A 128,888-nucleotide genomic window follows, 5' to 3' on the forward strand; every position below is an offset into this window, starting at 1 on the left:
TGCGCAGAAACCTCACACGGTTTCAACTGAAAGTACTAAAGATTCGGGGCGAATGACCAGAAGAAGGGAAACAAACAGGATGGGGGGTGATGGTGCCTCATGTTTGGCTTGCGCTTAGACTGAAAAACTAAAAATGTGCATTGTGTTTTAACCCATGGGGGCGCAGCGGGTTGGACCGGGTCCTGCTCTCCAGTGGGTCTGGGGTTCGAGTCCCGCTTGGGTTGCCTTGTGATGGACTGGCGTCCCGTCCTGGGGTGTGTCCCCTCCCCCTCCAGCCTTACTCCCTGTGTTACCGGGTAGGCTCCGGTTCCCCGTGACCCCGTATGGGACAAGCGGTTCTGAAAATGTGTGTGTGTGTGTGTGTGTGTGTGTGTGTGTGTGTGTGTGTGTGTGTGTGTGTGTGTGTGTGTGTGTGTGTGTTAACCCAGAAAGCAGACGGCATCCCGCAATGATGCACCGAGGTGTTGGATGTGTCATACAGTCTAAGAGTGCACTTAACAGGCGCAGTAGCACACCCATTACACACTTAGGGCATTGGAAGGGTGCAGGATGTGGCAGTACCCACGGCAACACTGCTACCATCATTCAGATGCTTTACTTTCCACCCAGTGCTTCATTTCACATTGCTCATCGTGAGCGCCTGCATCCTTTAGTGGGGGGGGGAAAAAAAAGGATTGCTTTGGCAGGTTGCAAAATTTAAAATGCCCACATGTTCAGGAACCGATGCGAAAAGGCGAATTTTACGGAAAATGCAATATAATTCCTGTATTAGCTCCACGGAGCGTGAAATAACAGCCATAAACATTCAACGAGATGGGGGGTTGAACCTGAGCACATGAGCATTTATCGACAAATTAACAATAATAGAGCAGGGACATCTCAGCCAGTGACATAAATACGTAAGAACCTTGTTAATTGGCACCAGTGGGACAGAGGGATTGTTGCCCATAATGGAAACCCTTATTAATGCCAGAAATATGACCGAGGCAATAAAAATAGTGCGTGTGGGTGCGCGTATAAAGAAAATCTCTTTCACCAGGAGTCGCCTGGGGGTAGTGCTATGAAAGGGGCACGTTAACACGATTAAAAGTATCGCATTCTTCGAATGCCGCTGCTTTTGCATCAAGAAGCCAGCTGTTCCCTTCTGGTCGGACAGCTGCCCGAGCTGGTGTTAAATGATGATGCCCGCTGCATTTATCTCCATCGTTGTCATTGATGGACGGTAACGCCATGTTCCAGCATGAATCATTTCGTTCAATGTGCGGATCGATGGATGGAGTCTACCACTTTCTGGCCCCAATATGAACCTAGCGTCAACAGGAACGGGGAGTTCTAATGAAACTAGCACTTTGGGAAGGCAAGCCTCTCCCTACCTTCTGCATGTTCTGGAGATCTAAGGTACAGAATTCTTGGCTATTAGATTTGGAGAGGTGTCTCATGGTCTGCTTCACTGACAGAAGCTCTACAAGCCTTTGCATGTGCCATTTAGTGAGTGGAGGCGTAGCTGGAGGGTCAATGGTGGTGGATGGTAGTGTCTACAGGCTTACGGACTGCAACCATTGCAGTGACCATGAAGGAGACCATGGGCGTCCAGACAGAGTAGTTCCAAAGCTGCTGTGTGTGTGTAGGGGGGGGGGAGTTGCCCCAAAGCCTTTGTAATTGTTTATTCAGCATATCATTTGCTGATTTAATCCCACCTAAAATCATAATTCATATCTGCAACTGCCGGTTCTTCGTGCCCCCCTTCTCTACGTAGTACAGTATTTAATTTCAGTGATTTTCACAACGCAAAGACACAAATACAGATTTTAAGCTACTAAATCATCACGTTAGTCCAGATGATTGCACATTTCTCCAGTAGCAAGAGAGCGTACAAGGAGCAAGAGAGACCACCGTTCTTAAAAAGTTCAGCAGGGGAATTTCAATGCGTGCGGTCATTTCCGACACCAGGGCAGTCTTTAAAAGAGGTTATAAGGACTCCTCGGCAAATAAACAATATGAGTTCTAAATAAAACATATTGTATCAGGTTGACCGACATGGGAAAGTGGATACTGCACACGATGCTGCGAAACATCAACTGGAATAGAACATGTCACTAGCGCAATAGGGAACTCCTCACTGCGTGCCTGCATGAGGAGATGGACTTGAAAGTCGGCCAAGGAACATCCCGATGTTCAGAAAGTGGAGATTTTTGTAGTACGGCCTGACTCGGGAAGACCACCCACTTTGACAAACAAAATCCACATGTGCTACACAATCCCTGTCCTCTAATTGAAATGGGGATCAACAATATGACCCGAGAGCGGAGCTGCACATTAATAATGCCTGTAGGATTCTTTCCACAGGGAACACACTTGTGTATTTGAGCTCGAACCCCGGCAGCATTCCCCGCATCGCGTAAAAATCCCTAGAGCGAGGTCAGAAACATGGGCAATATTTCATTGTGGATGTACAGGGCACTGTTTACAGAACGCTGCCTTCGGCAGCTACATAAGCTTATTAGCAACAGCGGAAAGGTCTAAGTGCTGGTTTCACTTCCTTTTGTTTCAAGATTTCGGATTTGTCCGTTTCAGAAATCTGGTCTTGTACCTATTGAACATCTGGATGGGTTTTCTTTTTGCTGTGGGACCTAAAAAAGAAAGATACACCTTTCCAGAATTTTGATCATTTCTGTTTTGTGTGGTGAATGGTTTCCTACAGCTGATACTAAAACCACTGGCTCCGTTGATGAAGATGAATTAAAAAGGCATCTTAAAATAAAACAGAAAATGAAAAGTAATTTTGAAACCTATACTTGCCGAAGACAACGCTATCTATATTGCTCAAGAATAAACAAGTGCATGACATGCAGCTATTTATCTGGAGTTCATTTTATATTAATGTACTATTTTATACTGTTTATTTTTGTTCACGTTTATCAAGGATACAAATCATTTGGAGGCCACAGTTTATTGCAAGTATTTGTTGGCTGCATCATCCTTCCATGTTGAAATGACTTGACTGGGTGACAAAGAGGCTGCTAGCTAAGGAGATGATGGAATTGGGTGGGATGAGGGTGTAGCCACACCCTCTGAAACACTGAATACACAACCAAAAGACTGAGGTGAGCTGATGTTCCTGTTTCAACGGCTTCTTGCGCAGAGCGGTCGTGACCAAAAGACAGGAAAACAGGCCGATACCACGTCCACATATAACGCAAAGAGGAAGGACATCGTTTCCACTGAATCAAACACAAAACTACAGCTCTTACCAAGGACAAATTGCACCGTGACACAAGTCTATATCAGAAACATCAGAATGGGGAAGCACATCGTAATGTGAGGACCTGCAGTGTCTCACTGTGTTACTATGGTGTTACCGGTGAGAAACCCCATTTCCTGGCTCCTTGGTGGGCTGAGTGCTGTCGCACATGGTCACGCAACGAGGGTCTCCTGCTTTTCCAGTATCGGACACAGGAAGTAAAGAAGGGAGCATCTGCTGGATGTCATCAAGCTAGGTCCCATAAAGTTCAGATTTCCTCCTCCTTGCATCCCTAGAGCACAGCCCTGCCATGGACAAACCCTGCAGCTGAAGGTCCTTTCTAGATGAGATGACAGAATCACAGCAGATGACTCCCATGCTGGTCTGGGGTCCTAAACATCACTGGGAGAGGATCTGCTTTATGACTCTGATGGACACAGAGGATGAAAGCGGCAGTGAAAACCGCACTCCTGAAGGCTTTCGTAAGATCCCCATCAACAACTGCTTGTTGAGCTGAGGAGGATTTGGATTGGGAGCACAGGCAGAAAAGACGGGCTAAAACATTCCAAGAAATTAAAAGTAACAAGCGTGTCACATACAGAGTTTATGTACACATATAAACAATTTATAATGATATTCATACAAAAGCTAATCTTTGGACTGAGAACTGTAATAGGGGAGAAATTATGAAATATAAAAGGTATGAGCCATAGATTTCTGGGAATGCCGCACACGCACGCGCACTCACACACACACACACACACACACACACACACACACACACACACACACACACACACACAAAATACAAAAGGCAAATTTTAAAATTGTACACAAATTACAGTGCCTATAGCTGTCAGTTTGCATTGGGCTGTGTCCTGGACCTGTTGTGTGTCTCCGAAACATAAGAGACAGAGGACAGAAGTAACTTCGATATCTTAATTATCTAAACAGAGCAATTTTCATCACAAATGGAAAAGGAAAAGGAAAAAAAAAAAAAACAACACTGATGGAGCTTCCCTCCATGCAGAGCACACCAACAGAGAACTTAAGTTTGGCAACTGAGGTCCCCACAAAAATAAATAAGATTAACAGATTCCAAAAAAAAAAAAAAAAGTACAATTTTCTACAGAAAAGTCTTACACGTGTAAGAATATATTTACCCCACCTGCCAGAGGACATAGTGATTCCTTCTCAATGCAACAAGGCCGCTACTGCTGCTGAAGCTGCTCGGCTCTCCGGCACAAGCTAAGACACAGGACACACTCGCAGCACGACTTGAAAATTACACATCTATCAATGTATAATCCAATTGAGCAGTTTAATATTTTGTACCAAGAATACAATCTAAATCATTTTTAATGCATTGATGTCTACTGCTATCTGTTGATATGCACTTCCAGCAACACACACTGAGAGGGAAACTACCAAGGCACCCCAGAGAGTACCAAATGTAAGTGTCCAGGTGGGGTCTCACGAAGAAGGCATCCTCCCAATTTCTCTCACAGCCAAGAAGAAAAGAGAGCTTCTCTTATTGAGGAAGGTTAAACCCGCGTGTGCTTCGCTGTCCCGCAGACACTGGTCCATGTCAATGACAAGCGCTCTGTTTGATCCATCCCCGTCATCCCAGGGGCTCTCCCTTCAGGCCAACAGTATGATAAGGCAACGTTAAACATGCATTCATGACAAACGACAAACATCCCACCGACGGGGGGAAAGAAAAAAAAAATGTGTATGCACATTCAGAAAGAGCGAGGTCTTAATTTCCTCACTCCTTGTTCAGTTTTTTTTTTTTTTTTTTTTTTTTCTTAATAATTTTCAAGGCTTTCCAGGTGAAATCTGGGTTGACCGGAATCATCTCCAGCAATCTGCAGCATGTTCCCCCCCCCGCTCTCTTTCACCCACCGTATTTTGGCTGACACCTGCTCTCAGGTGAGCCGGGAACTCAACTCGAGGAAAACGTTGCTGACAGAGCAGAATTCTTGATACATGTTAAGTCATGAAAGTCACTGCATAACTTCAAGTAAATTATTACTATTATTATTATCATCCTCATCATCATCATCAGTGATGTTGCTGTTTTTGTTTTCTTTTATGCGGGTCAGGCGTTGTTCATCGCGGCAGCCAGCTGCTCGGAGTTCAAGGTGTCCCGGAGGTCTCCAGGTAGCTCTGCAGCTTGCGCACGGTGGTACGGTCCAAGGAGCAGAGGTCAAAGTCAAAAGTTGTGTTCGTAATGTGAAAATGTCCAGTTTCCTCGATGAGGTTGACAATCTGCAAACAAGGAGAATGAATCCATGGCAAATGAAACATTTCTGTTGCACACTATGACGATCCAGTATGGTACAAGCTTGGCCTTCCCTGCCTGCTGTGGGCTGTTGAGCCCTCTAAACGTACACTCGTCCTACCTAAACTGCAAAATCCACGTTTTCTACACAAGGGTTACGACACAAGACATGTTGTAGCACCTACGCTGTCTTCTCGCACTTAACACCGATTCCAGTGGAAGCAAAAACCAAAACGGTTCTATTGTCCAGGTTTATACATGAGCAAAGCCTACGAAATGGGTCTCTGTTATAATTTATGGTGTGTTCATGTGCTCCTTGGAAACGCCTCCATCCTACATGTAGCCTGGGAAATGCATTTTGGGTGCTATTGAAATTGGATTAAAATAATCAAATGGTCCTCCAATGGAAGTCTTTTGTTTATGCAGGAGATAAAATATGGCATCAGAAGTGAGCCAAAAGTATTTGTATTCATGCACTGAAATTTGAAACGGTATTTGTATCTGGGAATCGTCCATTTTTCCAGATTATTGTGATGCTGCAATTTTTATTCAAAATGAAAAGTCTGGAAGCGCTAGATTAATTTATGTGAAATGGAACAATTTATTACAAAGAGAACTGGTAAAAATTGGCTCTGTTTATTTGGACAATTCTCAGAATTTCTCCCATCTCATAATGCACCTTGATGCCGCAATTCTCAAAGGGTACTGATAAGTACATTCTAAATAAATCACAGATAGGAGTTTTTAAAAAAACTAATCACAATGTGCCAGAGGAATAGATTATTGTGTTGGGATATGTAACGAACGTAATACAACTTGCAAAGAAAAACTACACAAAGTCTGCGCAATGGATTTAGAGCCATCTCAGACGCACTGTTGTTTTCTCGCGATGGCAGCGCAGCTACGTGGGGTGTGTTCTGGGTTCGACAAGGGCCCCGGTTCTGGTTCCTGTTCCCCAGCAGCCAGTTTCACGCTGCAAACCTCACGGTAAATGTGGAAGACATTTCTCCTCGGCCCGTCTCCGAGCCAGAAAGCCCAGGAAGACCCCCCCCCAGACGCGTTACGATATCGCAGATTGAACTCAGATGGCTGCACAAGCGAGGGTGACATTCAGGGCAAATGAAACCATATTTAGAGTGCAGATGACCACATTTGACAGGACGTGTGACACACAAAGAGTGTGTTTAAAGTCTTTAATCCTGAATGGGACAGAAAATAAATACCACCCGGTGTTCATCTTATGTTTTGTACTCAACAATTACTTGTGGCAAAAAGTCGACACAAAAGGCCTCCCCACGACATACGCTAATTTTCCAAACTGTGGGCTCTGGAAGATCGAGAGGCCCAGAGTTAATCATTCCCATGTCTTAGAGCTCAGGATTTATGTGGTTCTTCAGTCAAAACGGGAAGGATTTGCTTTCCAGCGTGTCATACGCTTGTGTCTGCGCAGTGCGCTTATACATAGATAGACAGATGGACGGACAGACAGAAGAACGCTTCATTGGCCTATAAGGTTTTCAGTTGGACACGGTGTAACTTAACTGGAAACGGCATTTAGTTTAGTGCGAATTTCTCCAAAATTATCATGTACCATGTTAAACGTTACTATCATTTTCCGTACGGTCCATCGTAACACGACCAGGCTCTCGGCGTTCGTATTTACACTGCGGTGCCCTGTCAGATGGAAAACACAACGGCGTTTAACACTCTTGGTCCCTCTCATGTACCACAGAAATTATTTTTTACTCTGTGCTGGAGGTAAGTTAAGCAAAAGTGAAGTTAAACAACGACATAAGTGCCAAGTTAAGTCGTTTATACCATTCCTTAATATACAGTTATTCTCTTAAGATGTTCCACATATTTTTACTTAGTCTATATGTTTCTTTGGTTTTTTTCCCCCTCATCTTAGTGCCAGTTCTGTGAATAGCACTAAATGAAGCTGGCTCTCATATTCCTTTGTATATTCTTGTTTATTGTGTATTTTGTGTAAAACACAGCAATTGCTGTTATTTGTCGAACACTAAATAATACATTTCTGCACAGGCGCACTGTATATATTCTATTAGGCACAGCGTTAAAACAATGTATTGTTGCCACAGACATTATAGGAGCGATAAAATTACTTAGAAAAATGCTATCGTGCATATCTGACTACTCTTTGTAGATTCTGCATGACAAAATGCTTTAAATTCAGCCTGCATGCAGGTGCAAGAAGCTGGATGTCTCCTTATCTTTCTGCCCCCTACGGCGAAATGTTTCCCCTCGTTCTCGTTAGTGACACCCGTGTCGTCACAGCCGTTTGCCGGGTCTATGGGAATGCCTGTTTGACAGCGCTCACCTGCTGCAGAATGTGTCTCTCTCTCAGTGCCATGAGTCGTCTGTGCAGCTCCACCAGCTCGTCCAGGTAAGCCTGGCGGCACACAGTTAGCCAATCAGAGGGCTCTGCCGAGTCACGTGACGTTTCAGGACCCTCCCCCCATTCCCCTTCACACAGGTATTTCAAATGAATCTGTGCAGACAGTTGAATAAACTCAACAACAGTTGAACATGCCATTTCATCTGACTAATATTATATTTAATTGAGAGCAGCTCATAGTGCACTGCCTATGATGCCTTTGGACCAAAAAGGTCACAGGTTCGAATCCTACCTCTTCAGCACCCTTGAGCAGGGTACTTACCTTAAATTGCTCCAGTACAAGTTACCTAGCTGTACAAAATGGTAAAAAAATTGTAGGTAGTTTAACATTGTAAGTTGCTTTGGAGAAAAGCATCAGTTAAATTAATGAATGTAAACTGGATATATTTTGTTTATCCAATGGGAGTTCTCCATGTCTATGGAAACAAAATAAGGGGGGGAAAAAAAAATGGGTCAGATTTATTCTTCACATTCATGTTAAAACGCAAACTTACCTTGTCACAATCTATATTTTTCAGATTTTTCTCTGGCTTTGCGTGCTTTATTGGACTTTTAACTTCGAGTATCTGTAAAAAACAGAATAATGAGCCAGACATGTTTATTCAACAGCTCCTGTTAAGAAAGGAAATGCAAGAAAAGACAGGGAAAAGGGGTTTGGTGTAAACCTACCGATAGACAGTGCTTAATTGCTTGTAATAGATAGAACTACTCAGATTTATAAGACAATGTGAAAAATAAAAACTGGGGGGAAAACGTCCTGCTCTCCAGTGGGTCTGGGGTTCGAGTCCCGCTTGGAGTGGCCTGCGATGGACTGGCGTCCCGTCCTGGGTGTGTCCCCTCCCCCTCCGGCCTTACGCCCTGTGTTGCCGGGTTAGGCTCCGGTTCCCCGCGACCCCGAATGGGACAAGCGGTTCAGACAATGTGTGCGGATAACGGCCCAAACAAACTCTTGTGCTTTCCTTCTTCCAGGATGTTAGCTGCTGTCTGCTGACAGCTCCCATTAGTAGTACAACGCACACACACACACGCATACACACACGCACACACAAACGCAGTACCTGGTTGGCGCTCGTCTTTAACAGCGGCGGCGGCTCATTCCGCGGAAGAGGCGAGGAGGCGGAACTGTTCTCGCTCTCACTGCCGTCACTCAAACTCACCCTGCGGGCACAGAGCGCACCCGACCAATCAGATGCTGGGGCTGAACAGAGCCACGCCCTCTAGGAGTCGCACGGACCAACCAGAAGCAAAGTGCAAAGGCACAGAAATTCCAAAATTCTTTACGCCCGACTGCGTTACAGTATTAACGCTGTCGGGCAGGAGGAGAAACGTTCAGTGTGGAAAGCAGCTGACATGCCTTTAAATGGCTGCAGACCTACTGGTAAATTTGACAATAAGGTGCGAGGCATAACATGGAAATAGGAAATTCTGAGCTACAACATGGAAAAATTCATTCAATATTGACATGATAGTGCATATTGTGATACAAATGGATGGTGGGGTGTAAAATACAATAAGTTATAATTTCAGGCAGTCCCCGAATTACGAACGAGTTCCGTGTCCTCGGTCCGTCTTTGAGTCGGATTTTGACATTAGTCAGTTGGTATGCTGGGTATCTAATGTCAGTTTGTCAAATGTTTGCCTTAGCATATCGTATATCGTGTACCTTTCTATGCATAAATTAAAGAAACACTTCCAGATACACTGAAACATCTTTAATATAACAATACAGTAATAATAATAATACACTGTAATGATGTAATAATAAGAAATTTAAGTATAGTATTTATAATAGAGAGACATAGAAAGAGATGATAATAAATGTTACTACTCTTATGATGAACAGAGGACACAGAGGAGGATGGACCCAAGTGCAGGACGTTTATTCAGAATCAAAGGACTAGACGTGTTCTCGTGGTGGTCGGGGACGGGCGAACGGTCGTTCGGTTGATCGGCGAACTGAACAGAGACGAGGATCCAAAATCGTGGTAAAGGGACAAGGCGGGCGGTCAAACGAGATGTGGAACGGGATTAGGGAACAACGAGGGACGCGACTTGGAAGTGCAAAGCGAGGTAGGTTTGAGAACGCAGGGAGGAGTGAAATTCCGCAAAAGGGAAGAGATTGAGAAGTGTCTTTTATGAGAGAGAGAGCAAAGCATTAGAAAAAAGAAAAAAAAAAAAGAAACTTTGTTTACTTTTCCAAGTTTCACCTTTCGCTTTATTATTGACTCTTTAGTTTCAGTCGTGATCGTTTCCTTTTTCTTGGGCGCATCACCATCACCTGAATCACATGTATGCTTTGGTGCCATGGTTAGGAGGGTAAAAACAAAAAAAAATTAAAGCCAAAATACAGTAACACACGAGACGCTATTAACAGGAAAAGAAGGAAGTCTTTGTCGTACCTCCGGCTCACGCGCCCCGCCCATAAACCGACGCACCGTTGTAGATGCACAATGTTTCGATGCGTGTTGCAAAATAGCGCCGGTTTGTTATTACGAACCATTGCATGTGCGGTAACTCAAGTTTTTAATAGAACAGGCTAAATTATGAAGTTTTCATTTGATTCTTACTTAAGGGTGCCAAAAAAAGATTTACTTCCGGTCAGTAAGTGTGTGGTTCGCAACTACGGGTTGTACGTAAGTCGGACGTTTGTAACCCGGGGACTGAGCTTTAGCTGCCTTTGTCCAAGGTGGTGATCAATGTTGCAGTGATTTTCCCATTTATACAGCAGGACAATTTTACCATGTCAATTCAGGGCAACTACTTTGATCAAGGGTACTACAGCTGGAATGGGAATTTCAATCAACATCCTTTGATTGAAAAGGGACGGCCCTAAATTCTACTGTACCTGCTCGGCAGCATCAAAAGCAAAGAAGAATAAACGCTGCGGATTCCATTAATGACCCGCCATTAAGATGTATTTTATCCGATCTCACAAAATTGTTCTGCTAGCAAACGCGGTGCAGACATATTCATTTATTTAGTCTAAATACAGTATATCCTCTGCTTTAAGCAGAATCTTGGAGTTTGAAAGGTAGCGTTTAAAGGAGCCTCCCACAGCGCCGGCAGGAACCGTGCGTGACGAACACGTAGCCTCACACCCGGGGCCCACCTGCGGCTGCGGTGCGTTGTGTGCGTTTGCAGCGGTCGCTCCAGGTCCGAGTCCACATCGTTGGCCTCTTCCTCCTCGGACTCCTCGTTGTCTTCTGAATGCAGGTCCTGCATTATGGACTGCAGGGGGGCCAGCACTGTCCACGGACGAAATTAACGAATTAGCGACGGGAAAAACCATTAAAACATTAAATACCTCACTACAGATACTGGTTCCTTTGTTACGAATGGAGCGCCCTGATGTGCTGCTACAAAACAATGCCTGCTGTGCTGGTGTCACCCATGAGCGCAGCGCCTCTCGGAAACACCACAGCGGACAGAAACGGCTCATTGTCCATGCGGCCCGGTGCAACTGAAGATGCCGTAGGTGTCCACAGGAACCAAAACGGTGCCGTGCTGTAGACTTCATGAGATTAACGCATGTCAGGGTGACGAAGAGTTTTATCAAGCTGCACTCAGGGGGCTGATGTAGAAATTAAGGCCAAAACATCCAGCAACTGATTTTATGATGCTCTGAATAATGAGTGCTTACATCATGAGAACTTCCTGGCCTACAATGTAGAGATTTAATTAAATCGATTCATCTATAAAAATTATAGAAACGGTCGCCAAGTTATGATGGTCCGACTTCCGATTTTTCGACTTTATGACGGTGCGATAGCGATACGCATCCAGTAGAAACCATACTTCGAATTTAGAATTTGGATTTTTTTTCCCCCGGGCAAGCAATCTGTGGTACGATAGTCTCTCGTGATGGTGGGAAGCTGGGCAGCAGCAGCGATCCGCATCTCCCGGTCTGCCACGGGGTCGCTAGTGTATACAACCGATACTTTACAGCGTTCTGTGTTGCCAGCGTTTTTTGGATACCCCCCCGTATCTGCGTTGTGTTTTGTGCATCCATCATGTCTACGAAACGCCCATCTGTGTCTCTTGCTACTGGCGAGAGGAGGAAGGCAGTTACTCTTGAGAAGAAACTCAAAGATAATTGTGCAGCATGAAGACGGCAAGCCCGTAATGGCCATCGCACGTGAACTTGGACTTTCGCAATCAATGACCTCGACCATCTTAAAGGATAAGAAGCAATAATGTTCCATAGGCGTATTAAAAGCATTCTCGACTTGATATTTTCGACTCACGATGGGTTTTTTGGAACGTAACCCCGTTGTCTCTATATATTATTTCTGATTACTAATATACGCAATACTTTTATTTTTACATGCTTTATTCTGAATAACACAAACATCCACTAAACTGTCCCCCAACCCCACATCAGGTCATGCAGCCATGGCAGTGGAATTTTTTTTTAGGTGGGAATTACCTTGGTGAGCGTTACCTTGGCGGTTGTGGGCAGGAGGGAAACTGGTACTGGAGCTGGAACTGGAGCTGGCGGGGCTGGGCTGCTCCGACTGAGGGGGCATGAAGGGAAAGAGAAATAACAATGGTTTACGTGCGTCCAAGCAGAGACACTTGAACTAACAGACGTGTTAGTAAGCTTTTTATACATTTTATAAAATATTTGAACAAAACAATACACGCAGAGTGTCTTGCGGAGCATAAATGACAGTTTCTCACAACACTGCATTGAATAATCATAATAAAAGATTGATAAAAATGAGAAAAAAAAATATTTTCTGTGTTGTATACAATTTCAGTCACGTTTTCATTTTGCCCAGTGTCCTACCACTAGACAGACTGATCTTAATGAGAGCGAGGAGGCTGCTGCAAATAACAGAGCAATTCCTTCCAATTCTATACTTCCAAAAAAAATATTTCACTGTTCTTATTGAGAGTTGTATGCTTGAAAATCGTGCCACTAAACTGTAGACCTCGTTTGAAACATACTTCAGGGTTGGCTGAGGGACAATAGGGTACTGGGGGCTAACACCTGGTTAGCATGTTTATACAGCAGGCATCACCTGCAAGCATCAGGCTCCACCCACCTGACTGAGCTCTGGAACATTCTGCGAGCTGACCGGGGGACGACGCAGAGCGGCCCTTCCTGGGAAATGGGGCGGTGGGAGAGCTTGGTCGGGGTGATCCAGCAGCCCAACGGGGCACTTAAATCACCCACACGAGAGCGAGCGGCAAACAATGATCGTGCGCCATTTAGCGGAGCGTCCCCTAGGAAGGCTCTAAACCTCCCTGGACCATAAACCGTGGTCGTTCTCTGCAGCCCCTCCGCCACGCAGACCCCTTTGATGGTCTCACTAGCGGCCCCTTGCCCATAAATCAGGGCCCCGCTCCCCCCTAATGGAAGCTGATTTACGAGAACCTCCTGCTCCGGGGACCGGCATTTGCGCCATGCCATCCTCGCCCCTCCAAGCCCCCGTGGCTGGAGCAGGACCAGCACACCTGGAAGCGTAAGTCCCAGTTTGGCAAAACCCCATGCCAGGAATCAAAGTGTTCGGGGTACGAATGCCCCGGGAATCTGGACGTGTTGAGAGAAGGTCAGCTACAGCTCTGCAAGAGCCCAGCAAGGTGGGTCGGCAGTCTGATTAGCACTCTTTAACAGAGACTCATGGGCTGCTGTCAAATATACACCTCTCTGTCATCACGTGAAACAAATTAGAGCAAGTGGGGTGCAGCTTCCCCAGTCTAACTGATTTTTTCAAAGCAAATGTCATCATCTGATTCCAATTAATACACTGCAATTAAAACAATGTTTAGCCTTCAATTTGAGAACCACTACTTCACAAATCTCAGTGTAATTTGTACTACGAAATAAGATCATTCCTGTTGCAGCACCCTTGATTCAAGGTATTTAACCTTGCACTGTTTATACTATACAGCTTGTATTTCTTTTGACATTCACATTTGCACACACTCATTACCTGAGTCTTTTCTCCAAAGTGACAGTGTTAAACCATAGGAACCTACAATGATTCACCACAAATATTTACAGGGAATACACCATATTTTTGCTGTATCAGTTCAGGGTAAGCATCTTGATAAAGGCTACTACAGCAGGAGCGGAGATCTGAACCCGGGTCTTTCGGGTCCGAAGGCAGCGGCTCCAGCAGTATAAATGGGTAAATCTGTGTAAATCGCTTAGTGAACAAACCTAACGCCATTACGCCACCTTAGACAAACACTTGAATACAATTTAAATGGTAATTTTATACATTTCACACATTTCACTACATGTAAAAACTGCGTCCACACACCACAGCAGAAAGGTCGCAACATGCAAAACTCATGAGCTGCACACGCCCTCGTGCTCTGAAGCGGCCGTGCGCGCGTGCAAACGGGCGCGTTGGCGTAGCTGCGTGCCTGCGGGTTGCAGCCCCGGGATAAAAGGAGAGAATTCGGACACTTTTACAGGCCTGGCTCCCACGGCCCACGGTATTTACAGCCCTTCTACACCCCTCCTCTTCTCGCTATTCAGCCGAGACACAATCGTCCTCCTCTGCCTGAGACGGCAATAATGTGAGAAAAATACGGGAACGGCGTAAAACGTCCCAGATGCCGACCGCTCGGGACGCGGATCAATACCGCAAGCTCCAGTCATCGCCGGGGTTCAAGTAGGTGAGGAGGTGGCTGGAGCCCGTGCGTATGGAGATTTACGAAAGGCCTGTAGGACCGCACGTGCGGTCTCCCTTCTGCAGCTCTGATGCGCCCGAGGTCCGAGGGACGGAAGGCAAGATGCAACACGTGCTGGAAACCGAGCCATGTTAGCGCAAGCGTCCATCCGCGAGGCCACATTAAATCAAGATTATCTAGCTTTTATGATGCCCAAGGGCTCTCAACCTGGACTCCATGGAGCCCTCGACAGTCCGTGGCTGGGCTTCAGGAGGTCCGTGAAGCGCGAGCGCGTTCGGACACTTAAAGGGGTCCGTGGCCGAGAAAAGGTTAAGAACCTCCGTATCCCATCTCCTGAAGAAGGAAGTACTTCACAGAGCTGAGCGCAAACAAGTTCATTTCCCTCCAATTTACAGAAAGCCGTTAATCTTTAAAGGCACCTACAGTAACAGTAATGAAACCTTTTAACCTTTTCTCTAAGATGGTAATTCTCATAATCGCATTCATCAAATGACCATAAGCGCACAGAGGCTTTTAACTAAGTCAGCCAAACAAATTATTAATTACTTAATAGACCCTGCTAATGCTGTTAAAAAGTTAAGCATGTGGGGGGGGGAAGGGAAATTTTACATTTCGGGCAAAATAGCCTTGAGGTAGAAAGGGCCTGAAAAGACACCTGTTTTATATAAAGGCAGAAATACAGGCCTTTTGGGAAAGCAGCTTTGCTGCTGAGTGCATGTGTTTTGTGTTTAATGGGAAAATTGCAGCATCCCAGGTTAAGTGGTAAAGTTGCAACCCAAGGGGCTTCAAAGGCACCTAAATGTTGAGTCATGGAGCCAAAATCTGCACTTAAACTGTTATCTAGACGGATTAATTGCGCTTTAAACATTTTGTGCTATAAAAACAACGGTCGGTGTGACGGGCTTGCAAAACTATTCATGCGACACTTGTGAAACGATGTCACTTTCCCAAGTGAAGCAAGAGAAGAGATTTACCTGTGCAGGTAACGCCATCAATGGGTTTTATCAAAGCTGTACTACAGCAAGTGGGAGATACAAGCCAACAACCCACTGCAGTATATACCAAATGGGTCAAATTTCAGATTCAATCCCTTCAGCACATTTCTTTTTTGCATCTCCTGTAACCGAACACCAGCTCCAAAGTTCCCCCTTCCACTTTTGCTGCACTTTTTACAACAATGTTTGAAGTCCCAAGTAAAACTGTAAATGGGCCCTTCATTCTAGAAGAATCTCCAACGAGCCACCATTACGCTAATCCCCCTTGGAGGGGGCCCAAAAGCAGACTTGAAGAATCGCACTGAAGCTAATCTGAATTAATTTTTCTCTTTCCCCACAGTGGAGCCCTCTGAGAACGCCGGCGTCTCAACAACAACCTTCTCACGATGCCATTTGGCTCAACTTCACAAAGGAAAACTCGACGAAATGCGCTACCGGAGAGATTTATAACAGGATACGCCAAAGCAAAAGGTTTTCTTAGCTGATAAAGTGGGTGGGTGGCGGAGAAAAATATACAAATGCAGAAATCAGCCCAGAGAACTTACTACAAGTTTGCGAAAAAAGTGATGAAGCCAAGCTGTTTAAGGGCAACAAAAGGGGAATGGGAACGCACGTCTAAGAGGAAGCACTGGGGGTCTCCTCTCACCGACAGTCACGAACAGCTGCACCGCCCCCTGTCCACGCAGAGACCCCCAGGGACAGTTGTGTACAACCGGCGCAAAACATCAAGGCACGGTAGTCGGCCCGGGGCGTTCTCGCTCCTGGGAAGCGCCAGGAGCAGAAGCGGAGGGCCGTGGGCCATCGCAGTTGGTGACACAGCTTTTAGACTGTGGTGTCGGAGGGAACCTGGAATAACGTCCCCCTCCCCCGCTTCTCTACGGTTCTACGATCGATGTGTGTGTGCGCGTGTGTGTGTGGGGCATCAGTGCTGTACTAGTGCAGGAACAGCAGGTCTTAAAAAGTTAAATATGACGCCATGCCAAGATCACTGGCCAGGGCCAGAACCCAGGTCTGCAGGAAGGCGTGCTCCATGTGGACTGGGCTGTACCCGTCACCGCTTGCCTGAGTGATGGTGGCGCGCTGGGGCTATAAAATGGTACATTACTTCAAGGCTAATGAAAAAGCCACGTTGTGCGAAATGGATGCGGCTGGCTGGGGGGGGGAAGAGACTGATGGGACAGACGAGCGATGACTCGACCTGCTTGTTCAGCAATGGGGGGGTGGAGGAACACCAGTAAGCACCCAAGCAAAGAGCAGTACACTAGCTGTGCCAGACTGTTGGATCAGTACAACGGAGAGACGGAGGCAGACCACCTGCATTGGTAGAACACAAGCTCTGTGAGATGAGGGCCCAGTGCTCTTGCCAGTTAGAGTTCCAATTAAATACATGAGCTATGGCAGGAGGCATGGCGGATGAGCAGGTAGCGCCGGTGCCTCACAGCTTTTGGGCTCTAGGGTTGGATGTGGATTTGAATCTGGCACAATCTTTGGAGTTTGCATGTTCTCCTTTTTTTCTTCTTCTTGTACATTTCTTCCACGAACTCTGGTTTCCTCCTATAGTCCAAATATGTGTTTCAGGTGAATGGGTGACTCTGAATTTACCTTTGTGTATGGGTGTGTGTGTTTCAGTGAATGAGTGTATGATGGTCCTGCAATGGATTGGTATCCTGTCCAAGCTGCACCCTGCCTCAGGCCCTATACTTTCAGGACAGGCTCTCAACCACCATGACCCTACATTCGACAAGCAATTATTGATAATGAATGAACGAATTCAAGGATATAAGCCATTATTATTATGAGAGCAGGGAGTAGCTGATAGCGTAGCGGTTAGAGCGGCTGCCTTCGGATCCAAAGGTTATAGGTTCAAATCCCACCTCTGGCTCAAGTATCCTTGATAAACATACTTACTCTAAATTGCTCCCATATAATTACCCTTACTCAGCTGTATAAATAGTTGTAGGTAACTTTAACTTAATGTTGTAAATTGCATTAGAGAAGAGCATCAGCTAAATAAATATAAATGATCCCTTGCCTGAAGGCTACCACTTGACACCCTGTCCAAGATTCCTTAACTTACAACGCCTGATATTTTTGTGCTAATTAGCTCTGCAAACCTCCAGAGAAGAAAGCAGCTGTGCTTGCTCAGGTCTAAAATCATGGAAGAGTGTCTACGTAAAACCCTTCTGCTGGTTCATGATGGGGGGGGGGGGGGGGGGGGGGGGGGGGGGGAATTCTACAACTTCCCCAAATAAAATGCTATGATAAGATACAGGCAACACTGAAAGGCATTTTTAAATCCCATTCTTACAGGAGTCACTACACTGAGACCGACACAATGGCTACCAATGAGCTTGAAGGTACCCAAGGGGGTACGATGGGAGACAGGGACTCCAGCTCAAAATGAACATGAAAGCTGACATGAAGCTCAGAGGTGGATAAGTCAAAGTCCAGCAGCAGGAGAAGCACAATCAGAACTGGCAGATGCTGCTGGTTTCTTTAAACCCCTCAGCAGCTCTTGAGTTGAGGAGCCTTGTGTCCACAATGTTCTCAAATGTTATGATGCGTTTTATGTGCCCAAGCACCTCGGTAACTCGGTATAGACCTCCAGATCTTTTGCACAGAGCTGTAGGGCACTGGAATCAGAAGCCATATGCAAAGCTTCAACATTTTGACCTCAACCCCAAGAATCCCAGGCTCCTTTGGGAGCCACCTTTCCATTCCTCGGCCTGGGAGATGCGCTTGACCTCCCACCGGGCGACTGGTCTCAAGGTCAGCAGGGTTTTCACAGCACAATTGTGGTCTCCCCACGGCCCATTTGAGAGAAACCAAACATCACCGTTTCCCTGGACTCGTCAGGGGTACAACACTCTGAAGGCAAGGGGTGCTACAGGGGAGGGGTGTCCCGGCGTAAGCATGTTCGAAGCCCGAAGTGCAGGAGACTTCATGCTCCATCAACACGTCACACGACGAGGAGCTAAGTTCTCGCATGAGTCTGCTGGTCACACACTGGGGGGGACTGAAGACGGAGAAGAGAAATTCTCTTTCCGAGGTGCGGCAACAGTTCCGCAATCACCCTGGAAGCCAAAGTAAATATGCTTTAATGCAAAGCACTGAGATCAGACACCTGTTACCTTTTATTAACTTTTTCAATCCATCTTCCAACTCTATTAAAACTACAAGTGGAACTAAAGTATTTTGTATGAGTAATTAAAACAGCATGCAGGGTTTAAGAGGCAGAAGTTTCATAAAGAGTTCAAGCACCAACTCGCAACATTTACGAATCGGACCCAATTTCAAAGCAAAATCTACAACATTATGGGAACTTTTTAGTAAATACAATAGAAAAATAACGGTCAAGTACAATAACGGTGGGGAAAACAGGATGCGCGACAAACCCACGTCGCACTGCATCAGCTTCTCTGTGCTTCCATGGACAGCAGGAATCGCAGAGGTGTATTATTGCCGTTACGAAACGAGCACAGAAAACCCCGAGTCGCCTCCTGCCATTTAAGCCAAAGGCAGACAGACAAGAGCTGCAACACCTCAACAGCCACAATTTCCAGCATTTAAAACACACAGCTGGGCTATTGCCTTGCAGAGGAGCACACAGTCGTGTAAATCAAACCCAAGGCCATTTCAAAGGTGGCACATCTGCCAGGATCATTACTGCTGAGGGCAAAATAAACAGACTCCAGAACTTCACTGAGACTACTGAATGTGTGGGGCAAGTCAAAAGTTTGAGTACACCCGGAGGAAGTGGACAAAACAGAGAAAGCAAAGCGACACAAAAGTGAACTACATCTATGCAAATTGGTGCAAAAGAGCTGGAACGACATGTTCATTTTCTCCTCAGATTTGTTCACCATATACCAGATATGAACAAAAAGCAGTTTCCACCAAGTGGACTCACATTTTACACTAGTACTTTGCTTAATTTTTGTAAGACACTGTAATATGCAAATTAAATAAGTGAACTGTACAGGCAGGGCATAAAGCACCCAAAGGAATCGCATGCCACTAGACCCTGGCATTCTGGGAAGGGACTGAATACCTCGGGGCTGAGCTGCCCACAGAGGCCTGGATTCCAGCTACTTCATGCAGGAGACAGAGTCCTCACCATTCCAGTGGGCTCCCATCCAGGAGGAGGCGTTGGCTCTATGCCGGAGGGAGAGGTCACCCACCGGCCACAGCAGGCAAACCTTCATGGCAGCTTTGAGAAGCAGGACGTGTGGGATTTGCAAAGCCAGATAAAATACCCATGTTTCCATTTCCCAGTGGCACCTAGGAATGAACCTCTGGGCAACTTAAGTAACCACTGTGTCCATATGCAACTTCATTGGCTCACCCAGGGGAGATCAGGACACCCATGCCCAGCATTCCTCCTCCGCCCACCCTCACCACCCAGATTCTGAAGGACAGGAGAGGGTAACTAACATGCTCTGCATGTGTGGGCTGCAGTTTAACAGCTTGCTTCCGTCATCAGATGGCTGTCCGGCTGGCCATTAGGATGGGGTGTCCGGGGGGAGGGCGGTTTGGAGCCCAGAAAAACGGCCTTACAAAGGACAGCTTTTAGCAAGCAGTAGGGGGAGGGGGACTGGCAGCCGCCGGTTATCATTTGGTTTCATGAGTGATTTTTTTTTTTGGAGTTTAAGAGGCAAAAAAAACATTAAAAAAATCTGTAAAATTTATGCCTTTTCCAAAAAAAAAAAAAAAAAAAAAAAAAAAATCCCTCAGGAGGTTGCAACCTGCCATCAGCCACCCAAAGAAGCACAATGTTGGGGTTGATGTTCATGCACAGAAGCAACATTAACATCCCGTATTTCTGTCCAGGAAAAGAGGGAGTGAATAAAGCCTAGAGAAGTAATGGAGATTGCGTTGCTAGGGGGGGAATTAAAGTGACAGATGAAGGCATTTAGTCATAAATGCTCAAGTGTTTCCCTCTTTTTTTTTTTATAGAAGTAAGATTAAAGGGAAATCCTCCGCTATTCAGGCCGTCGTTCCCCTCATTCTACTCCATAAAACCATAAATCTGCCCGCCTGCTTTCCTACCAATAAAAGCTACCACTCCCCTTTTTGTGAGGTGTCTCCCGCCAGTACGTGAGGACCTGGCAACCCAATGAAAGGACTGCCAATTCTTCTGGCCTGGGGTGGGTGGGTGTATGGGGGGTGCTCAGCACACTCCTGCACTTTCATGCCCTGTAATTCGGGCTCCTACATAATGTTTCCTTTTCCCCAAAGCTTGGAGGAGCAGCAGCAAAGTTCTCAAAGGGGCTGCAGGCCACAGAGCTTTTTGATATGTATACTGAAAAAAGACCTGGCAATAACTTTGCCTTTGCGTGTAATGGAGAAGGCACTGGGCTAGTGAGCCAACATGTCACTACTCCGAGTTTCACTGTTACACTCATAATACAGCTGAGGACACAGTTGGACTAGTTTAATCTGAAAGACTCCTACTGGGTGTGTTCCAGGACATTTTACACATCTTTTGGGAGGAACCTATCACTGCAATGAAACTGCAATGGAAATTGCTTTACAAAATGAAGCCTGTTATTTCACACCAGCTGTGAGCAGCATTTAATGATGCTTAAAAGCATCTGAAGAGATGTATTCAAGCATCCATAATTTCTGCGTTTCGCTCTTCGAAACAAATCACAGCGATCAATTAGCTCGACAACTTTAAATCATAAGCTTGCATAACCAGAAACCGTGTCACGCAAGCTAACATTTACAACCCGTGTCGCCACCTTTTGAACATTGGTCCTATTAAAGTAACTCCTTTAAAGTATAGGTTTTATTTCGAGACAGCAACTTATTGGAGAATTCAAAGGGAGAACCATGCAGGGCGATCTGTGAATTGCACCAATAAAAAGAGGAGGCAATTCACTAATATCCCCACCGACCTGCGTTCGCTGCCCTTTTTGCTTGTCCAGCCTCTGCGGAATATTGACCCACATTCATAGGCTCAAAAGTTTTCACATTCAAAGCCCCCGTGACGAGCAAAGCGGTCAGCTAAATAAAAAGGTGATTCTATATTGCATTGATCGCATCATTCCACAGCGCTTTTGACAAAAGTCTGCTTACTGCAAGACACCCACTAGGTTTAATAGCCCTTCGCTCAGCCCAGGCCTCAATTACAGGAACCCTTTCAGAGCAGGCCTGACCCACGCTTGAGGTTTATAACCTTTGCATGCAGTAGGGGAACAGGCTATTAAAACAACAAAGAAAGGAACAAAAAGCAGCAGCATCGAAACGTTTTAGCTTCCTATCTGGTATGTTCAACGTGACAGTGCCTTGGGAGGCAAATATCTATGACCCTCTACCTACAAGCTGCTCAAAAAGTGATGTGGAATTCCATGAACAACAACAACAGGCAAAAAATGTTCTGTGCTGAGAGGATCATGGATACTAACAGCCCATGTTACTTTTGTTTGAACACAGACACAATCCATCATTTACCATAAACACCAAACATTTTGAAAGGGTTTCCCCATACAGTCTAAATATGCTTCATATTTATTTCTTAATTTTTTTAAAAAATAAATATCAACGTATATGCTTGTTAAATTAAAATGGACCGAGAACAGGTCCATGGCACATGAACGCCATGGAGCGGAGCTTTGCTCACACGCTACAATCAGTGCTTTAGCAGTCCTGCAAGTGCTGGTTTATTGTCACTCCATTAAATTGTGTTAATTTGACAGAATTAAACTAACGTACATAAAAGCGCTGCTGACGGACTTAACAATGGTGAAGCCAAGAGTCATTACACAAAAATGCACAGGAGGTACAGGGGAAAAACACCGCCTGTGCTGCTCTAGGTGGAGACGGTATCTGACAATGTCAGTGGAACTGGATTCAGGTGTCAAAAGGGTATGAGCAGCAGGAAGTGACACCATAAAAGATGTTTCACTTGTTCCAGTTTGGAAAAAGCATAAGAAAAGAACTATGGTTATATGTAAACAAACCAAGCTGCATAACTTGTGTTCCTATTTCATGAGACAGAACCAAGCCAAGAGTGGTCTATTCAAAGCCTCATTGATGACAGAGTGTACTGGATTTCATCTTCCCTCTGCTATTAATTGAAGAAACATGAATACTCATAAGCTGAAAACTGTCAAAACACATCACCAGCGATGGGTGTACACCTTGGCGAGTACAAAGTGTGAGTGCTGAAACAGTTCCTACAACCAGACAACTTGCGGGTCACACAGAGATATGAAGAACTGAGGGGTCCAAGGAACAGCACCCTTGGCTAGACAACAGCAGTTCCATGCCATGCGCAACATGATTCCATCAGAAGAGAGACAAAACATGTGTCATCTTTAATTTTCCTCTCAGGCATGGCATGCAAATAATTTAGATCCATTGACAACATCTAAGAATAACCACTGTCTAATAAAGGACTTCTGGGCAGGAAACCCAGCATTCGCTGGGGCTGGAGGAATTGCCCACCCATGGATCATACTCAGTCCAGCTGAGGAAGAATAAACCCACCCATTTAAGAAAGCAGCCCTCACCTCTGATTTGTTGGACCCATCCTCCATGTCAGAGTCATTGGGGTCCACCAGGTCATGGAAGGGTGGCAGCGTGGAAGGCTTCCTCCGCTCCAGGGACTCACTGTCTACTTTGAGCTTAGCTGGACGGACCTGGGACTTATCCTTGGGTTGCTGTTTCTTCTCTAACTGATGATGGTGGTGCTGGAGTGGAGAGGAACTTGAAGGAGGCTTTACAGATACCTCAGAGAAGCCCTTCTTCCTCTTTTTGGTCACATGATCCTCAGAATCAGCAGCAGACAACCTTTTTCCTGGGGCTTTAGCGCCATGCTGCAAGCCCCCGTGCAGGGGGTTTGCGTCTGACTTGTGGTCCTTGGATATGGTCTTGGGCTCCTTGAAGGCCATTTTGGGAATGGGTTGATCTTCCCTAATTGGCTGGTTCTCTTTGGGTTTCCTGGATGATTCTTTGGAAAGTCTACTGGGTTCCCTGGCAGAGTCTTTAAAGGCACTTTTATGCTCTTTTGAGTCTTTTGAAGATTTGTCTTTGTGCTCTTTAGAGGGCTTGTGGACCTTGGAGCTGCTTGAGCTGTTAGCTGCGGTGGTAGTGAGAGTACTGCTGCTTCTGGACCCATCCTGAGGGTAAACGGAACACACTGCTAACAAAGGTTGGCTTTACACACATTTTTGTATCAAGCAAAACTACTGGTAGACTTTCATGGAAATCATACATTCCAGGGCACAATGTAATACTGAATGAGGTACTAAGCCAGTGTCAAAAAGCCTTTTTCCTAAATTGCATATTAAAATAAGAAAGGATATTATTGGTAGCAGCAGAAACATACTGTATTTTTTCTATATCAAGACAGACTGAGGATTAATATGCAACAGAAAGGATTGAAGATCACACACACACACACACACACACACACACACACACACACATTTTCAGAACCGCTTGTCCCTTACGGGGTCACGGGGAACCGGAGCCTACCCGGCAACACAGGGCGTAAGGCCGGAGAGGGAAGGGGACACACCCAGGACGGGACGCCAGTCCGCCGCAAGGCACCCCAAGCGGGACTTGAACCCCAGACCCACCGGAGAGCAGGACTGCAGTCCAACCCACTGCGCCACCGCACCCCCTCGGATTGAAGATCACGGGGGGAAAAAAAAAAAAAAAAAAAAATTCACCCCATCTTAGTAGGTGGACACAATCAGACCCTTTGATACTTCACACACACACATTGACTGAAACCGCTTTGTCCCGAATGAGGTTGCAATGAACCAGAGCCTAACCCAGCAACACAGGACACACCCAGGATGGGACGCCAGTCCAGTGGCAAGGCACCCCAAGCGGGACTCGAACCCCAGACCCGCCAGAGAGCAGGCACAGGCCAAGCCCGCTGCGCCACCGCACCCCCCATTGACTCTTCACACGCAGCTGCAATTAAATAGATAGAAAAATGGACATGATGATCGATAGAAAAATGGACATGATGATCAACAATATAGCTTTCCTTTGAGGGGGCATTATGCAGAACACCCAGATGAAATGATGGAGATAATTCCATAGGATTATATCATATATCGGCATGGTGGCTCAGCGAGTAGCACTGCTCTCTTACAGTGCCCAAGAGGACATGGGTTTGATCCCATGTCCATAGCTAAACGAGTGAGATGGGTTGTTTCTATCCACTTCTCAAAGACCTTTAATACCAGACAAGCTGTGAGGAATGTGAGATTAAAAATTGAAGTACATAAAAGAAGTCTTGTTTGGATGAGATATGAGCAACGTCTACATTGGGGTGACCAGCTGGAAGATTCCCAAGTCATTCTTTGACAGCAGATGGTTTAGCAGTAATGATCTCACCGGTTTGGTATTTTTATTTACAGGTGGAAGGTATAATCAGGGAAGGTCTGGTAAATTCTGCTTCATCACAGCTCTCGTTTCATTTTCCACTGGAGCTGAGCACTTGATCCTTCGTGATGGACCAGGAAGTTTTAACCCTCTTCCATCAGCAAGCCATTCATGCCTAGGCCACATCAGCTTGGCTTTGTCAACGTTTCATCAATGAAGCAGGGCCATTAAGCAGTCTAGACACCGGCGAGTTACGATCTGCTTAAACCACCACTAAAACTTTTATTTTTTTTTCTTCTGTTCTTGACCCCAGGACCTCTGGACATTAAAGCCCTTTTGGCCTCCCAGACAAAACAGCTGCACCTCTGAGCCCCACACGACTCTCAGGGCAAAGCTCAAAAGGCTGTCTGTCTCAATGCCACTTTTATTGTTCTGTCATAACGTTTAGCTCTGGCCAATGCATCAAGATGCCTACAGACTATTTATGGCCTAAAGGCATGGACCTAGCAGGTATACCACACACATGCTCAGAGAGACATGTAGAGACAAGACATGGAGATAAACACATACATCCCTGAACAGGCCAGCACTGGATGACCCAGCCCCCAAAGAAACACGCAGTCCCACTGTATGCGTTCAGGATTGGTGCGCAAGGGTTTCTACCTTTGATAAAGCTCCTTGGTGCTGCTCACAACTCAGTAAATAACACGTTCTTCCATGTCTGTTCCCATAAACCTAGCTTTGCAGGTCCCACACAATATACAGGCCTACCAATGTAGAGGTCAGAGGGAGCAGCAGATTTTGGGTCTGCTTCAGGTATTTGAACCTGTTAACCAATCTTTGCAATTCATTTACATTTATTCATTTAGCTTTTCTCCAAAACAACTTACAGCATCAAGGTTACAACTATTACACTTACAAAATTACAATTATTTACCCATTTATACAGCTGGGTAATTTTTTCTACTGGAGCAATTTAGGCTAAGTACCTTGCTCAAGGGTACTACAGTAGGAGGTGGGGATAGAACCTGCGACCTTTGGATCCAAAAGCAGCAACACCAACCATTACGCAGCCCCCCCCCCCCCCAGACTCCATTAAATTCATGTCATCACATCGAAGCATAAATCGGAGGAAGGACTCAGCTCAGACTTTTCCAACCAAGACAGACACAGACACACACACACACGTACACCTTTTACCACTCAGACCGTTCCTAACAATTCCTGTGGGTGGCAAGCAACATTACAACGAACCAGAACCCCCTGAATAAACACAGACCAATTTGTTACCCCAATCAGTCAAAGCAAAACCTCAGCCCACTGGAAAATGGCCCATGGGATACTAATGAGAGAGAAAGAGCAAAAGAGAAAAGACAAACAATGTGGCAGTTACTTTTTTAACAATTTTTAAAGATAATGGGGACTTGTGCTCGGAGAGCGGCCCTGTGTGCCTGACCTCTGGCGGATCGGTAATTCATCATCATCCCCAGGTGTTCGGACTGGAAACCACTTCCACGTGCAGCGAGGTGCTAGAAAACTCACTCCAGCGTGGGTTGCTTTACAGCCCATTCTGATACAGTGCAAGGTAAATGATGCCACAAACAGGTAAATTATGCCAAAAAGAGCAAAAGCAGTAAGCCACAAAATGCATCAGTGACAAGTTAAGGTGCTGCTTTAGGCCCTTTTGCTAGTAATAATAATAATAATAATAATAATAATTTGTATTTAGGTGACACCATTGTCCAATACACAGCAGATACATTGCTCTGTTGTGTGGATGGGTGTAAGACACACTACTCCACTCACATACGCACACACAAAGAACAGTTCACCACCAGTTCACCTGATATAGGTCTTTGAACTGTGGGAAGAAACCAGAGCACCTGGAGGAAACTCATGTGAACAGGGGAAGAACAAGTAAACTGCATACAATCTGAGTCAGATTTAAACCCATGTCTAAACCCACAGCCCAGGAACCCTGAGGCACTAGTGCTACCTACTGCTCCATCACATTATGACAAATTTACATTAAAAAAAATTAAGAATTAATGTCTGTGGTTTGTGGTGTGGAAGTTCCCACCTTGTGCTGGTTCTGCCAAAGAATCAACTATTTCCCATGGACAGTTAAATATGGCAGGTTGACTGAAGACCAAGAAAACAGAGGGATTCTAAGTGTTTCAATTAAGTTTTGGCTTTACTTGTTTTTTTTCGCTATTTTATATGTTGTTTAAAAGCATGCTTACTGAGTTTCAGTGCCCCCCCCTCCCTTTTTTTTTTTTAAAACATGTATTCATTCAGCTGGCACCCTTCTCCAGGGTGACTTAAAGTGTTAGGGTCATATGTTAACAACACTATTGGTTGGGTAAATGCTGCTGTTTGCGGTCTCGCTTTCCAACCCTTGCGGCCACATCAGTACGACTACACACCACACAGGAGATGTAAAAAATGTTATGGTATTACACATAACCCGACATCTCTGCCGTATAGAACTCCTTTATGTGTTCAAATGTTACTGTCATTGTCATGACCTTTGACCCCTTGTCAATTTCGATGCAATTTACCTAAGCTTATGTTTAAATCCTTAAAGAACAGGAGCTAAAACATCTTCGTGCTTGTCAGTTGTGGGTGGGGATGCAAGGATTACATTGGAAAATCTGAAGCAATCGGCCTGCAAGCCAAGGTTCGCCAACTGACCTTTGACCCATGTGACCCGTGAGAAGACTTGCTCTTCTTGGCGTCTGAGAAGGTAAGCGTCAGGGAGCTGCTGGGGAGGGACGGTAGTTTGAGGTGCTGCCCGAAGAGCGATGTTGAGCCCTCCTGCATGACCATCACCTGGGAGGGGACAGAACCAAGATCAGCAAACTGGCCTCTGAAGGTGGTGGGAGCAAAATGGGGTGTGGAGGAGAGCCGCAGTGTAAGCGGAACTCAACATTAGCCTTAATCTCCTCATTTGACCACTTCAGATACCAGCTCTTACAACATGTCCTTTGGATTAGTTATCATTAATAAGTTTGAGAATCTTTCACTCAATTCAGAAAATTTCAGAGACATAACTTTACTCTGAGGCTCAAATACTCAAATACTTAAATGCATTCCTCAGTTGCCTCAACTTGAATTCACAAAGATATCAATGTGAGGAATTGCTGTGGCACAAGTGACAATGGGTAAATAATTGAACAGTTCCCTTTCCCTACCTAAGCAATTTAAAGAGCACTAAATGTAGCAAATGAAAGGCTTACTTGTTGTACGGGTGCATGCTGAAACAGCGAAAAGCGAGTGTTACGAGGCATTAGGAATCAATCCAACCGTAAGTCTACTCCTGATTTTTCGTGGCCAAAAGGAGCAGAAATCTTCTGTTTTTACAACAGCAGTGAAGCAGAACTAATGGAGAAATTGGACGAGCTTCTAACGCTAGGATGGCCAGCGACAGAGTCAAAAACTAGAGTGACAGCCATGTTGTTTCCAGAATCTTCCATTACAGTGGTAGAACAAGGGATAACAGAATTCTGGATGTATAGTGGGATCAGGGGCTGTTAAAAGGGCTTTTGCTGATAGTCATATGTTTGAAATATTCGAATCGTCTTCCTTTTAATACGGAGAAGCTGAAAGAAAGAGGTACGCCGTGAGACGCCCCCCATGGAGACCACCATGGCCCCCACCATGGCCCCAGCAAACGGCCTCCGCAAAGGTGACTCAGCAGCCCAACTTCCCCCGTAAGTGTTCACAGAAAGTCCCAAAGAAACCCTGCCTCTGCACTACCTCTTAAACCTGGAGTTCTGCTTCTCATTTTATTAACAAAATGACAGCAGTCCTTTACAAAAAAAAAAAAAAAAGAACACACAAACAGGAGAGCTCATTTCTTACTTTAGAGTCGTCTGTACTTCTTTTATGAGGATCCCTTTGCTGTCAGGGACACAAGAAGACACAGTTAGGATAAGAACACACCTGCCTGCCTGCCTTTCTTTTTTGATATTTGTGGGATTATCCCTCGACTAACGAAAAAACTGCTTTCCGGTGAAACAAAGAGTTGCATTTTTAGTTTTTTTTTTTTTTTTTTTTAAAAACACATTAAATCTTAAAAAGGGGATTTTATTCTGATATGTCCCCTCAAGTAATCGGAAAATAAGCGTGTAGAGAACACGCGTATGCACACAGATAGAAGGCAAAACCCGAAATAACGGACCGGAAAAGGAGATGATCGGAGTAATGCTGTACCCGAAACTTCTTCTAGACCTTAAGTAGCCAGTATGATTACATTTGTAGCAAAATTCTGCATCTTAATTGCGTTTGGCTAATTTCTGGGCATCGAGAGCTGAGCCATTGCATCTTTGCTCAAATTGGCTCATTAAAGCTATTAGTTTTTGCCAGGCCTCTGGGTCAGGTAGTGCACCGATGCGAAGAATGTAAATAAAAACCACTTTGCTCCCGTTAATAAAAAAGCTAGCATTACCTCGCCTGGCCTCTGCCCAAGGACTGCTGCGGTACAAACGGCCAGTACCGGGCTGGTCACCCCCGCTGTGCAAAATTCCTCGTCGTCTTCACTGAGAAGAGCTGTAATTGCATTAAGGCCTCTGGCTGGTGTTGTGAACTCAGCAAGCTCTCCTGAGCCGCTTCAGAGGGGCATGCTGGGTGACCCGAGGAAGCGGTTTATGAAGGCAGGCCCATTTCGTCCCGTGTCCTTCCTCCGGAGAGCTCCGGATGCCACTCCACGTCACCCCTTTCCCAGGCCCTCCCCATGCACCCTTTTCTCAACCCCACCATCCTCCTTCGCTTCCTTCCTTCCTTCTTGTTCAGTCCTGGACAACATTAATCTGAGCACACATGACTCACCTTCCAAATTTCTATTACTCACCTGATGCTCTGCTGACTTAGTGTTAAGCTGCTTACTATGGTCTTCCTATTTATACAGCTCAGTAATTTCTACTCTGTCATTTCAGGGTGAGTACCTTCAGCAAGGGTACTACAGCATCTGAGTCCTTTGCGTGCAAGGCGGCAGCTTTAACCGCTACCCTATCTGCTGCCCCGCATTCAACTTTCAATAGAGCTGTTGCGAGCATGGGTTTAAACATAAAGGCTGTGGGTTTAAGACCCAGTCCTACTGCTGTTGTTGTCAGCTAAGCAATGAAAAAAAGAAACAAGAGCCACTGATTTATCCAGCATTGATGGTCCCTTGGCCCAGAAAAGGAACCCCACCCCCAACCTCCCCATCTCCTGGTGAAATGCAGGCTACCCGCCTCCCCCCCCCACAATCCACCCGAACCCGTCCTGGTCTCACGCACCCCTCCAGCCCTCAGCAGCTTGCGGCGGAACTCCTCTGTGGGGTTGTTGAAGGTGAGTTTCTCGCAGCGCAGGTGGTTCACAGGTGGGTGGCCCTCTAAATGCAGGAACAGGTCGTAGTCAAAGCGCACTTTCTTGGGTTCTTCCTGCAAAGGGTTCACAAACGCACACAAAATATTTCTACTAACATGTTTACACATTGTGCCACAATGTGCCACAATTCCACCATCAACCTGTACTTACACCATCATTAGTTATTTCAATAACGATTTTAATCATGAAAACAAGGCACAAACGACCCAGAGGCTCTGAAAGACTCTCTCTCAAGCACACAAAGGCAGAAGTGCACCCACATTATCGCTCCTTTTCCTGGATGCCTATTAGTTCAAACAACACGTGCCACAATTGTTGCACATAATTTTATACTTTATTCTGAGAAATTGCAGTCTATTATGTAATACATTTCTTGCTTCCTTGACAAGAAGAACAAACAGGTGGAGAAAACTCACACAAGTACCTTGTTTTTGAAGTAAACTTCAATGGGCAAGATGAAGCCAGCGTAACCGGACTCCTCAACCTTGTAGGGCGGGTCCTTGCACACTGGAGCACATGGAAAAGGGGGACACGGGGACGAGCAGAACATAGGACTGAGTTCAGCACGTACAGAGGGTGTGTCAACACTTGTCTTTGCTTCAGCTGGAAAACGTAGGAGTACAACCACGTCCTTGTTGGTAAAATGTGTCAGAGGACCATACTCATCTTCACAATCTACTAGATGACAATACTTTGGCGAAATATTTCTGAAAACTTACACACGACTGAAACTTAATATATGTGGGAAAATAATGGACTAAGAATGAGTCCTTTATGAACAGAGCGGCCCTCTGTAGACTGAGTTGGCACCTCTACACCAGCCTTGGTGGGAAAACCAAAAGGGTAAAGATCATTAATAATTTATCTGATGCTTTTCTCCAAGGTGACTCATAATGCGACGTTTGTAGATTAAGCTACTTAACTGATTTACTCATGCAGCAGGACAATTTTTACCGTATCAACTCAGGGTGAGTACCTTGATCATGCTGCAGCAGGAGGTGTGATTCGAACCTGGATCCTTTTAGTGTAAGGCGATGAGCTGAACCACAACACTACTCACTGAGTTCATCGCTGTGATTTACCAACATCTGCACCAAAACAGGTAAGAGACATCCTGGCAAACGTGCACTGGTACAGAAACCATATCGACCCCCTGGGTACACTTATATGACAGCCAGCATTTAGCGTAAAACTGTGTGCGGCATGGTCGTAAAACAAGAACAGCTCATTAGTGTGCAGCAATGTGGCCACTGGGATACCATTGTGATTCCTTAAAAAGCAAATTTTTGCATCTTAAAAAATATATATATATATATCTTTGTTTGGGGCTTTATTTTCTAATTCTATTTCCATCTATTCCAATCATCAATAGCCACATGTCCAATGCAGCGCCACAGTGGTCAGGAGTCGATTCTGCAAGCACAGGGTGTGAAGCTTTTTTCCCCCCTCTTTTTAAATTTCAGCTGCCATGAAGATTCAGAGAAGTTAAGGCACCCTTTGAAGATGGAGCCCTTTAAGTATTGGGGGTTTTTGAAGGCAACCTCTTATTCCATAGGGACCCTGGAAACTCTCTGCACTTATGACGCATTGCGGGCAGTCTCCATAAGGTGCCACATGTCAGGTGATCGAAGCTCTCTGCTGGTTTCTAAGCAGCAGCTCTCGCAGCGTTTTAACCTTTTTGGGACAAAACAGCCCCCCAGCTGTCCCAGAGATGCTTCGGTGAACACAGCCCTTATTCTCTGGATTGGTCCCACAAGACACCCCCTCCTCCAGACCTCCAGCATAAGGACCTGGTATGATCCTGGTGTCTAAATTTAACATGCTTGTTTACCAAAGCTTTGGTGCCTAAAGGGAAATCAAAGAGGACCGTAGAGAGAGAGAGAGAGAAGAAGAGAGAGAGAGAGAGAGAGAAAGAAGAGAGAGAGAGCGCTATCTGACTGCTTAATTCATCTCCCTCCCACCAATTTTAGGTTTTAATTGGGACAAACGCATACATACATCACTGTTGAGGAATAAATGCTCTACCAAGAGAACGGATGTCCCCGAAATCAAAGACAGCGCACATCTGCTAGAGAAAGCGGTGGAGCAAAAAAAAAGACAGCGCTACTCTGATGAGGACCTGAGGAGCGCTCAGGAAAGGGGGCCGCCGGGGTCCTGTACCTAGGGGGTCTGACAGCTCAAAAGCCTTTTCGACAAAAAAAAAAAAAAAAAAAAAGAAAAAAAAAGTGCTCTTAAAAGAGCGCCTGTCCCACGTGTGGCGTCTCCAGATATAAAAGTCTCCAAATATTTGGTCTGCCGAAGACGTTTACAGAGCGCACTTTACAAGTGTCGGGACCAGAGGGAAAGGCGATCGCTGCCGCCGTTCTGCCGTTGGAACAAGGAGCAACACTTAGCAGAACATGTCCAGAGGCCGGAGAAAACCGGGGTCAAGGCCTCAAAGCTTCTCAGCCCGACGGGCCTCTCGGATTGCGCCGGCGCCTGGTTCCGCCCACGAAGCTACACGTGATTGACAGCAGAGCTGGCAGGGCTGGGGCAGGCCTCGCTCCTGTGGCAAGGGTGTCTCAAGCGGATAATGCTGTATAAATATTGTGGGTCGTGATTAACTGCATGACTGGGTCAGGCTCAATTACATGCAAGAAAAAGGGCCCATTCAGAGCGGAGTATTCACAAAGAATAGAGAACGGTCTGCGACGAGCTTGGGAAAGGAGCTGGGTAGGAGGGGTCTGAAGACAGACAGACCCCAAATGTCACTTTCTTTCAGGTCTGAAGACCTTTATGCCCAACTGTGGACCAATGGGCACCTGTAATTCCACATTTAATCCTTACCATCACTCAGATTTGCACTGCAGCTACAAGACTCAGCAAGTCAAACGTTCAAAACTTTAAAAACACAATGAAAGCAACGACTGCACCCAGGGAGTACGTTCACCTGCTTGAAGTCTTACTCCCTATACCAATCCACTTAAGTATACTGCATGTATAACAATCAAGAGGTTTGCAGTAGAAGAGATCTTCAAGAAAATTTTCAACAAACAAAGCATCAATTCAGAACATTTACACCAAAAAAAGAGAAAAAGCCAGATCTATGTGATATGGCTTCGTCGTGACAATAAACAGCTTGTGGCAGGATGACTAACACCATTGGAACAGATTTCATCATCTGGGCTGTGGCACCCTCAATAACGTTGAAAAGGTCACCGCTGAGGCTAACAGCAGATCAGTCAGCCTGGACACACACAAGGGGCACAGACCTGTGAGAGGAGGATGGCCAGCGATTACAACAAACTAGGACCGAGAACAAAACAGGTCTTTTACTGAGAACGCTCTGTCTGGAACGAGCTGAAGTACCAACCAGAGAACAATGCCCATCACACAGGGTTTGCCCTTTCAGGGAGACCGGCCTGTAATGACCTACAGAGAGACTACTCCAATGTTCAGCAAGCCAGGGAGGGGTTACGCAAACACCGCACTTATGTTCAGCTGAAACCCGGAACCCGCCAATAACTTACTTTGCCATGTAGCAAAAATTGACACAGTTTAAGATGCTTTCTCAAACAACCGCGACCCTTGTTGGAGCGAGGGCCATCAATATAGCCGGCCTGCCGAGCGTCGCCACAACCAAAGTCTGTTTCACTTCCTCTTAGTTCCTACATAATTAACAGTCATTTGCAATGTCCTCAGCATTGCAGTTTGCTGCAAGATGGCATTAAAACACAGACGGTCTTTGCTGTGCCCTGGGAAAACTTAATATTCTTGTATATACTCATCCTTCACCAACTCTTTTAAAATTGGCCCATAAGAGCAGCGGACTAAGAATATCCAGCTGCGTGGTGGAGGGAACAAACAAATAAATCAGACTATTGTTTCAACGAGGTGGCTCCCAATTTCTCAATGTCAGTACTGTCACCTGGTTAGCCCCTTGGCCCCAAGCCAAATTGATGGCACTGCTGTGATGTCACATTCTCTGCTGAGGGAATGACTCATGGTTTTATTGTTGATTCTATTCCTATGTCTACAGGATTACAAAGATAATCTCAGTAACAGGGGCAGGAGGAAGACTCAATACAGCCAATGAACGTGCTCATTTCCCAGGGGAGATGACAGCTTCCAAGAACCGAAATGAACATTTATGACAACGCATTTCCGACCACTAGCTATAGACAGATGGATAGATAGATAGATAGATACATGAAATGTGTATTGATCGCAAGCAGAACTGCACATGGCTACAGCAGCACACAAACAATAGTGACAGAAGACGAAAGCAGCACTGACAGTTATGCTACAATTTTAAGGTTTAAATGTCATACCCAATTTTTTTTTTTTTTTGAACTGAACTTCAAAAGCACAGCCTCTTCTAAATTGTAAAACTCTCATCACATTTATTTAGTGGGATTTGAATAACAAAAATCTGTATTTTCAATTAAATTTAGCAGAAAATCGACAGGGCAGCCATCCTTCCAAGATACAAATAATCAAGTTTTAAAGGAAGGTTAAACAAATGTTCTGAAAGATAGGTTTGTTTTCAGCAGGCTCACAATGGGACAAAAGGATTTTGCTGTCCTGCTGACGCCTGATTCTGGATCCTCATGGTAACGGGCTTGTTTGGCACTTGTTACCGCGTGCTGGCTTGGTGCTCATTAGGAAGGGTAGGGGCTTGAGAGACACAGACCCACGCACACTTCCCCACAGACGCTGAGCCGACAGACCCTCTCTGGGCTTTTCACCACTGAGCTACGCTGTCGAGGGTTCAAGGAAGGATGTTTCAGCTGAAGATCCTTCCACACGTCACATGTTCATTGCAGTCCTTGATGTGGCAGGAGATTTGTCAGCAAGTCCCCCACGGCTGATTTAAGTACTCTAATTTTTTGAGACACTCTTTTCCACTACATCTTAAAACATGATTTTACACAGATGTAGTATAACACCACTTTCATAAGAGATCTCCTGCAGAAACATCTGCCCAAAATCCAGAATTTCAAAGCTGAAACCCTTAGGAGTCTTCCCTTCTATCCCCGTGTGTTTGTAGCCATCACAACTCCAACAGTTGCCTGTAGACCACCTACCCAAAGCAAATCCACCAATTCCAGTTTTCCACATTGCATTTTTTTTCCAGATCTAAAATAAGGGCAGTAACAACAACATCCATCTTTGACAGCTAGATGTTGGGAGTCACCGGTATGGTACCAAGGGGTATCTGATGTTAAGTATGAGCCTGAACACACCAGTGAGAAGTTCACTTGAGTGGATGCATAGAGCACTCAAACACAGCATATGGAAGCAAAAATTTCTCAGCAGCCAAGTGTTTCTAGACACAAAGAAACCATGGACTATCTACGAGCCAATGGGAATTCAAATACAAGCTACGATGTCTCTAACAAGAGGAACTTAGGATGAGGTTGCCCCAAATAGTCCTGAAGCACCAGGCTTGCATACTGATACCATAAAATGGGCTACTGTGCAAGCCCTCTGATGATGTAGTTGCATACTGGTGAAGCCGTGATCTGATGTAGTTGCATACTGATGAAGCCATGTCCTGAACCAAGAAGTTGGAGGTGTCCTCAAACAGACTAGTTAATTTTTTAAAAAAAAAAAAAAAAAAAAAAAAAAAAAAAAATCAAAGCACACCGGCCAACGTAGAACAAGAAACAATTTGAAATTAAACGAAATTACTGGGCCAGTAATTGGTCCCAGACACAGACTTGTTAGCAAGAGCGGTCATCCGCCATGTCCCTCCTGCGGGTGACCTCCAGTCGACACTGACCACCACAGTAGATGGCCTATGACTAATTATGAAGTGGGGACGGGTTCTCCTAAAATAACACATAATCAACTTCTTCAGTCTTTTTCAATGGAGGCCTTAATGAGGCAGTCAGCAAGTCAACTTCCAGGGCTACTTCAGGGCTCATGTAACTAGTCCACTGCCATCATTTACACAACATGTGCACAACACGCAGTCCACAAAAGTTCATGGCGACCCAAACAGAGGCCGTACAACAGCTTTGGATCACAGCCATACCACCACTGGGCCGCTGAAACACCTGCACACCAGTCTGTGGGATCATCAAAGTGACCTGCAAGCACATGCATAGGGTGGGGGTGGTGACAGCAGCCTGTAGTCATAGCGACCAGGCAGTGTCTTTCCAGCGTTCCACTGGACCAGCAAATGACCAGCACGGGCAAAGGACATTCATCCACCCATCTTGTCATACATGGTTTTGAACTAAATTAATTGAAATGGTTTTTAACCTACAAGCAGTGCCTCTCATCAACCTCTAAAATTCACATTATAAATCACATCCACACCTGAACAGACTTTAAGACTCCAATGCGAGCATCCAGGTAAAAACAGAATACAGGGAGGACATTAAATTGGCACCATGCTATATATCCTAAAGTAATGTATTTACTGAAATGTCCCTAATTACAGCTATTAGTTACACTGCTATTTCCACCTCTGTGCTCATGTTACTTAAATATGCTCTTAAACATCCCAAAATAAATGTACTATTTGTATAGTATTTATTTAAAGAATATTTTCAAACTTTGTCACTTCATGTCTACTCTGTTACTTGAATGTTATGTATGTTTCATATGTCTGAAAGAAAATCCTTGTATGTCTAAATGCACTTGGCCAGTGAAGTATTGTCTTACTTGAATATGAATAAAAAAGGGTGTAGGCCTTCCACTCTTTGGCTCTTCAACACCATTTAATGGGAACTAGATATGAAAGCTCAGCTCAACTCAACAACAAAACTGCAACAGCCGCAACTGCTTACAAAAACTCATCAGGGTCGTGTTACACACGGCTTGTTGTGTGAAGGAGTGGCGTTTTCCCTCAATATGGCACCTCCAGCTAGAGCCTGCAGCCACATGGCTGTTCTAAAGATCTACACCTCAAGCAAATAAACACAAACACAAATAAATGGAGAAAAACACAGAAGGACTGGGAAGGTCTGAGCGATCCTTCACGGACCAGGGTATGAGTTCTAAGAGCCGGGAAACGGGAGGGTGTACGCAAGATCACTACATAGCACACACCTTACCATATGGGCAGGCTGTCTTTAGTTGCAAGGGTGTGAAGACACACTCAATCAACAGGAAGCACCAACAAATTGGTGGTCTTAAGTAGCATCCAACAGCAGTGGGAGAGTGGGAAGGAGAGAGAGGCATGAGAAAAGAGGCACTCCAGATACCTCCTCCTCCTATGCCCACTAAAGTCGCCAAAAGAGGCCTTGCTTCTTCACAAACCCATCTGATTATAGACTCCCAGTGGCTGACCTCCAGTGGTGGATTCTGTGCCTTGAGAGCTTCAGAGCCTAACAGTAGTAGCATGGGTCACAGCAGGAGTCTGGCTTTAGGTTTTGTAAAGTCCATAATGTAAGGGTGAAATATGGACACTTTCATTGTTCTTTCATATTTCTAAGGCGCCCAGTTGCCTGCCATTACAGACATTTGAGGACTTGAGCTCTCCACGTGCAGCCATTTCACTGGTCCAACTTACTGTCGCTATTGACAATTTGCATGGTATGGATCCAGAAAAGCTCATGAACCCATGTGGAGAATGGCCCAAAACACATTGTGGTCAAACACAAGAGACCCAGTATGTGGTGGAAGTGTAATTACATTTATTTATTTAGATGATGCCTTTCTTCAAAGTGACTTTCATTGTTAAGTTACTATGATTTAGCCATTTATACAGTAGTGTAATTTTTACAGCATTAATTCAGGGTAAAAACCTTCAGCAGGGAAGCATTCAAACTAAGGGCCTTTGAGTGGCAGCAGCTGTAACCACTACGCTACCTGCTACCGCCATAATATTTTTTTTTTTTCTACAATCTCCCACTTGTCAGGTTTTTTTTTTTGGATTTCACTGTGGTTCATTTTTGAAAACCTGGAATGATTTCGCAATGAAAGCCTCATTTCACGTTCCAGAAACAGCAAAAAAAAAAGAAAAAAAAGACAAGAAACCAACCATTTTTTGTTAACCTGTTTGGACTTGGTTTCACAGGATGACTAACAACCCATGGCCTTCTGAGCTCACAGGAAGGTGTGGTGTATCATCAAAAAGTGTTGCAAACTAATCAGAAATACTCATTCTTCATCTACCAACACTGCCACTATTAATTTGGCATTTTTGCATGTAGATGGAATGAGTCAACTGCAAGCCCAGCTGAGTATCAGGAAAAGCTTAAAGAGAAGCAAAGAGGCAACGCTCTCTTGACTAAATCACAATCACTGCTGGATTTCATCATCATCATCATCATCATCATCATCACCACCACCACCACCACCACCACCCAACTCTTAACTATCCTAAAGTGTTTGCTGGAACCAAGAGAGGCTGTTTCACTGAATGTGCAGTTGTCAACAGGAAAAGCAGCGACTTAGACCAACTCCGTTAAATTTTAACAATCACAGCTGAACTCTTAAAACTGAAAAGTGAGTGAACAGCAGAGAACAATGATCCATCTATCTGAGCTGTAACCTGAACTGGTACTGTACACCACTCCACGTGCTCCCCAGAACAACAGCTGGAAAAACAAAGTTAAAATCAGCTGCTACTTGGACCACAAAATCTTTATGATCAGGAGACAATAGATTTAAAAGTCCCTACATTTTGAAAACTGATCTTCGCTTGTTGAAAAGACCCTCAGGAATAAAGATAAAGATTACAACCTCTCCCATGGCTATGGTATAAGACTGCTGATAGTTATTGATTTAGTAACACAATACACAACGGGGCACAGTGAAACAACACACACTCACATGCACAGTCCACACGCAGCTGATGGATGTAACATCCTGTGAAAAGGAATTTCACCATTATACACGAACTGCACTGTGCCCCAGCACACGAACACAGTGCATCGAACCTCAGCGTCCCCACAGCCAGGTTACCAGACCCTGGGCACATGATGCAGCCTGGGCTCCACTCAAAAAAATTTTTGCATTTTGTAAGCAGAGGAAAAAAAAATAACACAAATCGGTGTGTACATATCACGGGACAAATACAAAGCCAATTTATATTTGATCCAAATGCTGGAGGTGCGAAACCGTGGAAGTGGCCTTGGACGATGGTGCACAGGCGGTCCGAGTTCCGTTCCTAAGTCTATCTTTAAGTTGGATCTGTACGCAAGTCGGAACAGTTACAGTGCGTGTCTAACGTGAGTAAAATGTTTGTCTTTGTATATAGTATATCGTATACCTTTCTATGCATAAAAACAAACGAACACTTCCGGATACACTAAAACATCTTTAATATAACAATACAGTAATAATAATAATACAGTGTAATGATAATACATGTTGCTAGGTAGAATTGGAAGAAACTAACGTTCGCTTTTCCAATGTTCGTTGGCGTTTCCCCTTTTTCTTATTGCTTCATTATTTCCACTTTAGTTTCAGTCATGATCGTTTTCCTTTTCTTTGATGCATCACCATTACTTGCATCACATATATGCTTTGGTGCCATGGTTAGGAGGGTAAAAACTAAAAAATTACACCCAAATACACTAACACACAAGAGACACTTAACAGCAACGTGGTCCGTGTCATTCTGAGCGGGCAGGAGACCGAGGTGCATGAGTGCATGCGCGCGTGTATCCAATCGTGGGATCTCTATTGTCGGTACGGAAGGGAGCGGGCGAGATTCATGGTCGGGGACAGGTGTGGGTCGGTCGATGTTCGAACGTAGGCCTTGGGGAGAATCCGACGTCATAGTCAAGGACGTCAGGAGCGGGAACGAGGGATTGAGGAGAACGAGGGACTAGGAAGGACAGGTAGGTTGCTGCGGGTTCACTTGAGTTCTGGAGATTCCGCAACCAGGGTGTGCAGGTGCGGCTTCTTTATGCCCCGCTGCTCTGATTTCGGGCAGGTGCGGACGTTTGGGGCGAGGTTGTGGGCGTGGCAGTCCGACCGAAAAGAAGGAAGTCTTTGTCCTACCTCGGGCTCACGCGCTCCGCCCACGAGCCGACGAACCGCTGTAGACGTGCAATGTTTTGATGCGCGTCGCAAAGTAGCGTCAGTTTGTTATCACGAATCATTGTATGCAACTTGAATTTTTTTATATAGCAGGCTTTACGGGGGGTGGTTCGTAACTACGGGTTGTACGTAAATAAGATGTTTGTAACCCGGAGACTGCGTGTACACGGCACAAAAGAAACACTACCACCTCCCAAATCTTACACGTGCTGGAAATGGGGGAAAAATACATTTATCAAACAAATGCAAGATAAAATGTTAGGTTTATAATGTAATTACCCACAGAGTATGTACATGTGATTACAGCACAATTATACAGTATGCACTGAAATTTTTTTAGAACTGCAATTTTTACTGTACAAATTTAGGGCGAGTACCTTTATCAATGGTACTAAAGCAGAAGGTGGGATGGAAACCTGAGCCCTCTGACTGTAAGGCGACGGCCCTAACTACGACAACACCTGCTGGCCCGAATCATTGCGGCATGCCCCGGCTCCCTCCTGAAGAAAAGCAGTACAACAGGTAAAACGCACTGCAACTCACAGGGGAGATTACGCAGTCAATTAGCATGTTATGTGCCGTTGCCCCATCTTCTCTGCACTATTGTGATCTCGCTGCAGGTGAGACCGACAGCCACAGCTTGCATTTTTCACCGTTTCTTCTCTTTCAGCATCTAAAAAAAAACATGGTTATGCGAACAGGGCCGCATTCTCCCGAAACGCATTATGATTTTTCAGTTATTGCATGCCTACCCCTTTGTCAAGCATGGAATCCAACTTGCATTTATTTCACTGGGGGGGGGGGGGGTACATTTCTGTGGGTACTGTACACAATAGGTTTTCTTCTGGGCGCTCGAGAAAAAATGAACAATGAACGCAGGAGCAGAGCAGCAGTCAAAGTCGGCTGCAGTAACGTTGAGACAGTCTGAAGGTGCTCTTGACAAAGGGTTCACCATTACCTTGACTGCAGCCCAACAATGAAAGGAGAAAACACAAAGAAAAAAAGGGAGAATAGAAACCAGCTACACCGAGACACCCTGGCATTCAAAGCCCGTGATTAAACCAAGGGAATGGATCTGCTACTGTTCGCAACGGGCGAGTGCCTTTTTAGAGAGCAGCACACAACCTAAAAGAGCAGCCATAAAATTTTGGGCATTGTTGATGAGTAAGCAAACACGTTCAGCAGGAGGCCTCACGCAGAAAAACGGCTGAAAATGACAGTATTGTGCAGGACCATCGCATCCGTCAGCGAAGAAATACTGCATTCTTTCTGGTAAAATCGATGACTGTAGATTGTCCGCAGCGTGTGACAATGAGTGTACTGTATGTATTAAACTGTTGTACTGTGTGGATTAGTACATAATTATAAAGTGCTAAGGGGACACAGTGGCATAGCAGGTTAATCCAGTGCTTCACAGCTCCCGAGCTTCTCGGTGGGCATGGGGTTTGAGTGCAGCATGGGTGTGTGTGTGTGCATGTGTGTGTGCGTGTGTGCGTTTACGCGTTTCTCCCGTATGTTCGCACCCCCCAGACACACATAGAAGAAGGCATTGACAAACCACACCTAATCGTCCCCTGTCTCGGAAAGCACGCGAGTGGTCGCTATGTAGGTGAAGTAGAGTTAAAATTTATCAGCATTTCTCCACTGCTGTCTGGAAAGTACTGGTGTTGAAAACCAGTCCAAGTAAAGAGTCCAAAGACACCCTCTACCAAAGCACATTTCACATAATTAACGATTTTTTTCAAGTCATTATGCAGACATCTAACGACGAAATCGGTCCAAACATCCCTTTGTTTTGTTTCATGTGGCAATTCTTGCTTTTTCAGCATTTTATGCCGAGTCACAACCTTGGTGGCATCTCATAACCGGCATCCTCAGCACATGGCCAGGCAGCCAGCGCGCGGATGCTCAAGCAATGGGGGTAACCAGAACCGCAGCATTTCAGACCCTGCTTCTGATTTGCGGTCCCCCGCTAACGGGAGCGCTCCTCGCTAATTAACCATTCGGCAGCGGACGCCCCCCTGCCTGGCCGCGACTGCAAGATGTTGTTTGCTAGGATCGCAGCACCCACATCCCCTAATTGGCACCATACACGGGCGATAAGTCGCGCAGTGACATTCCAGTGTGGCCCTCATTAAAAAAACATTAATGAGCGCTACTGCAGCCAGTTCCACTTCCTGACCGGGTGATTTCATTTCCTGCGCGGCGTCGTTTTTCAGCTTGCTCAGGAAGCGCTTGGCCTTGTAAAAGTGCCAGTCTTGGATCAGGACTCAGAATTCACCTTGTGCAGGAAGCTGTTGTGTTTATCCCACCCTGAGATCTCAGGTCCTTTGTGATTTGTTCATGTATCTGACACCTTTCGCCAAAATGATCACAACATCAAGTTTGTACACTAGGCTGCTTACACTGATTTATCCACTTATTCAGGAGGTCATTTTTACTGTATCAATAACGACCCTGATTAATGGTCCTACAAGGGGGGTCTTGAACCTAGGGCCTTTGACTGCATATGATGACAGTTCCAGCCACTACCTGCCACCTCCTTGTATGTAATGAGTGCCATTATCAGGACAGGTGCCACACTGATGAAGCCTTGAAGAATTCTGAACAGATGAACTGAAGGTCAATTCCTTGTACGAACAGCATAGCTGCACCGGAACCAAAGTGGACCAGAATTCCTTGCGGTCCATTTAGAGATGACAGCAGGAGGAAGAGCTCCCTCCCTCAACAGCATGCACTTGCTGGGAGCTGGGGCCCACAAAGCCGGAAGCTGCACATGTGCACTTCTCAAGAAGATGTGCGAGATGAATGGGAAAAGGACTTTTGGTTAACATACCCAACGACTAGCGTCACTTGATAAGTCCAGCGCGCTCCTTGGAATCTCAACAGGTTTACTAATATCTCAAACCGTAAAGGCCCAGATTGAAGACCCAAGAACCCATCTTCAAGGTGTAGAAGATCTGTAATGTGACCCATCAGCAGGAGTTTTACTTCACGCCCCCTTCTACCTCCCTGAATATTTAGTTTTTTAAATGTAGGACAAAATGATTACATTTGAATATAGCAATTTATGTTAATATACCAAATTATAACAGATGTACCGGAATTTGACAGCTAAAATTCTCCATCGAGCCTTGGAAAATATCCAACAAAAGCTTACAGCTAATTATTATGCACTGAAGAGCGATGGTGGAATTGACACCTTTCAGAGCCATCATATTTGAGAAAAAAAAAGAAGGAAAGAAAAAACGTTACACAATAAATTCAGGACTTTAAGAAAAACATTAACTCTTCACAACAAATTCTGTTTCTGTTCATATTCAACCACCCTGCACTGCCCATTTGCTCTCAGTCAGTGGGGCACCAGATCATTCCCACACCAATCAAAGAATAGAAAATCATAAAAGCAAAACTATTAAACAGGTGCCTTTAAACTTGTGGTGCTTTAATTTTAAAATGACTTTAAAGGCAACTCAGGAATCTTCAAGATATGTTAAAATAGTTAATAAAAATTGAAAAAAATTTTTCAACAGAATTCACACAGTACAGAAGTACATTAAATTATTTACAATTTAAAGAAAATATGCACAACACTGGGCACCAACCACATCAACTTTAATACTACATTTATATACACACACATAATAATACCTCAAAACCTCCCTTGTCCAGCACCCCTATGATTGTTACCAATTTAAAAGGTGACAATAGTTGCAGGGGTCCCAATCAAGGAAACTCCCTGGAAGCGCAGCAAATTGAATAATTCATTCAAAGGCGTTGAGTGCAATTGTTATTTTCTTATTACAGATGTGGGGGGGGGGGCTGAATATTGGTGGATAAGGACACCCAGCTGTATTGCTGAACCCAAGAATGATCCAAGAACCTACATTATACATAGGCATTCCGGCACCGCCACAACACCAGCCACATGAAGAAGGAAAGAAAGCACAAAACGAGTGGCAGATGATGCTGCGTCTCCGACCTCTGGGTCAGCCACCGAGGAAAGACGACACCCGTCAGGAGAGCAGAGGCGTCCCCCACAGCGGAAACACGTGTGAAGAGCAAGGTGCTATAATTAGGCCTCTGCTGGGGTGACAGTCTTCCTAGCGATGCTGTCATTGTCCCCGTCATGGGTACTGCGCAAAACCCGAAGGGCAACGCACGCAGGCAAAACTGTCCAAAGCCTATCATACAGTATCATCATACTGAAAATCTCACTGGTCAATAGTGGTGTATTAATATTCAGTGTAAAATGGAACAGCAGGTAGAACAGTAGTCACTGTTGCCACCTTACACTCAACGGAACCAGGCTCAAAACCCAGCCCCGCTATCAGGGTACTAACCCTAATTGATACAATAAAAATTACTGTGCACTGTACACAAGTAAAGCACTGCAAGTCATTTGGGAGAAATGTGTCAGTTAAATAATAAGAAACAACTACAGGCAATTTCAATCACTCTGAATACAGGCTTCTGGGCCAATAACCGCACAAAACCATATTTATAAAGCTGTGGATCTGGACCCCAAACCCGAACAATATTTTCCAAACATTAAAACGGAGGGGAAAAAAAAAAAGTGGAAACGGTCACAGAGTTACACTCATTTAAAGTGGCAGGACAATGCCCTGACTAATCTTATGTCACTCAAAAGTACAGAGCCAAGAAAGACCGTAGTAAGACAGTGCATGAAAGGGGGGGGAAATAAAGGGGGGGGGGGGGGGGAACACGAAGGAAACTTTTGGCTGGAGGTTTCCGACGGTTTAGCAGCAGCCTACGTCGTGACAGCGGCGCTGAGCTACGGGTGTGTGGGATCCGAGACCATTTTAAATTCGGTTCCTGGCAAAGACACGGCGACCGGCCTCTTGCGGCCTGCCAAGCTGTCACTGCCTGCAGGGGCCTCGCCAGAGAGCGGGGATGATGTGCCGATCAGGTTTCACGATGCTTCCTCGACGTGCCCCGTGCAAACCCTCGCGCGGGAATTCACACAGACCGTTAGCGCGTTAGCACAAGCCGAAGTCCAGAGTTCGATTACGCAACCGGGAAAGAAAAGGTCCTTACAGTAGATGCAGAGAATAGCGAGGTGGTCAAGACGCTCGGCCCTTAGCTACACGCAGGATTAAGCCCCGGCAGCATTCACGCGGTTACAGTCCTGTGAACGGTTCATTCGATATTGAATAATATGAAATCATACTCGTACAGCACGGGGAGCGTGAACGGCACAGCGGTGCGCCGATCACGTCCGACACCCTAGATGTGCAAAGCAGACCCATCGTCCCTGAGATTCACTGACCTACTACTCTGTCCACAAGCGCCGAACAAAAATCATCGTTAACTTTGCAGAACTAAGCCACGTGCGTTGTGGAACATTTAAATTTACGTTACTTCATGTTGCTGATGCTTTTTTCAAAGCGAATTACAGTGCTTAAGCCACGTATAATGATCTAACCATTTATAGGGAAATTTTTACCACAGCAATTCCAGGTAAGTATCTCAATTAAGGGTACTACAGCAGGGGGTGAGACTCATACCCGGGTCTTTTGAATGCAAGGAGACAACTCTAACCATGATGCCACCTGCTGCGCCTATTTAATGACTGCACACGCAACAAAAAATGTTCACCTCCCTCCAGCAGTAAACCAATTCAACTGGACTTTTACAATATAAAGTGGACCACCATGTCTATAAAGTGCTGTGAAAAATCCTGCATGAAACAAAACATGGTAGACAAAGATTACTTACTGTTATACCTTGGATGCTATCCTGCTAGTATTAGCGCACATTTTGTACCGAGTCGCTAGGGTGCGGCATCTTGAGGGGCCACCTGAAGTAGTGTACGGTGCTCCAGACGTTCCCAAGACGCAAGGACTTTTTTCCTTATTTTAGGAGCACCAACTCCCACCCAAAAGGTCTCCAGACGTCTGCTGTATAAAATTCCAAACAACAAATCATTTATTCTCTTTCCGTCACGTATTTAAAAAGAAAGAAAAAGATGCTAGCTGGATTAATATAAAGACAGGAAAAAAAAAAAAAAAACAGATCCTTGGTAGGGGAGGCACAGACAGTATACTGTATTATGGGCCTGACAAAGACATTCACATCATAACGACAGAAAGGTGCTAAATTATACTGTATTTATATTGGATTCTCAAGGGCGTGCATTGTTGTTCAAGTCATTACAGCATCTTTCTTCTCCTGCCTTTTCAAATTCTGTTAACAATTACAAACCTTCTCAAGATCAGTCGTACCCGAAACTGATTTAACTCGAGAACGTTCATAATTGTTAGCAGAGCTTCGTAGGCAGAGGAAGAACGATGGCGTTACGAACCAAACAACACATGGCGCCTTTTTGCCTCTTGCGATATCAAGTTCCCCATTCAGAGATGACTGGATTTACATAAAGTGCTTCTTCGGGTTAGTAAAAGTACAAGTTGACCAAGGTTCTGCTCACCTGAGACAAAGACATTTATATTTATTTATCTGACTCCTTTCTCAAAACTGGCTAACGACTTGTACGCTAAGCCATTTACAGTGATTTACCCATTAATACAGCAGGACATTTTTTTTAATGTTTCTAAGGGTAAGTGTCTTCATCAAGGATACTACAGCAGAAGGGGGATTCGAACCTGGGTCTTTCAAGGTGGAAGCTCTAACCACTACGCCATCTGTGGTCACCATAACCGTCGCTGTCTGAAAAGAAATATCGCATGACCAAGAGCAGCTCTTACAAACTGAATACAGGTGAGGAATACACCAGTATTTAGCAGATCACCAGACCCCAAGTTCTTGTTCCTTCACCTTTGAAGAAGTTGGGGGAGATGAGCAGAAACCAAATAAAATAAAACAACGTGGTTGAGTCTCACTTCAGGGCTCCGACACTTACTGCTGCTGTTAACCTCACGAGTAAAATCACAAACCCTTCAGCCCTCACTAAAAGTGTCCTACCCCTGTTTTCAGACATGCGTTTAATGGTGGAAAAGCAGCAAAGTGTAGGGTGGTGGGGGGTAGGAGGGGGATAGCACACAGCCCTTATAAAGCATGCTTCACTAAACTGCTTCCTCCACCCTTTCTTTCGCTGACACAACTCGAAGAATGAGAGTTTACGGCCCAGTTCCTGTGCTCGAGCCCCCCCCAACCCCTCCCCAACCCCTCCCCACCCCGCCCCGCTCTGCTCCTTTGAGGACCACAGCGGTGGCGGGCGGCGGGCTCCCGGCCCACGTGGGCTTCTGTTCCTCGCCGATACCGCCGGGCACGGTTTCTGGTGAACTGTAAAACAATCACGGGAAAGTTGTGATGTGCGGGGGGGTGCACGGGGGCAATGTTGATACCATCATTCACAGGAAACAGCAGGATGATGAACCCTCCCCACTGGGGAACCAATTTGTGACAGCACCCCCCTTAGGAAATGTTACTGGGGACACTGGACCAGCCCTGACCGCTGCTTCTCCGTCTCACATGGATGAGGACCTGGTCCCTACAAGCCCTTTGTTTAACCTCGATCCAACCCAGGACTAGACTGACTCACTCGAATCATGACAACATGGACACGGAGAGCTTTGGGAGACTTGGAAAACGATAAGGATCTGCTCTAAATGGCGATTCTTCAACGTGACAGTTTGACACAAGAACCACTGAGATACCAGGTTTGATACAGCAGTGCGCGTTCCTCTCTACGTGACCAAAAAGCAGCAGGGCCGCGCACCTTCCGACAGCTGCGGGATGGTGCTCGAGACACGCAGGCTCAGTTGGGTAGCGTTGGTGTCTCACAGCTCCTGGGCTGTGGTTTGGAACCTGGGGTTTAACCCCCACTCAATTTGTGTCATTTGTATGTTCTGACCGTGTTTGTGGGTTTCCTCTCATGTTCCAAAGACGCGTGACGGAAAAACCACTTCCGTAACCCCCTTGTACCATGAAAACTACGCGTGTGGATTTTGTGAGCCGAATTTTACTCCGCGGTACTAACCCTCACCAGCATTCCGCATCGAAACTCTTCTCGTGACGGTACCGTTATGGCAAAAAATATGTTGTTTAGAAGGAACATCAAGGGTTCAGGGTAGGAGGGGGGAGGAAGAGTCAACATAGTTATCTAAGCAAAGATGGTTTCTTCACATTTCACAGGCAATTTAATGCCTTTACTATGCAATAAACTCTGTGCTGGGTTAACAAGCAAACACCGCAGAATTCATGGTTGACTGGATCCTCAGCCACAAATACATCTTATAATGGCACTATGAAGCAGGTAGGCCGCACCCATCGCCAAGGCGCCAAAGCGGACAACGTCCAGCCGAGCTCTCCGGATCGTTCTGCCCAGATCCGGTCTTTCGCGCTGGCCGGGACCAGGGTACCCGCTTCTCCCTCAAGCCGCGTTCCCCATTTAAGGTAAAAACCAAGTGGTCGGCATTAGAGAAAATCACTACAGGCTGCGAAAGCGATACAGAGAAGGGCCGTCTCGAGCAAAACCGCGTGGCTCTCCGTTCGCGGTGTCATCCCCCAGCCCCCCCCCCATTTCACAGCGCGGCTCCGCAGCACCGCGGCGGGGGTAATTACGACGTCTCGTAACGCGGTACGGCAGAGCGATCCCCGTTCGATCGCGTACGGTCAGCGAAAACCTACAGGAATTCCGAGCTCCGAGAAGAAGGCGAAGCAACGGACGCCAACTTCTGAGAGAGACTACACCCCCCCCTTAGGACTGTTCATACAAAGAGAGTTTACTCCAGTGACACCACTGATCTGGTATGTGAGCAGAAACCGCACAAGGTTGATCGGGGGGGAGAGAGGGAACGAGAGAGAGACAAGAGAGACAGAAAGAAAGTCAAAGGATTAATTTCGCTCCAACTCCGACAGCCCAAAGGCTAACATACTGACCCGATGATTTCGCCGCCGCTCGGGGAGAGATGGCTGACAGGACACGGGGAGAACAGGGAGCACGCCAAACACGCTTCACTGAGCCTTTCGGCAGCACCGCTGGGAGAAAATGCAGCGAGGAGATGAGCAACACTTTAGAACGTGATGGCTAACGTCCACACTCCTCCGCGGCCCACTTTCTCGTAACCGGTTAAGCGCCATCATGAAACGCACGTTAAGAGAAATTATACTTCAGTCAGTCAGACCTCTTTCTTATGATCTTTATTATTTTTTTAAAAAAAAAAAAAAAAAAAAAAAAAAAAAAACACGACAGCAGGTCTGAATCCCACCTCCTGCTGTCCCTTCGTTAAGGTACTTATCCTGAACCGATACGGTAAAAATTAACCAGCTGTATAAATTTACATTTACATTTATTCACTTAGCAGATGCTTTTCCCCAAAGCAACTTACACTGGATACTATGTAGTGTTATCAGCCCACACACCTTATTCACCAAGGTGACTTACACCGATAGATAAATGAGTATGCTCTGGTGGAAAGCATCAGCTAAATAAAGAAAAGGAAAAGCAAAACTATTTTTTTTAAAAAAAAAAAAAAAAAACTATGCTGACAGAGTGAACAAAATTGTGAGATCTCTGCATAGCCTATTGGTAAAATTGAACCATTACAATAAGCCGTCTCCACGGAAACACCCGGCAGATCAACTCCGATGGCTCCAGTGACGTTAACAGCGACGCAGGGGTGCATGGCGCAAATGGTTTGAAACGGTCAGGAAATGTCATGCATTTAATACCTGGAAAAAAGAAAGAATGACCTCTGGTTGTCAAGGTGACCTGGACCGTTGACCGTCCCAGTAACGGCGCAATTCAGCGGCGAACACGCAAACGACGACCATCCCCGTTTTACGTTAATTTGTTCATCATCTGGGAGAAACCCCATTTCCAGTCCCCATTAGACAATATTCTCTACCCTCCCTGGAAAACATTAATAATTCAATTACAGCAGAAGACAACGTTTTCACCGGGCAACGCGCTGACCCTCGGAGCGACGGCCGAAGCAACGGGGGGCGAAGAGCAGTTTGCGCGCGACTCGGCCCCGGTTCCCCCACGGCGTATCCTAGCGAAGCCCGCAACGCAAAGTAATTGCGGGAATTAAAGCAAAGGAGAGAGCGGCAGCAGGGAGCCAAAACCACGCGGCAAGACGCCAGAGGATGTCCGATGGAGAACATTACGGTAATGAGCTCATGCCCTCCGCGGCTGGACACCGAGACAGACACAATGGCAAACAGGCGAGAGGCATCGAAACAAACAGCCAGGCAGGCACCAAGCATAATTGGGAAGAGCGCTCCTTTCATCCTGTCCCAAAAAATAAATAAATAAATAAAAAAATAAAGATGTTAAAATTTTAAAAACATGCAATCGGCATTTGCATCCCCCCCCCCCCTTCATGTTTCATAATCCTTCTGAATAGTACATTTTGGCGAAGACCTACGATTTCCGTTTTGGAATAATAAGTGTGGAAAAGCGAACGCGTCGTCCACAAACGGCCATTTGCCAGTCAGTAGATTGGGAAAAATAATAAGATGATGCCACCCAGCACAAGGCAGCCTTTCAAACGGTGCGGACAGGCCAGGTACGGACGGAAAAAGTGACATTAACGCCCTTGTTCCAGTCCATTTATTCCAAAACGGTTTGCCCTTCTCCCTCAAGTCCAGGAACTAAAGATCAGGTTTCCACGGATACACAGCATGGAGGCTAATCGCAGCTTTCTGCCGGACATCCATTCGGTCCCTCGCTCCGCAAAAAAAAAAAAAAATTTAAAAAAATCGCGCACCGCCACAGCGATGAGCCGCAGGGCAGAAAGACCGACTCCACGGCGGCGAAAGGCCGCCGCTACTCGCTTCTGAGCATTAAAATACATAAAGTGTCTTTGTTATTCATAGGAAGGGCTGCTCTGCACTGTTTACATTTTACACTGGACGGGGGGGGGGCGGGGGTGCTTGTGTTTTCTAAGGTAAGTTAAAGCAGTCCTTTCATGTCGGGAGAGGGCACCGGTTTAATCCGAAGCAGCTGGGAAATTAAGGATACTAAAGAGCGCGGACGCCCCAGCAAGGTACGGGAAGTGACCTAATGCAGGGGCACGGGCTCCCGGCGGGCGGAGGGGAAGGGCAGGCCGCCGGGCCGTTCCGCGAGATGTGCCGCCGGTATTAAAATGTCAAACACATGCAAGTCGGGGCCCGGCGCGTCCCCGTTCCCTTGGCCTCTCCGGGCAAAGAGCCCCACCGTTGATCAAAGCAAGGAAGCCACCCCCCCCCCCATCAAGACATAAAACAACAAGCTTGATTGTTTACCTTAAAACAGCACCATAAATTATATAGGACGGGGGGCCGTCGGCGAAGGTTCGGGCTTCCGCAAACACGGAGCGGCCTGCAGCGCCGAACGCGAGGGGTCCGCGGCCATCCCGCGCACGCCGACACTTTCCAGACCAGCCCCGTGCCAATCAAAATGTCACACGCATTTTCATAATTTCACGACTCCGCGCATCTTTAGGAGCCGGGGACCCCGCCCCGCGGCCGATTCCGCGGTCCGCGAGCCCCGCGGTCCAGGGGGAGGCACCGAGATCTCGCCGCGAAGGAGGAAACATCGTCCGCTCGCAGATCCAACACCTGCAAGCAGCTCCTCGTCGAAACGGAGAGGACGGGAAGCTCAGCGCGACATTACCCTCGAAGCCTTTCTACATTCGCTCGCTTACGTGCGGTTTTTCTCCAAAGAATTACATTCCAAGATGTGTGCGGAAAGCGCGGCCCGTAAGGGGCGCACACATCTGAAGGGGTTTCAGCACACTTTGGAAGATTTATTGACGGTTAAGTGTCCTCCCGAAGGTCTGGGGCCGTTTTCTTAGCGCCCCGCGCACATTCGTCACGGCCGCCGAGAGGAACCTACGGACACTCATTTAGTATTCTTCTTGTCAACAAAAGCCTTTAAAACATGTTTCAAGCGGTCTCCAAATTAGGAATTGGGCTTGATTTATGGGCCGTTTTATTACTCTGGGAAAATAAATATTCAGGAGATTTTCACCAAACTGTCACGGGCCCTCAGCCGTTTTCACGGACACGTCTCCCTTAAATCCACCGCGGGCTTTGAACCCCCTCGGTTCCTTCGCTATAAATCAGAGGCTGCGACGACCGTGCGCGCCGAGCAAACTGACCGCATCGGTCCGGCCGAGCGGTCAGGTGTCCGCAATCCATTTACCATGGGCCGCGCCGTTTAGAAATTGGACCAGGCGGACGCTTTTCAAGCGAAACCCCGGAGAGGTTCGAAAAAGACAACGCGAAACGGCGAGAAACGTGAAAACCGCCAGTTCGTCCTCCGTTTCTTCACCTGAACCTCAGCTTTCTGTTCAGGGGAGGCTTCTTCATTATTTCCCTTGCTGTCAGACACCATCATTTCAATGTGCCAAAAGGAGCATCAAACGACCCACGGATCCGTTCGTCAGTCAATAAATCAAAACCGTTGCACTGAGACACACCTTTGGCAAAATTACCAAAAATTAAGCCTTAAGTACACTTCATTAAAAACAGCTGTTGACAGTTTCACTAACATACACACACAGTTCAAAGTTAATACATTTGAATGCAAGATATGCTGGAATAACTTTAAATTTTAGCCCCGCAAATGCATAGAAGAGTCATTATTTTTAATAAACTGCCGGGCCTAGTAAAGGGGGTGCGGTGGCGCAGTGGGTTGGACCACAGTCCTACTGTCCGGTGGGTCTGGGGTTCGAGTCCTGCTTGGGGTGCCTTGCGACGGACTGGCGTCCCGTCCTGGGTGTGTCCCCTCCCCCTCCGGCCTTACGCCCTGTGCTGCCGGGTAGGCTCCGGTTCCCCGTGACCCTGTATGGGACAAGCGGTTCTGAAAATGTGTGTGTGTGTGTGTGCCGGGCCTAGTGACGGTTGCTAGGCAATAAGTGGTCAGTCGCCACGTCCCTCATAATTCTGCAAATGTCCCAAAATTTCACTGGCAGTTCACAGGGGGCAGTTCTAAGCACCGGTCACTTTTCATTGACAGAACAAATACAATTCAAACGGAATATACCACAACGTAATTATTGTTTTCTTATATGTGATCGATTTTAAATTTTCCCAGCACATTATTTTACTAAACCGGCTCTGCTGTCCTTGGGACAAAGTGAGTCTTGAAAATGCAATAAGAACATTATGATATAAGGACACATAAATTCGGAACATGTATTAGACAGATACTGAGATAAAACCAAAATATAAAATTTGCTAGAGTTGATTGTTCCCACCGATTGGGGATAATCCCAACAACCCAACCCAACCCCAAAACACACACACACACACACACACACACACACACACTCTGCAGTGTTATGTCTCACAGATCGAGCGCAACGGCAGTCTCTTGCGTTGCAATGAGGTGGAACAGAAAACATAACCAGGCCTTGGCACCATCTCAGCGTGCGCCTGTCCCTACAAGTGCGACGGAAACCATCGATCTGTCTGACCTCCCGCGCACAAAGCGCTAACGTTTTTAGACCCGCAGCTCAGTTTATGTTAACGTTTACTCATTTAGTTGACGCTTTTCTCCAAAATGACTTACAATGTTGAAGTACTTTGAATTATTTACCCATCTATACAGCTGAGTAATTTTACGGCAAGTACTTTGCTCAACGGTACTACAGCCAGAGGTGGGGATCGAACCCGCAACCTTGGGATCCAAAGGCGGAACCTCTAACCACTACGCTACCAGCTGTCCCTGCCCGTCCCTCTTTAAGACCCAACTAAAATGATGCTGGTTTTGCCAGCGATCACTAACTCCCAGCTCAGCCTCCACTTGACAGCGATCCACAGAGCAGAGCAACACATGCGCGGTACTGCATCTTAACTTCTAGGAAACTCTACAAAATATAAATATTGCAAATCATTTTCAAAAAACGCTAGCAATTGGACCGGAAAGTTTTACCAGATCACGCTGACCTATACTTACAGATCATTTTACAAACTTATTTCATGCATAGAAGTTAGTGGTAGCTTTAAATTATTAACTTAGCTTTTATAAATTAGAAATTGATTAAAAAAAAAATATTCAATACAGCATTTAGCTGACTATGCCCAACATAACAATGTGGCAGGTATGAACAGGTCAGAAAAGCCTCGGCACATGCAGTACAAAACAGTAATACAAGTGGATTTTGAATTTTGGGGATAGAATTGAGGAGTTGCGTTTCCCACACAAAAGGAATCGCTAACGTCTCTGTCCAGAGACTCAAAACTCGCAAGGAGTGTGAGAAACACACCATTTATGACACACACAAGATCAGCAGCAGACATGTGTATTGCATGTACAGTAAAAATGAACTCTAGCAATTAAGTTATGTCAACTACATTAAAGGGTTTACATTTACATTCATTTATTTAGCAGATGCTTTTCTCCCAAGCGACTTCCAATGGATACTATGTAGCGTTATCAGCCCACACACCTTATTCACCAAGGTGACTTACACTGCTAGATACACTACTTACAATAGGTCACTCATCCATACATCAGTGGAACACACTCTCTCTGTCACTCACACACTATGGGGTTTATGAATGATCAAAAAACTGAAATACATTTATTTGTATTTTATACTAAATTAAGGGGTTTAAACCACACCTACCACTGTGCCGTAGCTTTGGATGGGAGTTGTTTTCTACAGGATCCCCTGATAACAGGACCTTTATTGATCTGTAGTGAGCTGTACTGTGTTTATTTTAACAATGTACCCAAGATCATCATTATCGTCAAAAACTCATGAGAATGAATGCAGTGTTTCAGTAAAATTCAGAATAAATAACATTTTCCATCCACATTTCTGGTTTTACTTTGAAAAGGTCGGAGTGACCTACGGGCATGACCACACCGCCGTGTCAATAACTGTAGCGCCCTCCTGCAATTGCAGTGTGACAAGGTCTCTCTGGGGCACTGGAGTTGGCATCGCTCCCAGTGCACGCACGCACGCACACACACAAGAAAGACTGGAAGAAACTGACCCACTCCCTACAAAAAAAAAAAAAAAAAGAGAGAAAAAGCAAACGTGGTTTTATATGACCATGTCCAGCACTCACAGCTGACTGGGAATGTAGCAGGTCTCTGGGCTCATGGTAACAGTGTTACGAACAACATGATGCCACACCTAGCAACACACCAGTGGATATGGGATTTGCATCTCCCAGGCTGCGAGACGTGCTATTGTGCATGGCATGGGCATGGTCCTCAGGGAGTCTGGCACACATAATACCAATCAGAAGAACCCAACGAGAGCTCCAGCATGGGGTGCAAGAAGGGACGCCAACAAGAGACCCCATAAGGAGAATACAATCTGAGACCCCAAAAAAGGGACACGACGAGGGACCCCAACAGGAACCCATCGGAAGAGCTGAACATGTGACCCCAACACAAGACCAATCAGGAGAACCTAACATGAGGCCCCCCAACAGGAGACCAGAGGAGGAGACCAAATGTGAGACCATGAATCTCTAACCCTAACCCCAACAAAAACATCCAACAGTGGCAAAGGCTCTGGTGCCAAGGAGCTTCTGGTATGGCACAGAAGCTGTGAGACAGGAGCTTCCTGGAGAATGGACACAGTCCAACTCTAACACATTCTGTTTTCCTTCTCTTGTCTAACATGACAAATTCTGGGGCTCACAGTGCCATCATATACACCAACCAAAACATTGCTGCTACGATGCAGCTGGGAAAAGCTCAACATGCACAAATGACCAAGATGTTTTTAGAGAAGATACTGTGTCTCAAAGCACAGTAACAACATTACACATTTTCATTATTTAAAAAGGCATTAAAATATGTTTAAATGTCTTTAATGTAGACCAAACTTACTTTAAGCCCATTATCTAAAGAAAGCTCAAACAATGACACCTTCAGGGACAGAGCACCAGCTGCTTACACACATCCATCCACAGGACCGAACATCTTCTGCAGATGTTCTCCAAAACCTAGGTCAAACCAGAACTTCAATCACAGCTTGACGAGGTGATCGCCAGACCAACAGCGGATCCACCAAACACCACCAGCCCTTCGTGGTTTAATACGTTTACGGAGCCACACGTAACGCAAGTTGAGAAAAGACCATCCTGGGGGTTTCCAGGAGCAGCCATCAGTGGAAATGTCCAGCCTGAAGCCTCACCTCTTTTTGGTCTGGGGAAGCTTTCATGCAGATGGAACACCACCTTCTCCACAAAGTGCTGGATGTTGCTGTGCTCCGGTCCTCTGACGAACACCATCCAGTCATGCGTGAAGCCCTCCACGGTGGGCTTCCGGCGGACCTGGGCTCGGTGCCCCAGCTCCAGCTTCACCTGGACGGCACCCTGCGAGGGCCAAAGCACAATGCACAGTGGGTGTGAAATAAACACACACACACACACACACACACAGGGCAGTGTGCGGAATACCAAAGGAGTTATTAATATGAAAAGCAGCCAGTCAGAGCTGGATTTGTCCCTGTATTAAAAGAAATCAGTGGAGGGGCAAACCGCGCGACATCGTGGTTATGGTTATTACAATAATAATATTATACGATAATAATTATATTAATAATTAATAGTTGTCATTTTTAGCACTGTTGCTGTTATCACTGTTATGATTACTGCTACCATTACTATTTTTGTTCTTACTGCTACCATCAGCACTCTTATTATTATTGTATCCACTGCAAAGCGCTACATTGTCCACTGAATTAGGAAATTAAACATCTGGTCTGGATACTGTAAAGAAATTGTAACCAAAGTGCGACCGCATCTGCGGTTCTCTTTTCTTCCTACTACTCTACATCCTCATCATCATATATTATATATATACTATAGTGTTGGTTTTGTCCTCCCCCCCTCAGTCAGAGAAAGCGTCGGGGCCGCTGTTAGCGACCGGGACGCGCAGGACGCCGCAGTCCCTGCTCTCCGTCTCCGCGCGTCTCCGCGCGTCTCCATGCGTTTTCACGCGTTTTCACGCGTTTGAGCGCCGCTCCCGCGGACGAGCCCCCGCTCCGCTGCGCTCGGCTCCGCTGCGGCCACCGCGCTCCCCGTGGTGGATGGATCGTGGCTGGATGTCCTGGAGGAGAGAGAGACCCCCCGGCCCGGGGGGCAGCACAGCACTCACCGAGGTGGCCATTCCTGGGGCCGCGCCTCGCTGCTCCTTCACGCGGACGTGCACAGGGACGAGCGCACGGGGCAGCGCTGCTCGTTCATGGCGGACACGGACACGGACATGGTCTCTTTAATCCAACTCGCAGCTCCCCGACTTTTCAAAAGGCTCGAGGAGGCGCGGCAGCGCGCATGCGCGCCGCTCAGCTCTCGGTGCGCTCACGGGGGAGAGTGCCGCGGACGCGCCGAGCGGGGGCGAGCCCGTGATGTCACGCAGCATCTTTCGCGGCCGGCACACCTAGGAGACCCGAAGGTGGCGGTAAAAAGGCACCCCGCGTTGCGCGCAGTTTTAATGCCCCCCGTCGTGCAAAAGCGGAGCGTGGAGTCACCCGCGCGGCACGCGACCCGAGCCGTTCCAGAAATGAACAGCGCTTGTTGTGTTCATTTATACCAACTCAACTGTCTGAAGTTTTTCTACGAGTTGGAAGAAAAGAAAGGCCCGGCGGAGTGTCGCCTGACCAGCAGAACCTTTACAGAACCTTTACAGAACCTCTCTCCTCCTCCTGATCTGGCTCCTATGGTACGATTAGTGTAACAGTGTTTTCAAACATAATAGTCTTTCTGCTGCCATACCTTAGAAAAAGCAAAGGGGAAAATACTTGAAAACCGTACGTCCTTGATTTTTAAAGAATTTTAAATAATTAGCCCAAACTAAACAGTCAAAAGAACTTACTTCATCATGTTACATCATGTCACGTGTTCTTACTACTCATCAACTATTTAAAATCTCTCTTTTCTCTCTCTCTCTCTCATACACATACTCTGGACACTCTACAAGATCACAATATTTTATTTTTCATATTCCTTCGTTTGCCTAATTCCTCAGTCTATAGACATTATTACAGGTGAAACTCTAGTGAGGCTACACTTTCCAGTGTGAACCAATGTCCCGGGTTCAAGTCCACCTCTTGCTGTAGTACCAGCCTGAATTGAGGCAGTAAAATACCGTATGAATAAATCACTGTAAAGTTATCTAATATCTTAAACTGCCCTGGAAAGAGGTGTCAAATAGCTAAAGGTTAATAGTAGTAATAATAATAATAATACTAATAATAATACTTTAAGGATAGTAGGAGATCCATGGTATGTGGAGGCAGACCATGCTGAGTCTTTGTTGTTCTCTGTGGCCAGCTAGAAGTGAGGCTTGGCACCACAGGAACAACAGTTTGCATAGTGGATCTTTAGTCGGGAGAGGGAGGTTCCAGGTTAAAATGCCTAAGGGGACCTTTTCTGTTGTTGGATGAAATGTGCAGATGTGTACATAGACTAAAACTAACTGTCTCCAAATGTTTTGCAAGCAAATAAAATATTAAAATACATTATGTTATTCATTAATTTCACCGGTGCTTTCCTCCAAGGACACTTCCAATGTGTGCATATTACTCAGAGATTTACCCGTTTATAATAATGTAATATATACCATAGATATTCAGGGAAGTACCTGGCTTGATCAGTGGTATTACAGCAGGAATAAGGATTCAAATTCTGTTCTTAAAATTCCCGAATACCCTTCAATAAAATCTCTTAATTTAAATCGTACACATTTAAATTTATACCGGTGTCTGAATGTTGATCATACCATGTGGTTTCACATGATAGAAAACGCGAATCTCTACTTGCGCTCCGCTCGGTTTGATCCTCCGGCTTTCCGTCCGTCCACGTGTTTCCACACTGTCCGCTTCCGTGTGTCGGGCGCGCCGCATCGCCTCCCTGTCGCTGTAAGTACCGTACTGCGTGCTTGTCTCTTATTAACCGGAGTTTTGAAACTTTTATAACAGTATATCAACCTGCACGTCCCCTTCACGCCACTGACCCGCACATTTTAATGAGTGTGTGTCCGTTTGACTGTGAGGAAGATGCACCGTCATAGTTCATGGTGATCATCATGATGATGATGATGATGATGACAGATCATCATCAGGCTGTGTTTGTTGCCCTCACCACTCTCGTCTGCTGTTCACATGATGATCTTGTAGGACATGGTACGACTGCAGTGCCATTCGATCTGCAGGTGCGGCAGACTCAGGTTCACCTGCTGCTGCTCTGGAAACCTGGTTGTTTTGTTCGAGTCCCAAACTCCTGCTGTAGAACTTTGATGAAGGTACCCTGGCCTGTACTGTACTGATACAGTAAGAATATCCCCTTTGCTTAGTTAGTACGTGTCACTTTGACTAAAAAGGAAAAAATGTCATCTTGTTTAAAAACATTTGTCAACCCTGTTACACAAGCAGTAAGTATGCTGTAAATAGGGCCACCATGCATGCATGGCATGTACCAGTTGTGGATCTAGAACAGAACCCAAGTCTCGCTCCTTCAAGGAGTCCTTCCTCTGCCGTAGTACCCTTGATGATGACAACACTGTACTCAGTACTGTACAGGTCACTTTGAATGAATGTATTAGTAAATTAGTCGAAATTAATAATAATAATAATAATAATAATAATAATAATTAGTAGCAGACACAGTTGGCCTTTGAAGGTCCTAAAGTACTTATAAGATGATGGTGCATTTTAGTTGACTATGTAGCTGTATTTCCCGACGCAGGTAAGGGACGTGCGCTGTGTCTGATAGCAGAATGGTTTCTCTGCTGGGATGTTGAAGCTGTCCCTTGTAATGAGCTGTGAAACTCAAACCACAGAGTCTGCTGTTTTTTTTTTTTTTTTAAAAAAGTGCTGCCGATCGCTGGAACAATGCCGTTTTGTCCGCACGCTGAAAGCGACGCAGTCCCGGGTACATTGTCTGCGGGACGCCATGCTCACCCCGGAAGGCCCTGGAACACTACTCTGTACCTGTGATGCTGACCGTGGCACCTTTGAGTCTGGAACACAAACCAGTGTAGTGGAAACCACAGCCTCCCATCGTGTTTAAACCGTTTTATTCGTTCTATTCTCAGTCAGTGAAAGAAGTGCAAAGTTTTCTCAAAAGGTTGTTTCGGATGGTCGTATGGTTACATACGTGGCCTATTCAAAGTCGTTCTGTACGACCCGTGGTATTTCTTTAACTCTTTGACTTTCTCTCTGTAATCACATTTTCAACATGTTTTTCCCCATCAGACATGTATCCAAAAAACACATTCGATCGTGACCCGTCTCCTCAACACCTAAACTCTTCGAACTCTTGTTAATTTTCAGTCCTGTCATTCGCTTTGAAATGTTCACTTCCATCAACATCATGAATCGGGTCTTTCAATTTTCTTTCCACCTTCACGCTTCCAGAAAATTCAAAATATCGTTGCCAGAAATGCTGAGTGAATGGAAGTGACGCTGAGCATGTCGTCAGATCGATCTACCTCCGTGTTCACTCTATACAGGTTAATCTCTATTAGTGTGGTGGCTTCTTACCCGGTTGAGTGGGATGCGAGTTGCCCTGATGCCGTGCTGCTGCAGAGTCCGTCTGTGTGTCGGGTTGGAGTAATGACACGTGTGAGCCTGGGAGTGCTGTGGACTGGAGGTGGCCTGTGTGCGCCTGCCTGTTATCACTTCTGTGTGTGTGTGTGTGTGTGTGTGTGTGTGTGTGTGTGTGTGTGTGTGTGGGCAGGCTGCAGTGGGTGTGCTTTGTCTATCACATTCCCCGCTCAGAGTGACCCAGCACATATTAATCTGCCCTGGCGGTCAGCCCAACGTGACCCAGCAGCAGCTGCGGTGCCTGGGCCCTTGTATCGACAGCCCTAGAGGCAGAACATGAGACGCCAAAAGTCGGAATTCAGGCCCCTGGTTGACTCTGCACATGCAGGTGACTCATGCATAATAGATTTAATTTGTGCACTGTTACCTGCTTACGTCGCTGGATGATAAAAAGTCTCCTTTCAGCCCCAGAGAGGCATTTTCTACAGCAGGTAACTAGATGGGTAACATCTGGCTCCTCCCGCACCCTCCATTTGCCATTTAATTTGATCTGTCTTTTTAATTTGCCATGTTTCAATGACAACAGTACAATTTTTTTTTTTTATTTTTTTAAAGCACATCTACCTTAATATCCTTGTGAAGGACTTAAGTCGTCAGATATCGCTGGTTGAATGAAAATGTCACTTTAATTTGTTTTCCAGCAGATGAAAATGTGGTAAATTTGCATTTACAGTAGCTGCAAGTGTTGTTTTGTTATTTCCTAAATGGTTCTTCTTTTGGAAAACGTGGGTTTCATAATAACGTCGCTTTATGTTTGCGTTGCGCTCGTTGAGTGTGAAGTGGAACCCGGCCTCCTGATAACGGGCGAGTGACAGCGCCTGGTCGCCATGGTGAACAAATGACAGCTCAGATCCCGTCCTGAGGGCGTGCCCAGGGTGTGTGTGTCTCGGCGATAAGGAGCAAAAAGCCTGTTGGGTGTGTGTGGGGGCTGTATCTGTATTTACTGCTATTGGTGGCGCCTGACAGGTCCTTAAACGTGAGTAGGCGGGTATTTCTTCGCATGACAACAATGGGACCACCTCCTCATCCCTTTTGCTGCGCTTCGTTTTGACACATTGCGCTCCTTGCGTCTTCTGGTCTCTGCACACGTGTTCGCTCAGCTCAGGCCTCTGTCAACATTCGATTTTACCTCTTTCTCAGCTTTGAAAGTTATAGAATCATGGCAACATTATTATTATTATTATTCATTCATTTATCTGAGACATTTCTCCAAGGTCACTTAAAATATATACTAAGCGACTTACAGTGTTTTACTCATTTTATTTTAGTACCGTGAATTTTACTGTATCATTTCTGGGCAAGTGCCTTGATCAAGGGTATTTCAGCAGAAGCAGTGATTCAAGCACAGTTTCTTTGACCACAAAGCGATGGTTATAACCACTACGCCACCTGCTGATGGTAAAGGGCTGTGATGGTGGAGTTATGATGAGGTATAGTATGGTAAGTATGGTCAGGTACGGCAGGAGCGTGGGCTCCTCACCCCAGATACAAACACTCATTTCCTTGCCGCAATCCCTCCTGTAGGACTGAGCTTCTACTCAATGTTGTGCTTCCTCTCAGATTTCTGTTTATGGTTTATTTCCATCCCTGGAGCATAGCCTGCTGAGACTCTTCTCATAACAGCAGTGCAATAAATATAAACTGATTCTGTTCTCACAATATCTCAGCGAAAGACTAGAGTAAATTTTATACCAGCTAAAAATAAACATGGATTAGATGTGATTTTGATTTTATATTCGTATCTATATATAGTGTATATATAAAAAAGTAGGTAGCATGTAAACATTTCTTCTTAATTTATCACCTTTATCCAAGGCAACTTACAATGTTAAACAAATTTACAATGATTTACCCATTTATACAGTGAGGCAATTTTTACTGTATCAGTTCAGGGCCAATACCTTGCTCAGGTATCATGCTACCTTCTACTCCTATTTTTATACTTTTATAGGTATTTGTATATCAAACAGTCAGAGGCATGAGTTAAGCAGCCCCTTTTTGTGCCCTGTAGGTATGCATATTAGTCGTGGCCAACAGCACCGGGTCTAACTAGTCCTTTTGTAGAAGAGGTAGGCTCCTTGTTTAAATGAAGTCGCGTTGATATGCAGGAACAGTAGCCTGTAGGATGTGCAGTAACTCAAAGACATAGTGTAACATATTGAATGATGACTAGAAGATAACATCCAAGGCAGAAGGTAGCATAGTGGTGAGAGCTACCGCACTGCTGTACAGCCTGGGTTTGAATCCACCTCCTGCTGTACTACCTTTGATCAAGGCACTTGCCCTGAGCTGATACGGTAAAAATTACACAGCCCTATGAATAATAGTAAATGGCTTAACACTGGAAATCCCTTTGAAGAAAAGCATCCGTTTAATGAATAATTACCTGAATAAATTCAAAGCATGCATTTGCATTTATTCGTTTAGCTGACACTTTTCTCCAAAGTGACTTACAATGTTAAGCTACTTTACAATTATTAACCCATTTATACATCTGGGTAATTTTACTGAAGCAATTTAGAGTAAATCCCTTATTCAAGGTTACTACAGCTAGAGGTAAGATTTGAACCTGTGACCTTTGGGTTCAAAGGTGACAGCTGTAACCACTACGCTACCAGCTGTTCCGTATCTATGAATAATGTGTGTTTGTTGTGTTCTGTGGCGTGTTGTTTTTCTGAACATTACGAATCTGCTGGGGTTCATTAAGGTGCCCGACTGAATTGTGGACAAGAGAATAGCCTTGGTAACAGCAGAGCTCTCCAGGGGTCTAAGGGGGCATGATGATTAACTGCAGGTACACTCATCACCAAGCAGATGATTGCAGTTACTGTAAAGGGGTGTGGGCAGGTAGACAGTCCCAGTAGAGAAATGCTCCCAGTAGCTTGTCTTCATGAGCCTCCCTCTTGGAAATTGGTGGAGATACAGTCTCGTTACCCATGCTCACCTCCCCGCTTCCTCCTCCTCACCTGCAGCTCAGCTCCCACCTACAATGACCCCCAGAGATGTCTGACACCTGGAAGAGAAGGTTTGAGTTCCCCAGTCCCCTTGTTCAGGCTCAGGTAAGAGAGCAACACACACACACACGCACGCACACACAAATAGAAACAAGAGGAACTCGTGGTGCTTTCTATGTCTGCAGGCAGTGAAGAGCCTGGTTACAGCCGTGCTGAGGGAAAAGGGCCAGAATGAGGTTCTGCAGCTCTCCACTCAGGTGAGTCACATCTCATGTTCAGCTTTCTGCCACACATCAGAATGGAGCTTTTATCATGCTCCTAGCAGAGATGAGTTCAGGTTGTAGCCCCATGAGGTGATGCACCCAAGTGGAACATGAATACCCCTCCTTGTTCATCTCACAATCTGGCCAGTATGCTCGATAGGGGGATGTAATACGTCTGAAATCAAAAACTCGTTACAGCATATAGCCAAAAAAACAAACAGAAGATAGAACTTGTTGACCTTGTTGAAGTGTAGATATGAGTTATTTGTTTCATACACAACATAGTACAGCTTTACAGAGGATAATCCTGTGACAGTTTCTGTATTTTTTATAATAAACTATTTTGTTTAGTGTCTTTAAAAGCATCTTTTCAAAAGCCCTATGGTAAGAAGAAGACATATAGGAAACAACAATAGTCACTGTAAATTACAGCTAAAACAAAATTAAAAAAAGGCAACTTGAGTGCAGGAGAACGTAAGTGATGTGTAATAGACCTGGGTCAGATGAAGGAAGACTGCAAAGTGGGGAACAGACCGATAGAAGATCAGTGAGGTACACAGGTGCACAAGGATTTTGAAGGAAACACAGAGTCTTACAGGAAGCATTGCAGCGATTCCCTCACAGCTGTCATGTGGTCTCTAGCACAGGACTTGGTCAGGATCCCAGCTGTATTCTCTTTACTCTGTTTCTGAACCGGTCAGCAGCGGGCATAATGTTGCCTTCGGTGAAGGAGCGAGGTGAATGCGGTAACTGGGCTGCCGCGTATCTGAACCCATGGCTTTGGAGAGCAGCCTGTAGGGTGTCCCTGTGGAGCTGGTGGCACTTCTGCCCTCGCTGTCTCCCAGGGGCCACTTAGTGTTTCGACCACATGCTCCTCCCCTGGGACTAATTGTATACTTTGACCCTACCTCTCCCTGCAGAGCCCCACCCTGGAGGTGCTCTGGGAGCAGTGTGGAGGCGAAGAGGCGGGGGTGCGCTCGGCCTGCTGTGATGCGTTGGTGCTACTGGTGGAGCAGGGCCACGCAGACCTGCAACAGGTGCTCAACGGCATGCTCAACCTTGTACCCTCAGCCAGGTAGGTTACTGATAGCTAGTTAGAAAAGAAGCTAAAACATTTCTGCAGGTTGTGATGACTTCATCAGGACTGAGCCCACAACCTCCTGGACAGTAGTGTGTGTACAGATTGTGGTGGACTGAGCTGGCAGTGCCGTTCAGTGGCAGTGGAGCTTCTGGTTTTGGATGCTGAACAGAAGACATGGCTCTAACTACTACACCACTTGCTGCCCCAGTCCTGTGCTCACAATCTTATGTGGACTGTTGTGGTTTATTTAAGAGTCTCACTAGTGTCAGTGTTGTCTGTGCCATTATGGTGTAAATGTATTTTATGTTTGAGGCGTTCGGTTGTTCGCCATTTAGGTTGCAAACGTTTCATCCCCAGTCGAGGTGACATCATCAGTGCGCAAGTTGTGTGATTTGTGTTGGGTTTCATGGTGGCCCAACCGGCAACCGACCAATCAGAAATCCTAAGAACCTTTCATGCTCAAGGTCACATGAAACCAACCAATCACGTCCAAGCTTCAGGCGATCCCACCCATCAAACTACCTATAAAGGAGGAAGCATCCAACACAAATCACACAACTTGCGCACTGATGATGTCACCTCGACTGGGGATGAAACGTTTGCAACCTAAACGCCAAGCTTGGCGAACAACCGAACACCTCAACCATCAACCCGAGCTACAAAGACCACCAATATTCTCTATGATCTTCATGTATTTTATGTATTCATGGAGATAGCTTACTGTACCATAGGAACCACCAGTTGGTGTGGCTGTGTTAGGGACTCTGCTTGCGTGAACACCAGGAGGTCCACAGGGGGGAGGTTTTCCTGGGGACGGTGTTGAAGTTGGACTTTCGTCACTGGGCTTCCATAGGCCCCATCCTTCAGGGACGAACGTGTAGTTTCTGTGGTGCTATCCCGCCAGCTGCGCTCTCTTTCTCTCGGCGAGTGTTTAGCCATCCTTTTTCTGCAATCCGCACATATTTGATGCAATGGAATTCATTATTTATTATTATTTATGTGGTTTGTAATAATTAATGAAGTGTATCCGTGCACAAAACGGCCTCCCAAGGCAGGGGAAGTCAGAACATGAAAGCCAGAAAGGCATTTTCCAAACTATCTCATGGAGGTTTGCTCCCCGGCTCCACCCCCCACCCCCAACTCCCATGCCGGGATACGTTCCATGGTTAAATATAATGGTAAGGCGCAGAGGAGGGGTAGGAAGGCGAAGCAGGGTGCGGGATTTGGAGCGTGCTGGCTCCCCTGCCGCGCAGATGAAAGTGCCGGAGATTAAAGGGAGCCGGGCCCACACCGACACACATAATTGATTTATAACGTGCGAGCGGCACTCGTCGCTGTGCCTCGTCGGGGGACGGCGGCGTCGGCCCTCAGATCCTGCCCGATCCGTTTCTCCTCGCTCTCCCACCCCATCCTCACACACCCACTTACTGGGGAGATAAGTCTTTACCCCCACCCCAACTGTCTTCCCTTCATCAGAGATGGATTCGCCCCCCCCCCCCCCCCCCCCACTTTATTTTATTGGCCCTGAAACTTCTTTTTGCTCTCAATTTTGTTATTTGTCTGGCTGTGGCTGTTGCTAAGGCTGCTCTTCGTGCTGCTGTTGCCATTGTCCAATTGGTGTTTAAGTTTTTTAAAGGTAGAAAAGTTGTCTCTCTTTCTGTTTTCCAGTGGACTGCGTTACTCTTTTATTATTATTATTATTATTATTATTCATCTGCATTTTTTCTAAAGACTTTTACACTGTCATATTTGTATCCTCATCTACTTGACTACTGATTTTCCCTTTTATACAGTATCCATAATTTCTATCATATCAATTTAGGGTAAGTACTTGATCAAGGGTACCACAGAAGAAGGTGGGATTTGAACCCATATCCTTCAGATTGCAAGACAACAACTCTAAATCACTATGCCACCTCGCTGTCTCCATGCTAAAAGGAGGCCCTACACTACCAGCAAGGAGAGTAGGTGGCATAGTGGTTAGTAGTTCCTCATGTAATCTTACAGCTACTGATTGGAATCCCCACTCCTTCTATGGCACTCTTCATCAAAAAACTGACCCTGAATTGATATCATAAAAATTACCCAGCTGGATAAATGGCTAAATCACTGTAAATTTCATTAACTAACATTGCATAGAAAGATGTTAAACTAAACCTTGGACAAATTCATTAAATACTATTCTTTAGAATCCATCTAATACTCAGAAGGCCACTCAGGAACATAGAAAAAATTTTTGGGAAATTGTCACTGTTTCTACCATCAGGATAAAATGTTAACGAAAATATTGTACGTAAATGTTTGTGTACCTTTTAAAATAAAAAAATGTAGGAAGGTGATCAGGAATTGTCTATTCTGAGTTTTGTGCACCTACTCGTCCGATCAACATCGGTGCATAAACTAGACGGAAACAAACTAAGTTTACTTAAGAATCACACAATTCTTAAGAGTGAAATGGGTAGAGAAAGAGAGCAACTATGTCCTGCTTTCTCCTAACGTAATGCACAAATTGTATTTTCTCTGAGATGTACGTCTCTGCGGAGAAAAGTGTCTGCTAAACGAATAAATGTAAAAATTGGGCATTTGGGCTGCGTTAACTGTTACGTTGGTGACGTATGTGATGAATATTACCTGATGCACTCATCCTCTGCAGTATCTTGTTGGTTTTTCGTTCATATGACAGGTGTAAAGGTGCGTCTGTGTACTCGGGGAGGCTGGTAGAGGGTGTGCGGTGGTCGCCGTCTGCTGCTGGGCTGCCGACTCCATCCATGTCCTCTCTGTCCACACAGGAGCGTCCAGGGTCTCCTCAAGGTGCTGGGCAAACTCATGCGAATGCAGGCAGAGCGGCAGCGGAAACGGGACGGAGGCCTCTTCACCTGTCCGTACTCCATCAGGTGGGTCTGAGGTTCCCTCTCGCTCAGAGCCGGTGCTGGAACGCTAATGCTAACTCCCGCAGCCTGCGCTAATGGCGAAACGGAGCATTTTCTATGGAAAATGTGACTGGTTTTCGTTAAATTAACACTCACTTTCTTCTTAAATGCGAGCATTCCAATGTTAAAGCTAATTCGCAGAGCCTGTCATTGACTAATGCTAACTTACAGAGAACGTGTTAGCGCTAGTGCTAGCTCGCAGTGTCCGTCCTAATGGTACCTCACGGAGTCTGTCCTAACCCAAACCCTAACTCGCGGAGCATTATGCTAATACTAGCAGAGTGTTTGCTGACGAAAGAGAGAATGTAACTGACTTTTGTTAAATGTGCTGTCAGTTCAGCCCAGTGCTAATGCTGACTCACAGAACCTCTCCTAATGCTAATACTAGTTCACAAAGCGTCTAGTAATGCTAGTGCTAACCTTTGGCAGCAAAAGCTGTTCTTCCTTAAACTTGCACCGTACATACTGCACTTTATAAGTATAATAGGATCTCACACTTAATAATAGATCTTTACGTTGGTTTTTTTTTTTTTGGTAGAATTGAATGCCGGAGTGAAAATGTGCTGCATTTCGTGCATTTCCGTGTCTCGACTTGTCTGACTGGTTGCCATGTTATCTAGAATATACTCATCACACCACCGATGCGAGTGAAGAATGAGTGAGAACTTTAATAATCCTGAAGGAAACTGCGAGGCTGCAATAGCACACACACAGACACACAATAGTATTCTAGGAGAAATGAACAGGCTACATGGTGAAATAGTGGCAGGCTGCAGTCACACTAGGTTGGTTTGGTTTAAACGAACGAAGGTACTAAGCAGGAAGAATGGGACACATTTTGGTGGAAGTAAATCAAAATATCTTGTTCTGTGTCACATTACTTGGTCTTCACATTGTGTCCAAATGAAACAGTGAGGGTGTTATAATGTCCATTATGTACAGCAGTGTGGCAACGCACTCGCAGACACCTAATAGAGTTTTCATTGATCGCCGAGGTCAAAGGTCACTCTAATTGGAGCACGGCTTCAGACCTCCCCTTCAGATTGGCTGTTCGTGCTCCCATGGGGGCCATCTTCTTAACGGTAATGAAAGTCACGTCGGGCTGATTTCTGAGTGTCAGTTACCGGTGATGGGTGAGAAAGACCGCCGTTTGTTGTTTAATTTCATAACACAAAGTTGAGAGATGACTCCGTAAGGGGACAGGTCCCCCTCCCCCCACCGGGTGCAGGGGTGGGATTGAGGTCATGTCTTTGTCGCAGCCTGTCAGGGAATTTAGGGGTGGAGAATGGCTGAGGAAGGGCAACTGCCTCACCAGCATGGTTTCCATCGGGGTCTGGGGCTAAATGACATCAGAGGCATTTTTCCTCCAGAGGTAAAAAGGTTAAATGAAGGGTAAGCACCCCCTACCTCCTATCCATTTCTTTTGGAGGATGGTGACCACTGTGGTCGGATGGTCAAGAGTGGAGGGCTTTTCTGTCGCTGTCTTTTAAGACACAGACATTACTATTATTATTTAGCTGAAGCCCGTGTCCAGTGTGCCTTTCAGGGTTAGGTTTATACATGGCTTTCATTGATTGTGCCTTAGTGGGGACTTTAGAGGGACTTTAGATTTACAAACAAATCGAGTTACGAATGGACTTCCAATTCAAAGTGTGTTCATGCGTTTCGGAGCCAGTGTACATTTGTTGCAGTTTGGCTTTTAGTGGTTAGAAGGGTGGCGGGTGAGGAAGTGTTGGCTTGTTAAAAGTGTCTGTGTAAGCGTGGGGTAGTTATTCCGCACCCCGGAGTGGAGCAAACACAACAGCTGCTTTGTGAAACACAAAGCTCTTCTTATTGATGCTCGCTAATCGTGTCAGACCCTTTGGTGACACTTATTTATTGCAGATGTTGGGTTGCTGGCGTGTACGTCTGAGGCTCATTTCAAACATGTATGTCAAAATCGAGACTCTCAGAACCCTCCTTCCTCCCCCGGGACGCTCCCAGCTTTGCTTCCTGAACTTGCCGTTGAACTTTGAGGAGTTGAACTGAAGAGTGAGGTTAACCTGTCAGGCGCCTGCCTGGTTTTGTTTTATTTTCAGAGAATATGGTGCAGGGGCTATGGAGGGGCTCTGATGGATGGGGGATGTGTTAAGGCAAAGGTCCCCACTCTTTGTGGGGAAACTCGGGGTACGAGATGGTCAGCGAGATTGGGTTTGGGGTAGGAGGAGCTCTTCTTCTGTGACTGACAGGGTGTAGATCTGCTTGGCCGTTGTGTGCTTCTTGTCTCGTTTTATCTCAGATTTATTTCAGTCAGTAGCATTAAAATTCTGCTTTTTGATTTATGTGAAAATATTGAATCCTTTCGCTATCAGGGTGGAACTGGTCTATCTGAGCTGCTTTTTTTGTGTCCAAAGTATGATAATCCTGCATTCGTTTTTGTCAGAACTGTGATTCAGGAAGAAAAAGCTCTGTGGCGTTTTTAAAATGCATTTAAACTTTTGCTGCTTTTGGACTGTTGTGACCTTCACGTAAGTTAACTTGGCTCATAAAACCGTATACGCTTTACAAGTGGGTGAAGCTCAGCACTCTGAATGCTCACAACCTGTCTTTGGTGATGTTGGTGTAGAGCTTTCAGGGGCATACCCTGCACTTGAAGAGCAAGAGCATGACCGGCGAACCCTTCCAAGGCTCATACACCGACCTGACACACACCAAGTCACTCATACTCACTCGCTCTCTCTCACTACCTTGGATGCAGTCATCACTTGTGTGAATCTGCATTCAGCCCTTGGCTTTTTTTCACCTGGATTTACTTTCCAATTCGGTAGTGCACGATTAAACATAGTACTTGAATGAAGGAACGAATGCGTGAATGAATGAAGGAGAAGTATTACTCTTGTTTAATCTGTGGAGTGCAGGTACTGTTGCTTTGACAGTGAGTGTCAGTCGAGCAATTGGATGTCTGACCTCTGTGTGACTGTCTGTTGTGCATGCGCTGGGTCTGCGGTCACAGTGTGAACTCTGCTCTTCAGGAACCCACCACACCCGTACATCACGGTCCTGGAGAACCGTCCGGACTGCTGGCCCACCCTCCTGCAGGAGATTGATGACTTCATCCAGCAGGCTGCCAGCAGGTGGGTTCTCTCTATGTGTTTCCGATCGGCCCAAAGGACTACAAGCGGTGTAGTGGTTAGAGGCATTGCTTTGCCATCAAAATGCCTGGGTTTGAATCCTGCCACTTGCTGTACCCTCTGTCAAGGTACTACATTTACTGGCAGAAAGTTATATGTGTTATGTGTACTAATGTTCACATTGACTTCAGAAGCAGCCCCTCTTTTTTCACCATGCTAACACAACTTGAATTCTTTCGTAAGTTGTATGATGTGAGAAATTTAGCATATGCTGTGGTAAAATAGGGAAATGGTTAAAGTTATTAAAGTAGGTTCCAGAGGATAGGTTTTAATAAAAAGTGAAGCAGCTTAATGCAGTGTATGACAGGGTGAGAGGGGGGGGGTGAAGACTGATGTCCCTGTCTGATCCTGCAGTGACAAATCAGACCATATCACCTTGCTCATCCCATTCCTGCGCTACCTGTACTGCGAGCCACTGCATCTTCCAGAACACTCAGCATTGAGGCAAAATCTGCTGAGAGTGCTCCTGCCTCCCACTGGGCCAGGGAGTGATAGTACTAGAAGAAACCCCTGGCCCCCCGCCATGACCTGCTGCCTCATGCGCTGCCTGTTGGAGCTGGTTCCCCACATGCATGTGGACAGTGTCACAGCACTGGTGGAATTTGGTCAGTTTGTGGATGCTCTCCTCCCTGCCTTGCTTTCCTCCGATGGCCACTGGGAGCCTGAGTGTGCCCAGCTGGTCCTGCAGCTTCTGTGCGCTTGTCACCTGGGCCTAGGGCTCACTGGGGAGTGTGGCCCTCTTCTCCGCCTCATCCAGAAGCTGCTCCCTGCCTGTTCTCAGGTGAGTTGCTTGGGGTGTGGGTCAGTCCCAGGGTTTGGACCTTCCTATCACGAGGCCTCCTGTGACCCCTGTGATGTTATAGTAATGAAAGTTTCTGTGCTGACTTTTTTCTTCATTATCTTTTTAAAGACGAATATTTAGACGAGTTAATTGGGGTAAAGTAATTAATATGCGCTGTTTGGACCAATGTTGGATTCCCCCTTCCTGCTGTAGTACCTTTGATCAAGGTACGTACACTGAATTGAAACAGTAAAAATTACCTTGCAAAAATGGGTACATCAATGTAAGTTACTTGTGTCTAAACCTTAGTATAAGTCACTATAGAGAAAAAAGTCATACAAATAAGATGATCTAGAGTAGAGTTTACTTTAAAAAAAATATATATTCTGTTTGTGTGTGTGTATACATAGTTTTTCAGTTGGGAATTTTTTGCTCCTTTCCTCCGTGGCCAGTAGGTGTACTTATAGCTTTATAGAAACATTGATAATATATTAGGCTAGTTATGTAGTTTCTTTGTCTCCTTGTATGATATATTTGTGTCTTTGCCTTATGCCTGTGTTCAAGTGCTCTGTGTCACTGTGAGAACAACGCTCAAAAAAATTGAATTTTGTGTGTGTGTGTGTGTGTGTGTGTGTGTGTGTGTGTGTGTGTGTGTGTGTGTGTGTATATTTGGAATGTGAATAGGAATTCTCTATATTCAGATAAAGTTTTATGCAGCTACTAGTGTGATGTCCATTGGTTCATATGGTGGAAAGTAACTAACTGTACTTTAGAATCATGCATCTGCATCGAAGTCTCTCTTTCTGTTGATGTAATAAACACATTGTATTTTCTATGAGATGTACATCGCTTTGGAGAAAGTGTCTGCTAAACGAATAAATGTAAATGTAATGCAAATCTGGAACCATCTAATTATATCCAAGATATACTAGCATATTCAGATTATTTTGTGGTTCCTTTGTTGTCTTACTTCTCTACATTTCCTTTTTGTTTGGTTGTTAAAAGTAGCCTCCAGCTTCAAGGTCTCCTCATTGTGTTGAACCCCATCACCTCCTGGAGCTGTGTGGCTCAATGTTAAAAATTCCTCTTTGAGACACACCCCATTGCAGCCATTACTTTATGTTTACACGTTAACATCTTCTCTGTCCTCGGCCCCTTCTTGCTGCAGGGGTTTCCAATAGAGCAGATGATTGTGGGAATTGCACTGCTACTGATGAAGGCCCCGCCATCGCAGCAGGCAGCTATCCTCACCCTAGGTATGGCCCGGTTGCCCGACCGCCTCGGCCTTCGTGTCAGCAGTGAACTCATTGTCATTTTGAATTCTCACAGCAGTAATTTCACAGGTTTTGATTGGCCTGAAAGTGCTGTTTTACTCTTCCTCTCACTGAAACGCAGCTTCAAAGGTGCTCTCCCTGGAAGGGGAAGCAGAGACGTGCCCCCAGGTGGCCCCTGTCCTGGTTCTGCCCCTCCTACAGATCCTGTCCTGCACAGTGCTGATGGAGGCTCTCATGGACCCCAGCATCCGGGCCCAAAACCAGCAGCTGGCCCACTCTCTCCTGGAGGCTGTTCAGCGGAGGCCCCGTGACACTCCAGAGGTATGGAGGCATCGGTGTAGTAAGATAAGGGTCTTTTTTGGGCTTGCTTACACTTGTGTTTTCTTCTGTATGCTCATTCCAGGTGAGTGATTCCCAATGCTGTGGTCACAGCCCAAGTTAGGTTTTGGGGTGGGTATTCCTGAGGGATGGAGGGACAGTTTTACAAGTAGTTTTAAATAGTAATTTAAATAGAATAGCTGTGGAAAATACAGTATCCATATACACTTAATATAGTATTGTTCAAGGCCATTTACGTCCAACAGTCGTGGGTCAAGCAAATTTTAGGCAGCTTAGATGAGCTCACCCACAAAGTAAGGTCGTCCTGTGTTAGCCTCAGACAAAACATTTGACTGTGTAATAGTGTCATTTTCATGTTTTGTTCAAAAATCGTGTTTCTGTTTAGTTTTTTTTTGTGAAATACTCTTTGAAAATCATCATGCTCTGCTAATTCAGTAAAAGTATACGAATAAACACAAAGTGTCAAAATGATTGGTCATTAAAAGGTTAAAATCAGGGTTGCCACTGAAAAATGACTCCAATAAGCCACTTACGTCTGAATAATATGTGAAAATGACAGTGGTTTTTTTGTCATCTTGTCATTAGTTCCTCAACCGACCAAGCCCTGTGATTTCCGGTGTTGTGCTCTGCTCCCTTCCCAGGATTCTGTGCGCCTTACTCTTCCACTCAGTTCCTGGTACTGTGAGGTACTGGTGGCCACCCTTGTTCTGCGGTGCCTGAGCCGTGACCCAGCGGCGGCCCGTGATTGGCTCCACGCTGCCTGCTCCGTCCTCCCCCTGAACCAGCGTGTACCTGACCACTTTGTGCTCCTTCTGGCCTACCTGGTGATCGTCAGCCACGGGGACGACTGCAGACTTGCCCTAGACACCACTGCCCTCGTGGCCCAGGCTGACCCTTCCCAGGTGGGGCATGATGGAAAATGTCAGATCTTACAGTGTGGCAAAAGAGGAAGTACACACGCGACCCAACTGTTACTAATAACTAATTGTCCACAGCCGGGTTGTGGTGGTCCGGGGCCTATTCCAGAAGAATAGGGTGTGGGGCGGGGTTCACCCTGTATGGGTTAATAGTGCATCACAGGGCAGTCACACATACTCATTCACTCTATGCATTAAAGGCAATTTAGAGTCACCAATTCATCCAAAATGTGTGTCTTTGAACTGTGGGAGGAAACCAGAGCACCTGGAGGAAACCCACAGGAACACGAGGAGAACATACAAACTCCACACGGACTGAGTTGGATATGAATCTATGTCTAAGCCTGCAGTGTATGAGCTGTGAGACACCAGTGCTGTGTGCTCTGCTGCCATGCTGACTGAAATACCCCCACGGGTTCTTAAATTCAACCACTCCATGCCAGTGAGGAGCATCCTAGGAATATTCTGTGTATCACAAGTAGCAAGAGCACATTTTTCCCAGCTAAGGATGTTTTCATCTCCTGGATCTAAGGCCTTTTTAAAGTGATAGATGTTTCCCAGAAGCAAATGCAAAAAGCTGGATGGAGGACTGGGTTTTATTAAGTTCTTGCCAGTAAAAATGACTAGATGAAACTCATTGAATTTCACTGTGTGTGATTGCAGAGTTTGTGCTGCTTAGTATGCATCTTGCTGTGCTGCCATTTTATGAGACTGCATGTTTCATCTGGTGGCTGTAGTTATGCCCTGATCTCCCGTGACCTCCATCTCGGTGAGTGCGGAGCAGGCAGATTGGCCCCCTGGACCCTCGGCGCATTGCACTGCAAACAATTTGCATGTGATGTCGGGAGAATGAACTGCAGCATGAAAAGTGCATTGCTGTGTAGCCAGCAGAGCCAGGAGCTTGGGGTTCAGAGGCCACACGTCCCTGGAGTGGTATGTGTGACGTAGGAGCTCCCATTCTGTCCTCTACCACCCTGCTGCTCTCCTGGTTGTTGCTTTTTGTGGAAGAGAGAAGGAAAAAGGCATCGATGTTGAGTACACTGCCCTTCACCCACCCACCCTCCTTACCCTCCCCCTGACAGGCCGCCATGCAGATGTTGGAGTTGCTAGGCAACAGGCAAGGTGCGACGGAACGGCAGCGATAAGCGCTTTATGCAAATTAGGCGCTGTCGCCGTGGAGTGCCGTCCCCTGAATTCTTCCACTCCATGATGAATTATTTTGCACGGTTTCTCCAGTCTAAAAGAAATGAAGTGAATAATGTACCTTGTGGGCCAGACCCACAGCTGGGAAGACAACTGGATGCCTCTCCGTGTTTAATGGTCCCTCGCTGTTCTGTAAAAAAGTGGTCTGGATGGCAGGACAGCAGCTCGGAAGTCCAGTCACTGGTTCGGTTTGATTCGACCTTACGATTTATGAATCCTCCCACTGAGAGAAGAGAGCTGCTCTATCATTTCTGTCTTGGAGAAAGGAACTGGTTTTGAAAACCAGAATCTGTCCCTGCTAGAAGCTGTTCGGATACTCTGGCTTCTCAACTTACAAACACAGCTAGTTCCGGAGCCCGGAGGTCTGTTCGTAACTCATATTGTTGATATTGTTGGGCGGCACGGTGGAACAGCGAGTAGCGCTACTGTCTCACCGCCTGGGTGGTGCGAGAGGGCATGGATTCGATCTCCACTCAGTCTGTGTGGAGTTTGCACGTTCTCCCCGTGTCTCTGTATGCGTTTCTTCCGGGTGCTCTGGTTTCCTTCCACAGTCCAAAGACATGCTGTTCAGGTTCCCTCACAGTGTGTGAGTGACACAGAGAGTGTGTGTGTTTCACTGATGTATGGATCAGAGACCCCTTGTAAGTAGTGTATCTAGCAGTGTAAGTCACCTTGGTGAATAAGGTGTGTGGGCTGATGGCACTATACAGAGTTCATTGAAGTCGCTCTGGAGAAAAGTGTCTGCTAAATAAATAAATGTAAATGATAACTCTAAAGTCAGGTACCATTAAAACATAGTAAAGTCTAGTAAAGCGGTAAAAGGTTAATAATACAGACATACCTTGATTTATTCACCTGTTTGGTTGTACTGTAAAGTGTAATAAGTAAAAAATATTCTGTTTTTTTTTTTTTTTTTTTTTTTTTTTTTATTATTTTTGTGTTTTATGCTTTGAGTTACATTAAAATTAAACTAATGTCAAACAAAGGAAAATAAAAACTCTTGTTCAATGCCAAACGCTTACTGATTCATGAAGTAAATGTGCAGCATTCCTCAGTCAGTGGTTACTAGAGCTGATGAACACCAGGCATGAACTGTAAGCATTGTGGAAGGGAGCTGAATTAAGGCGGTCTCAGACTTCTGTTTAGGTGCTCCTTACTGCTGTTTCTTGGCTTGCAAGGTTTACTCTACAGTAGAGAGAATTTTTGAAAATTAGTAAGTGAAGGAAATTCTTAAAAGAACAATTTTGAAAAACCGGGAAATGTTTGTGTCTTCAAAAATTCATAGCCTGCATGTTTGTAACATGAGAAGTCACTGTCCTTAATGAAAGTGGTACATGTGGGAAGCTCATAAAGCAAACGAAGACTGAGGAATGGGATCAGGAATATGTTTACCCCACGGTCCACTTTGCTTCACTTTTTCTGCTCTGTGCCAGACTGATCTGTAATTGGCAGCCTCTGTTCCCACCCACAAGGGGTCGACACCCCCTGTATCGGTCATGGAAGGGAAGGGTTAATTCTCTCAGTCCTGGTTCAGAGGTTAAGTCAGCATGCGTCTGTTTCGGCGACAGGGTTAAGATGTTTTGGGCGAGCAGAACGGTTAGCACCACAGTAGAATCGGGGTGGGGGAGCCTCGGAGGGGCTGTGAACCAGACAGCGTGAGTTTCCCACCGGACGCTGTCCTGTGACGTGCCGGAGTACCACTACTGCCAAAGCAGGGATCTCGCGGGGTCTCTGTGGAGATTCAGGCATGGTACTACCATGGGGTGTAACGATGGGTATTACCGCCATTAGCCTCCTACAACAGTCAAGACTTCTGTGTTCTGATTAAAGAATAAAAATAAATAATGATTGGATGACTGGACACAGACATGTACTTACTGGTGATTCAGCCACACAATTACAGTGTAGTTAAAGCTTTTGTATCATCTGAATTAATAACTTCTTAATTATTTATTAATTTGTTATTGTTAATCTTTATCTCATTCAAATCACACAACTCGTTAAAATTATTCAAGTTAGGTTGCCATAGTAATAAAAGATTATTTGCCTCTGAAGGAAAACCAAAGTATAAATAACGTATAGCTTGGTGCCAATAAATGTTGCCGTTATTATTTATTCACTGAGTAAATCAGTTTCTCCAAAGAGCCTTACTGCATTAGGTTTGTACAATAATTTATAGTGAGTTACCTATTTATAATTCTTACTTTATCAATACTAAATACCTTGATCAAGCAGGGTCCAATCAATAGACCCTCTAATCATTACGCCATCTGCTGGATGGAGCGATCTCTCTGTTCATTTGTGAACTGCAATGAGGACAGATGGCTGCAAGGGACACAATAGATGCCCGCGTCTCGAAAAGGAGCCATGAGGCATAGCTTTCGCTGGGGGTGCTTTGAGGAGCCCCAGGCGGAGACCAGAGCACCCCCCTGCAGTCTGGCAACAGCTTCAAAGGAGGAGGGCGCCGGCCGCGAGCCGAAACACAGAGCACAACCTGGCACTTGTAGTGGCCCCATCGCTGCGGGAGAGCACTGTGGTACTGGAATTCGCCCGCACTCTTTCGCTGACTGGCGCTCTCTCACTCTCTCTCTCACACACACACACTGACCCTTCCTCTTTCTCTGACAGGTCCCCAGCCTCCTTCCTGTGCTTATGCAGAGGCTGAGTAAGCAGTGTGATCCAGCCCTGTCCCACGCTGTGCTCTACACCCTGCCCAAGCTGAGCACACACAAGGTGCGCTTCTTCCGCCCCTTATAGCCAAAAGCCTGTTTCCTCCGCTCTTCAACCACTATTACAGTTTAATTGGTGTGATTTTGTGAACTGAGCTCCGCTGATCGCTGCCTGCTGGGGCAGTTCTGTGTTCCCCAGGTGCTGCAAACCCTCCAGATGCTCGGCAGCTCCCCCAAGCTTCAGGCGGTGGCCCTGCGCCTCATGAGTGCTTTGTGGCAAAGGCAGGTGGGTGGGTCGGTCGGTCCGTCTGTCTCCGCCTCACTCTGTTACTCTGTGTTCAGGAGCTGATGGTGCCGCTCTGCCCCCCCCCAGGACCGTGTTTACCCTGAGTTGCAGAAGCTCATGGCCCAGCTGGAGAAGACGTCCACTGTGGTCCTGGGGAAAGATGACCAGTGGGAGCACATCCTGGCCCGGGCCGCCTGCATCCGAGATGTGTGCAGGGAGAGGTCGGCTAGTGGGCGAGGCTTCACAGGGGTCACTTTGTTAGAAGTGTATTTGCGTATTGTGGAGAAATGGAACTCTCTCGACCTGTGACTATTTTGTCTCGATCGAGCAACATTTTGACAGTTGTAACTAAGCAACGAGTTACGACACAATCAGATTCAGGCCAGCAGCAAATGCTGATGGTTATGTTTAAAGAAGCTACAGAAATATGGCTTAGGTTGCTATTTTTACTGTCTGGGTATCCATTCTTTATGTTACTTCTGTGGAAATCTCCAAAAGAGTCCCTGTGAATGCACTGCTCTTCCACTGCCTTTGCTTCATTAACACACACTCAGGTCCAGCATAAAATGAACGGAAACCCTCGGCACACACATACCAGTGTGAGAGCACCTAAGATCCACAAATGTCAGTCCTTCCAGTTACCCTGCTGCAGAAATGGGTAAACAAGTGTGAGCAGCTCAGTGCAGCATGCATTGTAGACTGGCTGCTATCGTAACACACAGACTCCATTATATCGCCTCTGCAGTATTCAGAGTTTTATAACATCTGTGTAGTAATACTGTAGTTCATAATGTATGTACTGATGCTGTTTGTAAAGGAAGGACTGAGATTGAGGTTTTAGCAAGCCTTGGTCTCGAGACCTCTTCTACACCCACATACCCTTGTCCCACCCACAGGCCCTACCAGCACGGGGGGGACATGCTGGCGGAGATCACGGATACCCTGGCGCAGTGTACGGCGGCCGACCAGGCCACACCAGCTGCTCTGGCCCTGCATGGCCTGCGGGAGTTGTGTCAAGCCGAGGTGCGTGATGCACTTTGCAGAGCTCTCAAACTGGCTGTTGGTGCATTGCTTACATTTATGATCTTCTGACTTGGTCTTCCTGCTGCCAGGTGGTGGACATCTGCTCCACGTGGGCGGCGCTGGGGCCCCGGCTCAGCTGCGACTCCAGGCCCCTGGTGGCTAAGGCCCTGGCGGAGCTGCTGGCCTTGGTGCCCAAACTGTCCGTGAAGACAGAAGAATATGAGGTACCACTTCTACAGAATGAGTGTACATTTGTATTTACTCATTTAACAGTTGCTTTTCTCCAAAGAGCTGAAATGAAATGGTAAGTCGCTTAAATTGAAATTGTCCAGCCAAGTCAAAAGTCTGGCAAACGTCACAGCGAATAGGTACCCAAGATCGAAATGCTGTAGACTTCAGGTCCAGGGAGGACCTCTGATGTTCAACCTTTTAGAACGAGACCTGAAATGTAATTGTGTCACACTGTCCTTTGTATGCAAATTGACAGCCATAGTAAATAGTCATTGTTATTGATAGGAAATCAAGTTAAATGATCAAAAATTATTAAGTACCCCCGCAGGTTTGAGACCCACCTCCTACATTAGTGCCCTTAGTGAAGTTACCTACTCCTTTGTTTCCTTCCACAGAAATTCAAAAATCAAGTGGTGACCATCCTATGGGGTCTTGCTGTCAGCAAGGTCAGTTTTTGAACACCATGGATCATCATTCCACAAAGCTAAACATAGCATGTTAGTTTTTTAGGTCTTTTTTGCTCTTTTACTGTGGTTTTACTCGGGGGGCTGATGGGGACAGTGTGATAATGGCCAGTGAAAACCACCTGTTCGTTTCTTTGCACCACTGAAGCTGGGCACTGGGGCGAGCCCCTCATTTCCACCACAAAGCACACAATGTCCTGCTCTCCACCAATAGGTACCAGGCAGACTTGAGAAAGGGGGTATTTACCTCTGGCGGTAACTAAGAAAGGCCCCCCTGGGGTGCCAAGGGCTGAAAAGGTTCATCTGAGGATGCGGGGCCCCGGCTGGCGGGGGTGTGCTGCTGTGTTGCAGGAGCCGAAGGTGGCGTGTGCTGGCTACAGGGCCCTGAGCGAGTTCCCCGAGGCTGTGCACTCTGTCCTGCACCTCCCCGAGCCGGTGAGAGTCCGTTTCCGTGGTTGAAGCGCCGCCGGGTGATGCAACCCTTTTTGAGCTGTAATCACAGTACAAGTCTGTTATCCTGGTGTTCGTAGGGTTACTTTTTATTTCTGTTCACCAAGGGACCTTTATAGACCCTTGTTTATAGTCCAAAGGGGACGTCACACACACGCTGTTTGGCGCTAGTGTTTTCTTGGGCTTCATAAACCCAGCTACTGGGATTCTCCATGCCCATCCAGTTTGTGCAAACACGCCCGAGAATGGGTTTGGGCAGCGGATCCCCATTGCCAGCCTGGTCCTCTGGTCATGATTTTCTTCTCTTCCAATCTTCATGTCCCACATTTCTTACTCTGTTTTACCGACAAGACCCAACCTGCTTAGTGCAGATGTCTGATAATGACCAACTGTCATTATCATAACTATTTATGTGTAGCTGAATTTATAATTCAAGGCCTGTTCTCTGATAGGCTAGGCCACCGCCAAAGCTTCCTGATGATGATGAAGAAGAGATGGAGGAGGAGGAAGAAGATTTGTCTGTGCCAGGCTCCTCCTACATCAAGCTTCTGCTCCTCACACCTGCTGCAGTTTTACCAGGTTTGCTTCGGAAATGGTTTCCTGTCTTTCCCATGTCCATCAGTGGCATCGCAGCCTCCCACACGTCACTTCTTGTTCTGTGTTTGTGACTTTTCACCTCGAGACTGCTGGGAAAGTCTTAATGAGCTTGGGGGATGATGGAAGGCAAAGTGGTTAAATGAAGAGACCAGCAACTGGAGTCGTGGTTAAGTAATCAGACTTAAAGTACCAGTCAAACGTTTGCGTAAACTCACTTAACACCAGACTTGTCTATGCCAAAAAACACAGAAACTGGACTTCTGAGCAACTGAAGTGAGTTTTTATGGAAACAGGAGGAGTTTACGACTGCCACCTTTGGTTGCAAAGGACCCAGGTTCAAATCCCACCTCCTTCTGTAGGCCAATGTACTGACCTTGAATTGGTAAAATAAGTTACCCAGCACGGGTGAGATACAGAGAGAGGTGTTAAGATGGGATGTTAATTTGCTAATTCTTGAGAAACATTGGCTGCTGTGGTGCTCTTCCGGTGCTGCCACCTTCCCGAGAAGGGTCCTTGTGTCTGAGTGGAGTGAACATGTGGTATTGGGGTCTTCAAGGGTGTGAACATCATCACAACTCTTTTTTTTTTTTTTTGGCTGTTCATGGACATCCCCATAGGTTTGTACCTGTAAGAATGTCATGGACGTCCATGAGCTCAGGTAGATCTCATACAGCCAGGGTGTCCTGTCCCTTGTGGGACAAGAACCATGCTGTTTGTGTTGGGATCCGGAATGGGGGTTGGGTGGAGGTGGGGGGGGGGGTTGTCTCACGACCCGGTCAGTCCTGCCAGCGCGGTAATTACCCCCAACAATGGACTCGCTCATCCCTGTCCGGCAGCGTCTGTCTCACAGCCCCTCACCCCCGCGGGCCCCCACTCCTGATCAGAGGTCATCGTCTGGGAGGGAGGTTAACTTTGAACTTGCTTGGCCCGGGGCTTCTCTGTTGCTGCAGGCCGATGGCTCACGGCAGGGCTTCCGCTCCTCAGGCCTCGAGTGCAAGGGCAGCCTTTGAACATCTGAGTCTGAGCTGTAATTTTTGTTTTTTGTATTTAATTTTCTGCGCAAACCTTGTTTGCGCCATTAATTTTTGCTTACATCACTACACTGGCTCCTCAACTTGAAAAATGAGACTGCAACTCTAACTTATTTTGTTTGTGAGTCCAGAGTCACTTTTGTCATTAAATCAATCACCAAAAGAAAGTAATACAGTCCTACCTTGATTTGTTTACTAGACTCTGTGAAAACTTAGGATTCAGCTGTAATAAATTTTATAGAGCTCTAAAGCTTTTCAACAAATATTTTCAATAATTAAGAGCTGCACTGAAATGATCTGTTGACCAATTATTCCCAAATTTGAATCAATTAACAATTAGAAAATGTTGTCCCAATAAACTTATATTTAATGCTGATTGTTTATTGATTCATTCCATAAACGTGTGATGTTTCTTATCTTGTTATTGATCGCTGGCACTCAGGAACACAAGACATGAGCTGTGAACACTGTGGAAGTGAGTTGAATTAAGGCGGTCCCAAACTCTTGTTTTGTTTGGATACTCTTTACTGCCATCTGTTGACGTGGCTGGTGAACACCAGTTATGTTCACACCTTTACAGGTAGAAATTTTAGAAGATGGATATGAAGGGAGTGCAGTTAAAAATAAACCAGGAAGTGTTCACATCTTGGGAATAACTCGACCATTCCTGATACAAGGTGCCAGTGTATTTGAAAGTTCAGTTTGGGCTTTGCGTAAAGTCTAGACCTGTGGCCAGATTAACAGCTATAAGATGAGTGTATGTTGTGTCTGGTTCTCTGGCCTTTGGCCTAGTTAGGGTTAGGAACTGACCTTTAACTCTTCCTCTGCTGACCTCCTGCCCCTGTGTCTCCCTCCCACCCCACGCAGCTCTGGAGGACTTCCTGACCTCCTTGGTGAGACAAGAGATGACACAGATGCCCCGTGGTGTGTATCACACAGCCCTGAGGGGGAGTGGTCTGCGCTCTGACCATGGTAAAACTGTGTCTGGCATCCCGGGCTTTATGCTGAAGACCTACGAGAAGAACAAGCAGCCCGGTCTCAAAGCTGGCCTTGCTGGTAAGGATACATAGTTCACCTGCACTTGCCCAGTGCTGCCCCTGCGGGGTGCTTTTTTTTGTCCCGTACGGCACATTCTTGCCTGACAGGTTCCTTCACACATACACAACCTGAAATGACCCCCAAGGAATGGGACCAGCACACCAACACACTCTGTAGTTAGTGGCTGTTCAAGATCACTCTTTTTACACTGCTAATAAGCACTAGGGCAGCCTCACAGTCCCAAGCTGTGGGTTCAAATCTGTCTCAGTCTCTGTGGAATTTGCATATTTTCTCCAAGATTGCAAGGGTTTCCACCGGATGATCTGGTTTCCTCTCACAGTCCAAAGACATTTGTTTCACATGACTCCAAAGTGCCTGTAGTCTGTGTGTGTGTCTGAGTGAATTAGTGTATGTCATTGCCCTGTGATGGACTGGTGTCCTCTCCGGGGTGTACCCTGCCCCATACCCTATTCTTCCAGGATAGTCTCTGGACCACCACAACACTGAACTGAGCAAGCTGTTATGTATAATAGATGCATAATGAGCATTATTTATTATTCCTAAGTTGAGACACATGTCTGACTTTAAAACAATTATGAAATAACCTTTCTGCTGCATGTATTGTTTTACAGTAAATGCAGCCTTTGAGGCTGTTGCTTGCTTTAGCGTTCCACTGTTAGTGCAGGCAACTCTGCCCTGCTGTTGTACACACGTGTCCCTGTGTGTTGCAGCCGGCCTGCTGCTCTGCTACGAGCTGCCTGTGCAGAGCGACCGGGAGGGACGACCCATCAGCCGCTTCCTGGTGAGCCGCGGGCGCAGCTACCAGCAGATGTTGGCAGCCCTCATCCACGAGGTACACCCCCCCAACCTAATGCTCCCATGGCTCCCTGTTTCACCTCCCCCCACGGACAGGCCCGATAAGGGCTTCCTTCCTGTGGTCATCCCTCGCGCACTTGACTGTTGTCTCTGGAGCAATTGAGGGAATCCGGGGCTCATTTCCACTCACATTAGTCTTTGTCATAACCCCCCAACCCCCGCATAGGGAAACTCAGTTCCGTCACTTCTATACATGGTGGCTCCAGGAAGACAGATCCATTCTGGATCATTCCTCATTTCCTCAAGTTTCTTCATACAGTGTGTTGAACTCACAGCAGTCAATATTACCATTAATAATTCAATGTAATTTGTTTTAATTACTGACACGACACCCCCACTGCTCTTATTGATCCCATTTGTCTGATTCGAGATCAGCTGTTGATGTCCACACGCTTCCAGATGCCATAACATTTTTGCACAACAGGCATTTGTCATTGTAATTTTTTCTTGTTGATGTGGTTTGCAGTGGTAGTAAGTAACTGTTGGAGATTTTCTGCCATGTCAGGCATAATTAATTTTCCAGCTGAGAGATCTAGTGAATGGGACACTTTAGCTCTGTTTTGGCCCTGGAGAATCCGCTTTTGTTTAGTTTCTCTTGGACATATGGAGCAGTGATGACATCACATCGCTGCTCGGGGCCCCTTGAGAAGCATGGGCCGGTCCTGGGTCCCGTCCCACCATTGTCTGTGTGCAGCAGACACCTGATCGTGCCCGCAGCGCAGGCAGCCCGTTATGTGTCGTGTGACCATGTGACTAGTTGCTAAATCCCTAAGTGTGTGTGTGTGTGTGTCTGTATTGAGGGGTGGGGGTTGGCACGGTTGCATTCAGCTGTGTGGTCTGAGATGGCTTCCCCGCTCTCTATAATGTATCAGGAGCTGATGGTGCCACCTGGTGGCAGGATGAGCCATTCTCATCCAGAGCTGCACCCAACCCAAAGTATTTTTTTCTCTGTTGCTCCTCAGGTGAACATCCAGCCGTCCGAGTGGCACCGCTCCATCCTGCTGCCCCAGGCATGGCAAGGCTTCATGAGCCGAGCGTTCCACGCTGTCCTCCAGGTGAGGTGCTGAGGGGTGGTGTCTTCTGCCTTCTTCCTTGGCTGTCTTTTCTGAGCTGGTCGTTCTCCATGTGCATGTGTCTGGAGGTTGCGCTCCTACAGTGGTATTTACTAAATCCCATATTCTTCACAGAGAAGAGGCTGTTGATGATGGTTATCATGATGTTAATAATGATGATGAAGAGCTGATTGTGATGGTTTTGATGATCGTGATTGTATGACAGTGGTGAAGACAATGCTGGTGATAGTGAAGACTGTGATGGTGATGTTGGTGATGATGACCCTGATGACATTAATTGTTATTGTGATGATCATGATGGAAATGAAGATGTTGGTAGTGATTATGATCATCACGATCGTGATGGTCCCACAGGGGCGCCGGGCAGACCTGGAGATGCTGCAGAAGAAAGGCAAGGAGAACCCTGAGGAGCTGCAGGGCCAGCAGCACCATGCCTGGCTCTGGTGAGTCCTGTGTCATCATCTTTGAAAGTCATTGCTAGCCAATATGCTGACAAAACGATGACCAGGTCCAGATGAGAGCAGCACAGCTATACACAGAGCACTGACAGACACTTTATTGATCATGGATGAAGTTGCACTTACAGATGAGTTCTGCTCAGGTTTAACAATGAAGAATGGATCAGCCCTCCTCCCTGCTTCCTCACACCTGGGGTCATGCTCTAATCCTCCTCCATGGAGGGGCGCACTGGTGAAATAGGGGCTGGTAGAGATGTTCTGCAGTACTTGTGTAGGGAGCACTACACACATCCTGACATTTCAGCAAACTGCTTTCAGATGCTGGGGGGGTAATGGGGTTCTGGGAATGTCTCTGTAGATCCCCCCAGACTTCTTACCATGCTTCATCTCTGTCCTTCCTGTGAGTGATAGGGTGGCGGAGAGGATCTTAGTGTGGGTCCTGTCCAGTCAGGGGCTTAGAGAAAACATTAACCACTCCCAGCACTGCTGACTCACCCCCTCCCTTGACTGTATGCTCCCTGCAGGGTCCGGGACCAGCTGACGAATGTCGTGAAGTCTGCGGCCAAGTGAGTCCCCGCCTCCTGCCTCCAGCTCCCTCCCCCTAGTGGGCAGGGCTAGCATGAGCATCCACATTTATATTTATTAATTTAGCCGACGCTTTTCTCCAAAACGACTTACAACGTTAAGGTTACACACACTCGATTCCAGTACCCTGCAGTCCTGAGCATATGTTTTTTTTATTAGATGTACAGTGTTTCTTATGTGTGAGTCAATGTTAGATTTAATATTTTTCCTCAACATGATGTCATAGTTACATTTATTTGACGATTTTCTCAAAGTGACTTACAATGTTAAGCTACTTACAATTTATGGTAAGTACTTTTCTCAAGGGTACAGCTGGAGGTGGGTTTCGAACATGAAACCTTTGGGTCCAAAGGCAGCAGCTTTAACCGCTATGTTACCACCTGGGCCCATGTTTAAGTGGGTGAAGATTAATATGCTGTACTCTTCAAGTGCCAATAGTGTTGCATGTTGCGGAGCTAAATCTCAGTCCAGACTGGACTGGAGGCTGCTGGAATTGGGTGTGATGGTGTTGAGGTGGGCTCTCAAAAAGCAGACTGCAGTGCTGGATGCTGAGTGGTGGATTCTGATACTCCGCTTATTTTCAAGTATGTTGCTGTTCATTTCCATACAGGGACAGCCCCGTGGTCCAGGGCAACTCCATATTGGCCCTGAGCGGCCTTGCAGTAGCACTGGCCAAGTATGAGAGCAGCCTCCCCGTTGAGCCCGAAACTGCTGGAGAGGTGAGAGGTTATGAGTGCCTGGAGGCCTCTGTTATAGCAGCTCCTGTTTGCAGGGGTTCCTCTGATCCATCTCCAGTCCATCCTTGAATTAACTTAAAGCAAAATACTCTGGGATTATACCTTAGGAGCACAAGGTTGTATAAAAGTCTTGCAAATAGCTATAATGAATAAACAATACTTTGTGAGGCTTTATTTGAACATTTTAGTAAGCATAAACCGCAATAAAATTAACACTTAAATGACTGAAAATAAAATTTTGTTGTCACCACAATTTCTGTTCAATGTCAGTTGTTGATAAATTCGTCTCTTAAACAGATCCTCGTTTTATTAGTGATCACCAGCGTTCAGGAACATCAGACTCAAACTGTAAATCCTGTGGAAGTGGGTTGAATGAAGGTGCTCCCACACTCCTTATTGGAGCTCTTTACTGGCGTCTGTTGGCTGGGCTGGTTGTGGTGTTCGCACCTTTACAGAGAAAATTTAGAAAAGGGATGTGTGAAGAATATGCAGTTAAAAATAAGTAATGGGAGAATATCTGTATCTTCAAAAAAATGTGTATCCGTCATTAATTATGGGTAGCCGGTGTAAAACTCTGTGAGGGCATGCATTCTGGATTCCAGGTGGGTCCAGAGTTCCTCTCCAACAAGCTTTGGATGACCATGGTAATGGATACCCTGCTGAGTGTGGTGAGCAGCGGTTACCAACCCAAAGGGAGGGTCTTCCCCTGGTTCCAGCATGTGAGTGTGCAGCGATACACAGAGTAACACACTTTAGCACAGCACAACATGCACAACACGTAGAGTAACACAGTGTGTCTACAGCATGGACACACACTTAATAATTCTTGGTTCTTAGGTTTTGTATCCTTATTAAACTCTTCTGTCCACAGTGATTTTCCACAGCATGACATTTACATTTATTGGACCAGTTTAGGAAAAGTTTGGTTTTTCAGGGTTCAACATCAGACTTGTTCCATAACCAGTATGCCTCTATACCAAGGCTAATGAGTTCCTTTCCAGTTGCTGCTGCTGCTGTTTTTGTTGTTGTTGTTGTTGTTGTTGTTATTATTATTCCTTTTTTCCAAGATGTACAGTGTTATACTGATTTACAGAGCTAAGTAGATTTTACTGTATCAACTCAAGGTAAGTATGTTGATCAAGAGTACTCTAGCGGGAATGGGGATTCGAACCCAGGTTCTTCATTTGCAAGGGGGCAGCTCTAATCACTGTGCCCTCTGTTGATACTCCACATTGTTGTGTTAATCAGAGGTCCTACTCTGGGGAGAACACGGCAAGCGCCATCGCTCGCTCCTGTGCCTGCCTGGGTCTGTCCCTGCTGGCCCCTGTGCTGCTCTCAGCCCACGGGGATGGAGCTTGTGAGGTCCTGGCCATGCTGGAACCTGGGCTCCCTGGGGGACAGGCCGCTGATGAGTCCCAGGCAGTGCAGTTCCACACGGGTCTGGCTGTGGGGCTGTTCCTCTGCTGCTTACATGGAGAGAGCGATGGGTGTGTACTGTGTGTGTGTGTGTGTGTGTGTGTGTGTGTGTGTGTGTGTGTGTGTGTGTGTGTGAGAGAGAAAGAGAAAGACACAGTTTTATCAGTTTGTGTCACACTACAGTAACAAATCTGGTTTTAATTCCATGCAGACACTGGTGTCATACAGGTAACAGTAAATGTGTAAAACAGCCTGTGTATGCTACGTAAACTGAGATCCGCTTCACGTATTTTGTGTGTGTGTGTGTGTGTGTGAGGCACTGCAGGAACGTCTCAGGACAGAAGATGAATGAGCTACTAATGAGCTCACTGGAGAAGCTGGAAGCCTGTTGCTTTGACAGAAACCTGGAGTACAAGTGAGTTAGTTTCCTGATCCTCGCCACTGCGTGCGTGCGCTGCACTGTCACCTAGTGGCTGGCAGAGGAGCTGCAGAAAGTTTTCATCGTAATTCTAAAGCCACTTTTACTTATATGTAACAGTCAAAAGCTTGAAAATACAGATGTCCATTGTCCCTCAGTGTATTCATGGATTAAGCGCTTGAAAAATCTCAGATGTGATCATAATAAATGACAACATAGTCTAAGACATTTAAATTTTAGGATTTTTTAATTAATTGAGCTATATCCAAATGTATAATAAAGTTATAATTATTAAAAATGAAATGCATTCTCTTTACAAACTCCTATTTAATGCCTGTTGTTGACAGATTAATCCCATAAAAATTTGCCTCATCGTTCCTCATTGTGTTGTTGATCCTTGACACTCAGGAACAGCAAACGTAAGATGTTAACACTGTGAATGTTACTGCCTGTTGGCATGGTGGGTCAACGCTCGTTGTTTTTGATCTGCAACAGACAGAAATTTTAGATTGGGAAGAAAATAAAATATAAAGTAATGGAAAATATATGAATTTTCAAAAAAGTTTTCCGCTCAGTTTGTGTTATGAGGTGGCCATGAAGTGTTAAAGACAAATAGGCAAATTAGTAACTCTAAAATTCATATCACATTGAAATGTACCAATAAAGATTGTGAAAAGTGACCCTCTGGATTATGGACTAATATTCCAGTGTGAAGGTGCAGCTGTCTCATGTTAAGCCCTTCTTAATGTCTTGCCTGCCCCTCTGCCCCACAGCACGGGGTGCATTCTGGGATTGGGCCTGGTCCTGTCCAGCATGAGCAGCAGCAGCCGGCTGGAACAGCGGGACCATGTGGTACGCTTGCTGGAGCAGCTGCTGCAGGAGCTGGAGGACAGCGGGAGTCGGGGCCGCATGCTCCAGGAGGTGGGACTCCTCTCCCTTAACCCCATCCTTGGTTACTGGATGCTCTGCCTACCTGCTCACAGTGCAGGTGCCAGTGTCACCAGTTCCTGTTCCCCACAGGTACTGGTCTATGCTGTGGCCTGTGTGGGGGTCTCCACCTTCAGCTCAGGGGTCATCGACGCCACCAAGGCCGAGGAGATCATGAACACCCTGCGGCGCATGGCTGAGGAGAGCCAGCAGGTGAGGTGCCCCTTGGAGCCCCAGTAGGAAATGGATTGTGAGCCCGAACAACATGGGACCTGTGGGAGTGGAAACCATGCACTTATTTAGCGGCTCCTTGTTTTCCAGGGTTTCCAGAGCTTTTCCTCTGTTGATATCACACTTTGTGTCTCAGTCCCTGTCCACGCAGACCCTCCACTAACGCTCCACGTGTCTCTTTTCCAGACTCCTGGGTTCGCCTTGGCTCTCGGCCTCTTGATTCATGGTCTCTCTGCCAGTGGACATGGCAAAGCAGAGGACCTTCATGGACGCCTGCTCGGGGCTTGGATCAAGATCCTGCTAGCTGAGGTGTAGTGGCTCAGCACTCAACACCTACTAGATCCTCTGAGAAAACTGTCCCCATCTCTGTCCTTCTGTCTCAGTCTGTCCCAGTGTCACAGTCTCTTTGCCCGCTATGCCAATCCCTGTCTCAGCATCCCAGTCTTTTTCCTAATCTGTGTCCCAGCATCCCAGTCTCTGTCTTTCTGTCCCAGACTCCATCCCCGTGTTTGTCCTTTTGTCCCAGTCTTTGTCCTAGTCTCTGTCCCAGTGTCCCAGTTCCTGCCCAAGCATCCCAGTCTTTTTTCCATTCTGTACTGGATGTTAAAGAAGACTATGGAAGCTGATGTATGAATATGCAGTCATTGGCTCTTTCAGGGGTGTCCCACGATGCAACGCCTGGCTGCAGTCAATGGGCTGGTGGCACTGGCTGGGTCTGAGAACTCCCTAGTCCAGGTACTTTCTTGCGCTTCTCCTCCTCTCCCTGTTTGTCCAGCAGTGTTGGCTGTGAGCGCTTCACAGTAGTGTGTGTGTGTGTGTGTGTGTGTGTGTGTGTGTGTGTGTGTGTGTGAGAGACGGTGAGAAGCTCTGTCTTGTGTGGGTGTTTGCCTTGTCCTCTTGTCCATGGTGATTTGTTTGTTCTCAAAAGTATTTTTTAAAGCAAAGGGCTGATCAGGACTGACACAATAAGTGTTGCTGTGGAAACGGTGGGGTCTGAAGTCAAGGTGGTGGTCTTTCTTTCTCCCACAGAAACTTTCTCACAGTTTCAAGCTGTTCATTGAGCTGAGAACATTGCTGCTGCTATCTGCGGGTGCGACCTGCCTACAGTACTTCACACACACCACATGGTGGAGCAGCAGGGCTTTATCTGATAGGCTGTACTTCCTGTTCCTGTGGCTCGGCCTTTCCTCCTTCCTTCCTGTGGATGACGCTGCTTTTCACTGTGCTCTCACTGACAAGGGGATGTGACTTGACTGACTCAGAAACTAATAAAATAAAAAATCAGCATTAAAATTTGTGTTGGGAAGCCAGTTTAACTGATTTTTACCCCTGTAAGTGCCCTCCTCCTCACCAGTTTAGCTTGTGCTACCAGAGGAAAAGTGTGCCACATTCTGGTTGGATTTACAGTTTTGGTGGGAAGTGCTATGGCCGTGTGAAGATGAGTTTGAACTGCCCGACTCTGTCGGACAACTCTGTGGTTGTGCATTTACCCCTGTCATTTGTCTTCTTCCAAACAGCTGAAGTCTGAAACAGAGCAGTCTCAGCAGCATGCCCGGCTCAACGAGGTCATTAGGGCCATCACCCAGGTAAGGCTGCTCCTCCAGGGTATTAAGAGGGCTGTCTCCTCTCAGAGAGTCAGGAGATCAGTGTGGTGATGCTGCTATTCACCTGCAGGTCATCACTTGCTCCAGCGCAATTGGGCTGCAGTCCAACGCCTCCTGCCTGCTTGGCCACCTGCACCTGGCCCAAGTGTCTACTAGTCACAGCAGGGCAGCAGGTGAGATGCTCTGGCCATGCCCACAGGGCATCTGGTAGACAAAGCTGATGTCAAGCCCCTTACATCCCTACCCAGGAACATTCACCATTCTAGCAGTGAGGTGAAGACTAAACCCTAGAGCTGTACTTTAAGTTGTATATATAGTTATATCTACAAGACCTGATCATCCACTACACCCCAACCAGATTGCTATGTTCCTCCACCTCTGCCCGCTTGGTGGTCCCACGCACAAAGGTCCAAAAGCAAAAGCACGAAGGTTCTTGGTTCTGGCTCCGATGTGGTGGAATGAACTCCCCCCCTCTCTCAGAACTGCTGAATCACTGTCCACATTTAAAAAGGGTCTTAAAACTTGTCTCTTCCGGATTCACTACACTGATGATCTCTTAAGTTTATATAATGTGTAAATGTTAATGCAGTATAACTTTGAGATCATATCCGTTACGCAATGGCTAAACCTTCACGCAGCTACTCCTGTAATGTAACGTAAATGTTTGTATGAAAAAAAAATGATTAGGAAGGCAATTAAAAAATTGTCGATATTCGGATAACGTTTTCTGCAGCTACTCCTATGATGTACAGTCGTAAAAAAGAAAGTACACCCTCTTTGATTTCTATGGTTTTACGTATCAGGACATAATAAAAAAAAAATCATCTGGTCCTTAGCAGGTCTTAAATCAGGTAAATACAACCTCAGATGAACAACAACACATGACATATTTCACTGTGTCATGATTTAGTTAGCAAAAATAAAGCCAAAATGGAGAAGCCATGTGTGAAAAACTAAGTACACCCTTACTGCTTCCATAGGAATTAAGACGGTAAGTAGCAACCAGGTGCTGCTAATCAAATGCCCTTGATTAATTGATCATCAGCAAGTGTGAGCACCTCTAGAAAAGCAGAAGTTTTGGCAGTTTGCTGGTCTGGAGCATTCAGGTGTGTGGTAACACAATGCCAAGGAGGAAAGACATCAGCAGTGATCTTAGAGAAGCAATTGTTGCTGCCAGTCATTCTGGGAAGGGCTATAAGGCTATTTCTAGACAATTTAAAATCCATTATTCTACAGTGAGGAAGATTATTCACAAGTGGAAAACATTCAAGACAGTTGCCAATCTTGCCAGGAGTGGACGTCCCAGCAAATTCACCCCAAGGCCAGACTGTGCAATGCTCAGAGAAATTGCAAAAAATCCAAGAGTTGCATCTCAGACTCTACAGGCCTCAGTTAGCATGTTAAATGTTAAAGTTCATGACAGTACAATTAGAAAAAGACTGAACAAGTATGCTTTGTTTGGAAGGATTGCCAGAAGAAAGCCTCTTCTCTCTCAAAAGAACATGGCAGCACGGCTTAGGTTTGCAAAGTTGCATCTGAACAAACCACAAGACTTCTGGAACAATGTCCTTTGGACAGATCAGATCAAAGTGGAGATGTTTGGCCATAATGCACAGTGCCACGTTTGGTGAAAACCAAACACAGCATATCAGCACAAACACCTCATACCAACTGTCAAGCATGGTGGTGGAGGGGTGATGATTTGGGCTTGTTTTGCAGCCACAGGACCTGGGCACCTTGCAGGCACTGAGTCAGCCATGAACTCCTCTGTATACCAAAGTATTCTAGAGTCAAATGTGAGGCCATCGGTCCGAAAGCTAAAGCTTGGCCGAAACTGGGTCATGCAACAGGACGATGATCCTAAGCACACCAGCAAATCTACAACAGAATGGCTGAAAAAAGAAAAGAATCAAGACGTTGCAATGGCCCAGTCAAAGTCCAGACCTCAACCCGATTGAAATGCTGTGGCGGGACCTTAAGAGAGCTGTGCAAAAACAAATGCCCGCAAACCTCAATGAACTGAAGCAACGTTGTAAAGAAGAGTGGGCCAGAATTCCTCCACAATGATGTGACAGACTAATGAAGTCATGCAGAAAACGATTACTTCAAGTTATTGCTGCTAAAGGTGGTTCTACAAGCTATTGAATCAGAAGGTGTACTTAGTTTTTCACACATGGCTTCTCCGTTTTGGCTTTATTTTTTTTTAAATAAATCACGACACGGTCTAATATGTCATGTGTTGTTCGTCTGAGGTTGTATTTACCTGATTTAAGACCTGCTAAGGACCATGTGATTTTTTTTTTTTTTTTTTTTATTATGTCCTGATACATAAAACCATAGAATTTAAAGAGGGTGTATTTTCTTTTCCACATGACTGTATATTATTTCATATGGTAGAAAGTAACAAACTGTACTTTAGAATCACATGTCTGCAACTGTGTCTCTTTCTACTAATGTAATGCACACATTGTATTTTCTATGAGATGTACGTTTCCCCAGGGGCGTGGTGGTGCAGCAGGTTTTCCCGGGTCCTGCTCTCTGGTGGGTCTGGGTTTTGAGTCTTGCTTGGGGTGTCTTGCGATGGACTGGTGTCCTGTACTGTGTGTCCCCCCTCCAGCCTTGCACCCTGTGTTTCCGGGTTAGGCTCCAGTTTTCCACGACCTTACTTAAGACAAGCAGTTTCAGACTCTGTGTGTGTGTGTGTGTGTGTGTGTGTGTGTGTGTGTGTGTGTGTGTGTGTGTGTAAGTAAGTGACTTTGGAGGAAAGCATCTGCTAAGGGAATAAATGTAATGTAAGCACCGTAACTGGATAGCAGGTGGCGTTGTGTTGAAACCTGGCGATTGCAGATGCAAATGAGCTGCATGTGCGAGTGCCCAACTACAACCATTCCCCGACATACGTCCAAGTTCCGTTCTGACCGACTGGTTGGGTCTCGAAATGGACGTTAAGTCAGACGTACGTTCGCATGGCATGTAGAAGTTGTATACCTGTACAACGTTCTTTTATCCTTCTTAATTTCTGTCGTTATCTAGCTTTTTTATTAACCAGCTTTATTAGCTGACATTTTATATGATCCTGTAGTTTTTTTTTTTTAAACATTTATCTGATTCTTTAGTGCGTATCTCATCAGTTCTATTTTTTACATTATGCAAGTTCTGTTGTAATTATCTCATTTTTCTTTAACCAGTTTTATGCACTGACATTTTTTTAAATCACTCTATGGTTTGTAAAAGGGGGCGTGGCCTGTGCCTGCTCTCTGGTGGGTCTGGGGGTTCAAGGCTCACTTGGGGTGCCTTGCGGCAGCCTAGCATCCCGTCCTGGATGTGTCCCCTCCCCCTCCAGCCTTTGTGCCCTGTGTTGCCAGGTTAGGCTCCAGTTCGCCGTGATCCTGTTTGGGACAAGCGGTTTTAGTCTGTGTATGTGTGTCTATGGTTTATTTAAAAAAAAAAAAAAAAAAAAAAAAAGGTTCTTTGGTTTTACTTTTTGCCTTCTTTGTACTTTTATGATGTCACCAAACACAGTACGGTAGTATATCATTTTTTTAGTTTCTATTTTATCGTTTTAAAGTATTTTGTGGAAACGTAAAAGCATAAAGGTGACATTGCATTTGGTTTATTGTGGTTAGCATACAGTTCATAGTAAAATAAAATGCATAAAACCATGTAATGGTTTAATCCAGCATGAAAATGCATTAGATTTACGTGAATAACAAGCGCTTACCGAATGGCAACTGAGACAGAGGCTGTGATGTATACACAATGCTGGGATATCGTCTGACAGTCACTAGCGTACACACACAGCTGTTCGCACTACCGGATGTACGACCAAGCGGAATTTTTATATTTACATCTATTTTTTCTTAATTTTTTAAAATTCATACAGTAATTTTTTTTCGTTTGTATGTGTGGATTGTCGTAAGTCGCATAGGTTGCAAGTAGGGGGAGAGGCTGTATATACATGGAAAAAATATTAAAATAATGTTTAATAGTATTTGCCATTTGCATTGTTTTCTTGTTACTGCAGAGTCCTGCCAGAAAACGGCAGTGTCCCCTGCTGTGGTTTTCGCACATGTGCTATAGATTAACGGTAATTTTTAGCACTCAAAAACACGGTTGTTTCACAGTGACAGAGCTTTTCTCAGTTTCTATAGATGGTGTTGAGATGTTTAGATGCACATCTTCAAATCCGGCTTGCCATCCTCTCTTCTCCTCCCCCTGCAGTTCCCCCCAACTTTGGCTATCTGACCGAGAGGAGTGTCATTAGAGCAGCGGTGGATTACATTATCGAAATAGGAAGGAAAGGTGCTGCTCTCGTCGAATCTTACTGACCGTACCCCTGTGTTTCCTTCTGTTTCTCCACAATGTTTTGTCTGGCTGCTTTTACCATATCTTGTCTTCATCACATGTTACCACATCCACGCTGTCAATTAGCATATTGCTTATTTACTTATGGAAGTTAGACATATGTGTAACAAAGCGAATGTTTAAGTGCTCAGTAGGAAAGTGTTGATCTCCTCGATGGCTGTGTCCCTCAGGTCCGGAGTTTGCCCACCCTCAACTGGTGAAGGTGGCCCTGGGACCCTTGGCAACTGTGGGCACCAGCTTCCAGTACCCCCCTGTCAACTGGGGTGCATTTCTCTCACCCTTGATGAGGCTCAATTTTGGTAACGTGGCCCTCCTCCACCTCCGTCCAGGCTGAATTATAATTAACTTATCATTGTAAGTCATTTTAGAGAAAAGTGTCAACTAGGTGAATAAATGTAATGCAAATGTAAATTATCAGTGTTATAATTGGCTCTTTTAAAACGACTACCACAAGGGAGCTGTTGTCTTTCTGAAGGTTCTGGGTTCAAGCCCCCCGCCTTCTGTCATACCCTTGGTCTTACCCTGAATGAATAATGTAAAAATTATCATTCTCTATATATGAGTAAATATTTATGCTTACTTACCTTTGTCACCCCGGACAAAGCTATCAGATAAGTTAATAGTAAAGTTTTGTTTATTTAGTTTTGCGACATTTTTCCAAAAGGAATCTTTCATCAGGAATCTCATCAAGAATCCTTCCTCTCGCAGTATCCAGATATGTCCACCAGCCCAGATGTGCATCAGCACTGTCTTTCTCAACTGGTCCCGTCTCTGGTCACTGTATTGCAGGCGAGGAGGTGCAGCACCACTGTGTCGAGCTGGCTGCCTCCCAGTGCCAGTCTTCCCAGAGTGCCTCTCTCTTCCTGGGCATGTGGCTGAGCCCACCCCTAGTGCACAGTCTGAGTGTGAGTGTTATTAGGACAGAGCAGCCCCTCCAACTGCTTAATGTTGGTCAGGAAGTGGCTTTTATGATCCACTTTTAACACGCGTATTGATGTACATTGGAAAGTTATGCTTCTTATTTCGTTTGGAGATCGTGACATTAAATTGCGATCTTGGAGACTGTGGTTTAGATGTTTAGCTGATTTGAAAGCAGCTGCTTTCTGTGACTCTACTACTACTTGTGTTGAACTGTTTATTATGCTCATCATTATTACATATATCTCCAATGAAAATATGTACACCAAATACCAATAGTCCCAGTGTGGTAGCTACGTTTTGTTTTATACAAAATGTTTAATTTTGATTCATTGGTTTTGACCATACTGTGCATAACTCTGCAATTATGCACACTGCATTAGTGCTACTAATGCTATTCGCTAAACAGCCGTTGGCTCTGTAATGTAGCACTTTGCTTTTGACTTAACAGCAATAGTTAGGATGGCTTGTTCCCATAGGCTGAATATCACGTTCGGAGTAGTGTGTTGCTGTTGAGGAAGCGCAGAAGCTGGGTGCGAGGGTAGTTGTTTGTGTGACTGGTGAAACCAATGGTCAGTGGTTCTCCTTCCCCAGCTGCGGACAAGGGCCCACTTGTACAGCTCCCTCCCCACCTGGATGAAGCACGTAGCTAGTGACAAACTGCAGACCTATGTGGAGGTGCTGGGCGTGCAGCAGTTCAGCCCGGAGAGCCGGCCCCAGCGCATTACCCTCTGCCTGGCCGTGCTTGAGGGACTGACCCAGGCCATGGCGCTGCCTGATCCTTCACAGAACATCTGGGATATTCTGCGCTCGGCCACAAAGGGGATCTTCACTCTCCTACCTGACTGCATCCAGGTACTGTCTCCATTCTTGAGCTGGACCTTGTGCTGGAATTGGAAATCCCTACTGTGTCTTTATCAGGGTGGCGTGCAGGAAGTGGCACTAGGCTCGTGGTTCGTGCTTTGGTGGGTGATGCTGATTCAGGATTCAGAGCAGCGCTGCGGCTTCTACGTCTCTCTTCCTGCTAACGTAATGCACGCATTGTACTGTATTTTTACGTGATGTGCATCGCTTTGGAGAGAAGCGTCTTCTAAATGAATACATGTAAATGTAAGTGCAGTGTCACTTCTGTGGTGGTGAGAAAACGTTGGTATTTTTACACAGCAAAGGTTGGATAGGGAAGCAGTGATATCGAGACAGAAAACACTGTTTGCACCGTTTATTCAAGTGGAAACCCTTTTTTTTTAAAAGAACATTTTAAAGCTGTTGCAGCTGCAGAAAAAGCAAGGAGTAAAGAATATTGATTACCCCATTTTACAGTGTTGATTATTTTCTTAGCTCTTTCACAAAAGCCTTGGGGTTTCTTTGCAATGTTTTCAAGCCATAAATTAAATAATTATTCAGCATACTACTACTACTACTACTACTAATAATAATAATAATACTAATAATAACCAAATTCCAATAACTTGGAATCTGGGAATTCTTGGTTCAAGACCCACTCTTGCTGTAGTACCCTTGATCCCTGAATTGATATGGTAAAAATTACCTAGCTGTACAAATGGATAAAACAGTAGCACAAAGACTGCAAGTCACTTTGAAGAAAAGCATCAACTAAATGATGATTATTATTATTATATGTTAATCATTACCAGTTCAAAATTTTTGGACCAAACCTTTGTTTTCAGTGTGGATGCAGTTGTGCGGTTGTCATACTTAATGGAATTTTTCTTCTTTCTTTGGCAGGATGGTGAAGTAGACCTGTATGTGGGAATTGTTAAGTGTCTCTCAGAAATGGGAGATACAGAGATTGACAGAATAACTCATGTCACAAAGGTGAACCAGTCCAATGTGTAGCGTGCGTTTACGTGTGTGTGTGTGTGTGTGTGTGTGTGTGTGAGAGAGAGAGAGAGATCAGCAGCAGCGTTTGAGTCTTATATACTGTGCTTGTCATGACAGTCACTCTCAGGGTTCCACCTGTCCACTAATTACCACTTTACTGGCTTCTTTCTCTGGCGAAAGTAGAGTGGGGGATGTTTGAACATATTGAGTAGAAGCAGAGTGAGAGCCTCTGTGTGTGTTATTGTGTCACATTTACTTACTGTTCAAACATCAGACCTCCAAGCCCCTGTACAGCTGATGTGAGTGTGTCAGGTGGATGCTTTAGACACATAGACAGGATTATCAAAGAACAGTTTGTCTGTGTGGATACCAGTGTTGCTGGTTTGATTTTGGACCCCTTGTGCATAAAAGCACCAACTGACCAGAGGTGGAGAAGCACAGTACTCTTGCTGGAGTGTAGCAAAACACCTTGGGTTTAGGGTCAGAAACACCACAAATGAGATTACATTCATCATGACTGTAACAAACAGTCAAGGGGAGGAGCACAAGTGTGGAAAAGGTCTTAATCGCAAAGCCAGATGTGGCTGGAGGTTAGGGACTGGTGTTACAGCTCCTCTGGGATGTCCCCACAGGCCAACTTGGAGAAGGCGGGCTTTGTTTTGGCCTGCCTGAGTTCCCAGGGCCGGGTGCCTCTTCTGGCCCTCAATGACATCATTGCTACTGCTCTCATGCGGAGTCGACAAGAGGAGGTCATATGGATGCTAAAGCAGAGCTTCTACCAGTCACGCCTGGTCTCAAACCCTAATACAGGTCAGTGCAGGGATTACTTCCAACAGCACCACAGGTCAACGCACTCCTTGCCAACCCTAGCGTAGGTCAACACTCCTTGTACACATGCCAACATGTGCATTGTCTTCCAGCACTGTTGCAGGTCAATTTCTCCATTGTCACTTGCTAAAATTAGGCACTTTATATTGCTCTATATATGCATGCTGCTTTGTCTACAACAGGTGTGCTGAAGAGGATGGAGTGGCTGTTGGAACTAATGGGCCATCTTCGCAATATTGCTTACGGCACAACACCGGTGAAGAGTGGCGATCCCAAGCAGGTATCTCAGAAACCTCCAGTAGGCTGTGCAACAGGAAACTGTGTGTGTGTGTGTGTGTGTGTGTGTGTGTGTGTGTGTGTGTGTGTGTGTGTGTGTGTGTGTGTGTGTGTGTGTGTCACTGATAAAGATCTAGTTGAGGCTGAGATGGGTTGAGAGTCAACAGAAAGTCTAAATATGAGCAGTAGCCGCTCAGCTGGGGGTGTGATATATAGTTGCCATTGGCTAATCACAGCTGCACTTCCTGCACAGGCCACCAACTTCCTGCTGCAAGTGTTCTGTGCTGCTCTGCTCACCTGGGCAGACCACTCCATGCCCCTGCTCCAGGGTGTCGCCGCCAGCTGGTTCCCTTGGAAGGAGGACTTGGAGAACCCCAGTGTCCTGTACAGACCCCACCTGACCCCAGAGTCACTCCCCATGCTGGACCTGTTGGTTCTGCCACACACCATTCAGCAGCTGCTCAGCAAAGAGCCGTGGAAAGGGCAGACGCAGAAGGTAGTTCTGCACCATGAGATCTCTTCTTCACATTTATTTTTTATTATTCCTACTTTCAGTGGGGGCGTGGTGGCGCAGCGGGTTTGGCCGGGGCCTGCTCTTTGGGTGAGTCTCGGGTTTGAGTCCTGCTTGGGGTGCCTTGCAGCAGACTGGTGTCCCGTCCGGGGTGTGTCCTCTCCCCCTCCAGCCTTGTGCCCTGTGTTGCCCGGTTAGGCTCTGGTTTGCCATGACCCTGCTTGGGACAAGCGGTTGTAGACGCGTGCGTGCGTGCGTGCGCACATTGTTCCTTTTTTCAAACAACTTATATTCCTCTTTCTTGAGATTCACTCACTAGTTACAACTGTGCAATTTGTTCATTTCTGGGAAATTCTTCGCAAAGTGTTCATAAACATGGATCTGACTGTAAATTGTAAACATGTGATCTTACACTGATAAACAAAAGTGTTATTTTTTTCCACTTGAAGTACAAGAAAAAGACGTACCCATACTTTAAGTATTTTAATGATTAATAGTAATTTTATTGTGTCGAAAGTGAGCTACAACATTATGTTTGTGCACGAAGTTGCATACAGTTACTTATCCATTTGTACAGCAGAGAGTAATGTTTCAATTCAGGGTTAGTATGTTAATCAACAGTACAACAGTAGGAGGTGGGATTCAGACTCAGGTTCTTCTGTTGCAAGGTGGTGCCTCTGAACACTTTGCCACCTGCTGCCCAACTAGTTCTTGCTGAACACTACTGTTTCCACATGTGATGGAATAATGATTTCCCTGTGCTGATATTTTGGAGGGGTGGTGCAGTGGGTTGAACCGGGTCCTGCTCTCCGGTGGGTCTGGGGTTCGAGTCCCGCTTGGGGTGCCTTGCGGCGGACTGGCGTCCCGTCCTGGGTGTGTGTCCCCTCCCCCACCAGCCTTACGCCCTGTGTTGCCAGGTTAGGCTCTGGCTCCCCGTGGCCCCATATGGGATAAGCGGTTCAGACAGTGTGTGTGTGTGTGTGTGTGTGTGTGTGTGTGTGGTGATTTGGATGTGCTTCTATGTTCAAATTTAGCGTAAAATGTAAGATATTTGGTATAATTAGTTCATAGGCATATGCAGATGTTTATTTTTTTAATGCACTCTAACTGTATAAGACAGCAGATAATGTTCTCTGCTTTCCCCATGGTTTTTTTTCCTTCTCCTGAAGGTGAATGCAATCAACTGAAACGTTGATCAAAAAACTTGCACGGTTCTTTCTCGTGAAGTTTCTCGTGCCCGTCACGCAGTATGCCATGACTTCATTTAAATGCACTGTGAGAGGTGCTATCATACAGTGTTTGCAGTGAAGCATGTCTCACCAACGTCTCCCTGTCATTCAGTTCATTGAGTGGTTCTTCGGCATAGCAGAGGCTCCCGTGGAGCGACTGTCCCAAACAACCATCCTGGCTGCCAAAGGTGAGACAACCGTGCTTCCACTTGTCTCTGCATGACTGACCCTGCATCCTGCGACTGGGACCTGTTTGTTTGTATATTTTGACTGTTTAGCGTGTTCATTTGGCTTCCCCCCTCTTGTGTCAAACAGCTGTGCTCGTTTCCTTACGACACCTGCCGGAATTCCGGAAGAAGGGCGTGTGGACCCGGGCTTATGGCTGGTGACGAGATGCAGATATGCCGGGAGCAACTGTTGAACTGCAACCCCACAGACTGCTGGGACATCACCACTGAAGGTGGTTGAGGGGGCCATGGAGCGGCAAGGGATGGATGGGAGTGTTACGTTTCGCAACCCATGAGATTGAACAGTGATGAATCAGCACCATTGCATTTTTTGCTATTACTTTTACAAAATCTTTTCCTCATGAAGTGGTAACTGTTACAGATACTTCCATCTTTCGTCATTAGTATTTCATAAGAGCAGAGCAGCTGTGGTTTTTTTTAAGCCTGATTTCTTTGCAGCCTTTGAAATAAAATGCTTTTGCTCTGGTGTCGTCTCAACATCTTCTGTGGCATTACTGTAACATAGCACCTGATCCCCTCCTGTGATCTTTGGTCTTCGTGCTTAATTTCCTGATGCTGGAATCAAAAGTCAAAAAGAACAAGTAAAGCACCAACTCAGCCGCAGCTGGGCAGTAGGACTGGACGGTGTCGTTGCTACAGGTCACTTTATTGGCACATTCATTCCTTCCTTCCCTTACTACTTCAGATGCCTGAGAGTTATTTTGAAGTCTACATTGTGCATGTAATTTTGCTGATCTAGTTGGCGGGAGCTGTACAGATGAATGTTTGTCTGCTCCAGCTGAGGTGCTCTCCTGTCCGCTTGCTCGGTGGACGCTCAGAGGCAGCCACTATTCACTCCAGATGTTCCCCTCTGGCATTGTCTGCAGTCCGGAGCGTGACACTACATAAAAGGAATGTGCAGACATCCAAAACACAAACTTCTTTTTGTGTGACATGTGTGCCTATGGTAGGGCAGCTTCCTGAAACAGATATGGCCTTCAAACCCGCGTTGGGTAAAACAGTCTTGATATTCCGTAGTGCCTCCAAAAAGCACCAAGTAACAATTTCTTCCTCAGGGTTCCTTATCAAACAGCCTCAGTTTAGAGTTAGAAAATGTTGATTCCATTTGCTGGCTGTTGCCATGGAAACAGCTACAGAAGCTGTGGGCTTGCTGGGCCAGACTTTTGAATGTCACTTTCTCTTCAACTTCTTATTCCAGGTGTCCAGCTGCTGCCTTCTGTCCCTCATAAGCTGCCATTCGGCAACACAGGCGCCTGAATGTGGACACATCGGTTTGTTAAACTGCTGATCAAACCCCCATAAATACAGAAGGGCGTCAGTGTCTGTACTGGCAGAGTCTGTGTGCTTGTTTCAAATTACAAAGAGGCTGGCACAGACTTATCCATTTGCACACCTAAATGAGTTTGTAAGAGGGCTTGGGTGGCCTTCACAATGCGTTTGAGTACTCTTAAACATTATACTTACACAATTAGCAATACCTAAATTATTATTAGAAGCCATTACTATTAAACATTATTCATCTCAGCTCTTTGTCCAAGGCACCTTACTGTGTTATGTTTGTACACTAAGCAACCTACACCGATTAATCAATTAATAGAGCAGGGTAATTTTAATTATATCAATGGTACTATAGCAGAAGCAGAGATTCAAACCAGGCTCCTTGGATTGCATGGTGATGCTCTAACCGGTACAGTTTAGTGTCGCCCACGCTGCTGCCATAGGCTTTGAACTGCAGTGAGTGTGTCAGTGGTGACATGATCCAGTTGCTCTTACCGGCAGCCAACAGGGGCAGGTAGCCCTGGAGGAGGTATGGCAGATGGATGGATGCTGATGGTGGCTGTGTCAATCCTGCGTTTTGGGACCTGAAGTAGGGCAAGGCCTGGAAAACAGTCACCCCTGTGGGAAATGAACATGTTTGTCATGGCAGTGGAGGCAGAACTCTGCATCCCAGGCATGGCCATTCCCCACGGGGACGCTCTCCTCCCCGCACCGAATGCCAGCCAGCTTCCCGTATTCCCTGACGGAACCCGGATATGGGCTCCTTACATCTGCGGATCTGCGGTTTGTCTGTTATATAATTACATGTTTGTTCTGGAGCCTGGGAAGTGAGAAATTCATGTTTTGTCATTTACTGTTATTGTTAGGAATTTGAGCATCCTTGTCCAGGCTTGTCGACAGGCGGGAACACAACCCCCATCAGCTCCCTCACGGTTTTAGTCCCTGTTTAGGTGGAGCGGTGCTCAAAGGAGACTGCGGCTCTCTTTTCAGTGTCGGGTCACTGTTGGGTTTCCCCACATGCAGTTCCAGTGTAAAGTGAAAGTAGACTTGGGAAGTAGTATTTGTTCAAATGTGGAACTGAACAAATGAGCAAGTCTGATTAGGAAATAAGGCACCGTGTCTTCCCAGCTCTTCTGCAGCAGTTCCCCTTGTAGGACCCTTGTGTGTTCCTTTGATTTCAGGGTTTTTCCACTTTGTCCCGTACAGGTGTCGCCCAGGAGGACGCTCTCTTTTCACTGGTACTGTACCTGGAGTAATTTACTGCTTTTCTTCAGAAATAATGTGGAAGGTGCACCATGTAAGAATGATTTCAAATAACATTTTACTGTTCATTACATGAGCTGCAAAGCAGAACTAAGAACAGGCTCCTGAGACACCAAAGCAGTTCAAGGAGCTAAAGCTGCAGAGTCCGTAGAATATCGGTCGATGGGTGAGTTGTGTCTGTGCGGATAGTTTGGGTGCATCTCAACGCCGTTTTAGGCAAGTGTTTGGTCACGATAATGACTCAGGAAGTGTATCCTGCTGCATTTTTGTGGCTGATCTGTGACTTGGCAGAACCATCCTGTCCTCCACCCACTTTTGACTAATGGTGCGGAAGGAAATCCTACCTTCTTGCACGGCACAACGTGAGCCTCGGTGACTCTAGATGACGGCCGCAGTTGTGTTCGTGGTCCGAGCAGAACGGTGTCCGTCTCGCATACCTCACGTACCACAATCTGACACTAATGAGCTGTCATCGAAGTACTGAATCTGCTGTAGTTATGAATAGAGCTACCACATGGACCGTGTCCATATCATCCAGGACTTTGTGCATAAATAAAGCTGTATCACTTAGGCAAAGTCACCTGGATTAACCAGTTGGGACCAAACATGTCTAACCAGGTCTGATCCTGATCATACAGGTGTGCCTTTTGGAAGATGAGCCATTGCTGTTCCATAATTACGTGCAGAGTTATTACATGGTAAAATTAAACCCATCCTGACATTTACAGTGCTGATTCAGCAGGGAAGCTGCTGGCGCCCTGAGGAACTGCTGCTAAGGCAATGGTGGTGACGAGGCGTACCTTCTGCCAGCACGGAGAGCGGGTACACAGGGATCCACAAGGTGTGGTGTACCCACAGCATGTTGAGCGAAGGCGTGCTGAAGAGGCACATGAGCTGATGGGGATACCTGCACAGAAAGGTATGAGGTGTTCCTCAAGATCCCGGTTCAGGAGAGAGGTCATGGCGCACCCCTCATCATGACCGTGCATTTCTTTATTTTTCTCACAGTTTTCTTCATATTACAAGATTTGTACACTAAGCTACTTTTAATGATTTATTGATTTATACAGCTGGGTAATTTTTACTAGGTTAGTTCAGTTGTTTCAATGAACCGATATAAGTTCGCTGTAGTGATGCCATCGTTCCCGAACTAAGACTCTGGTTGCGTCTTTCAACTTGGGACACTAATCGACAGGCTGATTACAGCTTTCAACCCAATGAATCGTTCTGGTTTCTGGGTCTAACGTCCTCACTGTGCACTGGGCAAGCATCACAACGAGGTGTTCCCATGGTGACTAATGGAAATAACCTGCTGAGTGCCCAAGCTGAAGACAAACCTACATCGTCTCCAGGAACTGGCAGAACATCACTTAAGATGCTTCTGAGTTGGTCAACCTGTTATCAACAGATATCTTCTTCCTCGCTCCTCCAATTGTTCAGTGGAGAACTGGAACAAATGCAAGTCATTGAACGGAATGATCCTATTGCTGAGATCCAACAACATACCGTAAGAGGCCCAGGACATTCCAAAGGTAAAACAGGGCACAAACTATGGGTTTAGTCTGAATTTCTTCTTCACCAATGATCACCACAAACAAGAGGAAAATCCTTTCTGTGACCTGTAAATCCAAGTAAAAAAAAGACATGAGAACAGACTAAATGCAAATAATACGTTGCAGGGGACAGCTGGAGCTCACCTTTGTAAACTCTTTGTGTAGAAAGTATAGTTTGGATCTGGTCTGAAACCAAAAAATGAGAGCCCAACCACTATTTGTCCCAACTTGATCTGCATCAGAATAGCATGATTTTTTAATGGGATGAAACTCACTTTAATCAGTCCTATGATTTCAGGAAAAAAAGAACAAAAAAAAAAACTGGCTTAACAGTACAACTTATAATGAATGAAGAAGCCAAATTTCACACACACACACACACACACACTTTCTGAACCGCCTGTCCTATTCAGGGTCGCAGGGAGCCAGAGCCTAACCTGGCAACACAGGGCGTAAGGCTGGAGGGGACACACCCAGGACAGGACGCAAGTCCATCTCACGGCACCCCAAGCAGGACTCGAACCTCAGACCCACCAGAGAGCAGGACCCGGTCCAACCCACTGCACCACTGCGCCACCACGCCCCCCTGCAGCCAAATTTAATTTAGATTATTTCACATTCCCATGCTGCTATTCTAAATTAACAATAGTGCCTATTTAAGATGTTTACATAATGTGTCTTTTGCAACAAACACTTGAAATTTGATAGCGTGCAACCACAAACCCAACCCGTTCCAACCTGAGAGACATGAATTGTTATCCACCTCTGCAGGGAACATGTTCCTGCCTGCTGTCGGTCCACTTGCTGTAGGCTAGGGTGGGGGCCTGTCCCCCGGGGAGCGTACCTGTACAAATCGAGGCAGGAGGGGCCCTTTCTCGAGCCCGTCTGCGATGTGGAAAAGCTCCAGGGCCGATAGCAGCTGGCAGGAACTCATAACCACGCCGACTGAGTAGAAGGTATCGTCCAGGGCATCTGCAGTGAGGGCACGTGTCAAAAGAGGAGGGAGGAGTCTGCGATGGACAAACACCCCGAGACAAGGAGCAGTGTGGTGGACTTGGCTTTCTGGTATCGTGCTGAGTTGGACAATACACTAGAAACCAAAGTGCTGGTGGAAAAGCGACGACGCGCTACTGTGAAGGTCCCAGCGGAACGGACCGTTTGTTCAGTAATCCCCCTCGGGCACCCGAATGTGCGGCTCCTGCAGTTGTTCGCTGATGCTGATTGATGTTTCGCGCTTCTCGACCTCAACTGTCCCTACAATTTATTATTAAAGTAACTGCAGAATAGCGTCATGTTAATGCCGTATAATGTCGTAACAGTGTGGCCAGTTGTTTTGTGCACCCTCCTGTTTAACGCATTGTCCTGCGTGCAGCTCTCGGATCAGAGTGTGTCTCTGATTTGAGATAAGAACAGTGTTTAATTAGAAAAACGGAGGATGTAGTGATTATTGATTATTTATATTAATTTGTATACATAGTAATTATTCCATTTATATGCAGTGCTTTACCTCCCCCAAACGACAGGAATCTGGCAGTCATGTTGGCAAATATCCACGTGTGTCCACAGAACTGCAGCAGGTTATAGAGGAAAAGGTACATCAACCTGATGCTGCACCTGAAAGGGAGGAGGCGAAACAATGACACAAAGGTGTTGTATTGGTTGTAAACGTGTTGTATAGGTGTTGCACTGAAACTCCTCAGTTTTGAGCCATTTAAAATGAGTGGAATTCAGTGTCACTCATGATAAGTGTCATTATTATTCCTCTTTATTTATCCGACATCTTTGTCTGTGGGGACTTACCTTGTGAATCAACTTTACAATGAGTCAGTTTTTTTTAATAGCAGGATATTCAGACTTAAATCAGAGTAATTACTTTGATCAAAGGTATTAGAGCAGGGTTACCACTGTATTTTAGCTATGTCACTTATCATAACTGATTATTTTGATGATTTACTAGGTATTTAAACAGTACATACTGTATTTGACATGTTTGATTAATCAATGTTTATAAGGTGTTTAAAAATGTGCACATTGAAAAAATATGCACGCAAATATGTAATATGTTTCAGAACCTTGGATTGGTTTCTTCAAAAGCATTGTATCATTCAAGCGTTAGAGGTTCAGAAGAGAGACAAGTTAAGGACCCAGAAACTGAAATATAGTATTAAGCATTATTATTATTATTATTATTCAGTAACGTGCATTACGTACCACAGCGTGCAATCATGTTAGTGTATTCATAAAAATGTATGTATGCATATGCAAGCCCATTGATATTACTTTATATATATGTGTATGTGTGTGTGTGGATAATGGTATTACAATTTAGCAAATACGTACAATTATGGGAGGAATGGACAAGTTTACAGCACCTGACAGAAGGCAAAAGTTCAGTCCATACAGTATATACCACTAGTGTGTTGTCAGCTGAGGACCTGTCACGTTACATGAAACATTTCCCATTATTGGACTCTACCCATGAATCCTAAGCGTGAAAAGTGATAAAGGTGTCTGATGCGCCCATGCAAATGCATCAAGAGCATTCTTGCCTCGTAGTAACGGCTCTTCCTTACCTCATTTTGTGCTGCTCTTGCGAGGTCTGCTGCTGGTGTATCTGAAGACCGTTCTCACATTTCAGATGGAGAGGAAGGAACTGGGGGAAGGAGCTCTTTGGCCCAGCGTGCTCTGACGTCACACAGACGGTCATGTTCAGCCTATTCTCTTATTTATTATGCTCATGCCAAGCTTTCCTGTCTCCAACCATGTTGGAATATGAGCAGAGACCCGATGAGTGCACACACAGTCATGCAGTGCATATAAATATACACAGAAAAGAAACAGATGGGCTTTTATTAACTTATATCAGCATTGCTTAGTCAGTCTACTGATGATTTACACTGTCCAGTTCGTGTGTGTCTGCCGTCTTCAAAAAACTAGCATTCAATTAAAATAACGTCTAAGAGTGTAAGAAGGTCCCTGGTGTGGTGGTGTGGCAGCCTGCTGTGCTCTTTTTGCCATTCCAGTGGTAGAAAACAAAGCTGTGTGGACAGGAGTCAAATATGCGAGACATCTCGAGTGGAAGTTCCTGATCGGCTCTCGCACCGCAGCCTGATCGCTGTAGTTCGTATGCAGAATGAATATGTCGTGTACCGTTAGATATTGTCCCTAATGGAAAGACTCACCTGCGCAACTGAACCGGTGCCACGTCCTCACAGCCGTGCAGGACGGAGATGGATCATTTCCACTTTGTGCCCAGTCTGCAGGTTCGCTCACGAAGTCCTTTCTTGGTGTGCGATCAGCGCTCCCTGGGCGGGTTCACTAATATCCACTATGATATTCTTGTGACGGTTGTGACATCTAGTGGAAATGGTGAGGGAGCCCTGCCTGCTGGGGTCCAGCTTCCTCACTGAGACTGAACTCAGACTATTTTGTAACAGAAACTATGCCGATAGTCAATATTCACTGTACTGATAGACATGATGAGTCTGATTTATAAAGTACCATAAATCCCGGAATGTATGTACAGTTTAGGCTGATTCGCACAATTAATATTGTAATTTGTGCTCTTTTTTTCACACATTGTGAATATCAGTTGCTATTGTGGCATTTGTTTTGTTGAAATTATGTTTTAAATAGAAATCTGGGAAGAAGCCATTCGACCCAGCAACAACCTGTCCGTTACAAATACAGCATTTAAGCCTCAATCCATCTTCTCCGAGGGCTCTTCCACCTCCGTCTGATCCCGGTGCTCGCCCCCGACAGCACCTCATGGCTGGGTTCGTATATCAAGAGCCTCCGTTACATCAGCTAATCTGCAGCTTGAAGCTCCCCAGCGGAGTTCTTGACAAAATGTAAGTACTCAGCCATTCTCCTCCAGCCGCTGCCAGAGCACGAGAGAGCTCAATGCACGTTCAATCATATTGTAATACTGCGTGTTAAAGATGTTCAGTAGACTTAAGACAACTTTAATTTATAAAATTAAATAACATTAGAATATATTTATTGTTGGAAATGGAGGCCTGAGATAACTTGTTATTAATGCAGTTTTCTTTGTGCATTTTTGCTTAATATTTGTGTTTGAATATGGACAGCTGGTAGCGTAGTGGTTGGAGCAACTGCCTTTAGACACCAAGGTTGCAGGTTTGAGCCTCCTCTCTAGCCGGAGTACCCTTGAGCAAGGTACTTACCCTGAATTGTTCCACTAAAATTACTCAGCTGTATAAATGGGTAAATACTTGTAACCTTAACATTGTTAAGTTGCTTTGGAGAAAAGCATCAGCTAAATGAATATTAATATAGAAAATGCATAATATAGCAGGCTACTGTAGCTTTAGGAAAAAAAGAAATCCAGAATTCTTTCAAAAATTGTGCTTTCAGGTAAAAGCAAGAAGGCAATATTACATTCTGTACATATGAAAAATTAATATTACAAAGTGCTGAAATAAGATAAAATTTAACTTATTCATCTGACGACCATTTAATGTTATTCTGCCTGCAATTATTTACCCATTTATCTTTCAGGTGTCTGGTCCACTAAAACAAGCAAATACAAGAATAGTTTTTCCCTCAGGACATCAGTCTCATGATCAATCAAATCTCCCCTATAGGTCTCCTGTCAGTGCAGCAATATCCAACCACTTTTTTAATTTAATTCTTATTTACTTTTTTTTTTTGTATTTTTACTACTATTTATACTCTCATGTTTGCATACTCTGTAAGTATGTTATTTATTTATTCTGTAATTCTGTGTCAGCTGTTTGTCTGTAAATACTGGAAGCATCAAGAGCTACAACAAATTCCTTTTGTGCATCAGCACGCTTGGCCAATAAAACTCATTCCGATTATACAGCAGGGTTGTTTTCATGAGGGCAATTTAGAGGAAGTTTTGCAAGTGCAGGAGGTGGGATTCAAACCCAGGTCCTTTGAGTGCAAGAATGCAGCTCTAACCACTACACCACCTGGTGCCCCAAATTTGGCAACTGGCCATTGACAATGATTTACCAGTTTATCCAGCTGAGTATTTTTTTTTTACTGAAGTAATTCAGGGTCAGTACCTTGACCAAGGCTACTCAACCAGTGGGGGGCAAGACTTGAACATGCAAATTTCAGCTGAATGTGATTAACCTCTGTTTCACCAGTGTTTAAGTAATGGTCAAAGGTTGCTTTGGGTGATATAGAATCCGCAGTCTTGTAGTCGTCTTAAGCAACAGACAGATTTGACTCCTCAAAGACACTCCTTAAATTGTGAATTGGCTCCAATTAAATTTGCTCACCGCTGTCCCTAGTGGCGACATGTGGACCTGCATGAAAAAATGAGCCGTCGCACGAGGGTTTTGCGCTTTAAAAAGCCGAAAGTGGCAAGATCACAGTATCGCTGTTTATCACATTTGTCATTTTTTTTTCATCTTTATTTCCTCCTTTTTGTCCTCACTTCTATCAGCTTATGATCCAAATCCCCGCGTAATATGACGTGTTTAACAATTGGTGCACCCTGATTTAGATTTACATGATTTATTCATTTAACAGACGCTTTTCTCCAAAAGCGACGTACATCTCAGAGAAATACAATTTGTGCGTTACGTTAGGAGAAAGAGAGACACAGCCGCAGACGAGTGACTCCCAAGCAAAGCCAGTTTCTTTCTTTCCACGATATGCACCAGTCCAATGTTCATCACGAGTAGCTGCGTAAAACTCAATACGATTCCTGATCACCTTCCGACAATTCTTTTTTTTTTCTTTTTTCTTTTTTTTTTTTGACATACTCAACATTTACGTACAATACAGGAGTAGCGGCTGGATAAAGGCTTATCTGGACATGATCATAAAGTTGTGGTGCATGAACATTTATACCTTATACTTATACCTAAGATTTACACTCCTGTACACTGCTATACCAGGTCAAATCCCATGAGCCACACTGAAAACCTGAATCTGACCCAGTTCATTTTCTGTCTCGTTTCATGTGTTGATTCCATTGTAACATTTCATGTATGACCATGCTGTTTACGTTTCCAGGATCTGAATTAGCTTCATTTATTCTTTATAATTTTTTTTTATGTGGTAACTTAAACCCAGTTACTTCTGAGTAAGACTAATATACTTTTAAAAATGTAGACAACGGATGGAGGATCAAATACCCTCTGTTTTTCCCCACTGGAAAAACACTTTCCTGTTGTGAGACCTAAATGAAAGGATTCTGCCACAGCACTGTTACGTCTGGGGCAGATTTTACTTTGTCCCTTAGAGACGTAACAGAAGTACAGTCCTGTCTGAACTCTTGTCAAATGCAGGTTAATCTGGATGTTTATCCTTTAACAGTACAAATGTTTGTTTTCAGCGCTGTCCCATGTCTCACACTGTGACGATACAAGCAAACCATACATTCTTAGGTCTGTTCAGATTCATCGTTTATAACTGGATGCTAATTAATGCATCCAGAATTTTTCCTGAGCAACTGACAAGAAAATATTATAAAATTATTTTTCATAATTTGACAGTGAGGAGCACACATTGTTTAGATACTACAGCTCTGATTCCTCAGAAGAAAAGCTAAACTGTTGATTTTAAGTCTTTGCTTCATTAACTCAGTGACCATGGCACCATTCATATGTTTCAGTGGAGATTTTTTGCATGAAAAACTGACTAAACAGGAGTTATTCATCATTATTTTTACACATCAAATATAAACAACATTCCCAGTTATGATAAAAAATTTTTTAAAAAAAATTGCAATTGCACTCTGAGAAATATTCTTAGGACAAAATGCAAATTTTTTGTATCATTACTTATTAAGCACTTTTATCTGAAAGGGTGAACATAACTTACATATCTTAAAGAAGGGGAAAAAACTTTTAAGTAATTAAAAATTATTTTTTTAGCTGCAGCATGGATATCCCCTCGTGAAATCGGAAGTACATTCCGTTATGTGACCACCTGTCACTCTTTGACAGAATCCTCCCATATTGGGTTCTGTGCCCGCAGGAGGAGGGCAATGGCAACATGGAGGCATAGCAGGACACTGTGCTCAACAGCTATGCCAACATCTTGCCATCGCCTCTCTTCCCAGACATCTTCATCCCTCCTGATTCTCCATGCTGGTTTCTGTCTCCAGTCTGGGTGTGACCCTGGGGACAGAGAAAGGATTTACCGTGGGATTGCTGGATAGTAGCGTGGTACCGTGGAATCAGTGCAGAGGGGCTACAGGAAGCACGTGCCGGCGTCCTGTGTGCGTATGAGTAACGATTATGTTTCGGCAGTGTTGCGGGGGCAGTTATGGCCATGAAGAGAGTACCTTCATACCTGGGTAGGACAAAATCATGTCTCCCCTTGTCTTTGAGTGTCATTCCCACAAACAGTGAATCAACAGGCAAGACAAATCACAGATAAAATATTCCGCGTACATGTAGGTTTCCCAGCTTTTTCCAAATCTTGATTCTCATTACTTTCTTCACTTGTTGCTTCACTCATTATGAGTTACTCCAGGTTAATACCTACAGTGTAGTGTAAAATAATGTAGTTTAGTCTTGTAACTCAGTCTATGTATTACAAGCACTGTTTAAAATCACGATTTTAAATTAAATAACATTAAAAGCAGTGCTGAATTTTTTTGTGAAGTCAGGATAGTAATGAAAAAGTGTCCTTAAAGGATTTTACAAACAGTGGATATAGACAAATGCATCTGCTAAACAAATGAGAAATAATATTGTACAATATTACTGAAAGTCTTATCAAAAAGTTATATCACCATTTTGTTGTAAATTCACATTTATTTCATGACTATTGTGTAACCTCACCTGGACATAAGCATATAAATCAGTTTGATATCGAATTTGCCCTGCAAACATTAATTTTCTAAATTTGCAGCACTGATGAAGCGATAATATTTATGTAAACCAGTTCTTGAAATAAAGTAAAAGATTCTGAAATTAATTAAAGGAGAGAGGTTGAAGACACCAGTAGCAGTTATGTGAACCAGTACCACTGAGTACCAGTTCAGTTACAGCAGTGACTTTAAACTCTCTTGAGCTTTTCGTAACCCAACATAAATTTAGCATTTACTGAGACAGAATGCAAGGAATTTAATTTATAACCGAAAATAAAATATCCACTGTTGCAGAATAGTTTACACTTAATATATTTTCAACTAATCCTGTATTCATACTGAATTTAAAAATTAAATCAACCTGACACACTGGCATAATAAAGAAATATGTGTTTACCCACACAAAAGATAAGAATGTATCTTTTTCATGTTTTTAGACCAACTCAGATTCTATAAGCTGAAAGATAATACAAATTAAATAAGAAAGATTCAAAAAGTCATAGTCAAGTGAAATGTTTTTAAGGAGGTGACTTTGTATTTAAGAAAAAGGAAGAGTGTTTTCCTACAAAGCGTCCTGTTCTACAGCGTTTCTGACGAATTGCTTGAAAAAGGGCTGATCATACAATAAATCACTGCATGTAATTTCCTCTATTCACATTTCTCCATTTTCACATTAGTCATAATCATATCACATGTGAAACATTTCCCCAGTGAAAGTTGGAGCTTCACCTGAAAGATGATTTAATCATTCATTAATCATGCAAGAAGTTCACTTAGGAGCAGGCATGTAAGTGGACACACAATTTACCTTCACACCTTTTCCATATTATACCTTTGCACAGACATTTAGAAATATATTTTGATATACCTCTTGATACATCTCCTTACAGACTACTTCAAACCTTTTTTTTTACAGTGTGCAATATGTATTTGCAATCAGTTATTTTTGCACACAGCTATAAAAAGTGCATCAAATATTAATTATTAGTCTATTTGGAAATGAAAAATAAATGCTTTTCAATAAACAGCACTTGTTCTAAAGCAAACTTCAAAAGAAATATTATTAGAATTTAACAACACATAGTTTCAGTATCAATGAGGTATATGCTTATAAAATTTCAAAAACATATTGAATGAAAATGTAAAAAAAGTCAATAAGTTATTATTCCATCTGCCCCAGTTCTTTTGCTTACTGTATATCCTTTAAAATTATACCATTTATATTACTGCAATTGAATATTTGTGCTGTTATTAATTATCTATGTTTTTCTCATTGATATTACATTTATTATAAGTTGCCCTGTGCAACTTTACTGTTGGAAACACACAGCAATACTGTTTGAATTGCATATCCATCACTGGGTCTTCACAACATTCCAGATGGAATTAATTTATACGAATCATATCAATACCGACACTTTTCTACTATCACACTTTGCATCAGTACTAACACTTTGTATCAACGCTTTGTTTTCTAGTAACACATGCTATAACAGTAACTCTTTGTATCCACACTTGGTTTTCTACTATGGGGTGTTGTAATAACAGTAAAACTTTGTATCAACACTCTGCTAATATGACACTTTGCCATAACACCTAATATCAATACTTACACTTTTCTAATGGCACTTGCAGAAAAGCGTGAGCACTTTACAGACGCTGTTACAAACTGACACTTTGCATCAACTCTGAAATACTCACTGTATTTACTGCAGTATTCACTACTCACAACTAAACATGCGGGGATGTCCCATAATTCTACGTTTATCAAAAACCAACATCATAAGTAATGAAATGAATAATGAAAGCAGAAGAGTAGCAGTGTCACTTCATCCTGATCACCTCTGTGTTATGATTCCACATTCATTTCACCTTTTGAATAATCAGTCCATGTCACTTCCCTCAGAATGATCCCGGCACACTCACTGTAACTCACTGAAACCGCACTCACTGAAGGAAAGTCAAGTACTGTAATGTACCATAGCACAAGGTAATTTAATATAATGTGCAGTGCAGTCTGAGCCCCCACACACAGTGGTACAAACACAGCGACAGTGACAGCGAGCTTCTCCTACCTGTTCTCAGAAAAGCAGCCATTAAGAGCACCTCACTCTTCACTGCTGTTCCATCAATGATCAGTGTGTGTTCAGTGTATCATCAGTGTACCTTCAGTGTATGATCAGCGTACGTTCAGTGTGTGTGATCAGTGTGCGTTGAGTGTGTGATCAGTGCATTTGTCTCCTTTTCTCCTCTCACACACCTTGTCGTACTTATAAAGTCTCTGATCTCCGCGTCTCTCCGTCTCCTTTCTTCCTCGAGAAACGACTTTGCGGGACTTTTCGCACTTCCAGAGAAGCGCTCATTCACGCGCGAGCCCGTGGACTCCCTGTGACTCAGCTCACTTCGGAGGAACGCGGAGGCGAGGAGGCGCGTGGGCGTGGGTTCGAGCGTTGCGTCACGAACAGACGGAGGGAGGGGGAACGAGCTAGAGAGGGGTATCGCAGCATCGAATAACTCCACCTTAATAATAATAATAATAATGCTAATAGTAATAATAATTAAACTAATATCTCCGGAAATCATGCAGCTCAATGTCAATTAAAAAAAAAACCAGGAGAAAACTCAGCGCGAGGAGTAAATCACACACGAGCAGGGCAGACACACACAACACACTTAGAGGTGTGTTTGTGCGAAGGGAGGCCTCCTTTAGCCCCACCCCGGGGACTCTTCGTGAACATTTAACATGGACACAACAAGGCGACTTTCTGACAGGTCACGTGACCGATGGATCTGGAAGGAGGGGGGGCCGGGGGGTCACCTCTCGTGTAACTATGTATAACTCGGGTGTATCGGTGTAAAACTCTGTGTTAAACCCTGTGTAACTGTGTGTAACTATCATGTGCATCTGTATTAAAACTACAAGACTATAAGACTGTGTGTTTTGTGTATTGGCAAAGAATGTAACCTGTAATGCAGTAAGTAACATCTGGACTGGGTCGTAATTCCCCTTGTGAGCCATACTGGCGATGCCATCACGATCTTTTTTTTACCATGGTATTTTCAACCGTTTCTGCGGTATCAAGTGGTATCATCATATGAGGAAATGTTGACACTGTAAATGCATTAATCAATTTAGACAGTTGGGATTAGGGCGGGAGAAGGGGAAATACTATAGTAAGTACGCAGCAGAGGTTTTAGTAACTTACGCTGTTATATCTCGCAACCTGAAAGAGGAACCGCGGTAAAATCGAAGAAGTGGTAAGATGAAAGCGGAATTTATTTATATGAACCGCTGAAAGGAAGTCATTTTGGGAGAATGACCAGGTCACTGCACGATTTCCTGGGTCCCGTCCTGAGGTGCACGGCCACGGGTGGGTCGAGGTTTACGAGGCGTACGGTCACTCGCGGGACCTCCTGTGGCAGTTAAGTGAGTCGCGTTGGAAAAGCAAAGATAAAAAAAAGAGAATCCCGCCAGTGACAATGCTGAGTCATTAATTAATTCACTTAGTTTGGCCATTCCTCACTGAAGGGACTCCGCTGAAGGAAGGGCCTGCTGCTGAGCGCGAGCGTGAGCAGCGCGCGTGCCGTGCCAGCAGCCGTATTATAGTATGTCCGCGTAGATGCGTCACAGCACATCGGGGGCCTCGCGCCGCCTGAGTCACGGGTCCGGCAGCGAGGGGGGCGCGGGCGTCTGGGGCTCCAGTGACTCATAGTCCGAGCTCGGGGTGGGGGGCGGTGGGTGTGCAGTCGGGGGCCGCCGTCTCCACGCCGCTGGCCTGAGCGCGGCAATCGCTTTACTGTGGAATACGAGGTGAAATCATGTGCAGTAATTTAAAGAACATCACTCGTATTTTTCAGAAGTCACTGTCTTTTGTTGTCTTAAAGGTCTTAAAACTCTCTCTTCCGGATTCACTCTGCCCCATCATCTCTTAAATTCATGTGTAAGGTATACACATGTAACATGTTCATGATCATGCTCGAATCAATCCACTCCTGCGATGTAACGTAAATCATGTTCATATATAATAAATAATATATTACATGTATCTCCAAAAAAAACTAGGAAGGTGATAGGAATCGGCGATATTCTGGTAAAGTTTTGCAGCTACTTGTGATGAACGTCGGTACATATTTGGTGAAGGAAACTAACTGTACTTAAAAAGAGTCACACATCTGCAACTATGTCTCTTTCTCCCAATGGACACATTGTATTTTCTATGAGATGTACGTCGCTTTTGGAGAAAACCGCCCGGCGTCTGCTAAATGAATAATGAAAAGAGTGTAATTTACTGGAGCGAAAAATCGAGGAAACTCCACTTAATTGAACTTCTCCAGCTCCATTTGCACTACTAGCACAGATGATAATAATAGTGCTTATTTTATACTTTGACTTTTCCTCGGTGTTTGTATTTAATACGTCACTTTGCCGTCCTGAGGGGCTTCGCACAACTTACTGGAACACAAGCAATCTCAGGGATTTTTTAAAACTGTATCATAAAGGAACAGCTATTTCTTCTTAATTATTTTCTTATCTGGAAATTCTGCGTGCGTGCGTGCGTGCGCGTATGATGGCGCAGCGGGTTTGGCCGGGTCCTGCTCTCTGGTGGGTCTGGGGTTCGAGTCCCCCTTGGGGTGCCTTGTGCCAGACTGGTGTCCCGTCCTGGGTGTGTTCCTTCCCCCTCCAGCCCTATGCCCTGTGTTGCTGGGTTAGGCTCTGGTTTCTGTGTGTGTGATTTGTGGTAGGCTGCCATATATAATGGCTTGTACAAGATGATGGGAGATATTCCTTTTTTTTTCTTTTTTGCTCAGTTTTCTCTCAATCACTGGCCTGTTAACATCCGCTGAAGGTCTGCTCTAAAATCTCTGGGACGCGACATGTCAAATTTCTTGTTAATTTTTCTGGCATTTATGGAGAAAGAACACGTCATCTTCACTTTTGATTGTTTTTTTTTTTTTTTTCCTGCCTGCTACAAGCATGCTTTGGCATATATCCACCTAAAAAAAAAAATATTTTTGTCTTTCAATTCCAGAAAGGTAAATCCCAGCTTACTGGGAACAGATCGGCCTAGGCGGGTTGAATGGCCTTGTGAAGCGGGAGTTGCCTTTTCACCGCTTGCAAGCTGCAGATGTGATAAAGAGCAATCTGTGCTCTCTTTGTTTACATTGTAATTCTAGTATTAGTATATTCCAGAAACCCTGCCTGTTTACCCATATATCAGTTGGCCACATTGTGATACACTTGGACGTAACCTTTTCACACAGGACTAGTGTACTGAGTAACTGCCTCTAAATTTCTTACTCTATCTCCTACTGACAAACTGCCCTGTTGCTTCACTTTATCTACATGAAGAACATGTGTAAAGAACCTTTTTAAAATATACTGCTTTTTATAAAGTATACTTTTAATTAAAATACACAATTTTTTATTGTATACACATTCTGAAATCTCAAATCTCAGTATCTGATTTAATGTAACTGTTGTCTATAGCTGTCTTCCACTTCCCAGTGCAATTACTGCATAGAAATGAAGTACACATAGTTACTACACACAGATACTAGACACGCAGTTTGTTCACATAATTTGACATTAAGAACGATTGTTTTCTTAACGCCTCTTCCATTCTGAATAGGAAATTGTTAAACAGTGAAACTGTTTGTTTTAGCCACTCCCTTGGAAATGGTTATTAAGAGGAAACTAGTGGGGATCAGTGTTTGTCCTGTGCGAAACCTACCCCACATTTTGAGGTGGCATGATTTCGGGCAATGAATTCCATCGCGGTTGGTTGACTCACCTTTAGATAAGAGCGTGACACACCCAGAAACTCCCACAGTGTAAACAGTTAACCGAGCAAGAGAGGTCTCCTGAATACATTCACTGCGTCATCTCCCGAGGTGTAAATGTCCACTGCTTAACATGACTGAAAATAGAGTTGGACGCTCAACCTGTACCTAATACATTTTTAATATTTCAATTAACTTCATGTGGAGTAATTTGGGTTTTAAAGCTACCATTTATGATCAGTATGTTTGACTGTTAATGTGGTGTTTCTTTGACACACATGTGCTGTACCATTATTCCAGTGAACATTATAATGTCATGCAATCAGCTCTTGCCGATCAAAGTCAACATAGAGTGACAGTCAAAAAAAACACAGTGATAAACAAAGCACACACTAAGAGAGGGGCAGTTGGGGTTGTAGTGGTTATACAGCAGCTGCCTCCTCTGAACTTGGAGGTTGAAGGTTCAAATTCCATCTTTTGCTGCAATACCCTTGATGAAGGTCTTTACCCTGAATTGATGCAGTTAAAATGACCCTGCTCTATAAATGAATACATCTCTTTTTATAAATCTGAAGTTGCTTTGGAGGGAAGTGTCAACTCTAAAGGACGTACTGAATTCTATTTTTGTGAATTTATAAACTTACCAATGTGTGAAGGTGTACATTAAAAATGCTTTATTAAGAGAATGAGATTAATATGATGATTTAGGCATACTGATCATTGGTTTTCTGTGCTGTTGCCTAGGTGACGGTGTTTTCGTGTGTGTTTTGCAGCAATGTGCATGTACATCTCTCCAGATGGAATGGCAGAGCTATGAGTTCGTGCGATGGCGTGCGCGCGCGTATTCCTCTGCGTTTTTCTGTGTGTGTGTTTGGGTGTGTAGCCGTGTGATGTGGTGCAGGAAAAGAAACCCACACCCATGTGACTGCACATCGTAACCGTCTCATTACAAATGTGGCAGTGTTGGGTATTTTAATTTGAAATGAAGAATTCTGTCTAAATAACATGTTGAAATGCGACCTTTTAAGGAAGAATCCCCGGAGACCTTAACAATCGACTTCGTACGTCTGAGACGCCACGTTCAAAAGTCCACCGAAGCAGACGGGCTCGTGAATCACAGGAAAATTCTCCGTGTCTCGGTGAGGCATCTTGCCGTGGAAACGATTGCGCTGAACAAGCTGAGCTGTGACCGCTGTGCGCTCTGAGTCAGCGCCGGCCCATGACCGAGGCTCTTGCAGGCCTTGGCCGTCTGCGCTCAGACCGGAGCGAAGGCTTTCGCTGAGTCAGTGCTGCGTGGGCCCTCGGCAGAAGCCCGGTGATGTCACAGAGCAAAGTCTGGCAGGCGAGGGGGAATGGTCCCCTGTCTGGGCTCTGTTGGCCCAGCTCTGTAGTAGGGCTCCAACTATGAGATATGGCATGAGGTACGCAGGCCGGCTGGGCTTGGTGTGTGTTTGCCTGTGTGTGTGTGTGCGCTGTAAAATTAATCCGAAACAGGGAATGTCCCAGTTGGAGTTGCCAGGGCAGCAGACCCGCTGTGGGAGACACTCAGTTATCAGTGAGACATGGGAGAGGTACACAGCGTAGCTCCCTTCAGCTCTTTAATTCTGAATCGTCGCAGGTAACTGAATATTACACAATATATTAAGACATCTTTTAAGTATATAGGGACTCCAGAAAGAAAAAGTATAGAAATATGTCGTGCCCGATGGATCATTAGAGTATGGCAAAGGGAAAGAGCAAGTTAGTGGGTCTGCTGAAATCTGAACTGGAAACAGAAGAGTAATGAAAATAAATAAGACTCATAAATTATTAACAAGTGCGATTATATGTAACTGCCACCCTCAAAAGAATGTGTTTTCTAGAAATGGAGCAATGGATGAAGGTTAATCCATAAATAATGTTTTATTCCCTGTTGTAAATTGTAGTGTCTTGTATCTCCAGGATGCATTCAGAGTCAAAGTAGTTTCATTTTATTAGCGAATAAGCAATTATCTTTTCTTTTGTATATAATGTTCCAGACACATTGTTTTCTGGTCTGACTAGCTAAACACGTTTCTGGATGTCAGGATGAGTAGAAAGTTCCAGCAAAGATGCCAATTGGTATGAAACAAAATCTGATTTATATTGCTCTGGGACTGAGGGTCATCAAAAATGTGACAACAGAAGATGTACATGTGTGTGTATATATATATATATATATATATATATATATATATATACACAGTGCTGCTTGAAAGTATGCGAACCATATAATGATGGTCATTGTTCTTGTATAAAATAAACTTGCAAAATTTAAATCTTAAAATAAACTTATAAATAAATGATGATTTTCACACCTGACTACTTACCTACTTGGTTTTATCAATGCAGCTTGAAATTAATTTATTTTCGCACCTGCACTGCTTCTGTTTTTCTTTTTAAAACTATACCCACGATTTCCTCTTAAGCGACATGTGGAACTAGTAATTACACACCTATTATGTCAGATCGGAAAGACTGCTTGTCATTAAATAACCGTTTTGTGGTAAAACTAATGGATACAGTGAGAAACAGCACTGTGTATGTTTGTGTGTGTGTATATATATCAGTGTATACTGTATAGCAGCACACACACACATACATTATATCCAGTAACCCATAACTAACTAAACGAGTGAAAACATAAGTACTGCTTCTATCGTCAGGGACATAACACCATCTCCTCTCGCTGTCTTCTCAGACATTCATTATATTTTCCATATTCAAAGCCATATTTCCACATTTTCATATTTTTTAGCATATTTCCATATGGTGGTCTCACCTCATTTTCGGTCAGGAAGTAAATAAAAATTCATTCCTATGGTTGTTCTGGAATGCATGAACTCGTGTTGCACATACTGTAGCTGCAATATATTACAATGAACGGTTTGGTTCTGAGTCTCTCTGGCCTGTAGTCAGTAGTAAAGAAATGTCTGTGAGATGTATGTTTTCTTTACTTTTCTTTCCTGCAATACTGGTAATGTAACTGAAAAGAGTAAGAGGAGTGACGTTGCTAATTAATTTCTGTGCTCGATATAGGAAGCAGAACAGCGGTACTGTACGCACTAGGAGATTCTACACTGCGAGCTGCGGCAGGCTGCCGCGGCCAATTATTTGAAAAAGGTGCTTCCCATTTGGGATTCCGGAACATTCCTGGAAGCGGTTAAAAGTGTATTTCTAGGCAATTGACAACAAAAATGACAAAGATGACAACAATCATAACAATTCTATGTAAGTTATGTCCTGAAGCAAATATGGAGGATTTTTAGTGAAAAATAAAACACACAAAAAAAAAAAATCTTCTGTCTACAACAACTTTGGACCAGATTTCATCATTTTGTCACAATTAACCTCTTCCCATTTGGGATTTTCTTGGACACATTTTGGGACGCTTCCCTAGGAGGTTAAAGAAAGCTGTAATACAGAGTGAGGATTTAATCGTTTATTTTTTCGTTTTAAAAGTCTTGAAAAATCTCAAGTTTTGGCTGTTCAGGTATTCAAAAGTGTCAATGGTTTTTTTATTATGTTACTTATAAAATTATTCTGTAATTACTTTTAGCTAAAATGTTATGCATGGCCTAAAATATATAGAATTTCTCCTTCTAGCATATTGTTGTTTCAATTTTATTCGTCTATGGTTGATATTGTCAGTTCTTACTGAAACAAAACACTGTAAAACAAAAAATAAAAATCCCGTAACAGTGGAATAACTTTCCGCTGGATTTGCACTGCACGATTTTTTTGTTTCTCAATAATTAAAGTGGCAATATTTTGCTAATAATGCAGTCATTTGCAGTCAAACAAACAGATAAAAATTAAAATATGCATAGTTAAAAAAAAGATGGTCTCACCTCATTTCCGGTCAGGAAGCAAATAAAAATCCGTACCTGTGGTTGTTCTGGCATACATGAACTCGTGTTGCACACGCTGTCAATTCTTACGTGTTTGTTGTATTCATGACCGTTTTAAGATACAGTTTCGTGGCCTCTTGATGGCCAGACTGACTACGAACTTCACACGGCTCTAGAGAGCTCTGTGTGTGGTCCGTGCCCTTCCGAGAACCTGTCGGGATCCCACATGTGGCTCCGTACAAGTCCCACATGCCAGAGGACGGCAGGGACCTGCTTTCCGATGCATTCCTGGAAACCACCCTTGTGTTCCCACGAATCTGCTTATTTGAGCAAACGGAAATGCAGAGAACAAAGTGCTTTGTGCAGCGTGTCTGACATCTGCAGCGTGTGTTTAATTATAAAACACAGTAACGATGAGCGGAGAGACAAGGTGTGCAGGTGGGCAAGTTTCAACAGCGTTTCTCGTACTGAGAATATCCGAGGAAGTACTTATCTGGGTTCCTGGAAAACACGGTGGGATTGTACATGACTGATGCTGACAAATATTTCACTGTACAAAAAGTAATAAAGTACTTCATAATCTACAGCACACCGATATTTTCACAAACTGCTGTATATTTCTGTAAACGCTGGGATCTGTATAACTTGTAAGCGAAGTAAAAACAATCTCCCACTTTTATTCGTGTTTTTTTTTTAGTGAGTTATTTTATTATAAAAATGTATTACTGATTATTACGATGACAAGTCCCTTTTATTTAATGAAGTGTTGGAGTACAAAACACGTTATCATCTACATGAAAGACATTTTTTCTTAATGCACTCATTAGATCATCTTTTCATTTTTAAACTTACATGTTCGGCAAACGCTTTTCTCTGATGAGATTTATAGGTTAAGGTAATACAGATACATACACACAAGCTGATGCCGCTTGTCCCGAGCGGGGTTGCGGTGAGCCGGAGCCTAACTCGGCAACACAGGGCGCAAGGCTGGAGGGGGAAGGGGACACGCCCAGGATAGGACGCCAGTCCATCACAAGGCGTCCCAAGCGGGACTCGAACCCCCCGACCCACCGGAGAGCGGGACCCGGTCAAACCCGCTGCGCCGCCACGCCCCCGACAAAGATACAGTAAACAGATTATAAAGAGATATAAAGGAATATTTAATTTTGACCAGCCTCACCTCCCAGAGGGCATTAATCTGCCACTCACCTGAACAGTGTAAACAGGGTACATTTTCAAGAAGCTTTGCCGTGGTTAATTAGCATCACCCTGTCGGTGAGAACTTCCGGGGGCCTAGAGTAGAAGGCCCTCGGAAGTTCTCACCGACAGGGTGATGCTGACTAATCGTGGTAGGGTGTTGGTTCAGGAGTGATGGGATTATGATTCAGGACCATTCGGAGATGGGACAGTGTAGCAACCAGTGTAGCAACCAGAGGATGTAGCCTTTGTCTTGACAAGAGGTGTAGTTGTACGGGACTCTGTGGGTGCGATGGCATGAATGGGAGGAGACTAGGAGAGGTGAGATGTTGGCATGTTTATGCAGGTCAAAGCCAAGCCGTGCTGCAGTTTTTTGAATGAAATGGAGGAGCAGATGGCCCAGGGTGGAGATGGAGGGTGCAAGTAAGGGACCATCATACCTGGATGAGCAGGTGGGTGGACATCAAGGTAAGACATAATTAACTGTTGTTTCTTTGACAACTGTGTCCAAAGCAAATTACAATGTTTGACATGTCTGATTTATCCATTTATACAGCTGGGTAAATTTTGCTGTATCAGGATAAGGGCACTACAATAGGAGGTGGAATTCAAACCTTGATCCTTTGAGATGACAGCGTGAACCACTAGGCCACCCGGAACCACTGGATGTTGTAGAGGGCGGCACTCACTGAGCTCTGATTGATGAGACGAGGTGACAAACTTACGGTTGTGAATGAAACACGGGTTCAAAGTCTCACCAGCTGGTTGCCGTATCACACTCTGTGGGTCAAAGCACACCCAGCTCGTGCCCCTTGGGGGGGCTCAACCAGTCTGTGAAGGCGACTCTTTGTGTGCTAATGTACAAGTCCCACCAAAAGATGGCGCTCTTCATCAGTAGGAACATGACCACACTCTGTGTGTGTGTGTGTGTGTGTGTGTGTGTGTGTGTGTGTGTGTGTGTGTGTGTGTGTGTGTGTGTGTGTGTGATGGGAAAAAAAGGATCTGAAGAAGACATTCAAGATATGGTCGTGCGCTTATGTTGGGACTGAGCACTCCTGTGTGCAGAAGAAGTACGCGCTATGGGCACGATGTTTGAAACCCTCTGAAGTTGGGTGATTCAAGTGTAAATAAGTCATCCAAGATTTGTGGATTCTTGTTTTTGAGCATTCTGTGATGTGCACAGATTGTTATGTAACATAACATAATAGCATTTGCTAACTTACTCAAGGAGGGTGCAGTGGTGCAGTGGGTTGGACTGGGTCCTGCTCTCTGGTGGGTCTGGGGTTCAAGTCCTGCTGGGGGTGCCTTGTGATGGACTGGTGTCTCATCCTGGCTGTGTCCCCTCCCCCTCCGGCCTTACACCCTGTGTTGCCGGGTTAGGCTCTGGCTCCCCGCGACCCCGTATGGGGGAAGCGATTCAGAAAGTGTGTGTGTAAATTACTCAATATACAGTAAATGCTGTTGGCAGGAAAAGTACAGTTATCAACTTTAAGCGCCCGTCCCAGTGAATGAGGCTCCTTCTTTAGGTGGGGGGGGGGGGCAGCCTGGGGGGGTCTTTGGCTCTGACTGTGGAGGAGCTGCAGGAATTACCAACCTCATCCCCGTGCCCAAGGGGACCCCGTAGTGGCGTTCACCCAGACGACGTTCAGTGGCACAGAAACTCAGAGGAGATGATCTTTGTAACATGAGGCCTCTGTAACAGGCACTGCGACATCGTACCAGGGTAAAGCGTGACTCCACTTGCTGAAAACTAGTGCTCACATTTGGTAAAACGGTTTGATTTGGGAATGAGGCACCACAGAGGACACTTGTGTGTTGCTCTGCTTTGACTCTCTCTCCAGTTTGTCCCATGCAGGTGCCGTCCAGGTTGTCCAGGTGGACTCGCACTTTTCACCGCTTCTGCAGCTTTCTGCTGCACGCTGCATTTCTTGGATTAGTTTTTCTGAATAGCACAGGGTCACGGTAACGTTCACGTCGAGACGATACACCGAGAAACTGCAAATAGGTCCGTGCACGTGGAACTAGTGCTCAGGGTCAAAAGGTTAAAATATATTGCAGTCGTGGCTGTAACACCTTCTAATAACTTCCAGAAGGGTGTCCAGAAATCCCAGAATTCCCAGCAACTGTTATGCAGATCAAACATGAGTCCTTCAAATTGGGAGAAGTTTAACTACTTCAGTCACCCACAAACTTACGATGAGTTACGATGAATTTCCTTGCCAAGTATGTAAAAGTAATTAGTCTAATTACCATGAAGTCATCAAAAATGGATTTTGGTTGCGATTTAACAAGAATGTAAAAGGGGAAAAGTCACACACAATACTGCCCCACACTGCAAGAGATCGGTTCTGTTGTCCATGTCGAGAAGTGGCCAGGCATCATTCAAGGTCTTGCCGCGTGTGGCCTCCTCTGCTGCTCCGCCCAATCGCCCTTGTGGTGTCACACTCGCACCCGGGCCCCTGACCCGTCACCTCGTGTCCACCTGGTTACGCAAGCCGCTTCTTTCTCCTTGGGTCTGCCAGCAATCTGCTCAGGGTTAGAGCTGCTGCTCCTCTTAAGTAAATCCCACTGTAGTTAAAACAGGACTAGAGGCGACTGTGACAGCACCGGGATGCTGGGCGCCCACCGACCCACGGGTGCCCCCTCTGGACATTCTACGGTGCCCCGTTCTCACGTTGCGCTGAGGTTCAAGTTCTGGGTCCGCTCGCCTCAGCTGGACAGGAGGCATCTGCTGGAGTGCGGAGATGAAGCCTTGACAGAGACGTCAGGTGGTGCTGTGCTCACGCTTTACAGCTCAGAAAGATCTCAGACTCAACTTATGAACAAGCTAAAATTTTCCATTGAAGCAGGCAGCAGGACTAAGGCTGATAGATGAAATTTCTCCATACGAACAAAATTATGTTATTTAAAAAAAACGTAGTGATGATCGTGCAGTTTTGTCAGTGTATTTTCACGTGTGCTGTGACTGTCTGATGGAATCTAATATGGGAAATTGATAGTCAAGTCATTTTTTGTACTTAAATTTACCATGTGTTGATGTCGTTGCTTAACTGATGTCTTCACTTGAACGAAAGTCATATTTTTTGTTTGCAGTTGCGCTCATCTTAATTTCAGGGTGACTTGCGTGCATGAAGTTGTATTATTTTAACTTGTATTCCACTTGTGAGTCGGATTTGACTTATTCTGAATGTTTTGCAGGAAACTTTGAAATTTTGGGGGAAATTTTAAAATGACAGGAGAACAATGTCCATGCGGTAGTACGTCGGGTGCAGGTAGGACTCACCATTACACCACGTCCACACTATGTCCCCATAGCTAATATTCGGTTGCAACAGATGAAGATACATTTTCTAGATCATCCTTCTCACCCTCTGTCCGCTTGTGGTTTGGGCTGCAGCACCGGACACGAGGATCGCCAGTTATCGCGCTCAACATGGGGCCTTAGATGCACCTGAGCGAACACCTGATCTTGCTTCTTCGTCACTTTTACACTCAGCGCGATGGGCAAAAGGTCAGTACAGACACACACACACACACATGCACAGAGTGGCAGGCCGCAGGAACAATAATGTCAGCAGTGGAAAAGGTCACGCAGAAATGCCTTCTTTATAGGTGGAGATATGGATCTACATTTGAACCGCATGGTCTCTCGACTTGTCTTTTGTAAACGTGAAAGGGCTGCCGGATGCCGAACGCACACCATTGTGAACACTGTTCTCATGTCAATGTGCGTCTCTCCCTTTTGCGCAGGTGGGGATTTGTGTGTCAGTGAGGCGGGTGGACTCTGTGTATTTTTTCTTCTCTTTCTCCCCGTGTGTGTCTGCGTATGACTATTTGACTGTGCCAAAGCAAAGCTGGGGTCTCATGTTCCCCGTCCTGCGTCCTGCCCTTAATCCCCCCGCTGTATTTAACAGTGCTGGACCTGCCCTAGATCAGCGCTCTTTAATCCTGTTAGTGGGTCCCCGGGGCCGCCCGTTCACATGTCCTCTCCACCCTTCCCTCCGCTCAGGGGCTGCACTCAGAAACGTCCCCAAACACACACCCATAACCACTGGAGGAACTCCGCACGCATGACCGCGGTAGGAACCAAACACTTCTGTGAACCTCACA

General features: G+C 45.2%; 3 protein-coding genes across 8 annotated transcripts; 1 reads left to right on the plus strand and 2 right to left on the minus strand.

Moving 5' to 3' along the window:
- Positions 1-2,942: 2,942 nt before the first annotated feature.
- On the minus strand, positions 2,943-60,800 carry mllt3 (MLLT3 super elongation complex subunit). 4 transcript variants are annotated; one of them, XM_018759640.2, is made up of 14 exons: positions 60,710-60,800; positions 57,031-57,276; positions 56,360-56,540; positions 30,727-30,809; positions 30,212-30,355; positions 28,797-28,835; positions 27,627-27,764; positions 23,102-23,710; positions 12,368-12,455; positions 11,051-11,186; positions 9,000-9,099; positions 8,436-8,507; positions 7,864-7,935; positions 2,943-5,512 (listed from the first exon to the last, which is right to left on the minus strand). In XM_018759640.2, the coding sequence occupies exons 3-14, from the start codon at positions 56,454-56,456 to the stop codon at positions 5,381-5,383; spliced, it is 1,710 nt and encodes a 569-aa protein (XP_018615156.1). In that variant the 5' UTR covers positions 56,457-56,540; positions 57,031-57,276; positions 60,710-60,800; the 3' UTR covers positions 2,943-5,380. The 4 variants fall into 4 exon arrangements, with proteins under 4 accessions (XP_018615156.1, XP_018615155.1, XP_029108349.1 ...); XM_018759639.2 differs by lacking the exons at positions 57,031-57,276; positions 60,710-60,800 and adding an exon at positions 57,325-57,882 and having other exon boundaries at positions 12,383-12,455; XM_029252516.1 differs by lacking the exons at positions 57,031-57,276; positions 60,710-60,800 and adding an exon at positions 57,325-57,882.
- On the plus strand, positions 59,038-103,098 carry focad (focadhesin). The gene is made up of 43 exons (XM_018759646.2): positions 59,038-59,086; positions 63,745-63,831; positions 63,912-63,983; positions 64,910-65,064; positions 67,860-67,964; positions 71,012-71,113; positions 71,525-71,951; positions 73,120-73,207; positions 73,347-73,546; positions 74,206-74,466; positions 78,313-78,417; positions 78,538-78,639; positions 78,727-78,860; positions 79,536-79,662; positions 79,752-79,886; positions 80,289-80,339; positions 80,709-80,792; positions 81,260-81,386; positions 83,303-83,491; positions 84,205-84,326; positions 85,312-85,404; positions 85,777-85,865; positions 86,405-86,446; positions 87,076-87,184; positions 87,805-87,921; positions 88,451-88,689; positions 88,944-89,033; positions 89,810-89,957; positions 90,057-90,176; positions 90,381-90,503; positions 90,852-90,929; positions 91,712-91,780; positions 91,869-91,971; positions 96,020-96,100; positions 96,334-96,462; positions 96,953-97,068; positions 97,676-97,936; positions 98,828-98,917; positions 99,556-99,733; positions 99,934-100,031; positions 100,281-100,523; positions 101,880-101,955; positions 102,083-103,098. The coding sequence occupies exons 2-43, from the start codon at positions 63,775-63,777 to the stop codon at positions 102,154-102,156; spliced, it is 5,409 nt and encodes a 1,802-aa protein (XP_018615162.1). The 5' UTR covers positions 59,038-59,086; positions 63,745-63,774; the 3' UTR covers positions 102,157-103,098.
- Positions 103,099-103,165: 67 nt separating this feature from the next.
- hacd4 (3-hydroxyacyl-CoA dehydratase 4) lies at positions 103,166-109,406 on the minus strand. Of its 3 annotated transcripts, none has more exons than XM_018759645.1 (8): positions 109,292-109,406; positions 108,683-108,794; positions 107,617-107,723; positions 106,954-107,081; positions 106,063-106,175; positions 105,357-105,463; positions 103,789-103,911; positions 103,166-103,268 (listed from the first exon to the last, which is right to left on the minus strand). In XM_018759645.1, the coding sequence occupies exons 2-8, from the start codon at positions 108,685-108,687 to the stop codon at positions 103,186-103,188; spliced, it is 666 nt and encodes a 221-aa protein (XP_018615161.1). In that variant the 5' UTR covers positions 108,688-108,794; positions 109,292-109,406; the 3' UTR covers positions 103,166-103,185. The 3 variants fall into 3 exon arrangements, with proteins under 3 accessions (XP_018615161.1, XP_018615159.1, XP_018615160.1); XM_018759643.1 differs by having other exon boundaries at positions 108,683-108,859; XM_018759644.1 differs by having other exon boundaries at positions 108,683-108,863.
- Between the last annotated feature and the right edge of the window lie 19,482 nt (positions 109,407-128,888).

The sequence above is a fragment of the Scleropages formosus genome, chromosome 5 (genome assembly GCF_900964775.1).
Source record: "Scleropages formosus chromosome 5, fSclFor1.1, whole genome shotgun sequence".
Lineage (NCBI taxonomy): Eukaryota > Metazoa > Chordata > Actinopteri > Osteoglossiformes > Osteoglossidae > Scleropages > Scleropages formosus.

Excerpts from the sequence above, each read along its gene's own strand:
- mllt3 (XM_029252516.1), bottom strand. Across the intron at positions 12,456-23,101 it reads ATGGGTCCAACAAATCAGAG|TCGGAGCAGCCCAGCCCCGC; the intron begins GTGAGGGCTGCT and ends ATGCCCCCTCAG. Across the intron at positions 11,187-12,367 it reads CCAAGGTAACGCTCACCAAG|TGCTGGCCCCCCTGCAGTCC; the intron begins GTAATTCCCACC and ends GTCCGTGGACAG.
- focad (XM_018759646.2), top strand. The coding sequence starts at position 63,775 with ATGTCTGACACCTGGAAGAGAAGGTTTGAGTTCCCCAGTCCCCTTGTT. Across the intron at positions 85,866-86,404 it reads CAGCACCATGCCTGGCTCTG|GGTCCGGGACCAGCTGACGA; the intron begins GTGAGTCCTGTG and ends TGCTCCCTGCAG. Across the intron at positions 97,937-98,827 it reads TCCTACCTGACTGCATCCAG|GATGGTGAAGTAGACCTGTA; the intron begins GTACTGTCTCCA and ends TTTCTTTGGCAG.
- hacd4 (XM_018759643.1), bottom strand. The coding sequence starts at position 108,816 with ATGACCGTCTGTGTGACGTCAGAGCACGCTGGGCCAAAGAGCTCCTTC. Across the intron at positions 107,082-107,616 it reads ATTCCTGTCGTTTGGGGGAG|ATGCCCTGGACGATACCTTC; the intron begins GTAAAGCACTGC and ends CCCTCACTGCAG. Across the intron at positions 103,269-103,788 it reads CCTGCCCCTGTTGGCTGCCG|GCGCCTGTGTTGCCGAATGG; the intron begins GTAAGAGCAACT and ends GTCCACATTCAG.